The 144,179-nt window shown below is 36.5% G+C and overlaps 1 protein-coding gene and 1 pseudogene across 5 annotated transcripts; one reads left to right on the forward strand and one right to left on the reverse strand.

Moving 5' to 3' along the window:
- Window positions 1-12,539: 12,539 nt before the first annotated feature.
- Window positions 12,540-13,623, reverse strand: LOC125097110 (translation initiation factor IF-2-like; annotated as a pseudogene).
- On the forward strand, window positions 13,310-106,865 carry RB1CC1 (RB1 inducible coiled-coil 1). Of its 5 annotated transcripts, none has more exons than XM_047724565.1 (24): window positions 13,310-13,441; window positions 35,440-35,554; window positions 37,201-37,322; window positions 38,578-38,704; window positions 38,874-39,044; window positions 43,231-43,433; window positions 44,767-45,193; window positions 50,729-50,899; window positions 59,641-59,825; window positions 59,991-60,177; window positions 60,263-60,344; window positions 60,605-60,666; window positions 62,017-62,120; window positions 62,624-62,750; window positions 62,839-64,739; window positions 84,408-84,573; window positions 86,733-86,841; window positions 86,940-87,180; window positions 95,802-95,856; window positions 96,850-96,897; window positions 99,229-99,287; window positions 101,403-101,539; window positions 104,591-104,661; window positions 105,466-106,865. In XM_047724565.1, the coding sequence occupies exons 3-24, from the start codon at window positions 37,252-37,254 to the stop codon at window positions 105,541-105,543; spliced, it is 4,782 nt and encodes a 1,593-aa protein (XP_047580521.1). In that variant the 5' UTR covers window positions 13,310-13,441; window positions 35,440-35,554; window positions 37,201-37,251; the 3' UTR covers window positions 105,544-106,865. The 5 variants fall into 5 exon arrangements, with proteins under 5 accessions (XP_047580521.1, XP_047580524.1, XP_047580525.1 ...); XM_047724568.1 differs by having other exon boundaries at window positions 101,403-101,530; XM_047724569.1 differs by having other exon boundaries at window positions 84,429-84,573.
- The last annotated feature ends 37,314 nt before the right edge of the window (window positions 106,866-144,179 follow it).

Genomic DNA, 144,179 nt, shown 5'->3' on the forward strand with positions numbered 1-144,179 from the left:
AGCCACCAACTTAACCCCTTATTCATTCAACAAGGGTTAATTAAATGTACACCAGACTAGGCATCTACCAGAGATGCAAGTACTTAAGTCTAAAAAGGTTCCTTTCAAAATATGTATATATACTAATAGTTCCTCAATTTAAGACAGTAGTCTTGCTGTGAGGTATACCAATGTTCTAGAAAGGAATTCTTACTAAATGAAGAACTAATAAAAGTGCACAAGTTTAAAATTATTAATTATATTATAATAGTTATGATATGGAAACAACCTAAGTGTCCACCAATGGATGAATGGGTAAAGAAAATGCAGTATATGTACACAATGGAATTTTACTCAACCATTTTTTAAAAATGAAGTTTTGCCATTTGCAACAACATAGATGGACCCTGAGGGCATTATGCTAAATGAAATAAATCAGATAGAGACATGTTATGTGATCTCACTTATATGTGGGATCTAAAAAAACAAAACACAAAAGCAAAAAAATGAGCTCATAGCAACAGGGGACAGATTGGTGTTTGCCAGAGGTGGGGGTTGGGAGAAATGGATGAAGTGGGTCAAAAGGAACAAAATTCCAGTTGTAAGTCATTGATATATAAGGTACAGAATGTTAATAATGTGTTTTGCATATTTGAAAGTTGCTAAGAGAGTAGATATTAAAAGTTCTCATCACAAAAAAGATTTTTGTATGTGACCATGTACAGTGACAGATGTTAACTAGACTTATTGTGATCATTTCACAATGCACCCAAATATCAAATCATGTTGTACACCTGAAACTAACACGTTATATATCAGATATACGTGCTTTTTAAAAATTTCTAATTATATTATACAAATAATAAACCATTATATTACTTGGTTTTGAGTTAGCAATAACCAGCCCAAGACTGAGATAGTAAAAATTCTGCCAATATAAATTGTTCATGCTACTTAGAATTTTAAATAGAATTTGAAGAAAAAGTTAATTAAATTTGAGCTTCTATTTCCTCATATGTAAATGACAGTTTGTTGTGTTAGGATAAGGTACAGAGCACTCAGTATGATACCTCACACCTGCTCACTCAATTTTGTTAGCTACTTTCTCATTCTCTGAAATCAGTGGTGTATCTAGCACATATAACACCTGGTATACATCATTCTTAACACCTTACTCTGAATGAGAAAGTTTTTTATTAATCTTGAAATGAAAGAAAATAATATGAGCCAGATAGAAACATAAACACTGAAAAAAATGCCATTAAAATTTTTTAAATGAAAAGTTAAAAAAATTATGATATAAAAGAGGAAAAAATAGAGTAATGCTTTTCATTATTTTTTTTTAAAAGGAAAAAGATAAAGAAATGCTTTGAAAAGGGTTTTTAAGGTTTAAAGAATAATCCATACACAGAATGATAGAATTTAAATTATTTCATTTCTGTTCAGGTATTTTTATAGTCATGGTACTATCATTGTATATTTGAGTCTACTGTTTAAATGTAGGGTTTATATTGTACCGCAGGAGTTGGAGACATCAATTAACTTCCCCAAAGAATACACTGTTTATTAAAAAGATATTAAAAATTACTTATTATTGGGATGCCAGGGTGGCTCACTCAGTTAAGCGGCTGCCTTCTGCTCTGGCTCTGGTCATGAACCCAGGGTCCTGGAATTGAGTCCTGCATGGGGCTCCTTGCTCTGTGGGGAGCCTGCTTCTCCCTCTGCCTGCCTCTCCCCCTGCTTGTGCTTGTTCTCTCTCTCTCTCTCTCTGACAAATAAATGAAATCTTAAAAAAAGAAAAAAGAAAAATTACTTATTATTGAGGCTTACATATATGTAATTAAAATTTAATTGAAACCACAGGATTTAGTTAGAATGCCTTGGTGATCTTGCCTTTTGGGACATTTGGCAATGTCTGGAGGCACTTTGGGTTTTTACAACTATGGGTAAGAGAGTAGTACTGTAATTAAGTGGGTATGGGCCAAGGACGCAGCCAAACATCTCAAGGTGCACAGGACAGCCTCCCACAACAAAGAATTATCTGGCTCCAGATGACAAGATTGATAAACCCTAACTTGTATGAACAAAAGATTTTTTAGGGAGTATTTTTTCATTGGCATTGTTTAATACTAATGGCACATGGTGATAATAAAAGAAGACTGATGATAGTTGTATTTATTATTTGTTAAACAATTAAGTAGACAAGCACTACCTTATTATGCTCACACCCAGGGCTAATGATGACATTTCCATTAGACTCTCTTCTAAAGGACTGCCACCTCAAATGAGGGTTAAATCAGACTTCTACTTTAAAAGTACTTTTAAACCACTTCAGTCATGGCTAGAACCAAAGTGATTTATGGGGCTATTTGCTTTCTGCTACTTATCTTATTAGATTTTTTAAAATATAATTTTTAAATGTTAAGTTTTACTGAAATATAACTCACATACCAAAGATTGACCACTTCAAAGTGTACAATGTGGTGGCTTTTTGGATATTTATAAGACTCTAAAAATCACCACTGATTTCAGAACACTTTCAACATTCCCAAAAGAAACTTCATGCCCATCAGCATTCATATCCCATTCATCCCTTTCCCCAGCTCCTGACAACTACTAATGTACTATCTAGGAATTTGCCTATTCTGAACATTTTATATAAGCAGAATCATGGAGTATGTGGATTTTTCTGATTAGATTCCTTTACTTAGCATATTTCCATGGTTCATTCATGTTGTGTCATGATTCAGCCCTTCTCTCCTTTTTATTGCCAGATAATATTCAGTTGTATGTATAGGTCACATTTGGTTTATCCATTCATCAGGTGACATTTGGCATGCTTCCATGTTTTTTGGCTATGAAGAATGCTGCTATGAATATTTGCGACATTTTTCTGTAAACACAGGTTTTAGTGGAAATGCTGGGCCATATGGTAATTCTGCTTACTCTAAGGAATGGACATTTTTGCATGATATATATATTCCATTGTATGGATATGGCACATTTTGGTTATCTATCAACCAGTTGGTGAACATTAGGATTGTTTCCTTTACCTGTTGTGAATAATAGTTTGAACATTTATGTACAAGTATCTGTGAAGACATACGTTTTTATATCTCTAGGAGTGGAATTGCTGGGCTATGTGGTAACTCTGTTAACTCTTTTGAGGGACTGCCAATCTGGTTTTCAAAGGGGCTGCACCATTTTACAACTCCATCAGCAAAATAGCAGAGTTCCAATTTCTCCACATCCTTATTATTATCTCTGATTTTAGCCATCCTGGGGATGTGGAGTGCTATCTCATTGTGATTTTGATTTGCATTTTCATAGTGACTGAGACTGAGCATCTTTTCATGTGCTTATTGGCTTTTTTATCTTTAAAGATGACTGTTCAAATCTTAAGCCCATTTTTAAAAAATGGGTTGTCTTTTTACTATCAAGTTTAAAGAGTTCATTATATATTCTAAATACTTGTTCTTTATGTGATATTTAATTCACACTTTCTCACACTCTGTATTCCCTTTCCCTTTCTGAGTGGTGCCTTTTGAAGCACAAAAGCTTTTTATCTACTGTGTGTGTGTGCGTGCATGTTGCATGCATTTTTGGAGTCATATCTAAAAAACCATTGCCAAATCTAAGGTCACAGTTACTTCTATGCTTTATGTTAAGTTTTATAGTTTTAGCTATTACATTTACGTTCTCAATCCAGCTAAATTTTGGTATATGGTATAAGGTAGGAGTCCCACTTTTTTTCCTGCTGGTATCCACTTGTCCCAACACCATTTCTTGCAAAGGTTATTCCTCCATTGAAATGTCTTGGTACCTTTAATTAACTCTAAATTTATAGCATTGTATTTCTTGTGTTGAATCGGTGTATCAATTTGGAAAGTATTGCCATCTCAGTAAGTCTTTTGATTCATGAACATGGGATGTCTTAATTTCTTTTAACAATGTTTTGCAATTTTCAGTGTATAAGTCTTACATTTCTTTAATTAAATGTATTCCTATTATATTCTTTTAAAATAGATGCTATGTAAATGAACATTTTCTCAATTTCATGTTTTGAATTATTACAATTATGCATTTGTATACAAATTGTATACAAATATACAATTATAATTATTATAAAAGGTTTTGTGTAAAAACTTCCTACTACTGAGTTTCATGGAATAGAAAAAATAATACATTTCTTTAATTACTTTATATATATTTTTGTTTCTTTTGAATCTGTGCTATCCATTGTGCTGAAGACATACATACTGTAACTTCTTTTCGAAGGCTGGATGAACTTCCTTTCAGGAAACCTGTGATTCTCAGCTTATTTCTTGGCGATGTTGGATATTTTCAAAAAGACAACCTTCCTGAAACAGGAATGTAAAATGTTCTTCGGAGCCTTAAGTATAGAAAGGAAAAGATGAGCATTTGACACAACCATCTCTTCGGTTTCCAGAACTTCAAAGATATAAAGGAATGAAGGGGAGAAGGAAAGGAGGCAAAAAACTCATAATATGAAATGTAAATAACAAGAAAGATATAAAATTAAGTAATTCTTTTATGTTTTAAATGTAACTAGATGTTCTGTACTAAAATACATATAAGCACTTTATTAATTTTAAGAACTGATGGAATTGCATTTTTCAAGAAGTATGAGAAACCATTGTTATTATTTTGGGACTATACAAAATGCTGAGAGTGTAGTATATTTTACATGCAATTTTCATTCTAACCTATAGAGTAATGAGAAAGCTAAAATATGATGAACACCATTATCAAAGGAGGAAAGTGAAATCATACATATTAAGTGATTTTCTAAATCCAAATGAGATCTCAGTTTTTCCAACTCCTATATGCAAACAACCTTATGATTTAGTTATATAGAAACAATGTGTACACTTCCAAAGTAATTAAGGCACATTTGAGAATGACAAATTCAAAGTAATCCTTTGATAACAGTACAAAGATACAGAAAGCACTGAGTGGATTAGGATTCATCTGTTGATTTCATTGTAAGAGTGTAAGAACTATGGATTTAAAGCATTTAAAGGAGAAGGAAGACTTACTAGGATTAAAAGGATCTGTATAGATTTAGTCTTTTGTTTCCCAAGGCCAAGTCTGCATTACAATACAATTCCCTCTAGAGCTTATTTAAAAATTGAGTTCTGGGCCTTGTCACTGTATAGTGTACTTGACACTCAAAGTGGAGAATTTTTTTTAACACTCCACTCCTTTATACAATAAAATTAGTTTCAATAACAATGATGAAACTAACAATAATAATGGCCAGAAGAGCCAGTGAAAATTTTTAATAATTTCATATGAATTCTGTACCTGAAACTAATATTACTCTGTATGTTAACTAGCTGGAATTTAAGTAAAAACTTGGGGAAAGAAAAGAGATTTCATGTGATCAAGGCAGTCAAAAATTTAAAGTTAAAAAAATTACAATATTACAGAAACAAGGGGGAAAAGAAAAACTTTTCAGTAGTTTTTACGTATCTTCCTAAGAGTTTTAACTTTGATCTTAACAGATCAATATGGCATTTTATGTAAATAATTGTCTAGTAACTAAGAAGTTAATTTTAATAAAACTGGCACATCAAAAGATACCTTAGGTGAACACTAAATCATATAATTGATGTATTTCTTCTTTAAAAAAATTAAATGGAACAATAAGCACTTAACAATAAACCCAATTTTAAGGATATTCTTTAAACTCTGCAAAACATTTTGCATGAACTAAAATTTTACATGTACCAAGTAGCCCCACAAAGTGACACAATGAGATGATGGGATGGAGTTAAAAGCCCATGACTATCTTCCATAGAAGGGACAGAACAGTGACCAGAGGGGAGACTAAAGAGGTACAGATGGGTTTGCAGACTTTGTTAGAAGGGTGAACAAGTTTTTTTCCATAGCTTCTATTTCCTCAGTGATGTATGAGGTAAGATTATTTACCGAGAATGAGAGAATTGCAAAGTGGTAAGGGTTAAAGATTTAAGAATAGTCCAGACAGTTTGACAGAGTAGGAGATGACCAATAGGGAAACATAGCACAGAAGGCTGAGGCAGGATTGGACTCGAGGTTTCCAGATGTCCAGTTCAGTGTTCCTTCTAATACACCACATTGAATAGAAATGTAATGAGAGAGATGATAGCTATACTTGTGGCAAACATAGCATAATATATAAACTTGTCAAATCACAGCGCCCGGCTAGCTCAGTCGGTAGAGCATGAGACTCTTAAATTTGTCAAATCACTAAGTTGGACACCTGAAATTGATATAACATTGCATGTCAATTATGCTAGAAATCAATCAATAAATAAATAAACCACACTGAAAAAGAATGCCTACTGGAAAAAGTGTTTTTGCGTGCATGGACAGCAGGCAGGGTTAACTAAAAATGATGATCTGAGGAAGTAATAGCAAAAAACTATGCTATTAATTAAATAAATGGAGTTCAACAAATTAGAAAACCTTGAATTTTGTGTAATAACCAATATAGAACCACTTAAAGTTGAAAGAGTAAGGATATATTTTTAAGGACCTTGCAGTTTGGAAAATACGGCAATATGTATTCACAGAAAGAAAACATCACCTATAATTTTTACTTCTTTAAAAAGCTTTGTAGACTTCACTAATGTGTTTTTTTTTTATCATTGCTCTTGTGTATACCTAAAAAGGAAAATATAAGTAAATAAAATACAATGGTTTTTCCATACAACTCATCCTTTTCACCAGTGAAAGCTTTGGCAACAGGTATTTCCTGTGAATCCATAATGGAGCAAGTGTCATGGTTCTAGACTCCTGTACTGACTGGCTTTGCAATTCTCTGGATAGGGCATGCTTTAGACTGCCTTTCATTATGCTGTCCAACATGTCTGATTCATCATTTTTCCCATCTTTCTCCACAAACTTTTGTGAAAGTGACTCATTCTTTTAAAAAAGTCAAATTAGGGACGCCTGTGTGGCTCAGTTGGTTAAGTGGCTGCCTTCGGCTCAGGTCATGATCCCAGGGTCCTGGGATCGAGTCCCACGTCCGGCTCCTTGCTCGGCGGGGAGCCTGCTTCTCCCTCTGCCTCTGTCTACCACTCTCTCTGCCTGTGCTAGCACTCTCTCTCTCCAACAAATAAATAAATAAAATCTTAAAAAAAAAATAAGAAAGTCAAATTATGTGAAACCTTGTGTTCAAAAGAATGCTTCACCATTGTTTTTAGGTTTTTTTTTTTCCCCTAAGCTAGTTTTTTGATATCTTGAATAAACAGGTGATGAATGGCAGTTGGTTAATAAGACTGTAGGACCCTACCCATGGTTAAATGCACCCAGATTTCAGAGATGTTAAAATATGAAAAAAAAAAAGTACACCTTAAAAGAGTACAGTAGTTCTGTATTTTTAAGATTTTATTTATTTATTTGACAGAGCTCACAAGTAGGCAGAGAGGCAGGCAGAAAGAGAGGGGGAAGCAGGCTCCCTGCGGAGCAGAGAGCCCTATGTGAGGCTTGATCCCAGGACCCTGGGATCATGACCTAAGCTGAAGGCAGAGGTCCAACCCACTGAGCCACCCAGGTACCCCAGTAATTCTATATTTTTAACTTAGAATATTTTGTCATTAAATATTTTTCTAAAATACATTTTTAAAGACTTCAATGCATTTCCTTATAGAGATGTACCATACTTTTGCCTGTGGTTCTGGGAAGGGAGTGACTTTGTCCCTTTGGTAACATTACAACATGTCCAGAGACACTTTTGGTTGTCATCACTGGGGGTGCCACTGGCATCTAGTGGGTAGAGGTTAGGAATGTTGTTAAACATCCTAAAACATAGAAGACAGCCCCCATGGCTCAAAATGCTAATAGTGCTGAGATTCTATAGCCTACTGCTAGACTTAAAATTCTTTAATTTTTCCCCTCCTTCAGGAGTCCACCAAATTAAGGGACAGCATAGTATAGTGTTTGGATACAGCCTGTTGAATTGGCTGGGCTCATATATTAGCCATAATAGTTACTACCTGAAGAACATTACCTAGAAGGGATCAGTAAATTAAATTCTCATTTCCCCATCTGGAAACATGGGGAAAATTAATAGAAACTGGATAGAGCTACTAAGACAAATAAGTAGGTTTATAAATGTAAAGCCCATTCTATCTAAGATACACTCACTAGTGTTGCAGTGGCTTCAATTAGGTTATTATTATTTTTTTAATAAATATAACCACAAACTTCACTACGGAGGGGTATAGTCTAAATAGGAAAAACTGATGGAAAAATCAGAAGAAAAGAATCTCAAGGTTTGAGGCCTATGTCACTGAATCTAAAATCTTTCAAGCCATTTGCAGGGAGGTAAAGTCAATTTTATGGGTCAAGGCTAGCACTGGAACAAAAATAGAATAGGAAATATCAGAGTGAAAAAAAATCTGAGTGCACCATAAGTTATTTATTTTCATAAAACATGGTTTCATTGATAGAGGCCTATATGTATGTACCAGGTCACAATGTTAAAATGTATTTTTTAATGTGGGTCACAATAAAAGATCTTTGAAAGACACCACTCGAAATCCAACTACCACCATTTGATGTTTCAGTCTAATCTATATCTGCAAAACTGACAAGATTTGCTTTAAGACAGTCCAGCTGAGGAGCACCTGGGTGGCTCAGTCAGTGGAATGTCCAACTCTTGGTTTCCGGTTAGGTCAAGATCTCATGGTTGTGGGATCAAACCCCGAGTCTGGCTCTGTGTGTAATGCCAAGTCTATTTCAGATTCTTTCTCCCTCCCTTACTCTCCCTCTCTCAAATAAATAAATAACTTAAAAAAAAAAAAAGACAGTCCAGCTTTATCTTTGGACATTTTGTTAAAAAGCTCTTCAAAGTAATGAGACAGAAACTTAATGTGAAAAATGACTAAAAGTATTTTATCTCCATCTACTGCTTTAAATCTGTTGAAAAATTAAGCAAGCTAGAAGTCCTGTATGTGTTGTAGCATTAGAATCAGTGTTGCTCACTAGCTCATCAAGCTCAGCACTAGCTTTGAAGATAAACACTCACCAAGTTTACTATCATCATTATCATTAATAATATGTGAGTACCAACAGACAAAGTAAGGCAGCTTTAATGTCTGTAAATAGTACTAAAAACATTAACTTAATAATCATAGTTCCAGAAGCCTGTAAGTAGTGCATGACCATGTTTTATACATCATTAGCTATGATCTTAAAAACAAAATCCAACATTTTTTAAAAGGAGTTAACCTTTAAAAATGGCTAACTGATTCATTCTCTGAAAAAAGTCAAATTATGTTAATCACAGTTGCTAGCTGTTTGAACAGAACCTAAAAGAAAATGAGTGTAATGACAAAAAGTTGAGAAGCATCTAATGCATGCAGAATAAAATCCCAAATCAGGCAGTAAACAAAATCAAGCTGTAAACTAGATCTCCCCAGTATCTTGATTTGTTCTGGATAAGGAATTAATGTTATTTAAACTTGTCACTATAGTGATTTTTGAATGGTTGCCTGTACAAGCCTTTGAGATATTTGAGGACAGGCATTTTTCATAGTAACTTCTCAATCTTCAATATAAATATTTTAGTAATTGCTAAGTCTGTGCCAATCTCTCTAGAAAGTTCTAGGAACTTAAAAATTAGTAATTCATAGCTTCTAAACCTAAGAGTTTCATAGACTTAGAGGGGAGACAAAAATTTATAGTTGTGTGGTGTGGAGCAGATGTAGTAGGATGTGTGGATCACTGTATTGCCCAGAAGTTAGAAGCTGATTGATGTCCAAGCTGTTTTAAAAAAATGACTTTTAAAAAGGAACAAGGTGGAATTAACAGTCCTGGAGGAGGAAACACAGGTGTAAAGGGCAAAAGTGCCAGGAGATACAGCTGGAGAGATGGGTTGCTACATAATGAAGAGATTCTTATGCTACCTGAAAAAATTTAAATTGCATCCATATACAAAACAAAACCATGAAGATAGTTAGGGAAGAGGCATGATCAGATTGGCCTTGGATAGAGTAAATGATGGAGACTAGTTAAAGTGAGTCCAAGTACAAACTGAAGGACTGGAAAAAAGTGTAGGGCACTGTCAGCAAATGTTTGTATGCAGATCACTGTACACCATATATTAAGGAAACAGTTCCTCTATTAAAAAAGGACCTGTATTTCAGCATGTTAGACAAATAGTAGAAGATACAATAATCTAGAGGAAATACAGGAATGTTAGGGAAGGACTCCCTGAGAAAGTGACACTGAGGGACGCCTGGGCAGCTCAGTTGGTTAAGCAGCTGCCTTTGGTCTGGGTCATGATCTCAGGATCCTGGGCCTGCTTCTTCTTCTGCCTATTGCTCCCCTTGCTTGTGAGCTCTCTCTTTCTGACAGATAAAGAAAGAAAGAAAGAAAGAAAGAAAGAAAGAAAGAAGGAAAGGAAGAAAGAAAGAAAGAAAAAGAAACCGACCCTAAAATGGAGACCTGAAGGAAAAACAGGATTTTAAAGATCTGAATTGAGTTGAAGTATTTCCAGTTCTTCCCTGCAGATTCTGTGTAATCCCTACATAATCATAAAAAGAACCAGCTTCTTTGGGGTGCCTGGGTGGCTCAGTGGGTTAAGGCCTCTACCTTCAGCTCAGGTCATGATCCCAGGGTCCTGGGATGGAGCCTGCATCGAACCCCGCATCGAGCCCCGCATCGAGCCCCGCATCGGGCTCTCTGCTCGGCAGGGAGCCTGCTTCCCTTCCTCTCTCTCTGCCTACTTGTGATCTCTCTCTGTCAAATAAATAAATAAAAATCTTAAAAAAAAAAAAAAACAGCTTCTTTTACCCTCACTATAAATCTATTAAAAGACCTAAATGTTTATTAAATTAAAAAGTAATCATGTAATGAGGACAAGATTAAGTCTCTCTTCTCCCATAGAGAATATCTGCATCATTTACATCTTAATACAATTACTTGAGAATTTGGAAGAGGACCAAATGAAAGGGCAGAGATATAACAGCAAAGAGGGAGACACTGAAAAACAGAAGGGAATTAAAGATTGAATAATTTAAAATACAAAATACTTCAGAAAGTTCAAATAAAGTATCAGCACTGTCCATTTAGCACAATAATCTGGAGGTCCCTATTAAATTGTTTGCAATTTCAGTGAGAGAAGAATAGTAGGCAGAAATGAGGGTGTAGATTGTGGACTTACAAAGAAGCTTGATAGAGAAGTAATGCAGCATGAGGGATTTGAGCTGGTTTAATTTACTAAGGAAGGGAGAGTATATTGGGTTTTCAATATCCTTGGTAGGACAAAAATAAACTTGTTGAAACTTATTACTACGGACATAAGAAAGTATCAGTAACTTGTAATAGTATTTACTCCAGATACCTGCATAACAAAGCTAATGTGAACACACTTATACTTATCACTAAGAAACAACACTGAATGCATACAAATTCTTAACCTCTACACTCTGGAGAAGATGTCAACTTTTAAGGTATTAACCAATCTCTTCTGATCATTTCTTCCAACTTATGACTAAGAGAAGATGAGAAGTGAATTTTTTCCCCCCAAGAAAGAGGTCAGAGAGACAAATAACATTTAAAACACTTTATTATTTAATAGATTAGCACTCATATAGTTCAGTGATGTTTCTACATTCTAAGCTGTATTATATTTGTAAAGATGAATGTCAACGGTAACTAAGAGAAGTTTAAGCACCCCTATATTCTTTATAGGCCTAGTAGTTTGTTTTGTTTACCAATTTTCTAGCAAAATCTCTCCACCACCTATTTTCTGTGTGCTGGTTACTATGCTGTGACTAATAAAATCAGCATCCTTCTTCTTCAGTCTTGCCAGCTCCTACCTCCCCCCAAGGCATAAGAACCATTTAGTCTCTTAACTTTCACTTCTCTGCTCTATCTTGCTGGGTGTATAATACTCTAGCCTAAAAAAACCAAACAAGTGAAATGACTTGCCAAAGACAAGATTCTCTCTGGGATATGCAGGAGTGTAAAATTAAAAAGCAAGAGGTAAAATTAAGTCCTTCTTAAACGTAACTTTCAGAAACCGGTTAAGTGTGAAGGAAACTAAAAATCCCTAATGCTTATCAGTAGTTCAATGTTTTGTCAGTTTCCACGTGACAGCTGAAGGAGGGCAAACTTTGCTTCCTAATAGTATTTATTGTTTTGGTGCTCTTGAAAACAGTGATAATACTCATTTTTATGCAAACCCAATTCAAGAGCCCTCTGACACTGGTAGCAAGCACCTCTACACTTTGACTCGTACCATAGATGTCTGGATATAATAGGAATTTAGAGTATTATACAATTATTCTACGTGTAACTTCTTCTAACCACATTTTAATACTCAAAGCCTTGTGGTTTCAAGTCATCGCTTGTGAGTGTACATCTTCACAAAATTCAGGATTCCACCGAAGTTGTTCCCCGCCCATTAAAGTGCTCATGCTAACCCACTCGAGAACAAACTCAGTATTTACAGAGCTGAAAATTGGTGGTCTGGCCGCTTACACCTTCATTCCAATCGACCAAACCTTAACTCTCTCCTCCTGGATGTTTTCTTTGCCTTACCTGGTCTGAGAAAAATTGTGCCGCCCCACACTTGGCAGAGTTACCCGAGACACTTATCAGCTGCTCGCAGTCCCGGTGGTGGGGGTATGGAGGCGGTGGTAGTCTAGCCTGCAGGTACGTCATCCTCTTACAGACCTTGGCCGAGTGTGCAGGCAGACGACGAGCGCACGGAACCTCAGTGGACCCCGCTCCTCCGCGACAGGTTCAAAAAGATAAGTTGTTTAACCTGGGGCTAATCCAAAGTTCGGTGGGGTCGGCCCAGTCCAGGCCAGCTCGCTGTAGCAAGGAAGGTCAAGATCACCTTGGAGCAATGCGCGCCCGGACGACAGCTCGCACCGCAACAGGCCGCCCCAGCGTTCTCCTCGGGTCACTAGAGGACAGCCAAGTCACAGGCCAGCGGACAGCGACTATGGGCGGAGTCGCCCCCCCTTCCCGAGTGCCGGCCGACTTCCGGACCTGCGCGCGCGTCTCTGCGCCGGCAGGGCAGCCCGGCGCACCCCTCCCCCCGCCCACCGTTTCCCGGCATGCTCCGCGGAGGAAGGGACGGAGTCGACAATAACAAACCCAACCGCGGCGGTGTCCGCGGCCCTGCCGAGCCCTCGGCGCTGCCTTGGGGTCCCCGAGTCGTTCCGGCCCCTCGGCTCTGACTGGCCGCGGCTCCCTGACCCCCGGCCCCCGACCCAGAGCCGAGGGGCCTGACAGCGTCCCCCTCCGCCCCGACCCCTCCCTCCCGCCCGGAGTTCGGGGCCGCCACCGGCACCTGGGACACCGGCGGTTTTGTCGGTTGGCGGTGCCCGATGGGCGGTTGGTAGCCGCCGCCGACAACGAGGCGGTGGCGGAAGATGGTGCCAGGGGCTGCTGGCTCTGCTGCTGCCGCCGGCGGAGGAGGAGGTGCTGCCAGGTAAGTGCCGTCGCCGCCCGTGGCCCCTTCCCCCATCTGGCAGCGGAGCCGCTCGGCGAGCCTGGGCACAGTGGGCCGGGAACGCCGGGGTCCCCACCGGGCCGAACGCCACCGGCTAGCAGGTTTGTGAGCCGGCGAGCCCGGCGCATCCGGCCGCGGCAGGTGTTGCCCTGCGGCTGCCTCCCTGGCGCGACAGCCCCTGAGGAGACTCGCAGTTCGAGTCGAAGCGCCACAGGACTACGGGAGTTGTGGGGCGGGCTCGCCCGGTGCAGGCCTACCTGCAGCTTCCTCGGCCGGGGCCGCCAGGGTCCCTCCATGTACGCGCCCCGGGCCGAATTTTGGGAGTGGCCGAGGGGGAGGGACGCCCAACCCACCGGGACGTACCCTCCCTAGTCATCACCACTACCGGGCTTAGCCCTAATATTGTCTTTGAGTTGGGAAACCGGAGAGAGGAATTGGGCCGAGGCCGAACGAAGCGCACAGCGGGAGGATCAGAGAGATGCCTTTGTCCCGACCCCGGAGTGCGAGGATCGGTATAAAGTTACTCCTAGGAATGACTCAGCCTCCGCCAGCCCCACCGATAGATTTGGGATGGGGTGTGTTTGCGGATTTCACAACTTCCTTAGTAGAAGCCGGAGAACAGGAGAAATGGCAGCTTTTGAGGGGAATAGTTTCTTTCACCGCCTGGTGGATGTACTATGTTTATTGTTTATGGTTTCGTAATCTAGTCTTTTCCATCATGACTCTTTAAAATATGGTCATACCACGAAGTGGTGTGTGCCTGCATACCACGGAAGACTAATGTCTCACTGTTGATAGAGTCTCGTTACTGCCTAAGTCATTAAGCTAGATAACAATGTTTGCCTCGAGTTTACTATACGTAGAGCAATGATTTGGGCCCTGTGAAAATGCGCTTATCGTTTTTATTGTATAGTTTCTAGGTTGTGTGTTGATGCTGATTGTATGATTTATCCGAAGGGTTGGAAAGTTAGCAACTTAGGAGGAGAAGACTTTATTATCTAAATAGACAAATCTGTGTTTAATCAGGAATCACATTATTATATTTCGGTATTTGATAAAAAGAGGGTCTTTCCCATTCTGGTAGGATATTACCATGAGAAGTACCATAAGGATTTTATTTTAGGGGTTATTTGGTTTGTAAGCTAGGTGGGAAGGTATTTTTGCTTTTTGTAGTTAATGTTGTAACAATGTGGCCTAAATGAACACATTTTCGTGGTTTTTTTTTTTTTTTAATTTTAGGGTTGTGTTTAAAACCTAAAATAGTTTTATAAAAGAGATGCTTTATGTTGGTGTTTATGTTAAGAAATATCTGTTGATGGAAATTAGATAGGGACTCAGTCCACTTTTTAAAAATAATTTTTTTAGTCGATTTTAAATCTTTTATGTTAGTCAAATTTAGTATTGATTATTGGCCTGGTTCTTCTGGTGTTGTTGGATGACAGGGAAGACTGTGAAACAGTACTCTTGTCTCAGAATTTTTCTGGCCCTTGCTAACAAATACACGTTGAGAATGTATGGCAGATTGACTCTTAGCAAATCAAATTCGTAAGGTCCAGAAGGGCAGAGTACACAAGACCTTTGTTTTTGAAAAGCCACATTTCTGAGCCTAAATTTTTATTGTGTAAGTTTGAGAAGAGCTTTTATTTGGCTTCTGATTTTGAAACTGTCTTTAAATTTTCATGCATTCAGCAAACGTTTTAACACTTGTTGTATGCTTTACTTTGCAGATGTATGAAACTTATAAATGCTTTTTTAAACAGGAATATCTAGTAAAATGTTCTTTTTTGGATAATGCTGTTCTCTAACCCAAGTAAGCTTCTCGTTTGTAGTATAGGTAATAGTGGCTGAAGAAACTCAAGTGAAAATCTAGCAGTCCCTTTCTACACACATTCATTCATACAGTTATTACTTAAAATATACCATTGAACCAGTTATTACAACGATCATGAGAATATGTAAGAAATTGTTTTTGCCTTATAATAGGAGATTGGGGTCCTGTATAAATATAATTACACTTTTGGAGCATTATTGCAAGTTTGAAAGAAGTTATGAAAGGGGATTTGGGTTTTTATGGAGTATAGGGGGATATTTTTAGAAGCATGATCTGACATGGATAAGTCATTTCACTTTTCCTTAAAAAGATGTCCTAGGGGCGCCTGGGGGTGCTCAGTGGGTTAAAGCCTCTGCCTTCAGCTCAGGTCATGGTCCCAGGGTTCTGGGATCGAGTCCTACATCTGGCTGTCTGCTTGGCAGGGAGCCTGCTTCCTCCTCTCTCTCTGCCTACTTGTGATCTTTTGTCTGTCGAATAAATAAATAAAATCCATAAAAAAAAAAAAGATGTCCTAGCCACCTCAACAAATTTTGGCTTAGGATTTATCATGTACCTACCATGTGCCAGGCACTGGTCAAGAAATGTTGGGAATTTGGCAGTGAACAAACCAAATCCTGCATTCAAGAAAAATGAGGAGTAAGAGATACATGTTAGGAAGAAAAACAAAACAAAACACACACACACACACACACACAACCTAGGGAGGAGATGAGTATCAGGATTGAGAGGTTTAGATAAAGTGGCCAAGGAAGTCTTCACTTGTTTGGTAACTTTGGAATAAAGACCCAGGAGAAGTGAGAAGGCTGCTGTGTGACTGGGCAAGAACATTCTTGGCAGCAGGAATAGTAAATAGGAAGGTTCTGAAATAATTGGCATATACATGAAAAAGTGAGAAGGTTACTCAGGGTGTACTAATTGAAATGAGGGGGCTCTGAGAATGGTGATAGGGCTCTACAGATACTCAGGGTTTTGGGGTAATAGTAAGGAAATAGTCATGTACTGTAACCCTGCGTGTGCAAAGACATAGAAGTTTGTTCCAGGAAACCCAGCAAGGCCAGAAGGCAGCTTGTACCTAACATTCATTTATATTTTCAAGAAATGTTAAACCCTTGCAATACATAATTTTAGCTCCTGCAATAATGAATAAGAACTTTGTGTGTAAAGCTTTGTATATAAGAATGTAGGAAATTTTGAACTATGGGAAATTTTTAAAAAGATAGATTGCAAATGCTGGCTACTTTCACACACTGGGGTAGATATACTGCTAGAGAAGCAGATTGTAGAGTGCTAGGTTGAAGAGGTATACTTAGTGTTGTAGATAAAAGTATGTAAATTTTAATTATCACATTTCTGATTTGTTTATTATTGTGAGCCTAATAAACCTAATTGCCTATAAGCAGACCTCTGTTGTGTGGTCCCTGAGAGGGTGACATTTCTTTGCAACCCTCAGTGAGGTTGAGGTCCTTTTTAATTACTTCTTCCTAATATGTGAGTGCCTTCATGCACCTGTTCTTTCATTGGTTTGTTTCATTCACAGCTGTTCAGTGAGTACCCTGAGAATTATGGAATGACACCCCATACTCTTCACACTCCCATGTTTTTGCTCTTTTGAATTCTCATACTTTATTGGCTTGTAATTATGTTAAGGTAGGAAAATAATTGTGACTCATTTCCATTTCTTGCTACTGGTTTGGGCGTATACACAGTCCAGAAAATCTGTTGAAATATTAGTCAGATCAGTACCATACTGTTAATATATCCATGGTGGTTTTAGCCGTTATTCTGCGAATTTGAGTTGTACACATCCTTTTTTTGATATTGCTGTATGTTTACATATGGTTTAATAGAATTAAGCTAGTTCAATATTTGCTATATATAATTTTGATTTCATTTTTAAACCAAGTCATTATAAAATGAAACATAGAACTATAACACTTTTGTTATAGACATAATTAGGTGAATATTAGGAGTTTAGAAAACCTGAGTTCACATTTAAAGGGAGTGTCATAACTTGATCTTGCCATTCCTTAAAAATTACACCATGCACAGTCCTGAATGTTATATTTCAGCTGGTGACAATAATACAGAAAAAAAAATGGATGTGGCTTCCATAATTGGTATAATTTGGAGGCAGGAGAGCTGTTTTCTAGCAAATTTGACTTAAATTCATCTAAATGGCTTTTTTTTTTTTAATTTCTGGTAAGCAGAAGTTATCAAATGACATAGCATGTATGAAAAAACATGTTTAAATACAATAATACTTACAAAGGGAATTAAGTTTTTATGAAAGACTAATTCAGAATAACAAATCTATTGATATTCTGTATTGGGGCTTTTGTTTTTTTTAGATTGTTTGCTAATACTCCAAATTCAAGTTATCTAAGTCATGCATTTTACATAATTTTTATGAATGGCAGGACAGCAAGATGTGTAATTTATATGTATTTATACATTTATATGTATTGATGGAAAGATTCCCACATTATGTTATTCAGCTCAAACAAGGTGTATAGCAGTATGCATAATGTTTTCTCATTTTTGTAAAACCAAACTGTCCGTATATACACATATGTTTTTTTTCTGTATATGCAGGAAAAAAACCTAAAGCCAAACTACTAAAAGTATTCCTGTTGTCTGCATTCTTTAGGTGCTATCTTATATGAAGTTGCTTGTCTACTTGGAGCTTCATTTTGGAGGCTCTGAACTTCTATGGAAAAAGTTCTCTTTGGGGGAATGTGAGGAAAATGACTGACCTACTCTTCTTTTTTTTCTTTTGTTTTCCTCTTGGCAGAGAAAAAGGGTAAGATCAGATGGAAATAATCTGATTTGGAGGATTTGAAGTCCAGTTTTCAGTCCCCTGGGTAACCTAGATGTTGCATTTGTGATGAACATTTTCATTGATGCAGCACAGTTACCCCTCAGGTCAAATTGCAATTTCCAGAATTGCAAATCAAACAAAATTATTCCTAATTCTTGTTCTTTATCTATGAAACTTTGGTCCAACATACCTAGTTCATTCAAATTTTATCTATTCTGCTGGACCTCAAAGCTACTTGTGGAGACTTGTAATCTGAGCACCTAGCACAGTTTCTGGCTTATATTGGATATTTAACAAATGTGTTCAGTTTGGGAAGTCAAAAATTGAGGTTTTTCCCTTTGTTTTCTCCATAAGGAAGCTAGTTCTTTTTTTTTTTTTTTAATTTTATTTATTATTTATTTGATAGAGATCACAAGTAGGCAGAGAGGAAGGGAAGCAAGCTCCCTGCCGAGCAGAGAGCCTGATGCAGGGCTGGATCCCAGGACCCTGGGATCATGACCTGAGCCGAAGGCAGAGGCTTTAACCACTGAGCCACCCACACGCCCTAAGGAAGCTAGTTCCAAATTTTGAATAGTTGACTGTAAACTGGAACAGTTGACTTAATCATTATGGTAGCCATCTCTCAAAGAGGAAATTGTAAATTAATCTCCAGTTGACAAATTGGGTAGACAGTGTTTTTCACGAGTATAGGAGATGGTTTGATATCTCCCGTATCCCCCTCATTTATAGATGACTGTATCCCAAGAGGATCCAGGTGGAACAAATGTCTTTCTATGATGTGAGATTTTTTTTTCCCTCTGATAATTCCTACTACTTTATATAGCTAGTAAGAGCTCTGTAAATTCAGAAGGAAAAGAGTGGGCCACCTGTGGTTAGGTTAGAACCAGAAGTGCTGACAGAACCATGTTTTTGGACCATAGTTGGCTGAGTAAAATTCATAATAATAGAAATTGGGGGACTTGTATCTGGCAGAGCTATATAAAGTGAGAGAATATAAATTTCCTGTAAAGAAGTAGTTGGAGATATTTCTAAAAGGTAAACTAGAGTGTAATTATGAAGTCCATGAATGTTGGAGTTTAAAGTTATAATTGCCACCATCTTTAGAGCTTTTATTTTAGTCCTTGCACAGTAAAGGAGTCTGAAATACACTCTGTAAAAGGTATCCTTTCAGTCTGTGGATTATAAACTGATGTTTACAGGTTGTCTGAGCCTCACTGGGAGAGATGGGATTCACTTAAAGGTAAAATCTTGCTTCAGAGTCTGCCCTTTAAATGTTAATGTAGCTTTAAGCCAGAGTTGGCAAATACACGTTCTTAAAGGAGCAGACAGATAATGAAATTCAGTGAAACTGTGAAATACTATACTCATGTCACAGAAGAGAGCTGCAAAAAAAGCAAGCTGCAGAGCATGGTAGGCCATTGATTTGTGTTCTGCTGTAGGCAACTATGAAGCTCTGGGGAAGATTTTTGAGGAGGGATGCAGCCTGATGACAGTGGTTTTAACTGGTAGGAATGCTCAGGAAGACTTGGAGCAAGATGGAGATTTAAAGGCAGCGAGAAGAGTTTCCAGGCTCTAAAATAAAAGTTATGTCATTGGAAAATGAAGGATTGAACTCTAGAGGAAAAATGGATAGGCTTTAGGAAAAACTGAAGTTCTGAAAAACGGGAAAATGATAGCTTTTTTGACAAAAGAAGTTGGGGAACAGTTTTAAAGGAAAAGCACTGAATTGAAATGTGGTTATGTCAAGTTTGTCGTAACAACATGATTGCTAATGGGAGATATAGCATCAGGTGAGTGCTAGTCCTGTGCCTGGGGGTGGAGATCTGAATTACACAACAGTAACTGATGTTTGTATTGCACTTTAATTTGCATAACTCTATAGTTTATACTTAGATTCTTTACATTTTCACAACAGCCATGAGATAGGGAGTGTCTTTTGTAGTCCAAATAATTTAAGTTTAGGAGTGCCTGGCTGGCTCAGTCTGTGGAGTGTATGACTCCTGAAATTGGTGTGAGTTTGAGCCCCATGTTGGGTGTAAAGCTTACTTAAGAAAAAAAATCTTGGGGCGTCTGGGTGGCTCAGTCGTTAAGCGGCTGCCTTTGGCTCCGGTCCTGATTCCAGGGTCCTGGGATCGAGCTCTGCACCTGCCTTTCTGCTCAGTGGGAAGCCTGCTTCTCCCTTTCCCATTCCCCTGCTTGTGTTCCCTCTCTTGCTGTGTCTTCTATCAAATAAATAAATAAAATCTTTAAAGATAATAATAAAAAAAGGTAAAAAAATCTTTTTTTTAAATAAAAAAATATTTAAAAAGAAGTAATTTAAAGTTGATGAGGTTAATCAGGGTCACATAGTCAATAGTGAGGATAGGACTTAAATATAGCTCTCTGATTCCCAATCTCATGTTCTTTTGATAGTCCTGTTTTTTTTCCCTCTTACATGTAGTAAAGATAACAGTTCGAGAACTAAATATGAATGGCCATGTAGGAAAGATGTAGAGTCGGAAGACATTATCTAAACTGGGATGGCAGATTCGAGGCTAGAATGGGAGCAGCAGAAGGTGGTCATTGTCTTGTTCTTTTAGTGGACCAACTCTTCTAGGGCACCGTATTTCAGGTTCTTTATTTCTTTGTGATGCATAAAGTGTTGTCTTTTTTCTTTTTCAAAATTGAAATAAGTATCTTTACCTCTGATTATAAATGTGATTTTTAAGGAGATCAGAGAAATGAAAGTTCTGCATCCAGAAATAGCCATTATAAAAAGATTGATGTTAAATTGTTCATAATTCCAGTTAGTTAACCTAGTGTTATTAGTTTCAGATGGTACAGTATAGTGATTCAATGATTCCATGTATCATGCAGTGCTCATCGTGATATGTGTATTCCCTAATCCCCATCACCTATTTAACCCATCTCCCCAACTCCCTTCCCTCTGATGACCATCGGTTCTTTAGTTAATCCATTTCTTGTTTTTCTTCTTTTTCCCCCCTCTATCTTCACTTGTTTTGTTTCTTAAATTCCATGTATGAGTGAAATCATACGGTATTTGCATCCTTCTGTTATACTCTCTAGCTCCATCCATGTCATTGCAAATGGCAAGATTTCATTCTTTTTCATAGCTGAATAATAATCTTGGGTAGGGTGTGTGTGTGTGTGTCTGTGTCTGTCTGTCTGTGTATACCACATCTTAATCCTTTCATCAATTGATAGACATGTGGGCTCCTTCCATAATTTGGCTATTGTAAATAATGCTGTTGTAAACATGGGGTGCATGCATCCCCTTTCAGTTAGTGTTTTTATATTTTGAGGGTAAATACCCAGTAGTGCAGTTGTTGAATCGGTAGTTCTGTTTTTAACTTTTTGAGGAACCTCCATGCTGTTTTCCATAGTGACTGCTCCAGTTTGCATTCCCACAGACAGTGCAGGAGTGTTCTTTTGTTTCTGCATCCTGTTCAACGCTTGTTACTTGTGCTTTTGATTTTCACCATTCTGACAGGTGGGAGATATTATCTCATTGTACTTTTGATTTGCATTTCTCTGATGGTAAGTGATATGAACATCTTTTCATGTGTCAGTTGGCCATCTGTATGTCTTATTTGGAGAAATGTCTGTTCATGTCTTCTGCCTGTTTTTTATTTTAATTTATTTGTTTTTTGGGAGTTGAGTTTTGTAAGTTCTTTATATATTTTGGATATTAACCCTTTATCACATGTGTCATTTGCAGATACCTTCCATTCCATAGATGCCTTTTAGTTTTGTTGATTGTCTCCTTCACTGTAGAGAAGTTTTTATTTTGATGGAGTCCCAATAGTTTACTTTTGCTTTTGTTTCCTTTGCTTCAGGAGACATAGCTGAAAAATATAGTCCAGACTTTTTTAATGATTCAGACTTTTTTAATGGTTGTATATACATGTACTTCCTTACCATTAGTTAATAAAATAACAATAAAATCCACAAACAGAATCACATATACAGTAACTTATTTTTCTTACTGAATAATAAATATATCACTAATCGGTATGTATAGAGCTAACATTTTAAAATATCTAAATAATGTCATATAGCTACACCATCATTTATTTGACCAGTAATGATTGACAGTTTTCTGATTTTTCATTGTTAAAAATAATTCATTGGATATATGCCTTTGTATATTTGTCTGTTTAATTGCTTCCAATATATTTTCAAAGATATAATTGTTGGTTTGTACATTTTAATTTTCACAGTTTAAATTTTGATACATACTGCCAGATTAAATCTCTTCATAAGTTGTACAGCTTTCTGTTTGTTTTTTTTTTTTTTTAAGATTTCATTTATTTATTTGTCAGAGAGAGGGAGAGCATAAGCGGGGCGGGGGGAGTAGCAGGCAGAGACAGAGGGAGAAGCAGGCTCCCCGCTGAGCAAAGAGCATGATGCAGGATTCAATCCCAGGACCCCAGGATCATGACCTGAGCCAAAGGCAGACGCTTAACAGACTGAGCCACCCAGGTTTCCCTGGATTTCTGTTCTTGTTAAGACTGCCAGTGTGCTCATTGTGAGATAACAAGAATCAACACTGTTCATTTCAGTCATTATAGAAGTAACCTAAAGGGTAAAAACTGATGGCATTTCTGATAAAGTTTATTTTTCTGTATGCTATAGATAGCCATTTGTCATAGTACTATTGCTTGAACCATTTATCCTTTCCCCCAATTTGAAATTCTACTCTTATTTTTTATCTGCATGTGTGTATATGAAGATATATTTGTATCGGTTTTGTTCCGCAAGTTATCAAATGGGCCAGAATCCCAGTTTTAGTAACTGGTTAGACTATGTTTGACATGTTTTGATAAATGTTCTCTCCTATAATGTCTGTTTCACTCCCCAAATATACATGTATGTACATTTATAAGTATTTATAATGGCCACTTATTACTGGCTTAATGGACAGAAACTACAAACATTTTTAGGCAAAGGACCACATAATAATTTTAAGAGAATGTGTCATTATTGAGTTACTAACCTGTTGCTTTTAATTTTAAATTGGGCTAGCTTGTGTCATACTATTCATTTTATAAAAATGAGTTTTATATAGAAAATGAGCATTGTGGCAAATTTTAGAAAATCTTGACTATTTGGTGAAAAGTAATACCATGTATGTACTTATGTACTAAGGCTGAAATTTTGTCATAAAGAATTTCTAATTCAGCAGCAGTTGACTTATATGGTGGTACTTTACCATTGCATGTAAGAATTTAGTTCTAGATCATTTAGATGCTGTCCACTTAGAAATTTGATAGATTTTATGTAAGTTAAGGGAAAATGTGCTTAACTAGCAATCCCAACTTCGTAAGTTGATGAAAGGGTTAGCTCTTTTTTTTTTTTAAAAGATTTTATTTATTTATTTGACAGAGAGACAGATCACAAGTAGGCAGAGAGGCAGGCAGAGAGAAAGAGGAAAGCAAGCTCCCCACTGAACAGAGAGCCCGATGTGGGGCTCGATCCCAGGACCCTGAGATCATGACCCGAGCCGAAGACAGAGGCTTAACCCACTGAAGCCACCCAGGCGCCCCGGGTTAGCTCTTTTTAATGTTTAATTTTTCAAGGAAGTTTGTGTTTTGCTAAGCTTATCCTCTTAAATTTTAGCAAATGTAATCGAGGATGTTAAATCACTGGTTTTTACCAGGAACTCAATTTTACATAAGCTTTTTTCGGTATTTTTTTTGAAACAACACCTCCTTTTTGTGAACTTTTGCCCATTCCTTCTTGATAAAACTTTTGTATACCTCTATAATATGTATTGCATTGTAGTGTCATATTCATTTTATGTGACTAAGTTCCTTGAAAGGAGATAGCATATACTTTATTTTTTTTTTTAATCTTTAGAAACTCGCACATTAAATAAGTTAGAACGAGTTTAACGTAAATCAGTCTGAGATTTTATAAAAACCTGGAGGAATTAACCAGTCCTTTCAATTTTTAGGTGAGGAAATGAGATTTGGTGAAATTATGCTCTCAAGGACACAGAAGTAAAGAATGTGAATCTAGGAGTAAAACCTAGGTCTATTTTACTTCTGTTCCAGTATTTTTTCAGGACGGATTCTCTTCATTTTCAGGATGACCAAATGTGTGTGTGATTACTATTAGTAATGCCCCTTTTTTTGCTTAACGTTTTAACAATTATATAGCAAGGAGTGAATTCAGCTTTGTTGGATATATGAATTGTACATTTTTTTTTTTTTTAGATTTTTTAAAAAATTTATTTATTTGACACAGAGCAATCACAAGTAGGCAGAGAGGCAGGCAGAGAGAGAGGGAAGCAGGATCCCTGCTGAGCAGAGAGCCGGATGTGGGGCTCGATCCCAGGATCCTGAGATCATGACCTGAGCCGAAGGCAGAGACTTTAACCCACTGAGCCACCCAGGTGCCCCTAAATTGTACATTCTTATAAATAAAGTACTCCTGTGGATTCTCTTTGAGCCATTTTGTATTTCTGATTTCTCTATTGTGGTTCTTCCTCTAGTCCTTCTCCATAGCCTTGGCCTCATTTATTAACTGTCTAATGTCTTGGTAATAGGTGTAGAAGACACTGTGGTGTCTTGAAGAGAGGTCTAAGGCATGGCCAAGTTTTCTCTAGCTGTTTACAATACAGTTTGGGGAATGTCAGGCATTTGGCACATGGGGAAAAATGTAGAGCAAGACATTTATTTACTTATGTTCTAGATATAGACACTAATATTTGATTAGCTGAAATTTGAAGTTGAGGGCCTTAAGTGCTTAAGGAAGATTGTTAACAGCCAGTAGATTGGTGAAGACTTTACAACAGTATGTTTGTGAGTGACATAATGGTCAAAAATGGAGGCAGTGTTGTGACATGAGTAAAGACACTAAAGACTAAGGCTTATTTATCTTTCATCAGGAGGTCATTTTAAATGATATGGAGCTTCATTAATGAGATGCAGAAAGCCAATATTGGATTGTTTACTCCAAGGGATTTATACAAGTAAATGTTATAAAGCGTTTTTAGTTGGGGAGAAGTAAAGTGACTTCAAAATAAGACCTCAGATTTTTTAGTTGGTGGTGTCTTCCAGGATTGATTTGAAATGAAACCCACTGGGTAGAAGGAGCTCAGTTAGGTTATTGTCAGAGCTTGGGTATGCAGTAGTAAGCACTGAATTAGGTAGCTTAATTGGGAATAAGTGGGAAAGAGGAGTACAGAGACGAAAGAGTACTTATTCACATGTGACATGGTAAAGTTGATTACCATTGTTGAACCCAAAAAGGTCAGTAGGAGAAATACCTTGGAGATGTTTAAAGTAGAGATGATTATTACTATTTTTGTTTTTCCGTTTTTTAATTAAAGAGCCTTGGAATACCTTGGCTCTAAGGAAATTACCAATAGTTAGCTAGTTGAATGAGATCTCTCTCAATTAACTATTTGAACTGTTTTATTATTTACTTACTGCAAGTAGTATTTTTTTTTTTAAGAATTTTTTATTTATTTGACAGACAGAGATCACAAGTAGGCAGACAGGCAGGGGTGGGGGGAGCAGGCTCCCTGCTGAGCAGAGAGCCAGAAGCGGCGCTCTGTCCTAGGACCCTGGGATCATGACCTGAGCCAAAGGCAGAGGCTTTAACCCACTGAGCCACCCAGGTGCCCCTGCAAGTAGTATTCTAAGAGTACTTTTGCTTGTTAGAGTCTATTCTCTCAATAGATGTTCTTGAATAGTTTCTGTTATGTAGCAAGAGTTACTGCCTGTTCCTAAGTAACATTTTGGAGTTTTATAATGTGCAGTTGGCTTTGTGCTAAATATTAAGCTCTTTGCATAGATATTTTAGTTGTTTTCCAGAAAGCTTTAGGAGACAGCTATTGCTAACATTCCCACTTTACACATTAGCAAACAGAAATCTAGATGTGTAGTGATGAGAAGGTTTTTTTTTAACTCCACAAGTTTTTAGTTGATAATAAAGTCAGGTGACTCGTGGATTGTCTGGAGAACATGTAATTCAGTAAAATTTTATAACTGATTTAGATTACACAAAATTAGTCTTTATAGAAGTTTTATATTTCTCTCAAGAGAATTTAAAATATTATGAACACGTTTATTTTGTTACCCATTTAGAGCATTTAATGATTTTTATAATTTTTATTAATTTTTATAAACCATACTTTACAGGTAGAATCTGAATCAGAACTTTTGCTTACACAAAAATTCATGTCCATCACCCTATGTGTCCAGTATGTGAAATATAGAAAAAAAATTAAATGTAGATAGAAATCTTTCTTTAACCAAACAAATCTTGCTGTGAAACTGTGATGTGATCACTTAGAAATTAGTAACCCAGAGTTGAAGTAACAGCTAAAGACAGAGTAGATTTTTAGAAAAGATTCTAGTGACTTAGGAGCTAAGGTACAGAAGAAAGAATTTAAGGTCAGGCAGGATTATGAGGAGATTTAGATGATGGGAAAAATGGTGATCTATATGATATCCCTTTGTATCGAACAGGACAGAGTGCTCATGTAAGAGTAGTGGAACTTTAGGACATTTACCATTTCTTTCATATCTGGCTTTTTGAATTGTTAGTTACATTTTGTTAACCTCATAAGATTGTACAGCCCTTCAAGACAGAAACTGAATTTTGTCTGTTTCCAGATGGCTTGAGCCCTGTACATAAACTTTCTCTAACAGAATCTTGACTAGGCAGGCACTTTGGGTATCCTCAAAGTCAGATTTCTTCTCCTGGCAGTGATAGTCCAGGAAAACTCTTAACTTGAAAGTAAATTTTATTTTTCGTGTCTGTGGTGATTTTTGCTGAAAAATTAAAGGCTGAAGGTACAGTTTGAGAGTAAGAGAGCACTGCATATCCTTTATATTGTATATAGATTAGGTGTTGGTGTAACATGAAAGTTGGATTTGTATATTTCTGTATATATGTGCTTACTTATAGGAAGTTGTGATTTTCATTGTATTTGCAATTATTGTCCACAAAGCCCCTAAATATTATACGTTATTTGTATATTTTTGTTTAAAGATTTTTATTTATTTGACAGAGAGAGACACAGTGAGAGAGGGAACACAAGCAGGAGGAGTAGGAGAGGGAGAAACAGGCCTCCTGTTGAGCAGGGAGCCCACCCAGATGCGATGCCGGGCTCAATCCCAGGACCCTGGGATCATGACCTGAGCCGAAGGCAGACGCTTAAGGACTGAGCCACCCAGGTGCCCCCATTATTTGTATATTCTCTTGTTCATGGACTTGCTGCAAGTATGATACGCTGAGATTTGCTGTATGCCGGGTCCAGACTTACTTAACAAGTTCACAGTTCTCTTTGAGAAATTAGGAAAAAGAAATTCTCTTAGCAGCACAGTGAGAAGCTGCTTTGAGAAAGTATTTCAATAACTTGCTATTAACATGAGAAAATATGACCACTAGGTGTGGGAGGAAATTAAAAAATTTTTGTCCAGTATGAATAGCAGAAAGTGTGGGACACATAATTTCTAACATGCATGGTGCCCTGTATAGGCATTATCAGGAGTTAGTTTTCAGCACAGACAAGGTTCTTTACAGCAGGCTTTTATAGAATGGACTTGCTTTCGAGAATAACTCCTAGCTTTGCTCAAAAAAGCAAAAACAGAAACATAACCAAAATACAGAAAACCAGGTTATTGAGCCAAGTTTTTTTAGCTATACTATTTTTCTTCTCTTGTAGGGGTGAGGAACCTCTGCAAGTGTTCTGTAAGTTTTATTTTGTTCTTGTATTTTTATATTTACATTTCATGGAAGTTAACACCAATAGGCAGTGGAATATTGAGCCACATGTAACCATCATTTTGTATCAGTTATCTCATGGCCTAATCTTGTTTCAATTATATGCCATGATATTCCCCCCACAGCTCCTGCTGCTACTTCCCCTTCTCTTGGAACTGTAGTCTTATAAATTTGAAGAACAGATACACCCACAATAGCCCAGCAAGGAAAATGTTTTCTTTACTTTTCTCAACTCACTCAGCCTATAAATAGCAGAGTAAGAATTTAAACCAGGGCGCCCCTGGGTGGCTCAGTAGGTTAAGCAGCTGCCTTCAGCCCAGTTCATGATCCCAGGATCCTGGGATGGAGCCCTGTGTCAGGCTCCCTGCTCAGGGGGAAGTTTGCTTGTCCCTTCCCCCTTCCCACTCTACCTTGCTCACAGGCACTCTTTTTCTCAAACATAAATAATATATCTTAAAAAAAAAAAAAAGAATTTAAACCAGGTCTATTAAGCTCTTCCTATACAGAAGTCAGTTGTTTTTCCCTCACTTTAGGTCAGATTATAACCAGGAAGCAGCAAATTGTTTTAGCAGATTATTTACTTTATCTAGTTTACTAGATTATTTATTTAGCAATAAATTGCCAGCAAATATTCTGGCAGCAAATTGTTTTACTAGATTATTATTAATTCCAGTACTAGAAGTATTTTTTTTAAATTTTATTTATTTATTTGAGAGACAGAGATCACAAGTAGGCAGAGAAGCAGGCAGAGGTAGAGGAGGAAGCAGGCTGATGTGATGATGCGGGGCTGGATCACAAGACCCTGGGATCATGACCTCAGCTGAAGGCAGAGTCTTTAAACCCACTGAGCCACCCAGGTGCCCCTACTAGAAGTATTTTTAACACTATTCACAAGTAGTGAAGTATTTTGTATATACTTCAACTGTACTTCAAATTTTTTCTGTGAGAAATGTTTTCTATAAGAAGCTTACCTGAGTCTTTGGTGCCTGGAGTTTTTATTGAGGTCCTATTATCTTTACATGGTAGCTAACCTTTAGTCTCTAGCTCTTCTGGAGGTCCTACTAATGTCTTTTAGTCTCCATTTCTTCTGGAGATGGGAACTGGTACTGTGTATCCCAAAGCTCCCATCATAAATCATATTGTTACACTATTCTAAAGCCCCCAAACAGAGACATTCCTGTCAAATAGGACATCCTAGAGACCTCAGGTTCCCCTCCTCATAGCCAAGGATAAAGTCCAGACTTCTCTTTGGATAAGATTAATTCTTTGCTATTCAAGGGAGATGGGTACCTACTGCTCTAGGATTGTCACTGCCTTTATTTCAGTGGGGGTGTGAAATAATGTGTTTTATGCAAAGAGAACAATTTTTGTTTAAACTCACATCTCTGAAGTACTTTTTTTACTTTATTGTATCTCTTTTCTCTTAGATTGAAAGTCTAGGACTCGTAGACTGAAACTCTTGCTTATTTAATAGGTGAAAATCTATCTTTTTCAGATTTGTATTTCTTTGATTACTGAAGAGGTTTCTTTTATTTTCCTCGTTGGTTAACTATTTGGATTACTTTCTCATGCACTGTTGTGGGTTTTGTGATTTTCTTACTAATTCATAGGAATTCTTTTTTTTTTTTTTTTTAAGCTGTTTACCCTTAATCTCTGTTGTAACAGTATCCCACTTTCCAGTTTTGGGGAGAAAGTCAGATCCCATCTTTTGATACTTGGATTAAATGATGAAACAGGTAATGGAAAGGCAGCACTGGGAGTAGAATGGGTCTCCGCAGCTTTCCTGTTCCCTTAGAACAGTGCCTAAACAGCCCAGGGGCTACAGAGCAAAGGCCATTTTGAGTATTTCACTCAGGCATGTTTTCTTGACTACCATAGGTAAGTTCTTTAGCGTGCATTTCTCTAGCTATAAAGTTTTCAGAGAATCCCCATGCACAGATGATCCACAGCATGAAAGAATTTCCAGTCCTGCCACATGCAAGGAACCATGTTATCTGTGTACCCAAGGGAATCTTACTCTCCCATAACCTAGGATCACATCAGTTCTTGGAGGGCAACTTATTTTTCATTTGAAAACCTTACCATGTCAAATTTGGAAGTGTTTTGCCATCCCACCCCCTTACTTTTAGAATTTTTTTTATATTGCATTCAAGAAAATGAAGACTTAAAAGTGATAGAATTGGTGGGGGAAACAAGTATTGGAACTTATACAGGAACAGTAAAATGGCAAGTCATGGAATGTATTTCACTACATGTGTTTAGTAGTACATTCATGTTCTTTCCTTGTTGGCCTTCTTTCCTTCTTGACCCAGCCATAGATTTGAACTCTGGTTGTTTTTGCTATATGACTTTGAGAGATTATTGAAGTTTTTTAGAACCATAGTTTTATCATTTGATTGATGGAGATAATAGCCTTTCTCACAATAGAAATTGTGAGGATATGTAGCTAGTATGGCTTTTATTTCATGTTAACAATCAGTGGTTATTGTTTTTAGAATTATTCTTTAAAGAATATTCTTTAAAATATTTTAAGAAATATTCTTTAAAGAATAAAACATAGAAAAATGCAAGCATATATTTTAGAATTACTTTTAATTATAAATAATTGCATTTTTATAGCTACTCTTTTGAAAGTAGATACCAGAGTTTGTGTATAGGTTGCCCAGTCAGATGTACTCTTCATGAGACTAGACAGTTTTATCACACTGTTTGTTTTATTATCCAAAACTAAACCCACGCACACACACACACACACACACACCCCCCACTTACGGCATACTAGATTCTCAGGTGAAATTTTATTGAATGAATGTTGTAAACTGAGGTGGGTTCAAACTCTTGGATCTTCTACCTTTAGACAAGTTGAGTGATCTTTGAATCTTTTCCCTAAACTCCAAAAAGAAATTAATAATATGGTTATCTTACATGTTATGAAAAATAAGGGAACTATTGCATATAATATTACTGAGTATAATGACTGACATATAATGAATTACTCAGTAAGTGTTACTGATGATTATTTTATGTTGTATACTTGGGACCGGTGAAATAAATATGAGTGTTTTGTGGCTGTGGAAACCATAGCCTGTGTTGTTTTGTGTGTCTTTGTTTTGTTTTTATTTTGTTTTCGCTATTCCCTTTATTTTTTACTTTATGTTTCTGGTTTTGTTTTTCAATTTCAATTTCAGTATACTTAACATAGAGTATTCTGTTAGTTTTAAGTGTATGATACTCAGCAATTCAACACTTTACTCAGTGCTTATCATGGTAAGTGTACTCTTTAATCCCCTTCACCTGTTTCACCCATCTCCTCCTGTACCTCCCCTCTGGTAACCATTGGTTTTTTTCTTTGTAATTAGGAGTCTGTTTTTTGGTTTGTCTCTTTCTTCATTCACTTGCTTTGTTTCTTAAATTCCACACATGAGGGAGATCATATGGTATTTGTCTTTCTCTGACTTCTTTCTCTTAGCTTTATACTCTCTAGATCTATCCGTGTTATTGCAAATGGTAAGATTCCATTCTTTTTATGGCTGAATAATTGTGTGTGTGTGTGTATGTGTGTGTGTGTACACCTCACATCTTTATCCCTTCATCTGTCGATGGACACTTATATTGCTTCCATATCTTGGCTATTGTAAATAATTCTGCAGTAAACTTAGGGTTGCACTTATCCTTTTCAATTATCATATTTTCATATTTTGTAAGTGCCCAGTAGTGGAATTACTGGATCATATGGTAATTTTTATTTTTAATTTTTTGGGGAACCTCCACGCTGTTTTCCACAGTGGCTTCACTAGTTTGCATTCCCATCAACTGTGCTTAGGGATTCCTTTTTCTCAGCATCTTTGCCAACACTTACTGTTTCTTGTGTTCTTTATGTATTTGGATAGTAATCATTTATCAGAAGTATCATTTTCAAATATCTTCTCCTATCCCGTAGGTTGTCTTTTACTTTTGTTGATTTCTTCCTTCACTGTGCAAAAGCTTCTTACTTTGAATAGTTTATTTTTGCTTTTGTTTGCCTTGTCTCAGGAGACATACCTAGAAAAAAAGTTGCTATAGCCGATATCAAAGAAATTACTGCCTGTGCTCTTTTCTAGGATTTTTACAGTTTGGTGTTTCACATTTATGTCTTAATCCATTTGAGTTTGTTTTTGTGTATGGTGTAGGAAAGTGGTCCAATTTCATTCTTTTCTGTGTAGCTGTCCAGTTTTCCCAGCAGCATTTGTTGAAAAGACTTTTTCCCATTGCATATTCTTGCCTCTTTTGTTGAAGATTAATTGGTCATATAATCATGGGCTTATTTATGAGCTCTCTGTTCTGTTGATCTGTGGGTCTAGTTTTGTGCCAGTACCATACTATTTTGATTACTACAGCTTTGTAGTATATCTTGAAATCTGGGATTGTGATACCTCCATTTTGTTCTTTTTCAAGATTACTTGAAGTTCAGGGTCTCTTGTGATTCCATACAAATTTTAGGATTACCATTAAGCTCTATTTATTTAGTCAAATAAATAAAGAGCACCAGGGCTAGTGAGACCCATGGGACAATGATTCGTTTCACTAGTTAGATTTTTCTCTTATGCTGTTCTAGCATAGGCCCTGGGTGGTAGATGACAATTAATGAGGACATAGAGAGTTAAGATTCAGGGGGATGCTTCTGGTTAAAGTTGCCAATGCGATGGCTTCACACAATGGATAATGGATGAGAATGTGGGATATTACATCAGGGTAGGTCAGGAGGTGCTTCTCTAAATGATGCTGCCATAATGTCACTTGGGAACTTTTAGAAATGAGCTAAATAAAAAAAAAAAAGAAAGAAATGAGCTAAATGACAGATAGTATCAAGTGTGCCTGTATAGTGTGCCTATATAGTGCCTGCATAGTAGAGTCAAACCAACCTAGGTTCTAGAGCCACAGCAATAAAAACTGTCCTTGAGATTGTTTTACATTATTCATGAATTATACATATAGACTAATTTTCAAATAAGCTTTTTTCGTTAAGCTGTTTTTGTAAGCATTGTTAATTATTGTAGTTTTTATGCTGAGCTGTTTCTTAGGGTGAACACCAGGTAAAGAGATTAGTGTTTGTTTAAAGGCAGCATTTATCAGTTTATCAGCATTTATCAGTTTCCGCTGCATTTATCAGTTTCCCTCATTTACTGTAAGTATTATGGAACAGGGGAATGGCATTGAGTCCATCTTTATAATAATTTCTGAAGCTTCTGATGGATTATCGGATTGAGAATCATGAAGAAGATCATGAAAAGAAAAAGATGGATGAAGAGAAAAAGATGGATGAAGTTTTAGATTGAAGGAAATTAAATAGATGTTAAATTTAAAATATTATCAAATATTATCCTGAATTGGATCCTAGATCCAAACATTATCATTGAATTGGGTCCTAGATCGTGGGAGAAAAACTGTCAAGAGTATTATTGGGGCAGTAATTTGAGTACAGATGGTGGATTAGGTGATAATATGGATCTGTGTTAAATTTGATGAGTAGATAAATGTACTTTGGTCATGTATGAGAAAAATTCTTTCTGTTAAGATACTCACATTCTGAAGTATTTATCGATAATGAGACATTCTGTCTGCAGATTACCCTCAGGTAGTTCAGGAAAAATGTATCCTGTGTGTACAGTGTATATGTATATAGAGAGAGAAAAAGAAAGGAACAGGCATGGACCACAATGTACATAAGTTGGTAACACTAGGTAAAGCGTGCCAGGGAGGGTTTGGTTTTTGTTTTTGTTTTGTTTTTTTTTGGTACTATTTCTGAACTTTTTTCTAAGTGTGAAGTTACACCAAAACAGAAAGTGTAAATAATATTTAAGAGGAAAGAAAAGTAAAAACTTAGAATACAGTTGTGATTACTATAAGGGTTTTATATTTAGGCTCACAAATGTTGTATCTTCTTGTATTGCTTTACCCCATCTTATAGAACAGTCTCATTTGTGTGACCTATTTAAATGTAACCTACATAGAGGCCTTCTTTGCTCCCCCAAATCTAAAATAGGTTTTTAGGTCCTTCTTGCCACCCCATTCCTCTTACATTGCATTTATTGCAACTTATACCATGTTTGTTTTCTTTTTGTTTAATTTCATTTTCTACTTTAGGACTGTGATCTCCATCAGGGCAAAGATCATGTCTGTTTTGTTCACAAAATACAGTCCTGACACACAAGCCCAATAAGTGTTCTATTTGAATGAATGAATTAATTAATTAATCATCTCTGCTACCAATATATTCCTTCTGTTTTAGTCACCATACTTATAGCTGCCTAATCCTTCAGAAAACAAAAGAACTCCTTTAACTTGTAAGATAAAATATACTTTTGAATTTGAGTGTGGTGCTGAGGTCCCACCCAAACACTGGAAAGTTGGCAGAGGAAAAAGCCCAAGAAGGGGTGCTAGAGTTGTTTATTGAATTTTTTTTTAAGATTTTATTTATTTATTTATTTGACAGAAAGAGAGAGAGAGAGAGATCACAAATAAGCAGAGAGGCCAGCAGAGAGAGAAGGGGAACCAGGCTCCCTGTTGAGCAGAGAGCACGATGTGGGCCTTGATCCTAGGACCCTGGGATCATTACCTGAGCCAAAGGCAGAGGCTTAACCCACTGAGCCACCCAGGTGCCCTGTTTATTGATTTTTTCATACTTTTTCTCCCTTAATTCTCATAATACCCCTGCAGTGTGGGGTACTATATTATCTTTTGCTGAATAAGAAATGTTTTAGTTCACATTTTCTGGGCATAGGTTGGCTGGGTCATCTGCCTCAAGGTCTCTCAGAAGATTGCAGTAAAGGTGTTTGCTGGAGCTGAGGTCTTGTCTGAGAGGCTCAACCAAGGAGTGATCTGCTTCCAAGCTCAGCAGTGGTTACCAGTTCCGTGCAGCTTGTCTGATTGAGACTCTCAGCTTTTTGATGAGGCTAACTTCAATTTTTTGACTCATGGGCCTCTCCATGGCAGCTTATTACTTCATCAGAGCTGGCAAGGGAGATAGTCAGCTGGCATGATGGATGTTACAATCTTGAGTAGCAATCATGTGGCATTTCATTAACCTTACCATATTTCATTGGTTAGAAAAAGATCATGGGCCCTGCCCCTACCCAGTAGAGGTGGGGATTTCATTGGAGTAAGGTTACCCAGATGTAGAAGAGCTGTTTTACAGGCTGCCTGCTACAGGTACCATTTTTATTCATTTTACAAAACAAGATATCAAGACAAGTAAGTTGCCCAAGATAATGTACAAGTAATGGGGCCTGGATTAAACCCTGCCTCAGGGTTTAATGCTGCTAGGGTTAAAGCTGCCAGGCTCTTTTTTACCACTATATCTTAAGAACTAAGAAATGGCTATAGAATTTGGCAGTTTTGGAGAGTTTTTTAGAGACTTTTATGTCTCTTAATGGAGTGGTATGGATCAAAGTTATACTCTTATGGTTTCAGTGAATGTGCAGGTAGGAAGAGAGATTGAGTAGAAATTACATTTTCAGAAGGAAATTTTTAAAGAAAGAACAATAATCATATGTTGTCATACACTGAATTATTTCTCTTTATGATAATCCAGAAATTTTTCTTTTCCAGTTCACTGAGTTTAACCAGTAATGCCATTCAGTTGCCAATATCAAGCAAAGCAAACATAAGCCAGTTTTAATCTGCTTTTTAAGAAAAGTGGTAGTCCTTTTCACAGTGCCTGACAGTAAGTATAGTTCTAAATTCTTAAGTTTTTCATCTAATGCATTTAAAAAAAATCTGGTGTTGGAAACATTGATTTTAAGATGTTATTTATTTTTTTCCTTCTTCCCTGATAATTTTACTCTGAAGCTCATTGGAAAGAACATAAGGAAAATATATTCTAGTATCTGTTAATTTATTGTCTTTCATTGCTTTCATTAATTTGGGGGATTTTTACCTCTGACCATAAAAAATAAAATGCTATAACAAATAGCATGGAGGACAAGGGGAGATGGAGAGGAGAAGGGAGTTGAGGGAAATTGGAAGGGGAGGTGAACCATGAGAGACTATGGACTCTGAAAAACGATCTGAGAATTTTGAAGGGGTGGGGGGGTGGGAGGTTGGGGGCACCAGGTGGTGGGTATTGTAGAGGGCACGGATTGCATGGAGCACTGGGTGTGGTGCAAAAATAATGAATACTGTTATGCTGAAAAAATAAAAAAATAAAAAATAAAATAAAATAAAATGCTAGATTTTAAATCTTTCCCTTTTAGGAGGGGAAGTTTATGTTATTTCATTTTTTTTTTTTTTTTAAGATTTATTTACTTGAGAGAAAGAGAGAGGATGTACATGGAAGGGATGGAGAGGGGCAGAGGGAGTGAGGGAAAAAGAGAATCTCAAGCAGACTCCCTGATGGTGGAGCCCATCACAGGGCTTGATCTTACCACCTTGATATCATGACCCCAGCCCAAACCACGAGTCAGATGCTCAAGTGACTCAACCACCCAGGTTCCCTGAAGAAGTTTATTTTATATATGAGGTTTTGACTTGGACAGCTAGTTAATAGCAGTTGTTTCAAATATCCTGATTTCTAGACCTATGCACTTTCTACTGCTCAAGGAGATGATATAACTGTTAGGGTCACAGTTTCTTATGGAGCATTTCTAACTCAGAGTGGAGGTGGAATTTAGATTAAGAGACAGCTGGTAGAAGGAATTGGAATTAACTCATTTTCCCTAACTAGCAAGTAGTGGCTACTCTTATTTGCTATTAGTAAGTCTAACCTCAAGACAATTTTTTAATTGCTAAAAGGAAGCAGTCAGGGAAGAACTTTTTGATTTAGGAAGATCTTTGATCAAATTTTTAATTTTAATTCTTTTTTTTTTTTTTAAGATTTTATTTATTTGTCAGAGAGAGAGGGAGAGAGAGAGAGCACAGGCAGACAGAATGGCAGGCAGAGGCAGAGGGAGAAGCAGGCTCCTGCTGAGCAAGGAGCCCGATGCGGGACTCGATCCCAGGACGCTGGGACCATGACCTGAGCCGAAGGCAGCTGCCCAACCAACTGAGCCACCCAGGCGTCCCTAATTTTAATTCTTAATGTAGAAGGGTACATGAGGACAATGTGAAGTGTACGCATAATTTTTGTTCTGATTGCTGGCCTCATCCTTAAAACAAATATTTTTAATTAGAATACTTACGCTTTTCACTAGTCTCATTACTGTTTATTTTTTAAGCAGCAAATTTACCAAATTGTCCAGTTAGCCATCTTAGACACCAAAAACTATTTTTTAGTTATTTATGTAGTACATAAATAACATGTTTTATGTGAGAGTATCTGTGTTTGTAGTTATGTTTATATAACTGACCATTTTTCTTGTCTGTTTCTTTTAGTAACCAGATCAGAGTGTGAGGTATAAGCTCACAGAATCCAGAGAAATCATCATGAAGTTATATGTATTTCTGGTTAACACTGGAACTACCCTGACATTTGACACTGAACTTACAGTGCAAACGTAAGTTGTATTTCGTTCAATCTCATCACTTCTGTATTTTGTGTATGCAAAAAGTTAAAGTAATGGATTTGCAGAAAACTATTCCTTTGTTAAATAAGAAAATAAGAGTAGTAATATCTTAAATCTTCTAGCATATTACTTACATAGTTGTCATCTTTCACTAAAACACTGAAGTTCATAAAGTTGTGCTTTGTCTGTTTTTGTGAATATATTATTCGCAATAAACAAACTTACCTGCAAACAAACTTATTTCAAATTAAAACTGTCAAATAGAAGAAGTTTTCATGCCTGATTGCCCTTCTAAGTTTCCCAGGACATTGCTAAGGAAATTATTGCTAGCTATATAAAGTAACATGTGTCAGTCCTAGATGTTTTGGTGATTTGTTTTTATTCCCTTGTATGAATAAAGTCAGTAATAGTTGTTTTGTTTATTGATTCAAGAAGACTATCAGCTTAATATTTTTAACTAAGTTTGTAGGACTCATACTACCTAATAATTCTCCAGCTTTGTAGGAGATTCAAATATTTGACTAATGAATGTTGTTATATTTGTGAGATGTGGGGAGAAGTGTCAGGGAGGGAGGATATATTTTTAGGGCAAACAGCAAGGAAGGGAATAGTAACAACTATTCCTGTATACTTGTATTTTGGTAGTGGACCTGAGAGCAAAGACTTAATGCAATACAGGATAAACAAATCTGACACTGGAAATATTATAAATAATTTGTGGAATTAATAATCTTAGTTTTAAAAATGGAATTTGAAATTATATTCTTTTTTAAAAATTCTGGTTTTTATAAAATATAATTTTACCTGTGAAGGAATGATTTTCTGAAAGGTAGGGAAAGGAAGCAATTTTATGGTTTATACTTACTGTAGTTTGTGTAATGTGATGTGAGGATTTTAACAGACATCTGTGTTCTGAGGACTTTAACAGACCTGATGCTAATTTGAGCATATTCTTTTGCTATGTTATATAAAGAGCACAGAAATAAATATGTCTACTGCCTGTATTTTATATATTCACTTTTAGTTGTGCCACATGGGTGATTTATTCACCTAAGATCAGCCAGATGATTGTGGAATCTGATTCCAGAAACAAGTTTGTATTTTATGCTGTTGTTTTAGAGAAAAATTTTTAGAGTGAAATTAATATCTATCAAATATTTTTACACAGTGCTACTTTGATAGTAAAACGTTTGCATTGGAAAGTATGTATAACTAATTTTTTGCCCTACCTCCACCCCTTTTAAAGTGTGGCAGATCTCAAGCATGCCATTCATAGCAAATACAAGATTGCTATTCAGCATCAGGTGCTGGTGGTCAATGGAGGAGAATGCATGGCTGCAGATCGAAGAGTGTGCACCTACAGTGCTGGGACGGTATGTGTCCATGAATGCTTTCATACAAACATGCTCCAGTTTCACATCACATAGGGAATTGGGAACTCAACGTTCAAAAGTAAGGTTTATCGGCTTCATACATTGAGGGCAGTGTTCATGTTCAGTATGACATTTTACTTCAGTTTCTTTTGCTTTTTTACTTCTGTAGGACACAAATCCAATTTTTCTTTTCAACAAAGAAATGATTTTGTGTGATCGTCCACCTGCTATTCCAAAAACTACTTTTTCAACAGAAAATGACATGGAAATAAAAGTTGAAGAGTCTCTTATGATGCCTGCAGTTTTTCACACTGTTGCTTCAAGAACACAACTTGCAGTGGTAAGATAAAAATAATTATTTTTTGAGATTATTATACTTATTTACATCTAGTACAATTTAAAATTAAAAATTGGTTACTTAACAAAATGATGTCTTATTCATATACTTGGTAATATTTTCATGAAGTATTAGCCTGTTGTAGGCATCAGTGAATGTTCTAACAAATTGATAGTTCCTAAAAGCATTCAAATCTAAATAGCACAGAGAACTAACGGATGGTTGCCAGAGGGATGGAAGTGGGGGGATAGTTGAAGGAGAGTGGGAGATACAGGCTTCCAGTTATGGAATGAATAAATGGGAATTAAAGGTATAGCATAAAGAATATAGTCAGTGATACTGTAATAATATTTTATGCTGACAGATGGTAGCTACACTTGTGGTGTGCATAGCCTAGGTATAGAGTTGTTGTATCACAGTGTTGTACACCTGAAGCTAGCATTGTGTGTTAACTATACTCAAATAAATAAATAGCTAGCAAGGTGGTCTGAATTACAGGGGAAGCATAAAAAAAAGATAAAAATAAAGTTTTGGGGGAATATTTTGCTGGCTAATAAGTCTGGTTTTTAAATTTTCAGACTCATTCATTGTTAGTCATTCTGCATTTGCAAGGAGTTACAAGATCTTAGAGGGGAAAAGCAGTTTTAAACATGATTTGTTCAACTACTTTCCTAAATGGTGGTATGCAGTTAATGACTTATGAATATTGCTATAATTAATAAAGTTACCTATGTTAGAGTAGACAGAAACAAAAGACTTATTAACTAACTCTTAAAAATGTGATTGTTTCTTACATACCCATATTTAGGTCCTTGAGGAGAACAAATTATCTTTCCACTACATACAAAAAATTACAATGGTAGAATTGATACTTGACAAAGTGGATATTAAAGCATTAAACAGAACAAAGTGAAATTTATAATAAAAGATTTGATTTGTGAGAAAGAGAAGTCAGATCTGTATTTTCCTATCAACACAGGCTAAATGATAATTGCAGGAGAACTTAATAAAACATAATGATGAACACCAGTATTCATAGCAGAATTATTTCCAGTAGTCAAATGATAGAAGCAACCCAAATGTCCATCAGTGGATGACTAGATAGATCAACAGAATGTGGTATATACATACATACAATGGGACATTATTTAACCTTGTCAGATTTATATGAACTACAATATGGATGAAACTTGAGGACAAATAAGCTAAGTGAAATAAGCCAAATGTAAAAGGACAGATATTGTGCAATCTCAATTATATAAGGTACCTATAAGAGTCAGATTCATAGAGACAGAAAATAGAAGAATAGTTACCCAAGGCTGAGGGGTGAGGGGAAGTTTGAGTTAATTATGTATTAGGTACAGTTTCACTTTGGGATGATGAAAAAGTTCTGAAGAAGGTTAGTGGTAATGGTTGCCCGGCAATGTGAAAAACTTAATGCTTCTGAACCGTATACTTAAAATGGGTTAAAACAGTAAGTTTCATGCATATTTATCATAATTTTAAAATGGGAGATTTTAAAAAATGGGAGGTTTTAATATGTCTCTTTCATAATCAGAAAGCTCTTATGGGCCAATGTTTAATATTTTGGATCCTGAAAATAGAGAATAACTCATTTTTTCTTACAGATAAAACCAAAATAAGAGTATCAAAAGAGTAATATATTAATAGCAAAAAGATATGTTAAGGGAATGCAAGGGTGCTTCAGTATTTGGAAATGTGTTAATAGTAATTAATTGCCTCAATTGGTAATACTATACTTTATAGGAGAAAACATGGAGTCGTATTAATATTATCCAGAAGAGGCATATGTTAAAATTTAGCAGCTATTCTTAATAGTAAAATAGCTCTAGAAGGGAACAAAATAAATAAAATGTAGAATTGACCAAATATGAAAGCTAATCAGCTTTTAAATCAACAAAATATTAGAGCCATTTTTGCATAAATCAGAATCAGTCTATTCAGTATTCTTTTGGAACTTCTGAGAAATACACTAAAATAAGAAAATGAAAATGAAGTAAGTGGCAAAATTAATGGAAAAGAAGTGAAAAAACATCCATTTTAGGTGATATATGGTTGTATATTTGGAATATCAAGAGGATTTAATAAAAATCTATCAGAAAGACTTTTGGTAAGGTGGCTGGGTATGTGATAAATGCATAAACGTTTGGGTTTGGCCCAGTACTGGGCCCTGCTTTGGAATGGAAATGGAAATGTATTACAATCTAAGTAGTAACAAAAATTATATAAAATTCTTTAACAGAATTCTTTAACAGAATTTTATATAATTTTTGTTAGGTGTCTCAGTTAAGCATCTGCCTTCGGTTCAGGTCACGATCCCAGGGTCCTGGGATCAAGCCACACACCAGGCTCTCTGCTAAGCTGCTTCCCCTTCTCCCTCTTCCACTCCCCTTGCTTGTGCTCTCTCGTTTTCTAGCAAATAGATAAATAAAATCTTGAAAAAAAGAAAAACATAAGTTATAGGCCAAGGGAAAGACATATTTTTAAACTCTGGAAAACAGTACAGAGGTTCCTCAAAAAGTTAAAAATAGAGCTACCTTACGACAGCAATTGCACTACTAGGTATTTATCCAAAGGATATAAACATAGTGATTCAAAGGGGCACATGCACCGTGCTGTTTATAGCAACATTATCAGCAATAGTCACATTATGGAAAGAGCCCAAGTGTCCATCGACAGATGAATGGATAAAGATGTGGTGTGTATATACAATGGAATATTACCCGGCTATCAAGAAGAACGAAATCTTACCATTTGCAATGACGTGGATGGAACTAGAGGGTATTAGGCTAAGTGAAATAAGTCAGTCAGAGAAAGACAGTTATTATATGATTTCACTCGAAAGTGGAATTTAAGAAACAAAACAGGAATGTAGAGGAAGGGAGGGAAAAATAAAACAAAGGTAATCAGAGGGGGAGACAAACCATAAGAAACTCTTAACTCTGGGAAACAAACTGAGAGTTACTTACTGGAGGGGAAGAGGATGGGGGGAAAGGATAATTGGGTGATTGGCATTAAGGAGGGCATTTGAAGTAATGTGCACTGGATGTTATATGCAACTGATGGATCACTAAATTCTATCTCTGAAGTAAAAGAAGACTCTTCTTTTAAAGATTTTATTTAAGGGAGAAAGAAAGACGCAGAGGTAGGGGGAGAAGTAGGGTGCACCCTGACTAGGGATCCTGATGTAGGACTCATCCCAGAATCCCAGAATCATGACCTGAGCTGAAGACAGATGCTCAAACAACTGAGCCACCCAGTCACCCTAAAAAAAGACATTCTTAATATCATTCTTAATATCCACAGTCATAATCTTAATATTATTCATTAGCCTAATGAATTGATTTAAAATTACCATGGAAAGCACTGGTGTAGGGAGAAAAAAAAGCATTTTTTGCTTTGGGGAGTGAGGAGGAACTTTGATTTTTTTGTTTGTTTGTTTTGTTTGTTTTAGATAAAATGTTTATGGGGAAGGATCAGTGTTCAGGAATAGTTAACAAAGTAAAGAGAAAGAAGAATGAAAAGTGGAGGGAACAATACCTCTTCCTCAGATTTTAGAATGTACTCAAAAGCTATGGTAACCAAAACAGTGAATATGTCAGACAGTACATATTATAAGGAATTAGAATTAGAGGCTCTATAATAGGAATTAGAGGCTCTATAATAATGGCAGGAGTATGGTTGCCAGAGTTTAAATTTGAATCTGGTATCTGAATACCTTTATTAGTGAAATTAATAATAGATTTTTGTTTAGTGAGATATATACATATTAGAAAATGTGCAGATCATTGCACATTCATTTGTGCAAATTCATTCATTGTGCAAATTTCACAAAGTGAAATCTTAAAATATAATATCACCCCAGAAGCCCTACTTCATGCTTTCTCGCAGTCAGTACCCATCATTCCTCTTCTGTAAAATAAACCAATGTCCTAAATTTAAAACCATAAATTACTTTGCCTCTTTTAGAACTTTAAATAGGTGGAATCATTGTTTTCTTTTGTGCCTCCCTCTTTTATTTAACATTCTGTTCCTGAGATTCTTCATGTAATTGCATGAATTGATGGTTTGTATTCATTGCTACATAGTATTCCATTGTGTGAATATGCTACAGTTCGTTTAACTGTTGAAAACATTACCTTCTTTTGGTGTGTTTCTTTGTTTTCAGGAAATGTATGAAGTTGCCAAGAAACTTTGCTCTTTCTGTGAAGGTCTGGTCCATGATGAACATCTTCAGCACCAAGGCTGGGCTGCAATTATGGCCAATCTGGAGGACTGTTCAAATTCTTACCAAAAGCTACTTTTCAAGTTTGAAAGTATTTATTCAAATTATCTGCAATCCATAGAAGACATCAAGTTAAAACTTACTCAGTATGTTTGCCATTAAAATGGATAATAAGATGTTTGTTTGAAATACCTTTGCAGTTTATCAATTGTTTCAGTAAATGTGATTTCATTTCTAATAGCTGTTTATTATAATTGTTCATTTTTTGAGATATTTATGATGACTTTTATAGACTCTAAAATTTTAAAATTATGTTCAGTTTTATTCACCTCCTATTTTATGGATCTCCCACGTTTCTTTTTCTTACCTTGTTTTCTTTATGTAAAGCGCTCAAAATACTTTTGAATGATTTACAAACCCGAGTGTGTTTGTCTCCTTGCCCTGCTACCAATTTTACATTAAAGTAAAGGCAAAATATAAACATAACACATCTAACAGAAATGGAAAAGTTTTCAAACATTCAGCAATCAAGGAAATTTTTATTTTCCTTTTTAAATATTGCCGTGATGTAGGCTTGCTAAGATGGAAAGAAACCATTTAGATGGTTTTCTGGTTCTTTTCATATAAGCACATCTGATAGCCAGTGGTTGTTTTTGAAAAAGGCTATACTGAATGTAAAAATACAGCAATAATTCAGCATGAATATAGCCCTTTGTTGTCTGTGTGTATGCTTTCAATTTTTACATTCATTTTTTAGTTTGTTTCTACATTTTTTGTTACTTTGAATTGAATTGGAGGGAAGTAACATCTTTTTCAATTAAAATGAATCTCATTAATTGAAATTTTTCTATTTTGTGGTATGAATTAGAAGATTTTAGCCTTGCAAATGGGACTGATCTTGGGAAGGAAGGGAGTGATTACTTAAGACTAGAAAGAGTTTATACAACAGTCTTTTCAAGTAACTGTTGTTTGAGAAGTTCTTTTAAATAATGTTAATTTGTCATAGAATCCTGAGTCATTTCACAAATGTTCTACAGAAATCAAATCATCGATAGTTCATCTTCTGCATGCCTTTTGACAACATAGATCTACCTGTCTATAGGGTGAAATGAATATGAGAGTTATGTTAATCTTTATTGGGATTATTAATTTTATCCTGTGCTTTCAGCTTGTTTGGCTTTAAGTTATACTTTAAGGAACTGCTGTGGGTAAATCTTTTTTTTTAATTTGAATTTTTTATATCTTAAGGTTTGATGAAAACCATGTGTCCACTTGTTTAGTGTAAGCTGGCTCCCTTTACTTGAGAGTGGTATTTTAATGTGTTAATGATACCCTTCTCTGTTTTTTTTTTAAAGAACACAGACTATATATGCATAATGTAATAAAGAGGTTGTAGTTTTTGTGTGTATAGTAATTAAATGCTATTTCTCTAACTAAAGCAGTCTCATAATTTTACTGACAGCTCTTTTGTATTTTAAGTTTAGGAACTGCGGTTTCAGTAATGGCCAAGATTCCACTGTTGGAGTGCCTAACCAGACATAGTTACAGGGAATGTTTGGGAAGACTGGATTCTTTACCTGAACATGAAGGCTCAGAAAAGGCTGAAATGAAAACCTCCACTGAACTGGTGCTCTCTCCTGATATGCCTAGAACAACTAACCAATCCTTGTTAACCTCATTTCACAAGTCAGTGGAACATATAGCCCCAGATACCACAGATGCTGAAAATGAAAAAGAAATTAGGGAATCTTGTCAAAGTACTGTCCAGCAGGATGAAACTTCAGTAGATGCTAAAGACGGTGATCTGCCTTTTTTTAATGTTTCTTTGTTAGACTGGATAAATGTTCAAGATAGACCTAATGATGTGGAATCGTTGGTCAGGAAATGCTTTGATTCCATGAGCAGAGTAAGTCATGTTAATTTGATATTTCTTGGGTCATTTCAGCTATTCAAAATTATATTATTTGTACTGAATGTTTTATATAATGGGAGAATGGCAACACATTATTAACAGTAGAAATATTGAGCCTTGATGTGAGACTTTATAACCAAGGTTTCAACCTTGGACAAATCAAATCTTTTCACTTGTAACCTAATTTATGAATTGTTAGTAAATTTATGAAAACTCTTAGAGGTCATATATGTAAAATTTCTACTGCAATGCAGAACGTTGAAGTGTCCACTCAAATGGTATAGATTTTGGTGGTAGCACTTTGAAATATATTTCTCTCTGACCTTGTAATATTACTTAGATGTTTTACTATCTCCTATCCTTCAATTTGTTCCTACAGTTAGGCTCTTTTATCTTCTAGGTAAAACTTGAGCAGTCTTAATGTTTTCATTCTTGTGCTATAAGCATGGAGCACTCACTGAATATAAGTAAATAGGTAAATGGTAATATTTGGCCACTTCTAGCCTGCCACATTTTTAAGTGAATAATGGATCAGATGCTCACATTTATAAATGCTATAGAACTTTCAAGGTCTTTTGGAAAATATTAAAGATAAAATTTTGTTTTTTACAGTTAAAAAATTTTTATTGGCGAGGAAGATTTATATTCAGTGAAATATGCAGGTTCTTTAGTGGTTAGGTCACAGAATAACCACCACCCGAAAGAGGATTCTGAACATTTTTGTCTCCCTGAAAATCCTGTGTGCATCTTTCTAATCTAATCAATTTCTCACTTTTAAAAGAAGTTTTAAATACTGTATCTGCCTGAGATATTTTCAAATTCAAAATTTCAACATTGTATTCTTGGTTGTATTTTGTAATTACAGTGAGCTCATATTTTGGATTAAATTTTTCTCCAAATATACTTCTAAAAACTTTTAGACCTGGGAAATAAATATCTCTTAAAATATGATCCATGGGTGTCTGGGTGGCTCAGTCAGTTATACAGAAATAACAAAATAGTATTTTGATTGTTGTCTAAAGATAATTGGCATGATAGTTAGCCTTTTTTAAAAGGGTACTCAATTAGAAAAAAGACTTGTTCTTTGAATATTGAAAAAGGCAGTGCATTGTCTGGAATGCCTAGAAAATAGCATCTATCTTTCCAAATGGAAAACTTAAATAAATTCTACGTTTCTTCTTCTTTAAATTTCCACTTCCTTGATGACATCCTTTAAAGCAGGAATTTCTTTTTGGCCACTTATTGTCATCAAAGAAAGCTTCAATTAAGACATTTGCCAAGGCATGAAAGTATGTAATATATTATGCAAAGATTACTGCCTAAAAGGGATGAAAACTTGTGTTCCTGTTTAAAATGTTGACATTTTAGTAGCCTAAAAATTCTAATACATGATGGTAATTAGGGTGATTGAAGTGTATATATGTGTATTTAATATATATATATAAAATTTTGCGTGAGTCAGAATAGGGTTATAGACTATGAGGAAAATCCCCTTTTAAAAGGACTTGAAATTGGCTTTGCATTTGCATGTTTAAATGAGTTCCAGCACAGCCATATAATTTTTATTCGCTTTACATGATAAGAGAAAAGAAATAGTGATCCTTTTCTGACCTAATGAAAATTTATAAGAATTTTTATTTACAGAAATAATCTATAGAAGTTAGCTATAGTATTATGCTAGGGTGTCACATTTTTTTTTTTAAAGATTCCATTTATTCATTTGATAGAGAGAGACACAATGAGAGAGGGAACACAAGCATGGGGAGTGGGAGAGGGAGAAGCAGGCTTCCCACTGAGCAGAGAGCCCAATGCGGGGCTCGATCCCACGGGGCTTGATCCCATGACTCCGGGATCATGACCTGAGCCAAAGGCGGCCTCTCAACCAACTGAGCCACCCAGGCGCCCCGGGTGTCACATTTTTGACCTAAGTTAATATTTATTCTTATAGTACATACCAAGAGTATCTGAAGTCTTTGTGATAGATTACATGGCTATTATATTCTGAAGGCAAAATATAAATTTTTATTTGGTTATAGTTACTTGTTATAAAATGAGTTTAGCATAATGTAAAATACTGTCTATAATACAGCATTCTTTTCAGTTGTGCATGCCCATTAGATTAAAAAATTTTGTTCAAAAGCAGTGAAAACACATTTTGAAGAACTTGTTTCAATATTTGTTTATATATTTCTGCCTGTATTTTACAGTGTGGAATGATCGATTAGTGGGATATACCGAATAGTAAATATCACTTGTCAAGTTTTTTTATTAGATTAATATTTTCCTCCTCTTGGTAGTTTTATGTATTATTCTTAATACCACTAATGGCATTTCTAAAGATAGATTAAAAGGAGTATGGGACTTCTCTCTCACCAGAGATGCCTTCCTTTTTATCTCACATTTATTACATAGTTAACCCATAACAACTAACCTACTTGATTATCTGATAGTAGAAAGTGCTCTTTGCCAATGAATTTTAAAAGGTGCTAAGGTTTGATGTTCTTACAAAAGCAAATCCTGTTTAAAGCCATCATTTTCACATACTAATCCCAGTTTCAGTAGTATTTGTGTTTTTTTTTTTTTTTTAAAGATTTTATTTATTTATTTGACAGAGATCACAAGTAGACGGAGAGGAAGGCAGAGAGAGAGAGAGAGAGAGAGAGGGGGAAGCAGGCTTCTCGCCGAGCAGAGAGCCCGATGCGGGACTCGATCCCAGGACCCGGAGATCATGACCTGAGCCGAAGGCCGCGGCTTAACCCACTGAGCCACCCAGGCGCCCAGTTTCAGTAGTATTTGTAACATGTATTTTCAACTGCCTAAATCAAATATCTTTTTCAAGAAACTAGTCAAAACATAGGCATTATGGAACTTGCCAAGGATTGGGCATCATAAGGGCTCAAATCCTGGCACTGCCGTCCATTTATTACTCATCTCATCCATACATCAGTTGAATCCTCTGTTTTATAATAGTTGGATGGATTAATAGATGGCATTTTCATGACCTATTTAGTTTCCCCCCTCGTATACCAGGTAAAATTTAGAATTATTGCTGGATTTTTGTGTACTGAAATATATTTTTAGGTTATGGTGTGTTTGTATTAGAATGAATCTTGGATATTTTAGTTTAGGTTATACTATAAAAGGCAAACATTTGTATATCTGATGATATTAATAATTGGAAATAACGCATATTTAGCTCATTTCTAAGCTGTTCAGATTAGTACCAGCATAATGTATTGAATCTTGTAGTTATTTCATTCAGGATTTTTGTGTGTTACTGAAATAGTGTTTGGTCTGTGCAGTGGGCGTGGATTTAGAGGTGGGATGGGAAGAATGGAGAGGGTAAGAAAATTTCTAGTTTCGGTGGGATGGGAAGAATGTAGAGGGTAAGAAAATTTCTAGTTTCTTATCTTTTAAGACAACAATAGTATTAATCTTTCTAGATATCAGTGGAAAAACCCAAGAGTAAAATATTAATGTAGCACTGTGTTCAGTTACTGAAAATTTCCTAAATAATTATTAATAGAATTCTGTGGTTTAAAATACATGTTTTTAAAGATGTCTCCAGAGGCACACCTGAGTGACTCGGTAGGTTGAGCATCTACCTTCAGCTCAGGTCGTGATCCCAGGGTCATGGGATCAAGTCCCACATCAGGCTCCTTGCTCAGCAGGGAACTTGCTTTTCCCTCTGCCTGCCACTCCCCCTGCTTGTGCATGTGAGCTCTCTCTCTGACAAAGAAATAAAATCTTAAAAAAAAAAAAAAAAAATTTCTCCAGAGACTCTGTGGACAAATGAAATAAAATATTAAGTAGAATAAGATTTTAGGAATCAGGTTATGTACCCGCTACTCAAGTGATTTACAAAATACTCTTCCACATTGCCAGTATAGTTGTATTATACTTTCAATGAATTATGAAATACAGAACTATCATAATCAGGAGCCCTGGTCTGGCGTTTGTTTTTTCTTTAAATTACTGCTGTGTAAAGTCCATGTGTAGTTGTAATTTTGCACAAGCTAAAAATTCAAATCTATTTTAATCCTCTTTTTTAGCCCTTTATCACCTTAATGATTTATAGCTGAACTTTGGTTTGTATAATACTTTGGATCAGAAATGTGTGCAGATTGGACTTAGTTACAGTGAAATTAAGAAAAGTGAGAAAATGTTAATGTATGTAAGGTTTTCATTTATATTGGGCAAATGCTGCCTATATATAAGCAGTGGCTTTGTTAACTTTTTTGTAGCATTGCAAATGCAGCCTCTTATTAATTAGACTGGATTATTGATAGTAACAATGAAATAGTTTGGTTTTAACTGCCTTTGTATGTTCTCTCTGTGCCAAACACTACATTGACTATTTTATGGTCTTTCAATTGCAGTGATCAGAGAAAGCATGAAGGAGGCAGTATTTGACTAGGACCCTTATGTAGAAGCAAAGATGGGCTTGCAAACAGCTAGGCAGGATCATCAGTATGAAGAAAGATCAGAGCTAGAGAAACATAGAGCTTTTCTGGATGTAATGGGTAATTCAGTTTGAAAAGAGGATAGGCCTTAGAAAGATTTAATGGTATCCAATTACTGAAGCCTTTACTATATGCTGTGTTTTTTGGATATCATTGTGGGCAGAAGAAAGCCATTTAGGGATTTCAACAGAAGACAACTATAATGAGATAATAAATAAAAGATAACTGGGTGATATTCACATAGAGTTATAAGTAGGTGGTCAGAAACACAAGCTGAAAATCTGTGAGAAGGATTAGTGATTACAGAAGGGTTGGGAGCTCCATAGAAATTATGCTTAATGCTGAAATCATATAAAATAGTAAAGATGGGCTAATAAGCACAGAGTCCTTCTGGCTTATCTGTATTTATGGATTAGATAGGAAAAGGAGCCAGAGAATGGTACTGTAGAGAACCCAGTGAAGTAATGCCCCAGACTTCAGAGTTTGTGAAAGATTGTCTTCAGTGTTTAAGAGCCTCAAGTGAAAGGAGGTCATTGGTCATCTTTGACAGAATGTTTTTTATGGAGACTATCTGTAAAAATACTACCAGTGTATTCTTTCAAGGGAAGGGGAACAGTGTTGAGAGAAATTTGTTAGGTTCCATGAATTCCAGAAAATTCATAGAAATAAAGCCAGGGAACAGGAGAGATTGAAGAGTAAAAAAGTTGGGTTGATCAAGCAAATTCCTTTAGAAGATAGAGACTGGTGCAAAAACAATGAATACTGTTAGGTTAAAAAAAATTAAAAAAAAAAAAAAAAGAAGAAGAAGATAGAGACTGATGATAATGATACCTCCAGGTACCTCCTGGCACTATATCCCTAATTATGTATTCTAATATAATCAGTAATTTTTTATTGACATAATTATCCTGCTCTCAATTATATGAAAGTATAAGTAGGATTCCCCATGCTTTTACTTTTCTGTATTTTTAAATTTTTTTCCTCTGGAACTGTGTATCAAAATGGTGAGAAATATATTTTAAATTGTTTGCTGAAAACTTCATTCATATGTTCTGTTGTCATTTAGCTTGATCCAAGGATTATTCGACCATTTATAGCAGAGTGCCGTCAAACTATTGCCAAACTTGATAATCAGAATATGAAAGCCATTAAAGGACTTGAAGACCGGCTCTATGCCCTGGACCAGATGATCGCTAGCTGCAGCCGATTGGTGAATGAACAGAAGGAACTCGCTCAGGTACTCATATCAGTCTTCTCTCAGGAAAACCAGTTCATAGTTTCTCTATACCAGTAGTTTATGTGTAGTATCAGTTTGTTACACACCATTATTTTTACCACATCCTTGATTATTGTTAATGAATAGTATTGTTTGCATGTAATAAGGAAGAAGATACATTCTTAATGTTCAGGTTTGATAACATGAGCTGAGGCCACTTTAAGTAGTAACTGAAAGATAAACCATGAAAATGCTGTCAGCAGCTGGGGAAAAAACATGTGGAAAGAACATGATAAAGCAGTCATTGTACTAAACATTTGAGTACTTCCTGCTCCCCCTTCAGAGAACTAAAAAAGAATACATGAGATTTGTAAAAGATAGGAAAATGTGAAATCTTACAGATTACTAATACTTAGGTTTTTAGGTCTAATTTAATGCAGTGTTCTAAGAACTCTGTCAGAGATTTTATAACCAAAACAAAGTGATGGAATTGCAAAGAGTGGTTACTGTAGGCATTTTCTGCCACGCTAATGATTTTGCCCTCCATCCACTCTGGCAAAACACCAAAAGGGTTGACTTGCATAAGCTTGATTCTAATATACATTTTTCTAGTTTAATGTTCTTCTGCCAGTATTTTTCCTCCAATTATGTTCTTAACATTAAAACATACAAATGGGTATAAATGTTTTATTTTACCTGCATGGCATTATACAGTGTGCAGTAGGTAGATAAAACATGTATATCCTTGCTTTAATTCTTTTAAAATAAGTTTTAAAATATTTATTGTATTTTTATGGTTTCCTAAGTGAATTCATCTGTCATTCCAACTCTTTTTTTCCTCCTGATTTTGGATCCGGCCACCTTATTATGAACTGAACCTCTTTATCTTGTGCTTTTGCACTGACTTGGAATCCCCTAGTACCAATGCTGAATAGAAGGTGATAGCAGGTGTCATTGTTTAATTCTTGATCCATAGAAAGTGGTATTTCACGACTAGAATGTTTCTAAGTTTTTTCTCTTTGTGTTAATAGAAACCCTTTATCAGATTAAGAAAGTTATAGTCTGCTTCTAATCTTGAACCATTCTTGGATTCTTGAAATAAACTCAAGATGGTCATAATATATTGTCTTTTTCATGTATTTCTGAATTAAGTGTAACATTTTGGCAAACTGAATTATATTGTGTGTATGTGTTATTCATTCGGTATGTATTTGTCAAGTTGGGCATTGACTTTATGAAGGCCTCAAAGTAAGTTGAGAAATTTTTTGATTAGAATATTCAGTCCAGGAGTACCTGGATGGCTTAATGGGTTAAGCCTCTGCCTTCACCTCAGGTCATGATCTCAGGGTCCTGGGATTGAGCTCTGCATTGGGCTGTCTGCTTGGCAGGGAGCCTGCTCCCCCCCGCCGCCGCCCCCACCTGCATCTCTGCTGACTTGTGATCTCTCTCTGTCAAATAAATAAAATCTTAGAAAAAATATTCAGTCCATTTATTTAATATAATTACTATTTCTAATTTTTCTTCCAATTGTATCTCTTTCTGCTTTTGCCCTTTGGATTATTTTTATCATTTAAAAATAAAATTTAAAAAATTTGGGAGACGCTTGGGTGGCTCAGTCAGTTAAGCATCTGACTCTTGAATTCATCTCAGGTCATGATCTCAGGGATATGAGATTGAGCCCCGTGTCAGGCTCCATGCTGGACATGGAGCCTGATTAAAATCTCTCCTACTTTGCCCTGTCACCTCTGGTCGTTTGCTCTCTCTTAAAATGATACATATATACATATATATATCATTTAAAAACTTACCATTAATAATTATTTTATCTTCCATATTAGCTTTTTTTCTTTTAAGTAATACATGCATCCTTGTAAGTTCGATAGGCATTAGAATATCTTAAAGTATCCTTTAGTGGAAAATTCAGTCTTTGTCATTTAAAAATTTCTTTAAATCACCTTTATTTCTGAAGGATGTTTTCTCTGGATGTAGAATCTAGACTTTCCATGACTTACTTCTAGGTTTTTAACAGTTTTACTATAATATGACAAAATGTGGTTTTCTTTGTATTTCTCCTTGCGTTGCGCTTGTAGTACTACTGGAAGCTGTGGTATAATGGCATATGTTTTGGGAAAATTGCCAGTTTCTCTTCAAATTTTGCCTTTACCTTGCTCTTTCCCTTCTCATTCATTGATTCCATTTACACATGTATTAGACCTTTCATCTCATTCTCTTCATTTACCCTGATAGCCTGCATTTCCCATCATCCTATCCATCTGTGCTTTATTCCAGGTATTTCTTTTGACGCAGATTAATTTTTTCTAGCTGTGAATAGCTGTTATTAAACCTATTTATTGATATGTAATTTTGGGGGTTTTTTTAGCCCTACAATTTCAGTTTGGTTCTTTTGTTTATATAGTTTCAAATTATCTACCAAAATACTCAGACTCATCCATCATCTCTTTGATTACATTAACCATTTAGTAATTTAAAAATCTCTTTATCTGTTAACTCCATTACTTGTGCCTGTGTGTCTGTGGATATTTTCTGTTGTTTCCTATAGTTTAAATTCATGTGGTTTTGCCTTTTCATGTGCCTAATTATTTTTGATAAGAAAAACCCAGAGGATGCCTGGATGGTTCAGTTGGTTAAGCATCTGCCTTCAGCTCAGGTGGGGATCTGGATCCTTGCTCAGCAGGGAACCCGCTTCTCCCTCTGCCTGCTCCTCCCCGTTTATGCTCTCTCCCTCTCTATCTCTGACAAATCTTAAAAAAGAATAAATAAAAACAGGAAATATGAAGCTTAAGGTAACACTTCTGGAGAGAATTTGTTTGCATGTGGTAGGGGCTATAACAGTCTTACGTTATCTTAATCCAACATCAGGGATTTAGGTGATGGGAAGTTGATCTTAGAGTCCTTGTGATGGCCAGTCTACTTTTGTAGAATCTTACTCTATAGGATATAGCTTTTTGGGGTACTAATACAAAGTGTTTTCTATCTTCACTTCCTTTGGCTGGCCCCGATCTCCAGTTTTTTATTTCATAGCTTCTTGAGAATGTCAGAAGGATAGCTTTTTTTAATTCTTAGCTTTGGGCTCCTCTTTAGGAATCAGCACTTGTCTCTAGGGCAAAGAATTCCTAGTTGCTTAACTGGCCTCCCTAGGTTTCCTCCTTCTAGATCCTGGTTCTTCTCCTTCACTGCTTTCTTAGGTCTTTAGTAACTAATGCCATAGGAAGCTTGGTCTACATTATCATTAAATTATAGTTTACCATCACTTGAGACAGCTTTGAATTTCTGATTTTTTTTGTTGTTTCTCCAAGGTCATTCTTTTTTAGCCCTCAATAGAATGAATCAAACATAATTTATTTAACCAGACTTCTTTGATAGTCATTTAGGTTGCTTCTAGTTTTTCTTGTTACAAACATTGTTTTAATATCCCAGTACATCTCTATCATTATGTGCATGTTGGGACAATCTTCAGTAATTGAATTGCTAGATTCTGGTGTGTTTGTGCAGTTTAAATATTAATTAGTAATGTTATACCCTCCATAAAGGAAAAATCAGTCAACACTCCCAGTAATTAATGAGAAGAACAGTTTCCCTTATATCAGTATTTGCCATCTATTTCCTCTAAATTTTCATTTGCCAATTTTTTTATCCTAAGGTTTCTGTAAGAATTTATTTTATATGTAATCTGGATAATCCTTTGTCTATTGTAAATAATACAGATACCGTCTCTTTGTTGATAGTGTTGTGAAGATTGTTAAACAGAAATTTTAAATTTTGATGGAGTCAGATGTATTAGTCATTTTTTCGTCTTTAATTTAATGAACTCATCATTCCTTTAAAATCTCCAAATTTCTTTATACCTCTTTCTCTGATTGAATAAACCAGGACTTCCTGTTTTCTTATCTAGGTAATCTGTTTTCTCCTTTCTTTACTCTCAAATCTCTGGGGGGTTGGTGTGAGGGTGTGGGGGGAATATGTGTATAGTAGCTCTACTACAGTCCGGCAGCTAAAAAGGAAGGGTTTTGCATTTGGTTATATTAAAAAAAAAAAATCTAATGCTGATGTTATCCTCATCTGCACTGGATTCAGCAAATGGAGTTGTGTAATACAAGAATAGGTCATTTTCCTGGAAGTGTATTTGCTTAATAAAGGACCTAATAGTACTTCTTTATTTTCTTTAAAAAATAGAGAAAGCATTTCTTGATCCTTTTTTGTTTGCTCCTATATTTTTGTTTTTCAGGGCTGAACCCTTCCAGGGTTTCTTGAACCCAGACTGTAAAAAATATAGTAGATATGTCCTATACTGTTCCTGGGAAAATTTGAAAACTACTTTTTGGCATCCGGTGATCATAGAAGTACCTTGTCTAACCATCTTCTTTCCCCCTAATTTGTTCCCAGCTTTTGCTAATATTTTAAGTTACAGTATCTCATAGAATTTAACTTTTAGAACATAATACTCTTACTTAAAAAAAAAAAAAAAAAAACAAAAAAAAAACAGATTTTTCCGGGGTTTAGGCCTAGGTGTTTCAGTCGGTTAAGCTTCTGCCTTTGGCTGAGGTTATGGTCTCAGGGTCCTGGGATTGAGCCCCACATCAGGCTTCCCATTCAGGAGGTAGTCTGCTTCTCCCTCTTCCTCTGCCCCTCCCCCAGCTCCTCCTCTCTAGCTCTCTTTTTCTCAAATAAAAATGTTTATGTTTTTCTTGGATATTGATACCTCAAGTAGTATAGTGTATAATCCCTTTTGATATTGAGAGGCAATTAAATTTCATTTAATTATTCCTCAGTGAATATTTTTAGTGTTCCTACATATGCTTCAATATAAGTGCATTATATATTCAGAATAAAACTGAGTATGTAAAATATTAATATGTAAAATAGATGGAAATCAAGGCCTAGCGACCCATAGATGTCAGCTGGGCTTGCCTGAGTGAATAGCTTTGAGAGAAATTGGCTATAATAAGATAATTCTAAATGTGCTTATGAGAGATGAGGGATAACTAGTTAAAGTTAGGTATACATGGCTGTTGGAGGAACTTTTCACTCCTATATTTTTATGTGTTTGACTGCCAAGGGATGTATAAAGGCAAGGGTTTTAACCGACACATCACTTTCACAGACAAGTTTTCTCTAATTTTGCAGTCTTGATCAGATCAGATATTTTTTCTTAGCAGGTTGTACATGGGCTATGTCATAATTACATTTAAGTGATTATGTGGGTTTTTTTTTTTAAATGAAATTTCTTCTTTAAGAATACAAGCTCCAGGGCACCTGTCTGGCTCAGTTGGAAGAGCCCATGACTCTTGATCTTGTGGTCATGAGTTTGAGTCCCACACTGGGTGTAGAAATTAAGAAAAACAAAGAAAAAAATAGTAAGCTCTAAGAAACAAGGTTTCTAATCTCTCTTCCTCGCTGCCCTAATCACAGTGCCTTACAGGTTCTTTACCTGTAGTAAGTGCACAGTCAGTATTTACAGAATGAGGGGTGCCTGGTTGGCTCAGTCTGTTATGATCTGACTCGATTTTGGCTAAGGTCTTGATCTCAGGGTCATGTGATTGAGTCCCAAGTTGGACTTTGAGCTGGGCGTGGAGCCTGTGTAAGATTCTCTCTCCTCCCCACTAAAAAAATAGAGACAGAGAGAGAGAGAAAGAATTTGGGGTAGGGTGGCCTTGAGTTTATGGAATGTTAGACTTCTCTATAAAAATCTGGTCTGGGACCTTTTTATTATTTGCAGATGTCTCATCTGTTAGTTTTATTATAGCTAATGTGTTTTTTTTTCCATTGCAGATATTTTCTTTTTTTTTTTAATCAGTATTTCCTTCAGCATGTGGTCAGTAAAAGTAGATAAATTCAGATTAATCAATTTGAGGAGTTGATTTTAGATTTTGTATAAACACAATTTTGTGTAATTCATTCTAGCAACATAGCAGTTAAATCTTCTAACCACTCTTAAAGGAAAGGGAAAAGGGGGCACTTGGGTACCTCAGTTGAGTGTACAACTCTTGATTTCAGTTCAGGCGATGATCTCAAAGTTGTGAGATCAAGCCCCTACATCAGGCTCTATACTGAGCATGGACCCTACTGAAGATTTTATCTCTTCTGTCCCTCTGCCCCCCCACCCCACTTGCTCTCTTGCACTCTCTTTCTCAAAAAAAAAGGAGAAAGAGAAAGAAGGGATGAGACAGTGGAAGGAGATTTATCATCTAAATATCTTATATGATAAAGACCAGTTCAGGCAGCTTTAAGAGAGTAGTTTTTTTTAAGACCACAACACTTTTGAGGTTTATAGACACTTCTACCTTAACTGACAGAGAAACTTAACCGGATCTGTGAAGCTATGTTAACACTGGAGCCCTGAAAATTTATTCAGTGTGTATTATTTCTCTACTAATATATTTTTTTAAGATTTTATTTATTTATTTGACAGAGATCTCAGGTACGCAGAGAGAGAAAGAGGAGGAAGCAGGCTCCCTACCAAGCAGAGAGCCCGAAGTGGGGCTCGATCCCAGGACCCTGAGATCATGACCTGAGCCGAAGGCAGAGGCCTTAACCCACTGAGCCACCCAGGCGCCCCTAGTAATATTTTTATCTTTAAAGATTATCAACAAAATAAGAAAATAATAGGAAATTTGCTCCCTAAACCAAAAGTTCACAGAATACATCTTGAGGGGAGTTGTAAGTACTATAGTAACTAAGAGCTAGTTAGATTTCTTTTGAATGTTGTCATGATTATTTAATTCTTATTAGATAATCTGCTAAAAATTCAGGTTATACCACATTAGGATGTGGTATAGTTTAAGTTCTGCCTTCCATCATCACTCAGCTATGTAATTTTCTCTTAAACTTATATATCATGTATATATCTATCCTTACTTACACATAAAAAATACTAATAATAAAATGACATCGGGATTTTTATACTTTTTTAAACTTTTTTTATTGAAGTATAGTTGACATACAGTGTTACATTAGTTTTTAGGTCTACAAGAAAGTGACTGGACAATTCTTTACATTACTCATTGCTTAACATGATAAGTGTAATTATCATCTGTCACCATTAAACATTATTACAGTATTGTTGATTATGTTCCCTATGCTGTACTTTTCATTCTGATGACTTATTTTAAGAAGCTTGTACTTCTTAGGTATTTTACTACTTAGTCTAAATATTACACTAAGGATGGTTTGACAAATACAGAAATTATTTTTTTTTCAAATACAGAAATTATTTTATTGAAAGCAGATTTAAATGTTTTTTCTTATTTTTTTTTTAGATTTTATTTTATTTTTTTGACAGAGATCACAAGTAGTGAGAGAGCAGGCAGAGAGAGAGGAAGGAAGCAGGCTCCCCACTGAGCAGAGAGCCTGAGGCAGGGCTAGATCCCAGGACCTTGGGATCATGACCTGAGTCAAAGGCAGAGACTTTAAACCACTGAGCCACCCAGGTGCCCCTAAACATTTTTTCTTTTGGCAACTTTGGCATGTATGTGCTTTTGGTGTCAAGAAATTCCTCATTACTGCTTTAGAATTTAATTTGGGGGATTATATGTTTTTCTTGGATCAGTAAAAAGTAGTGGAAACCTATTAAGATTTTAATGCAATTGATAAAAGTAGTAAGTTATTTTTAAGTTCAGAAAAAAATATAGCCACAGTGGAACATATAGCATATTGAAAAGGAAATAAGATATAAAATTCCTATTGAAATTGTTTTATTTTCAGATATTAAATGGTTTTGAGTTTAGTACATGTCATTTAAATTTAAATATTTTTTTTTGAAATTTAGGAAGACATGAAACAGAGAGAACTACCAAAAAGTTAGAAGACATGCTATTGTCAGCCATATTGTTAAGTTCCTAGACAGATAATTATTTACAGTAGCAATTATGGCTGTCAGATGGACATGCAAATTATAAAACTCCTGTAATACAAAAACTGTTCAGTAAGCAGTAGGAAAAAGAACCTATAAGTACAATAAAAACAATTAGTAATAACCTTAACAAGATGTCTTGGACCTTTTTTAAGTTTTTGCTGTTGGGTTTTTGTTTTTTTTTTTATGTTTTATACACACAACTATCTTATTTTAAATTAATTTAGAACCTAAACACAATCCCTGCTTAGCAGAATGATTCAAAGTTCACCTATGAAAATAAATGAGTAAGGATAGCCAAGAAAAAATATAATAGTTATTTTTCTTATCAAATAATAAAATGTATTATAAAATTACACATTTAAGTCATTCTAATATGAGTAATGATATATATATAGTGGAACAAAATATAGTCCAGAAATACTGGAGAGAGGAATGACTTCTTAATAAAAAGTACAGTAAATTGATATTCATTTGGGGAAGGGTACAAAGTACTATTGAATATCATTGGTTAGATTAGGTCAGTTATTTCATGGCTAAAATCAGTGACCATATTTTATTTAATACATGATCTGACTGACCCATGGTATAGTAGGAGTCTAGATGCATAAATTCTAGTTCTAATTTAACTATTAAGAGTGTCTGTCCTTGGATAAATTACTCTATCTTTCCAGTGGGTTTTTTTTTTTTCCTAGCTAGAAAATGAAACAACTAGATGAGCAGAGTTCTTAAAAATAATCTTTTTTTATGAATATATCTACATTCAGGATGGTAGATAATAAAATCTTTAAAAGTAGAACAGTTCATATTTAACAAAGATTTTCCTCTTAAATGAATGTTGATATCTTTTATGAAACCAGGTTAATGTCCTTTAAAATATTTTCTTTCAAAGGGATTTTTAGCTAATCAGATGAGAGCTGAAAACTTGAAGGATGCATCTGTTTTACCTGATTTGTGCCTGAGTCACGCAAATCAATTGATGATTATGTTGCAAAATCATAGAAAACTGTTGGATATTAAACAGAAGTGTACCACTGCCAAACAGGAACTAGCAAATAACCTACATGTCAGACTGAAGTAAGTGATTCTCTTACATCTAATTTTGGATGTTTCAAAGTGATTTTTTAAAATTTCTGCCAAGTAATGGAGTACTTTTATTGTTATATTGAAATACTTGATTGGTTGATTAACTTGGGATTAGATTATTTTTATAGAGTTTTGTATCTCAATTTCATTCTGTAGGTGGTGTTGCTTTGTAATGCTTCATGCTGATCAAGATGGAGAGAAATTGCAAGCTTTGCTCCGCCTTGTAATAGAACTGTTAGAAAGAGTCAAAATTGTTGAAGCTCTTAGTACAGTTCCTCAGATGTACTGCATAGCTGTTGTTGAGGTTGTAAGGAGAAAAATGTTCATAAAACACTACAGGGAGGTATGCAAGTTGAATTCTCTTTTCATTGTGTAAGAGCCTTAATGAGTTGGTGTATGATTATTAACATAAGCTTTCCTTCTCTTAGTGGGCTGGTGCTTTAGTCAAAGATGGAAAGCGATTATATGAAGCTGAAAAGTCAAAAAGGGAATCCTTTGGGAAATTATTTAGTAAGTGTTCTTTACTAATTTATTTTTAATGAAAAATGCTGTTTTTATTTGTCAATATGAATCTGTTATTATATAGCCTCTATGTGATTTAAGTTACCATTGAAATTTGGAGAAATATTCTTTTTAAGGTCTGGAAAGTTGAATCCATTCTTAAAACTTAAATATGAAGAATTGTTAATTTGTTTTTCAAAAACCAGAAATTTTTTTTCCTCTGAAATACAAAGTTATAAAATTATCATGTTGTTAATTTCTTTACACAGGGAAGTCCTTTTTAAGAAATCGTCTGTTTAGGGGATTGGACTCCTGGCCCCCATCCTTTTGTGTATGTATTAATTTTCTAACTATGACTAAATTTTGTACGTATTCAGAAGTAGATATATTTTCAGAAACATAGAATCTTTTTTTATCAACTAAAAATGTTTTTGATTTTAAAAGCCATTTGTCATGAAACTTTATTAAAGTATATTCATAGGTTTTGATGAAGAGTTTTCATAACACAGAAGGATAAGCCATATTACACTGTTAAGATATTGTTTGGGAGGAGTAGATTGTCTTATTATTTTGTCTTTGTCTTTTGCCCTCCTCTCATTCTCTTTATCTTTCCCTTCCCTCATTCTCTCCCCATCCCTGTCCTTTCTTTTCCTTTTGTCCTCTCCTCTTTTCATTCTCTTCACCACCACCACCACCCTCATTTTATTCTTGTGTTTACTAATGAGAATAGGGTGACTCTTCAGGTGGCCTTCACTGAAATCTTGAAAAATAAATGTGTTTTTAAACCAGGATTACTGGGGACCATTCGTTTTATTTCATGAGAAAAAATGATTCCACGGGTCAGAGAAGTTTGGGAAATGCTGTAGGCTTTTTGTTTGTTTTCTCTTCAGATGCACTGCTTAGCTATTAAACATGTTTCTGTACTGCAGGATTTTTAGGCCTTAAATGTATGAATCTTTTAATATCTAAAAATGAGTGATATAATAGGGTGTCCCACACTCCTATATCTAGGACCCCCATTTAATGAAGAGCATCTTGACATCTCTAAATCTGCTTAGGTAGTGATTGAAATGATTAGAGTTACTTTAAAAGTTGTATTTCTTGGCAATATTATAAAGAAATGGTAGGACTTACCAGGTAATTTTTTTTAAGAAACTGAAATTTACTAAGAGTTTTTTATTTTGGAAAATAATGGAAAGATGAAGTGAAAGGCAAGGAAGGACATGTTACATAGGAAAAAACTTTTTACCATATTAAAACACCAAGACATCCTAATAAACGATAGGAATAGACATAGGGCTAAGGCTAGAGAGATCTTCATGGTCTTGTTATAAGTTAAAGAAAAATTTAGGAACGACCTATTTGCTGGTGAAACAAATGGGTTTCTTTGATGTTGACAGGATACTACCCCATTTTTTAAAAGCTGACGAGAAAGGGAGGAACAGCCACAGCAGTTGGATCACCAACAGCTATGATCCCCAGTCATTTACAACTCAGAAAAATAGTATACCATGTTGGTCATTGAATAGTTCATTTTTATTTTATCCTATTTCTTAAATGTCAGTAGATGATTTGTAGCATTTTTGCTTCTTTGTTAATATTGAAATTAATCATAGTAAAAATTTATAAATTTGTACTGTATGTTTTTTGGTTTTTGTTTTATTTTGTTTTTTTTGTACAGACACAGAAGCCTCGAAAGTTTGACTGTGAACTTCCAGATATTTCATTAAAAGATTTACAGTTTCTTCAATCATTTTGTCCTTCAGAAGTTCAGCCACTCCTCAGGTAAATATCATTAGTATTTTTAACTTTAGTACACTTGATCTAGCCAAAAGGCCGAGAAACGATTATTTTTAACTTTAGTTATCATTTAAAATACTTTAATTATTTTGGAGCTGTGGAAAGTAGCACTGATAGTCTCAGGAGATGCCATAATATAGAAATATTTTATGATAGACTGATATGCTGCTTTAGGAAGTTTCTAGGGAATATGCAAATGATCAGAAAAGGAAGATAAAGGAAATTAGTGCCTTACATGTAATTAATTTTTTTCTAGTAATTATTCTCACTTTGTGTATAGCGTGGGAGATGTCTGATTCATCACTTCAGTGATTATGTCTTAGGTCTCTTAAGCTATTTTCTGGTGTTGATTAAAAGGGGATGATGGTACTGTAATTTTTTTTTCTTTCTTTTTTTTTTTTTTTTTACATAGTTGGAAATATTTGGTTGTAGGCATCCATCTTTTCACTGTGGAATCACAAATCTAATTATATTGCTTTCTGTTTCAGGGTCCCCTTACTTTGTGACTTTGAACCTCTACACCAGCATGTACTTGCTCTACATAATTTGGTAAAAGCAGCACAAAGTTTGGATGAAATGTCACAGACCATTACAGATCTATTGAGTGAACAAAAGGCAAATTAAGTTCTTTCAAATGGTTTGTTTCATTAGCGTAAAATATTTGTTGCTACAGCTCTGTAAGCCTATCTCCTCTCTTTTCCAGGCATCCATGAGTCAGACATCCCCACAGTCGGCTTCGTCACCAAGGATAGAGAGTGCAACAGGAATTGCAACTACTACCTCACCAAGAACTCCTCCTCCACTCACTGTTCAGGATCCCTTATGTCCTGCAGTATGTCCCTTAGAAGAATTATCTCCAGATAGCATTGATGCACATACATTTGATTTTGAAACTATCCCCCATCCAAACATAGAACAGACTATTCACCAAGTTTCATTAGATTTAGATTCATTAGCAGAAAGCCCTGAATCAGATTTTATGTCTGCTGTAAATGAGTTTGTAATAGAAGAAAATTTGTCATCTCCTAATCCTATAAGTGATCCACAGAGTCCAGAAATGATGGTGGAATCACTTTATTCATCTGTTATCAATGCGATAGACAGTAGACGGATGCAGGATACAAATGTATGTGGTAAAGAGGATATAGGAGATCATGCTTCTCTAAATGTCCAGTTGGAAAAATGTCGAGTTGTTGCCCAAGACTCACACTTCAGTATACAAACCATCAAGGAAGACCTTTGCCACTTCAGAACATTTGTACAGAAAGAACAGTGTGACTTCTCAAATTCTTTAAAATGTACAGCACTAGAAATAAGAAACATTATTGAAAAAGTAAAATATTCTCTGGAAATAACACTAAATGAAAAACATCAAAAAGAGCTGCAGTCTTTAAAAAGTGAATACGAAGGCAAACTTGATGCACTAATGAAAGAAAGTGAAGAAAATGAAAACAAAATTAAAAAGCTTAAAGGAGACTTGGTATGCCTTGAGGAGGTTTTACAAAATAAAGATAACGAATTTGCTTTGGTTAAACATGAAAAAGAAGCTGTTATCTGCTTGCAAAATGAAAAGGATCAGAAGTTGTTAGAGATGGAAAATATAATGCACACTCAAAATTGTGAAATTAATGAACTGAAACAGTCACGAGAGATAGTGTTAGAAGACTTAAAGAAACTCCATGTTGAAAATAATGAGAAGATGCAGTTGTTGCGGACAGAACTTCAGTGTTTAGAGCAAAGTCATTTAAAGGAGTTAGAGGACGCTCTGCGTGTCAGGCACACTCAGGAGTTTGAGAAAGTTATCGCAGACCATAAAGTGTCTTTGGAGAAACTAAAAAAGGAAAATCAACAACGAATCGATCAGATACAAGAGTCTCATGCCACAGTTATCCAGGAAAAAGAACAACAGTTACAGGAATTAAAACTGAAGGTTTCAGATTTGTCTGACATGAGATGTAAGTTAGAGGTTGAACTTGCATTGAAGGAAGCAGAAACTGATGAAATAAAAATTTTGCTGGAAGAATGCAGAGCCCAGCAGAAGGAGACCTTAAAATCTCTCCTTGAACAAGAGACAGAAAATTTGAGAACAGAGATAAGTAAACTAAACCAAAGGATTCAGGATAATAATGAAAACTATCAGGTGGGCTTGGCAGAGCTAAGAACTTTAATGACAATTGAAAAAGATCAGTGCATTTCAGAGTTAATTAGTAGACATGAAGAAGAATCTGATATGCTTAAAGCTGAATTAAACAAAGTAACATCATTGAATCACCAAGCATTTGAAATAGAAAAAAACCTGAAAGGAGAAATAGCTGAACTGCAGAGTAAATTGGACACAGAATTGAGTGCTCTTGAAAAACAAAAAGATGAAAAACTTACCCAACAGGAAGAGAAGTATGAAGCCATTATTCAGAAACTTGAGAAAGACAAAGAGAAACTTGTCATAAGCCAGGAACAAGACAGAGAACAGTTAACTCAGAAGCTTAATTGTGAAAAAGAAGAAGCTATTCACACTGCCCTAAAAGAGTTTAAATTGGAGAGAGATGCTGTTGAGAAAGAGTTACTAGAAAAAGTTAAACATCTTGAGAATCAAATAGCAAAGAGGTAAGAATTGCTTTAAAATTTAAAATTAAAATATTGGTGATTCAGATTTTAATTATTTATATAATCACAGTACCTTGATTTACTTCCTTATCGTAGGCCAATATAGTAATTGAGATATTTTTATAAACTACAATCTTTTACTTTATATTCATTGTTTCTTGTAAACATTTAAAAAAATAATAGACTGCATAAGCTCATTAGTGGCTTTTAAAAATGGCTGAGTATCTTGGGTTTTCAGAGAAATTATTTTTTGAAAATTTCATATGTTTTGGGCTTCTTTCTTTTTAATTCATTAATTTCCCTTTTTTGGTTTATTGATGTTTTTACTTAATTTCTTCTGTTGAAAATTACTCTTTACCATTCTTTTTAAATAGCATATATGTGAAAGATAATAGTTTCATCTGAGTAGTGCTCACTTATTAAAGAGTAAATTCCAAATTGGCTAAATGTTTCATCCTGTTATTTCCTTAATATTACAATTTTGGTCATTTCCTCTGTGGTTCAAAAGATAATGTCTTTAAATTCCAGGTTTTATACAGTGATGGTTTTTTTTGTTTGTTTGTTTTGTTTTGCATTTTTAATATTGTGACTGATATTACTACCTTTTGATCAGTATTTCTGCTCTTTAAACTTCATTGACAGGCTTTATGGCCTAATGACTAACTTCTAGATCATTATCAATTAGTTCCGTCATTAATTCTTCTCAGTGAATATATTTGTAGGTTTGAATACCTTATATACTTTAACCTATTTCTTGCCTCATCACTTTTATAACATCTTGTGATAAACTCTGCTGTGTACTTTTCATATAATGGCATTCAGTTAAACCTCCCACTCTGTTTTGAAAACAAGAACTCTTTATGTATTCTGGGCAGATTGGAGGGTTTAATACAGTAATTAGGGCCTGCACAAATGTTTAGAGAGCTGGGGGAGCTAAGATCAAGGGAATGACTGCTGAAAATCAGGAAAGCTCTGGGTGAAATATCAGGAAAATAGATGCTGAAGTACCCACCAAAGCTGAGAGTTATTCATGGCTCACTGGAAAATTGCTGTAGCAACCAAGAATCTCTTCAGAGCACCAGTAATGTGGCTCAGTCTGCAACACAAAAGGGTAGTTCTCAGTTACTTGACAGGAAGCTCCTGTGAAATTTCATCAGGGTGCACCAAGCTTTCCTGCTCTCCAGTCTTGTACATATTCTTTTTACTGGCAAACTTGCAGTTAGAAGGGGATTCTGGGAAATACACATTTCTGCAGTACAGTACAGATGAGATTCTAAAAGAGGGATGAGAGTGATGGATGGATGATGACAGTCCGGTACTGTATATACCCCATTTCCAACCCAAGGGTCCTTCTTTTTTCATTTACCCATATTGAACTTCCAAATAAAGACACTTAAAATGTCATGTTTCTGTTGGACATGATTCAGCTTATGTCTTTCATATCTCCTCAGATAGTCTCACCCTCTTCCAAAGGAGTTATTCTTCCAAATAACTTATGTCATTGCAGCCATCCTAGAACTCTGTTCATTTTTCTTTCTGTACAGACACAGTCTCTGTTTCATATTCTGTAGGTTAAATACTGAAATACAGGTTTAATTACAATTGTCACAATACTTACTACATATTGAGATACCAAGAGAATGTATAAGGATAAAAAAAGAAATTCATCCTTATGTGTAGACCTAATTGTGGTAGTCTTTATTTCTATAACTAGTCTCATAACCCTAGTAGGTATTTACAGCTTCCTTCTATTTTTTTACCTTAAACATTACCTCAGCTGATTTTACTTAACCAGAAGAGACTGCCAATAATGATTCCTCCTGTAGTACAGTCGCTGTAGTTTCTCATTTGTCTGTTTATCAGTGGACATGGAAGTGCCAAGAGATACCCTAGAAAAGCTTCTGACTTCCAGGCATATTCCTCTGCCTTACTGTTTAGGAACAACTGTTTCTCATTGATAATTAAGTTAAATATCAATATATAACTGCAGCTTCCTTCTTTTTGTGTTGATTCAGTGCTGTGATGAGCCATAGGTATCCCTGTGGTAGCTTAAGCTTCCAGTGAGTGGGACCCTGGTGGTATCTCCTGGTAAAGGAATTCTTGGGGAAACCAGACTGGCACAATCCAAAGTTGTAGGGATAAGAAGCAAAATTTTTGCTGTTGGCTCATTGGAATAATAGTTATTCCAATTTTTTTTCTTGTATTAAATCTTTATTTAAATTCTAGTTAAACATGTGTTACTCCAGTTTTTATCATTGGTTCTCCAACCTATATATTCTAACTGTGGGAGAATTAGTTTCACATAGTAATAATCTGATTCAGGATATGTTCTGCATTCTCTGCTCTAGCCATTCAAAATGACAGGGTGCCTGAGTGGCTCATTTGGTTAAGGTCTAACTCTTGATCTCAGCTCAGGTCTTGATCTCAGGATGATGAGTTCAAGCCCTGCATTGGGCTCTACACTGGGCAGGGAACCCATCTGGTACTGTAATGAGTTTTTAATGTTTTGATCCACAGTTTTATCAAACCAGCTGTTTAATAATTGGCATTTGTGGTAAGATAAGTGATTTCCATGGGCATGAGGCTATAGCTACATATGTTTCACTGTACAGTGAAATTCCAAGTTTAGAAGCAATTCTAGTAGAGTATCATAGCAGTGAATAAGCCTTTTTGTATGTTCAGGAATGGTAATTTTTTGCAGAAATACTGTGGGCATGGAAAGTAATTCTATATGGAGTATAATAGACTGTTATTGTGAAGATAGATTACTGTTCTCTTTGATAGAAGCAGTCCAGTGTAATCAGCATGCCACCAAGTTAGCTGGCTGGTCTCCCAGAGGAGCACTACAATATCAGGGGGCTCACTGCTAGTTACTAAATACATAGGAGTCCATATTGCTGAGCCTATATGTAACCTCACTTCCTGCCTGTACGGACAGTTGTTCGTCAGCCTTTTGAATAGGACTGATTGATACTCCAGAATGTTCAGGTTACCCATCTGATTATTAAGAGGTTTCTCACAGTCAGACATAATATATTCAGAGAACTTACATATCCTCATACTTACATACCCTGCACATTTCAAGAGGCTGGTCCTTATTTCTTTTCCAGAGATCTTCCCACCAGATTTCAATCTAGTTTCTTTAAAGTCTCTCACTATCCACCCAAAGGCTGGCCAGTCTCCATGAATCACTGCAAATCTTTGCCCCTGACCATTTGTCCTCTTTAGTAACTTTAGGTATACTGCTTAACATATTGCCAGTGGGAAGATTCCCCTTTGCTACTGTTCTTTAGAACCACTTCTCAGTGGGGCTCTAATACCTCAACTGTACTTTTGAATAGTGTCAGTATATTTTACAGAATCATGATGAAACCAAGCCTGCCAGTTTTTTTTCACTCAGTCAATGTCAGAATTGTGATGGAGAGAAAGGAGGCAGTGTAGCAGGAGAAGGCCCCTTGGGAACCTGAAACCTCTTGATCTGTTTGTGCCATACTTGTGCCATATTTTGTTGGATCTCATGTATGCCACATCTAACTTGTGATGGTACATTGCAGTGTATACCCAACTTTATGGTTTCATGACCTAGACAGCATTACCTTATGATGGGTAGCTCAGGACACAGTACCTTGGGAGACCATGGTCAGTCTTTCAATCTCTGCAGACCCAGAGGCAAGCTACTTTACAACAGAAAAATAGTTATGGGGGCACCTGGGTGGCTCAGTGGGTTAAGCCTCTGCCTTTGGCTCAGGTCATGATCTCAGGGTCCTGGGATCGAGCCCCACATCAGTTCTCTACTCGGCAGGTAGCCTGCTTCCCCCTCTTTCGCTCTGCCTGCCTCTCTGCCTACTTGTGATCTCTCTGTCAAATAAATAAAATCTTAAAAAAAAAAAAAAGAAAAATAGTTATGCACTTCAAAATTCTAAGGGTCTCAACTGTGATTCTCCTATATTACTTGTCAAAAGTTCTATACGTTATTAATTTCCGCTATAGACACTTCAAGCATCTTCTGGGAAATGTGCGTCAAAGGGCAAAGCAACTTGCATGTTACCCTGGACCTTACACAGAATAGGGAATTATTTCATTAATGAGTCAGAGCAGCACACCCAGTTGTACTGTACATTTTGCCTCCAAAATTCAGAGATGATCACCTACAATGTAGCTAGTCCCTTCACCTTAGAGGGGACATCTCATATGATTGGACCACTGAATACTTAGAAATTTCACTGTACTGACAAGCTCCTGAATTTTCATGGTCATTATTGCTCATCCTCTGGCACTCCTTTGTTGTCACCTGGTAGCTGAGGTAGTTGCTACTTCCTATTTACTCGGCCTAAGGAGCATAAATGCCGTAAATGTATTGGATTAATATGATACCTTTCCCCTCCCTTTCCCCACCTCCTCTCAGATTAGTATTGATATTTTGAGGAATAGCATGAAGACCAGTATCCCTGCCAACTAGATTTTTCTTAATTTTTATTTATTTTTTTAATTTCTTTTCAGTGTTCTGGAATTCATTGTTTATGCACCACACCCAGTGCTCCATGCAATCTGTGCCCTCCATAATACCCGCAACCAGGCTCACCCAACCTCCTCCCCCCTCCAAAACCCTTAGATTATTTTTCAGAGTCCACAGTCTCTCATGGTTTGTCTACCCCCCCAATTTCCCCCAACTCCCTTCTCCTCTCCAGCTCCCCATGTCCTCTGTGTTATTCCTTATGCTCCACAAATAAGCGAAACCATAATTGACTCTCTCTCTCTGTTTGACTTATTTCACTCAGCATAATCTCTTCCAGTTCCGTCCATTTTGATAGAAAAGTTGCATATTCATCCTTTCTGAAGGAGGCATAATACTCCATAGTATATATGGACCACATCTCCCTTACCATTCGTCCGTTGAAGGGTATCTTGGTTCTTTCCACAGTTTGGAGACTGGCCATTTCTGCTATGAACATTGGGGTACAGATGGTCCTTCTTTTCACTACATCTGTATCTTTGGGGTAAATACCCAGTAATGCAATTGCAGAGTCATAGGGAAGCTCTATTTTTACTTTCTTAAGGAATCTCCACACTGTTTTCCAAAGTGGCTGCACTAACTTGCATTCCCACCAGCAGTGCACAAGGGTTCCCTTTTCTCCACATCCTCTCCAACACATTTTGTTTATGGTCTTGTTAATTTTGGCCATTCTAACTGGTATAAGGTGGTTTTGATTTGAATCTCCCTGATGACCAGTGATGATGAACATTTTTTCATGTGTCTGTTAGCCATTTGTATGTCTTCATTTGAGAAGTATCTGTTCATGTCTTCTGCCCATTTTTTGACATGATTATCTGTTTGTGTGTGTTGAATACTAGATTTTAACAGAGAACTAGAGAACTGGTATAATCCAGAGATAAGACATTGGAAGTGTGTTGCTGTTGTTGTAGGTAAAATCTAACTGCTGCTTGTGGTCTGTACTAGAGGTTGCAAACTGCCCTGTGGGAATCCAGCTTATCACTTGTTTTTGTAAATACAGCTCTATTGGAATATACACAGATGCCCATTCCTTTACCTATTTATTACCTGTGGTTGCTTTTGGAAGAGTTGAGTAGGTATGACAGATGATCTCACTAAAATATTTACTTTTTCCCTTTAGAAAAAGTTTGTCAGCCTCTAGTATGTATTATGAAGAGGGAAGAAATCACTAAGTCACTAGCTCCATGTCAGGCAGTAATGGCCTTGTTGATTTACTCCAGCAGAGGGGTCATATGTGAAATAAGTTTCCTTGGAGTCACTACCTGATTAAATTTATGAGGATCCATTGCTCATTGTTGTATATTTTCAATAGGACACATGGTTAAGTTGAATAAGAACATTATAAAAATTGCCCTTACATCATATGAAATGAGAGACTGTTTTAGAGATTTTACTTGGCTTTTTTTATCATAATAGTTCCTTAGTTCCATGAGTAAGGGAACCAACAAGGAGTCTCCAACAATAACTTTTATGTATATCCCACTGGATTCTGGATGTAAAGATGTATTTTATCATTTGTCCATGATAAAGGACCCACTGGACCCAAACCCCATTTATTACTTGGCTATCAGTAATCTCCTGTGCACCATAGTGGCATCAGAACCCCCTCAGAGCCAGTATTCATTTGTCCCCCAAACGTTGGTTAACTACTTTACCAGAATACACACTAATCCTGAGAAGTGGACACAGGTCCCTATGCTAAAGACTATGGAGACAGCATTATAAAACTTTGGCACTGTAGTTGATGACTGAGTCAGATGTTGGGGTTAGGTGAGGGGTGATGAAGAGTTTTTTAAAAAGATTTTAAAAAAGTTTTAATAATCCTTTGTCATCCCTCTGTTATGGCCCTGTGGACAGCCAGTGCCAAAGATTTTTCTAGGTCAGACCTGATTGCTGCTCTGGTTCTGCTGCTTGTAATAGTACTGCATCATATTTCTGGTTAAGTGCCACTAATGGGCCTCTACCACTCCAGAATTCTGTATTCTCATTATAAATTTATTGAATTTCAGTGATTTTTCTCTCCCTCTGCTATCCCTGTCCTGCAGAGTACTACAGAAAAGCTTTTTTTTAAATCAACATATAATGTATTATTTGTTTCAGGGGCACAGGTCTGTAATTCATCAGTCTTACACAGTACACTGCACTCACCACAACACATACCCTCCCTGATGTCCATCACCCAGCCACCCCATCCTCCCCACCCCTCTACACTCCAGTAACCCTCAGTTTGTTTCTTGAGGTGAAGAATCTGTTACGCTTTGTCTCCCTCTCGCCAACTTCTGTCATTTTGTATTTCCCTCTTACTTACATGTAATTGGAAAAGAGGAATATTTGAATAACTTTCAGATACTTGTGGACATTTCCTTGATACTAAGTCAAAGTCCAATAAACGATTATTTCTTTTTTTAATTAAATTTTTAATTTTTTTATTAACATATAATGTTTTATTAGCCCCAGGGGTACAGGTCTGTGAATTGCTAGGTTTACACATTTCACAGCACTCACCATAGCATATACCTTCCCCAATGTCCGTAACCCCACCACCCTCTCCCTACCCCTCTCCCCACGGCACCCCTCACTTTGTTTTGTGAGTTTAAGAGTCTCTTATGGTTGGTCTGCCTCCCGATCCCATCTTGTTTCATTTATTCTTTTCCTACCCCCTAAGCCTCCCACATTGCATCTCCACTTCCTCATATCAGGGAGATCATATGATAGTTGTCTTTCTCCACTTGACTTATTTCACTAAGCATAATACCTTCTAGTTCCATCCACGTCGTCGCAAATGGCAAGATTTCATTTCTTTTGATGGCTGCATAGTATTCCATTGTATATATATATACCACCTCTTCCTTATCAATTCATCTGTTGATGGACAACTAGGTTCTTTCCATAGTTTGGCTATTGTGGATATTGCTGCTATAAACATTCGGGTGCACGTGCCCCTTCAGATCACTACATTTGTATCTTTAGGGTACATACCCAGTAGTGCAATTGCTGGGTCATAGGGTAGCTCTATTTTCAACTTTTTGAGGAAGCTCCATGCTGTTTTCCAGAGTGGTTGCACCAGCTTGCATTCCCACCAACAGTGTAGGAGGGTTCCCCTTTCTCCGCATCCTCGCCAGCATCTGTCATTTCCTGACTTGTTAATTGTAGCCATTCTGACTGGTGTGAGGTGGTATCTCATTGTGGTTTTGATTTGTATTTCCCTAATGCCAAGTGATGTGGAGCACGTTTTCTTGTGTCTGTTGGCCGTCTGGATGTCTTCTTTGTGGAAATTCGTCTGTTCATGTCCTCTGCCCATTTCTTTTCTTTTTTTTTTTTTAAGATTTTATTTATTTATTTGACAGAGATCACAAGTAGGCAGAGAGGCAGGCAGAGAGAGAGGAGGAAGCAGGCTCCCCGCTGAGCAGAGAGCCCGATGCGGGGCTCGATCCCAGGACCCTGGGGTCATGACCCGAGCCGAAGGCAGAGGCTCCAACCCACTGAGCCACCCAGGTGCCCCCTCTGCCCATTTCTTGATTGGGTTGTTTGTTCTTTAGGTGTTGAGTTTGATAAGTTCTTTCTAGATTTTGGATACTAGCCTTTTACCTGATATGTTGTTTGCAAATATCTTCTTCCATTCTGTCAGTTGTCCTTCGGTTTTGTTAACTGTTTATTTTGCAGCGCAAAAGCTTTTGATCTTGACGAAGTCCCATTAATTCATTTTTGTCCTTGCTTCCCTTGCCTTTGGCGATGTTCCTAGGAAGAAATTGCTGCGGCTGAGGTCCAAGAGGTTGCTGCCTGTGTTCTCAGGGATTTTGATGGATTCCTTTCTCACATTGAGGTCCATCCATTTTGATTCTGTTTTCGTGTGTGGTGTAAGAAAATGGTCCAGTTTCATTTTTCTGCATGTGGCTGTCCAATTTTCCCAACACCATTTGTTGAAGAGACTGTCTTTTTTCCATTGGACATTCTTTCCTGCTTTGTCGAAGATGAGTTGACCATAGAGTGGAGGGTCTATTTCTGGGCTCTCTATTCTGTTCCATTGATCTATGTGTCTGTTTTTGTGCCAGTACCATACTGTCTTGATGATGACAGCTTTGTAATAGAGCTTGAAGTCCGGAATTGTGATGCCACCAACTTTGGCTCTCTTTTTCAATATTCCTTTGGCTATTCGAGGTCTTTTCTGGTTCCATATAAATTTTAGGATTATTTGTTCCATTTCTTTGAAAAAAATGGATGGTATTTTGACAGGGATTGCATTAAATGTGTAGATAGCTTTAGATAGCATAGACATTTTCACAATATTTGTTCTTCCAATCCATGAGCATGGATCATTTTTCCATTTCTTTGTGTCTTCCTCAACTTCTTTCATGAGTACTTTATAGTTTTCTGAGTACAGAGTCTTTGTCTCTTTGGTTAGGTTTATTCCTAGGTGTCTCATGGTTTTGGGTGCAATTGTAAATGGGATCCACTCCTTAATTTCTCTTCCATCTGTCTTGGTGGTGGTGTAAAGAAATGCAACTGATTTCTGTGCATTGATTTTATATCCTGAGACTTTACTGAATTCCTGTACAAGTTCTAGTAGATTTGGAGTGGAGTCTTTTGGGTTTTCCACATATAGTATCATATCATTGGCAAAGAGTGCTAGTTTGACTTCTTTACCGATTTGGATGCCTTTAATTTCTTTTTGTTGTCTGATTGCCGAGGCTAGGACTTCTAGTACAATAGCAGTGGTGATAATGGATATCCCTGCCGTGTTCCTGACCTTAGCAGAAAAGCTCTCAGTTTTTCTCCATTGAGAATGATATTTGTGGTGGGTTTTTCATAGATGGCTTTGATAATATTGAGGTATGTGCCCTCTTTCCCTACACTTTGAAGAGTTTTGATCAGGAAGGGATGCTGTACTTTGTCAAATGCTTTTTCAGCATCTATTGGGAGTATCATATGGTTCCTATTCTTTTATTAATGTATTGTATCACATTGATTGAATAACCCTTTAATGTACTGTTGGACCCTATTGGCTAGTATTTTGGTGAGAATTTTCGCCTCTGTGTTCATCAAGGATATTGGCCTGTAATTCTCTTTTTTGATGGGGTCTTTGTCTGGTTTTGGGATCAAGGTAATGCTGGCCTCATAAAATGAGTTTGGAAGTTTTCCTTCCATTTCGATGTTTTGGAACAGTTTCAGGAGAATAGGAATTAATTCTTCTTTAAATGTTTGGTAGAATTCCCCTGGGAAGCCGTCTGGCCCTGGGCTCTTGTTTGTTGGGAGATTTTTGATGACTGCTTCAGTCTCCTAACTGGTGCATCCATTTCTTCCATATTGTCAAATTTGCTGGTGTATAGTTGCTCATATATGTTCTTATAATTGTTTGTATTTCTTTGGTGTTGGTTGTGATCTCTCCTCTTTCATTCATGATTTTGTTTATTTGGGTCCTTTGTCTTTTCTTTTTGATAAGTAAGGCCAGGGGTTTATCAATCTTATTAATTCTTCAAAAAACCAGCTTCTAGTTTCATTGATTTGTTCTGTTGTAGTTTTTTTTTTTTTTTTTTTTTTTTTTGGTTTCTATTTCATTGATTTCTGTTCTGATCTTTATGGTTTATCTTCTCCTGCTGGGTTTACGCTTTCTTTATTCTTTCTCCAGCTCCTTTAGGTGTAGGGTTAGGTTGTGTATTTGAAACCTTTATTGTTTCTTGAGAAAGGCTTATATTTTCCTCTCAGGGCTGCCTTTGCTGTGCCCCACAGCTTTTGAACCGTTGTGTTTTCATTATCACTTGTTTCCATGAATTTTTTTCAATTCTTCTTGAATTTCCTGGTTGACCCATTCATTCTTTAGAAAGATGCTCTTGTATTTGGGTTCTTTCCAAATTTCCTCCTGTGATTGAGTTCTAGCTTCAGAGCATTGTGGTCTGAAAATATGCAGGGAATGATCCCAATGTTTTGGTACCGGTTGAGACCTGATTTAGGACCGAGGATGTGATCTATTCTGGAGAATGTTTCATGTGCACTAGAGAAGAATGTATATTCTCTTGCTTTGGGATGGAATGTTCTGAGTATATCTGTGATGTCCATGTGGTCCAGTGTGTCATTTAAGGCCTTTATTTCCTTGTCGATCTTTTGCTTGGATGATCAGTCCATTTCAGTGAGGGGGGTGTTAAAGTCCCCTACTATTGTATTATTGTCAATGTTTTTCTTTGATTTTGTTATTAATTGGTTTGTATAGTTGGATGCTCCTGTGTTAGGGGCATAGATATTTACAATTGTTCGATCTTCGTAATGGACAGACCCTTTGAGTATGATATAGTGTCCTTCCTCATCTCTTATTATAGTCTTTGGCTAAAATCCAATTGATCTGATATAAGGATTGCCACTCCAGCTTTCTTTCGATGTCCATTAGCATGGTAAATTGTTTTCCACCCCCTCACTTTAACTCTGGAGGTGTCTTTGGGTCTAAAATGAGTTTCTTGTAGACAGCATATTGATGGGTTTGTTTGTTGTTTTTTTTTTTTTATGCATTCTGATACTCTGTGTCTTTTGATTGGGGCATTTAGCCCATTTACATTTCAGAGTAACTATTGAGAGATAAGAATTTAGTGTCATTGTATTGCCTTTAAGGTGACTGTTACTGTATATTGTCTCTGTTCCTTTCTGATCTACTACTTTTAGGCTCTCTCTTTGCTTCGAGGACCCCTTTCAGTATTTCTTCTAGAGCTGGTTTGGTGTTTACAAATTCTTTTAGTTTTTGTTTGTCCCAGAAGCTTTTTATCTCTCCTTTTATTTTCAATGATAGCCTAGCTGGATATAGTATTCTTGGCTGCATGTCTTTCTCATTTAGTACTCTGAATATATCATGCCAGCTCTTTCTGGCCTGCCAGGTCTCTGTGGATAAGTCCATTGGCAATCTAATATTTTCACCATTATGTTATAGACTTCTTGTCCCCGGCTGCTTTCAGTATTTTCTCTTTGTTGCTAAGAGTTGTAAATTTTACCATTAGATGACGGGGTGTGGACCTATTCTTACGGATTTTGAGGGGGTTCTCTGCGCCTCCTGGATTTTGATGCTTGTTCCCTTTGCCATATTAGGGAAATTCTCTACAGTAATTCTCCCCAATATACCTTCTGCTCCCCTCCCTCTTTCTTCTTCTTCTGGAATCCCAATTATTCTAATGTTGTTTCTTCTTATGGTGTCACTTATCTCTCGAATTCTCCCCTTGTGGTCCAGTAATTCTTTGTCTCTCTTTTGCTCAGCTTCTTTATTCTCTGTCATTTGGTCTTCTATATCACTAATTCTCTCTTCTGCCTCATTTATCCTAGCAGTAAGAGCCTCCATTTTTGATTGCACCTCATTAATAGCTTTTTTGATTTCAACTTGGTTAGATTTTAGTTCTTTTATTTCTCCAGAAAGGGCTTTTATTCATCCAGACAGGGTCTCTCTAATATCTTCCATGCCTTTTTCAAGCCCGGCTAGCACCTTCGGAATCATCATTCTGAACTCTAGATCTGACATATTACCAATGTCCATATTGATTAGGTTCTTAGCCTTCGGTACTGCCTCTTGTTCTTTTTTTTGTAGTGAGTTTTTCTGCCTTGTCATTTTATCCAGATAAGAATATATGAAGGAATGAATAAAATACTAAAGGGTTGGCAAAGACCTCAGGAAAATGTGCTGTAACCAAATCAGAAGAGACCCCAAATCATGGGGGTGGGGAAAGGGGGTAAAAAGAAGTTCAGAAAAAAAAAAATTAAAAAAAAAAAGAAAAAATATTAAAAAAATATTTATATTAGACTGGTGAATAGAACAGGGTCACCGACTTAATTTTGAGAGTATTTTGGTCTCTTAGAAGAAACTACCTACCAAAATTTTAAAGAATGAAAAACATATATAAAGGTAAACATGGTGCAGGGATGGAATATGACTTATAAAGATGAAAATGTTTTTTTTTAAAAATGTGTAAAAAAGGAGTTGATAAGTTGGTTGGGAGAATAAAGAAAAAGAAAGTGGAGAGAATTTGCTCAGGCTGGAGACTAGAACAAAGACTTGTGCTAGATTTAGGGTATATTTTGATCTATTAGAAGAAGTTGTATCCCAAATTTTTTTAGAAGAAAAAACCCTATGTGGATCCAAAAAATAAAGTTAGATACAATGAAGGATAAAATATGGCTATAATAATGAAGGTTCATAAAACATTTTTTAATGAAAGGTATTGTTAAGATAAACTAGTTTAAAAAACATTAAAAGAGGAAAGAGTAAAAGTTTAAAAAAATTTTTAAACAATTTTAGCATAAGAAAAAATAAAGTTAAAAAAAATTAAGTTTGCAAGACTTAAGAATCATGGGGAGAAAGCTATGAATTCCACACTTTGCTTTCTCCTCCTCTGGAATTCCGCTGTTCTTCTTGGTAAGTGAACTTGGTCTTGGCTGGATTTCTTGCTGATCTTCTGGGGGAGGGGCCTGTTGTAGTGATTCTCAAGTGTCTTTGCCGGTGGCGGAATTGCACCGCCCTTACCACAGGCCAGGCTAAGTAATCTGCTCAGGTTCGCTTTCTTGCTTTCGGGATCTTTTGTTCCCTGACCGCTTTCTGTAGAGTTGTGGAGGACAGGAATGAAAATGGCGGCCTTCCAAAATTAGCAAGACAGGAAACAACATGTGTTGGAGAGGATGTCGAGAAAGGGAAACCCTCTTACACTGTTGGTGGGAATACAAGTTGGTGCAGCCACTTTGGGAAACAGTGTGGAGATTCCTCAAGAAATTAAAAATTTTATTTATTTATTTGACAGAGATCACAAGTAGGCAGAGAGACAGGCAGAGAGAGAGGAGGAAGCAGGCTCCCTGCTGAGCAGAGAGCCCAATGTGGAGCTCAATAGGGGGCTCGATCCCAGAACCATGGGATCATGACCTGAGCCTTAGGCTGAGGCTTTAACCCACTGCGCCACCCAGGTGCTCCAGATTGTCGTTTTTCAAATAGAAATAGTAGAGCATGAAAAAGTAGCTAATTCAGCACACACCAAAGCAATTATACAAGTACTTTTCCGTGAGATAGACATACTTCCATAAGTGGCAGAAGGGCTTTATATGTACTCATTTCATCACGCTGAGTACTAAAAAGGTGCATAGTTAGTAGTCGGGATTCAGTAATAATAATTCTTACTATATCATGGATATTCCAAAAAAGATCTGCCTTTTTCTTTTCCACTTTGGGTTGCTTTGGTGTAAAGAAACAATGACTAAAAGTACGGTTTGGCACTACTGTCTTTATGCTTAGGTTTCAGTGATTTTATCATATATGCAAATGTCAACAAGGTGTAAGAGACAAATATCATCTAAGTATTATTATGAAAATCGTGGGCGCCTGGGTGGCTCAGTTGGTTGAGTGACTGCCTTCGGCTCAGGTCATGATCCCGGACTTCTAGGATCGAGTCCCGCATCGGGCTCCCAGCTCCTTGGGGAGTCTGCTTCTTCCCCTGACCTTCTCCTCTCTCATGCTCTCTCTCACTCATTCTCTCTCAAATAAATAAATAAAATCTTTAAAAAAAAAATCGTTTTGATCTTACTGATCCCTTGATACTGTTTCTAGTCACCCCTAAGGTCTGTGGATCACACCTTGAGAATCATTGATACAGAGATTGCTTGGCAAACTTTGTGTAAAGGACCACATCGTAAATATTTTAGGCTTTGCAGGTGATATGGTTTCTATCCATCCTACTCAACTAGCAAGAGAGAAGTGAGTTAATATAAATGAATGGGTGTGGCTATTTCGCAGTAAAACTTCAACTACACAACAAGTAAAAAGCTGGATCTGCCCTGCAGGCCATTGTTTTTTTGCCTATGGTCTAGAATATCTCATCTTTGCATCTTGTTTTCTACAATGTGGGCCATCACATCCAGGTTTCAGGCTATAAATCTAGCAGTTTGTTAACATTGAATCTGGAGTCTCTGATTATTGTATCCCTACAGATAATTTTGGCCCAAGTTACCATTATGTTTGCCTTTCCTTTTCTAACTCCTATTGGCTCTATCCCCATACATATTTCCTATATTTCTATCAAAATAAGTGAAAAATTTTCCAGTTGCAATTCCTCCTTGGTTAGATTTTCAACTCCCCTGGGATCTGGGATTTGGAAGTAGAGATGGGTCTGGAAGTAATTAAATAATAGGGGAGCCAATTGAGAAGGATCAGCTTGTTGATTGGGAACCTCAGGCAAATTGGCACTAATCTTTTCAGATGAGGGAGTAAAGGCTGCTGCTGCTGGCAAGGAAGGCTTGGTGGGATTGGTAGGGACAGCTGTAGCATTTCTAAAACCTTGCCACCTTAATCACCTGATCCACACAGGTATAGGATGCCCTAATCTCCCAGAGTTCTGTTTTGCACTGACAGGTCATTACTGCCTTCAGATCAAAGCAGATCAGAGAATCAATTCCAGATTCCTGTCTTTATGCTTTTTTCCCCATCTGTCAGAATTGAATTTAGAAAACAGAATCTCTTTTAAATATTCCAGGATTAAAGGGTTTAATATTAGAATTAGGTCTTCCCAAACTCATAAAAGTTCTGAGGGAGGGATGTGGTAAAGGAGTTGCTGCCAAAGACCTGAAAATCTATAGGTTCAAAGCTATCTGAAGCACCAGAAGTGGGTAGCTAGTCAGAAACTTGCTACAGTTTCTTGGAGATGTTCACCAGTTGTCTACTGTAACACCAGTGCAGGTAGTTCACTTGGTAACCCCTCATAAATTGAACAGCCCACATAGCTGGTTCTAGCCACTTCTACAGAATGACAAATACTCTCTTTTCCTTAGCATTCCAGATCTTGTGTATCTTGTGTATCTTTCATTGGCAAACTTGAACTCCGAGCTTACTGGGAAGGGGGTTCTGGTTCTCATAGTTTCTAGGCTTCTCTGTCATGCAGGAGAAACACTTGAAAAAGAATGTGGAAATCTTTGAGCAGAAATCATGCTGGGATAATGATATGATCCAGCACACCTCCCTGCTTTCCATCACTTGGTTGGTTGCGAATATGCCAGAAGCAGTATGGAGAGAGCAACTGTGTAGGAGAAGCATCAGCAAGATAGAAATAAAAGTATTAATTGTATCTGTAATGTTAAAGAACTCCCAGAAATCAGTTAGGAAAAGGCAAGGTATTCATTAGAAAAATGGACAGAGTATATGAATAACCAGATCAATGAAAAAATACAAATAGCCAATATGTGAATAGTTTTTAGTCTACCTGGGATTAAGGAAATGCAAAATTAAAGTAAGATACATTTTTTTCCCATATAACTAGGGAAAAATTAAATCAGTAGTATACATTATTTTTAATAGGGGAAGGGGCTTTCTCATACACCTGTGTACAAAGAAAATGAGTGCAGAGAATGTGTATGTGTCTATGGTTACAAATCTGCCTACTATACTGTTTATAGCTGTACCTCCAGGAAGTAGTTGATACAGATCTGGGTGAGTATAGGAAGAGCATTTCAGTTTTACAGACTTAATCTTAAAAACGTTTAAAACCCACCGTAAACAATATTTGTTTACTAGGCCCAAATCTAATATAACGATAGGAAATAGTTCAGACATCATGACAGTCTAGTTTGTATTCAATGCAAATTTTCTAGAAATGTTGGGTATAAAAGAATCTTTTGGCTAGCATACACTAATTTATTAATGGTGGGGTAACCTATCAACCAGAAATGATTTATTTCAGGTTCTCTGTAAGAGTGTGGGAACTTCCAACTGATAACAAATGTATCTGCTTCCTTCAGTTCTAATTTCCAGGCCATTTTGGGATATTAATATAAGACAGGATTGTGTAAGTTTAGATTGCAGGTACCCAGCACACACGTATCTCCTTACTCCGCAAAGAAAGTGTGGCTGAGGTGCTACAAAAAAACAAAACTTACTTTAGCTGTTACTATTCCATTGCTGGGGTTAATTCCCCCTGATGACAGAGCCATTTGAGGTTGTAGAGTAGTATAAAATACAATGGAATGATGTGGCTAACGGTTCCCTGGAACTTTTTCTAACAGGAGCCTCAATGTGACATAGCATATATAATCACAAGAAACCCCTATCCCCAACACAGTAGGATTGTTGTTTGTGTCTTAAGCTCACCTTTATTTGTTTTTGCCACCAAAAGTCTTTTACCCTATGAATCAGTATATACCTAATCATTTAATGTGCTCGTTCTGGGTATTTGGAATGATTGTGTATTTACAAAGGTAATGATCCTGTATTCCAGGGATCAAGCCCCACGTCAGGCTTCCTGCTCAACAGGGAGTCTGCTTCTCCCTCTCCCTCTGCTCCTCCCCTGGCTCTTGCTCTCTCTCTATCACTCTCTCTCAAATAAATAAGTAATCTTTAAATCTAAAAAAAAGTGCAAAGAGACAATGATGTCTGCACATTCTTGTATGCCTAGAACTGTCTTCTCCCCTACCTGCCTCATCCTGGCACAGCAGACACTTGAAGTAAAGGTGCATCAGGCAGCCCAAAGTTACAAGACCCCTAGAAATTACAAATACTACCCATCTTTGTGCATAACACACACACACACACACACACACACACACCCATACTCTCTTATAGGATTCTTAGCATCCTTTCTCATGCTGAAATCTCTCCTTTCTTTGTTACTGTGCTCTATATTCTCACCAAAATCCTCATAACAGTCTTTGACAAACCTAAATTTATATTCTGTCATTCTCTCTAGACAAGATTCTTTAATGACTTTACCTTGTACTGCTGAGAAAATCCAAAATACTTTTTGTTCGTTATCTGGCTTGCCCCCTGCTTCTCTAACCTCATTCCTCACTATGGTCGCCCTGCTTACCTGCCTGAAACCTGGCTTTTTGTTTTTCCTGTAACAACTCACCTATCCTCTAATTGTAGGGATAATTCTTCAAAGTATAACTCTTACTTGCCAAAGGTAGACATTAGGCAGTGTTGAAGAAAACCTAATACTTAAACCCTGCCTATACCAATTTGAATCCTTAACACTTTATTGTTAGTATGTTGAGTCCGTATTTATATTCTGGTTCCTGAGTAACACCTTGATTTATGTAGCTTGTCAGGTTTCCATCTGCGCTCTAATTTTTACCTTCCATACTCCTCTAGCCCTAAAGGAAGAACTTTGAAAACAAATCTTTTACCTTTTCCTTTCTACTGCCTAAGGGATTAGGTGATTTCCCAATTGAAATCTTTCTGTAAACTAAGAAATCTCAAACTTTGATAGAGGTAATATGTCTCTAACTGCATATTTCATGTTTGGCCATTTAAAACCATCCCTTAGAGGAAAATGGGCAACAAATTGATATGAATTGCTTGATTTTATCAGTAAAGTTAGAAGAATGAATAAAAGAATCACAACAATTCTTTGTATGATTATCAATTGCTATAATATTAATAGTATGATAATTTTATATATTACAAAATTACATCAGGAATAAATATAAGCAAACAATTTCAGTATCCGCATTGACTAGAAAATGCCTCTTGATTCCAAGGGGCACCTGGGTGGCTCCGTAGGTTGAGTGTCTGGTTCAGTATTGGACTCCTGATTTCAGTTTGGGTCTTAATGTCAGGCCATGGGATGCAGCCCTGCATTGGGCTCTGCCCTCAGCACAGTCTGCTTGTCCTTCTCCCTGTGCTTCTTCCCCCACTTTTTTTTTCTCTCTTTCAAATAAATTTTATGCTTCCTGATTCCAAAAACATTGAAGTGTAATTTAAAATTGTGTAAGTGGCGCTGGGTGGCTCAGTGGGTTAAGCCTCTGCCTTCGGCTCAGGTCATGATCTCAGGGTCCTGGGATCGAGCCCCGCATCGGGCTCTCTGCTCAGCAGTGAGCCTGCTTCCTCCTCTCTCTGCCTGCCTCTCTGCCTACTTGTGATCTCTCTCTCTGTCAAATAAATAAATAAAATCTTTAAAAAAAAAATAAAATAAAATTGTGTAAATGCACATTTAAAGCAATCAGTTGACTTAGTCACTAAAATAGTTTAGGAATATTTGCTAACATGGCAGCCTCTTTCCTGTGGTTTAACATATTTATAACTCCTTTGGTGGGATTAATTATCTACTTCATGGGCAAACTTTTTTGATGTAAAAGATTATTAGGTTGCCATTTGCAACGGCATGGATGGAACTAGAGGGTATTATGCTGAGCGAAATAAATCAGAGAAAGGCAGTTATCATATGATCTCTCTGATATGAGGAATTTGGAGGCAGGGCGGGGGGTTTGGGGGTTAGGGAAGGAAAATATGAAATAAGATGGGATCAGGAGAGAGACAAACCATAAGAGACTCTTAATCTCACAAAACAAACTGAGGGTTGCTGCGGGGAGGGGGTTAGGGAGAGGGTGGTAGCATTATGGACATTGGGGAGGGTATGTGCTATGGTGAGTGCTGTGAAATGTGTAAGCCTGATGATTCACAGACCTGTACCCTGGTGCAAATAATACATTATATGTTAATAAGAATAATTTTTAAAAAAGATTATTAGATTGAAAGATAAAATTAACTTCTATATCAGAAATTATAATACTTACTAACTTGTGTTTGGGCTTTTTCTCCTTGTGTGTCCTCTTCTCTTACCTCTTCTCTTACCTTACCTTAGGGGGTAGCTAGTTTTGAAGGAGGTGAATATGAATGATCAATATGTAGATTTGCTGTGTGAACATTTAAGTTCCCTTTTAGTTTTGTGTTATTTGTTCACTAATTAACAAAATGAACTAAAACCTATTTAAAAAATTAAGAAGGACTTTTCAATGTATGTGATCCTCGCATATGTGTTTGTTTCCTTCTTTCTCTGTCATGTGCATTACAGTTCTGGGATTAGCAGAACTGGCATTTGAAGCAGAGCTCTTGAGAGGCATATTGATTCGTTATATTGAAAACATTCCCAGTGCAGGTAGAAGCAAGTTATCCTGAATTTATCAAATGTAATCATTATAGGCATTTACCATGTTGGTGTCAGTATATAATCTCTGTTAAACTTTCCCTTTCACTTGCTTCCCTTTCCTTAGTAGAAAAAAAGGGTGGAGGATTACATAGAATTATCTCTAACAGTAATTAATTACTGTTTGGTTTAAGGAAGGTATATAGCCTTTCTGATGCCAACTAATTGTGATATTTGGTATATTTATGATTATATATTATTTTTTAAAAAAATTTAATACTGTATGTAATTTTCAAGTCTTGCCATTGAATCTACCAGAGAAGATTCTTCAAGCCTAGTTGCTGAACTTCAAGAAAAGCTCCAGGAAGAAAAAGCAAAGTTTCTAGAACAACTTGAAGAGCAAGAGAAACGAAAGAATGAAGAAATGCAAAACATTCGAACATCTCTGATTGCGGAACAACAGGTATGTTCCCCAACCTTTGTTTCATTTATTTCAGGTCTAAAGAAGATAAACATAAATTAACAAATATAATTTTTTTGTGTAACTCAGGGCATCTTATATCTTACATGTGATTTTCCTGCATTGACCCTGTCATACTTATTAAATATCCTCATGATAAAAGCATTTTCGGTTCAGATTAGGTTTTTTGTAAAATGAGAGTGCTTCTACTACTTTGCACATGATATTTGAATTTTTCCCCCAAATTCTCAGATTTTATTACTCTAAATTACATGCCAATCTGTACAAATTTCTTATGCTTTCTATAATTTTTGTCCATGTGACAGCCTAGTGGTACATAATCGTGGCCTACTGTTGAATTTTGCTGATTCACTTTATTAATAATATTGAGGAATGGTGAGAAGGTAAAGCTTATATGGGAAACGGGCACAGACCACTAAGGACTAGGTGGCGGCCTTCTTCGGGAGCTGTGTTTCACCTCAGGCACTTGGAGAGAAAATGAAGGAAATCTACAGTTGGATTTGTACTACTGGGGTGGGGAGAAAGAGTGGAGAACTGCTAGACATGGGCAGCTGTGGGGACAGTGGATTCCTGCTGTGACAGATCAGGTCAGGGAGAATAATGACCTGCTTTTTTTACCCCGAGGAATGCTTTTCTGAAACAGGTAACATATTGCAGTTGATACACACATTTGTTCAATATATGTGGTATTTTCCTTTTCCTGTAGTGGTGTGATTACATTTAGGTCTTTGTAGAATTCAAGAAAAGTATAGAAGTGTAGTTCAAAACCTGTAGGAACTTTCTATTTTAAGCCTTAAGGCTTGGGGAATGAAAGAAGAGCCTGAAAGGGGGAATAAGAAAAAATAACTAGAAAAAGGAAAAGTGTGGCTATGGAAGCCAACAAAATTAAGTGTTCAGGGATGTGGAGTAGCAACCAGTTTTAAGGAAGAATTACCAATGTAGAGATCATTAATGATGTCTCTGTTTTTAAAAATTCCTTTGTATATGTCTTAGATATATTTTATATATACATCTATGTTTAAAATATATCTTCCATTCACTTTCTTTCTCTGTGTGCTCTTTTGTGAGCTAATATGCAAATTTTGATTTGATGGATTAATTGGCTGAAATATGCTGTTATAAATATTTGGGATGAATTAACTGACTAAAACACTATTATAAATATTTGTTAATTTTCTATACATACATAATATATGGAGAAATGGCTTAACAAAAGAAATGGCTTAGCATCATAAATGTTCAAGGCATCTTCATGTATGCTTTCTGGCTAGAAATGGTATTTAACTCAATCTTTAATGAATTAACTAATTTTGATCTAAAAATGCCATACTTAGTCATCTCCCAGTTTTTAGCATTATTGGCATTATGCATTGATCAAAAGATCATAGATTATTAAATTTGGAATTGGAAATGCTGGGCAGATGGGAAGAATCAATTTAGATCATTTACCATTCAGCTATTGCTTTTAAGTTTAAAGAAGATCTTAATGGAGATCTTATAAATGAAATTGTTAACAATTCAGTCATCTTTATAAAAGAAACTGTGGTTAGAATTGCCAGATGGGCTATGCAATCTGTGTAGGCACTTTGATATATGCGTTTCACAGTAGGAAAGTTTTTATAAAAAATTAAAGGAGTAACAGATCCGGTTATTATTAAATACATGTGCAGTGGCTATTGTAAATGTCCAGAAAGGAGAAGAAGATGGGATAAAGTCATCTCTATAAAATATTACTGTGGTAATCAAGACTTAGCTGTAAGATAAAAGGAAGATTCCAGAAGCAGTAAGATTATTAAAGAAAAAGTAAAGTGGGTAACATCACTTGTTTTCTTTCTTCCCAATTTTAAAATCATCTGCTAATGCTTTTCCTTTGACAATAGATACGTAGATAATAATGAAAAAATAGAATTCATTTTTAAGATACTAAATTGGAGCATATCTTAATACGGAACCTCAGGACAACCCAGTCACATTGTTTTTACCACAGTAGGACATTCTTATCAAAAATTAACATCATTTGTGAATTGCACTTTACCTTCTCCACATACAAATGTACCATGCAAAAATATGTGCTAGTTTCTTTAGCCCTAGCTGCTGTGTACATGCAGGTAATTTAAGTAGTTGTCATTCTCTTGTTCCAGACCAATTTTAACACTGTTTTAACAAGAGAGAAAATGAAAAAAGAAAACATAATCAATGATCTTAGTGATAAGTTGAAAAGTACAATGCAACAGCAAGAACGAGATAAAGGTTAGTAATATTTCACAATATATTTTTAATTTATTTTTAAAATTAAAAAATCACATGAAATGTTTTATAATGTTATTTCAACTTGGGGGGGCCTTCAGATTTGATAGAGTCACTATCTGAAGATCGAGCTCGTTTGCTTGAGGAAAAGAAAAAACTTGAAGAAGAAGTCAGTAAGCTGCGTAGTAGCAGTTTTGTTCCTTCAGCATATGTAGCTGCAGCCCCAGAACTTTATGGAGCCTGTGCACCTGAACTCCCAGGTGAAACAGAGAGATCAGCCATGGAAACACAAGACGAAGGAAAAGTTGATTCAGCAATGGAGACAAGCATGATGTCTGTACAGTAAGTACATATGTCTTCAACTGCTTTAAGTAATACATGCTTTACAGCACTAGTGCACTTCTCTAAGCTGAAAGCACTCAAGATAGGAAATACGTGTAGCACTACTGGTTGTCCACAGCCCTTATATCTGAAAGTTGTGCCATTTAAATTCGTTTAAGCTATAGATTTGAGAAATATTTTAATACTGTTGATTGTGTGTATATGAATCACTTTGACCTGTTATCATACTTTTTATGTGCACCAGACTTTTCATAGGCCTCCAAGATAATGATCATTGCAGTAGTGTCAGACTATTTTTATTTATAGAACTGTTTAAATTTTGAGGCCCATTAAGTCGAGGAAAAGGCATTACTATAGTAATAAATATATTTATTTTGATGAGTGTGTATTGGGTGGGAGAAGGCAGAGGAGTTTTTTAAAAAGTAAAAATGCAGCTTTCCATTTGGTTTAAAAAAAAAGGAGTAGAAACTGGTGAACTTGAGTCTTGGAAAGATATAAGACTTTAAGACCATATGTGAAAAATAGAGAAATGAACTAATTCAGAAAGGCAAGGCACAAACCTCTAAAGAACCCATGGTAATTAGAAAATGTAAATGACAGAAATAAGTCAAAATATGTGGAAAGTTAACTGACCTAATGATAAAATCTCAGGGGGAAAAAAAAAAAAGATCCAATTATACATATGAGAAGCACCTAAAGAAAAATGATAAGGGGAAAAATATATAAGCTACTCAAAGCAATAGTTTTTATAAATTTAAGAAAAAAGTTTTCATATTTAGAGAGGGCACAGTTTTACCATAAGCAATTCATTGTTAGCTTGTAGATGCTTGAAAATGTAACTTCTATCAATTGTATATGAATGAAAAATGGATTAAAACTAGAATGAGAGGGGCGCCTGGGTGGCTCAGAGGGTTAAGCTTCTGCCTTCAGCTCAGGTCATGATCTCAGGGTCCTGGGATCGAGCCCCGCACCGGGCTCTCTGTTCAGCGGGGAGCCCACTTCTCCCTCTCTCTGCCTGCCTCTCTGCCTACTTGTGATCTGTCTGTTGATAAATAAATAAAATCTTAAAAAAAAAAAAAACTAGAATGAGAACTTTTCAGAGCCATATTAACAGTAGAGTTTCCTCTCAGGGCACAGTGAAGTAAAAAATAATACAGAAACAGTCAAGAAAATTCACTATACACCAGATCACAAAGGAAGTCTCAGGGGTCTAAATATTGATACAATCCAGCCACTAAACATAAGTGATTGAAAATCAGTAACAAACATAGAAGTTTATACATTTCGAAATCTGAATACCCATATATCAACGTAGATATTGATAAGAAAATGGAAATTTAGTTATTTAAATCTAAACAAAAGTATCAAAAAATGAGAGATACTAAGAAGGCGGTAACACTGGAAGAATTACATAATCTCAAGTATCTGTATTAGAAAATGAAATTGATAAAATTTGAGATATGAGACATAAATATCAAGCAAAAAGTAGGTACAAGTAAATATGTGGAATGAATAGAACCATAACTGCAGGTATGGTTTTAAAAATTATACAGAATAAGATAAAAGTTAATCTCATTTGTTAATATAAGTGTAAAAAGTCCACAAGACAATTCCAGCATTTCAAATACAATGGAGTATTAAGATGATCATCATGACTCAGTGGAGTATTTCAGGAATGCAATAATTAAAAACTTAGTAAACTATGAATAGAAGTGAACTTTGTTAGTCTGAGAGAGTATACATGAAACATAGCAAACATATTCAATGTTGAAACATTTAGAAGCATTTTCCATAATTTTAGGAAGAATGCCAGAATGCCAGCTGTCACCATCACCATTCTGCAAGACAATAAACAATAAAAATTGGCAAGTAAAGTCTTAACTGTCATGATATCATGATAATATCCTTTTCAAACCACATAGACCTAACAGACTATTAATAGTAAGACTGCATCAGAGTGTGTGTCTTAAATATATCAAAATAGAGCAGTTTGCATCTATTTACCAGCAAAAGCTGATGGGAATATATATATATGTGTGTGTGTGTTTGTGTGTGTATGAGATCCCAATGAAAATATAAGGAAATGATTTGTTAGTAATGAATTTAACAAAAAATATGCAAGACCCTTGTGGAGAAAGCTGTGGAACTATATGAAAGGTACCAAAAGGCTTGATAGTTGAAGATGATGAAAGTATAGTGTTATAAAGATACTGTTTTTTCATCAAATTTATTCAGTTATTTATACCCATTTAAAATTTCAGCAGGATAAGTAGGTAAAATTTGATGTTGGATGTTAAAATTCATACAGAAAAATAAATGCAAAAAAACAGTTGATAACTTTCAAAAATATCAGCAAGTAGGAATTTATCCTGCTGGATGTTAAGATGCAGTCTTAAGCTATATAGATGATAATTCTATATATTGTTGATAAAGTCACAGGTAAATAGATTACTAGATTTGGTTGTCTTGAGTAAACCCATGGATGTATGGAAATTGATGGCATTTTAAATGAGTTTGGAAGAAACATGAGACATTGGAGTAATAACTGGTTGCTTATTGGTGGAGGATAACCTATATTTTATGTTATATACCAAAAAATAGTACAGATGTATTAAAGACTGAAGATTTTTTTTTTTAACATAGTAGCATTTCTTAAAGTAGATTGCTTTGAATGTGGAGTAGGGAAGCATAAGGAAAAGACTAGTAAGTGTTACATTAAACTTTCTCTCTTCCTTTCTCTTATACACACACAGAAATTTTTTAATTTGATGGATATATCTGGTTCCTTGGTTGTGGTGGTGGTATCATAGTGTATGCATATGTCTAGACCCATCAAGATGTGTATATGAAATGTATGTGCAGATTTTTGCATATCAATTATTAGACCTCAATGAAACTAAGAAAAAGAAAATTGAAGCTAGGGATAGTAATGCCAATTTGATCCTTTTCTAATTGGCTTGTTAAATATGCTGGATTTCTACTTATTTCAACCAACATTAGTAGGAGTTTCCCTTTAATTTTCTGTTTGTGTTTCTTTTTTTTTTTTTTTTCAAAGATTTTATTTATTTATCTGACAGAGATCACAAGCAGACGGAGAGGCAGGCAGAGAGAGAGCTAGAGAGAGGGAAGCAGGCACCCCGCCGAGCAGAGAGCCCGATGCGGGACTCGATCCCAGGACCCTGAGATCATGACCTGAGACGAAGGCAGAGGCTTTAACCCACTGAGCCACCCAGGCGCCCCTCTGTTTGTGTTTCTAAAGTTATTTTAAATAACTTTAAATGCTTATTTTAGAAAAATTAAAAATGATAGTTTGTCATTCTTCAGGTTCCTTCTCTAAATAAGCAGTATCAGAACTAGCATGAAACTCCTTAGGAATTAAAATCTTAGAACCCTTCCAAGTCCTACTGAATGAGAAACTCCACATCAAATTCAGTTCTAATACTTAAGAAAATATCTCATAACTGTAGATTCAGATATTCTCAACAAAATACTAATAGTCCAACAATACATGAAGGGGATTCTTATTGGGTTTATCCCAGGAATGCAATATTGGCCGAATATTTAAAAATTAGTTTATGTAATATACCTATCAGTATCAAAAAAGAGATACTTTATTTAAACACTCAGTAAAGCAGGAACTGAAGAGAACTTCCTTAACTTAATAAAAAGCATCTTAACCACAAGTAAGATCATACTCAGTGATAAAAGAATGAATGCGGGGCGCCTGGGTGGCTCAGTGGGTTAAGCCGCTGCCTTCGGCTCAGGTCATGATCTCAGGGTCCTGGGATCGAGCCCCGCATCGGGCTCTCTGCTCAGCAGGGAGCCTGCTTCCTCCTCTCTCTCTGCCTGCCTCTCTGCCTGCTTGTGCTCTCTCTCTGTCAAATAAATAAATAAAAAATCTTTAAAAAAAAAAAATAAATAAAAGAATGAATGCTTTTCCCCTAAAAATTAAGAAGAAAAAGATCCGTTCTTCTATAAAGGGCATTCGGGCAATGAAAAGAAATTATAGTCATCCATTCCATATTGGAAAGGAAAAAATAAAACTATCTTTATTTGTATCTATAACATGTTCTTGTTATTGACAATCCCAAGAATTTCACTAAAAGTCTAAATACTTAATAAGTTTAACAAAAGAAGTTCAAGACTTATACACTGAAGGTTATAAAATATTGTTTAACAAAATTGGAGACCTAAAAATATCCCATGTTCGTTGATTAGAAGACTTAATCTTGGAGCACCTAGCTTGCTCAGTCTTTAGAGCATACTATTCTTGATCTTGGGGTTGTAAGTTCAAGCCCTACACTGGGTGTAGAGATTACTTAAAAATGAAATCTTAAAAAGGTGGGGGGGGTGCTTAATCTTGTTGAGGTAGCAGTACCCTTGTGATGTGCAGATTCAGCACAATATTTGCTATTGAAGTACGCCTTTTTTGCAGAAGTGGACAGTGGGTCCTAAAATTCATATGGAAATGCAGTGAACTCAAAATAACCAAAACAATATGCAAAGAAGAATGAAGTTGGAAATGTACACATTCTTATTACAAAAATTAATACGAAGCAAGGGCAATCAAGACGGTGGTGGTAGCCTCATCTATATCTGTGCGTTTGTATATGTGAATGTATATGTTTATAAATCATTGAAAGTCCAGAAGTAAGCCCTCATAGTCAGTTGAACCCATACATTATGGTCATAGCTGCCAAGACAACAATTCAATGGAGAAATAATAGCCTTTTTAAAAAATGGTGCTGGGACAGTTGGATATCCACATGAAAAGAGTGAAATTGGATCTTTTATTTACTTTACAAGACAGATTAACAAAGTGGATCATGGACTTAAATGTAAAAGCTAAAATTATGAGTCTTTGTGACCTTATGTTAAGCAAAGCTTCTTCCTACAAGAATTAACATTTAGAAGATAGAATTCCTGCCTCAGTCAGGTTGCTTAAAATGTCATCTGTGAATTACATATGCAAAAGAACTTAAAACATTAAATTATAATACTACATTACCACTAATACCAGACCTACAAAGAACCATAAGAGATTACTGTGTACAACTATTCCCAACAAATTGGACAATCTAGAAGACGTGGATACGTTCCTAGAAACATACAACCAAACAAGACTGAATCATGAAGAAAGAGAAGATCTCAACAGGCCAGTTAATAGTTAAGGAGATTGAATCTGTAATCAAAAACCTCCCAGCAAAGAAAAGTCCAGGACCAGATGGCTTCTCTGGTGAATTCTGTCAAACATTTTTTTGAAGGAGAACTAATACCAAACTTCCTGAAACTCTTATAAAACGTGGAAGAGGAAAGAACTCCACTGAGCTCATTATATGAAGCCAGCATTACCCTGATACCAAAACCTGACAAGGGAAGGACAAGAAAAATCCAGAGCAATATTCCTAATGAACAGATGCAGAAATTGTCAGCAAAATATTACTAAACTGAATTCAACAGTACATTACAAGGAGCACACAGGGCACCTGGGTGACTCAGTCAGTTAAGTGTCTGCCTTCATCTCAGGTCAGGATCCCAGGGTCCCAGGATCAATCCCTCATCGGGCTTCCTGCTCAACTGGGAGTCTGCTTCTCCCTCTGCCCTTCATCCCACTCACGATCTCTTACTCGCTCTCTCTCTCAAATAAATAAATAAAATAATAAAAAATAAAAGGATCCATCGTGATCAAGTGGGATTTATTCCAGGTATACAAGGGTAGCTCAATATGTGCAAATTAGTGTGATATATACCACATTAACAAAACAAAGGATGACAATCCTTTAATCATTGCAATATATGAAAGAAAAAATGCATTTGACAAAATTTCCAGCGTCCCTTCATGATAAAAACTCTTAACAAAGTTAGGTGTATAGAGTGAATGTACCTCAGCATAATAAAGGCCATATATGAGAAACCCAGATCATATGAAAAATCCACTTACTAGTGCAAAGCTGAAAGCTTTTAAGATCAGGAATAAGACATAGATGCCCACTCTCACCACTGGAAGTCATAGCCAGAGCAATTAGGCAAGAAAAGAAAATTTTAAAAACCCCAAACAGGCAAAGAAGAATGAAATTGTCTTTTTGCAGATGATATGACATATGTAGAAAACCCTAAAGACCACCAAAAATTGTTAGAACTAATCATAAATTCAATAAAGTTGCAGGAATGAACTCAGTAGTGTTTTTATATGCTAACAGTGAACTAACAGATTTGAGGAAACAGTCCCATTTACAATTGCATCAAAAAGAATAAAATACCTAGGAATAAATTTAACCAAGGAGGTGAAAGATTTGTACATTGAAAACTAAAACAAATTGGTGAAATTGAAGAAGACAAAAATAAATGGAAAGGTATCGTGTTCTTAGACTGCAAGATTAATACTGTTTAAAATGTCTATTAACCAAAGCAATCTGCAGATTTCATGCAATCCCTATCAAAATTCCAGTGGCATTTCTCACAGAAATAGAAAAATGCAATCCTAAAATTTGTGTGAAACTACAAAACACCGAGTAGCCTAAGCGATCTTGAGTAAGAGGAACAAAGCTGGAGACTTCACACTTCCTGATTTCAAACTGTCTTAAATTGCTATGGTAATCAGACAGGTGGCATAAACACGTGGCTCAGTGGAACAAAATGGAGATCCCAGAAATAAATCCCCACATATTAGGCAACTAAAATTTAACAAGGTAGCCAAGAAAACTAATGGGGAGAGGACAATGTCTTCAATAAATTGTGCTGGGAAAACTGGATAGCCACATACAAAAGAATGAAATTGGATCCCTGTGTTAACATCATATACAAAAATCACCTCAAAATGGATTAAATACTTGAACATAACCTGAAACCGTAAAATTCATGGAAGAAAATATAGGAGATGAGCTCCTTGACATTGGCCTTGGCATTGATATTCGGCTTTTTCACTGGAAGCAAAGGCAAAGGCAACAAAGATAAATAGGTGGTGCCTCATCAAATTAAAAAGCTTCTATACATCAACAAAATGAAAAGGCCAGCCATGGGTGGGAGTAGATATTTGCAAATCATTTATCTGATAAATTGTCAATGTCTGAAATACGTAACGAATTCACAAAACTCAATAGCAAAGAAACCAGTTAAAAAGTGGGCAAAAAACAGATAATGTTTTTTCAAAGATGACCTATAGATGGCCATCAAGTATGCGAAAAGTTCCTCAGTGTCACTAATCATCAAGGAAATACAAATCAAAACCACAAGATAACAGTTACCTCATATCTATCAGGATGTCTGTTATTACAATCAATAGATAACAAATGCTGGCAAGGATGTGAAGAAGAAGGAGCCCTCATGTACCATTTGTGAGAATGTAAACGGGCACAGCCACTATAGAAAACAGTATGGAGGTTCCTCAAGAAATTAAATGTAGAACCACCATATGATCCAGCAGTCATCTCTGGTTATATACATGCACAGGAAATTAGTCATTATCTCAAAGAGATTCTTGTACTCCCATGTTCATTGCAGCATTATTCACAGTAGCCAAAATATGGAAGCATCCTAAGTATTCCTTAGTAGAAGAATAGATAAAATGGTGAATAAAAATATATAATGGATTATTATTCAGCCATAAGAAAGAAGGAAGTTCTGCCCTTTGCAACAGTGTGGATGAAACTGGAGGCCATTATGCTCAGTGAAATAAGCCAGGCAGAGAAAGACAAATACTACATAGTATCCCTCATATGAAGAATCTTTAACTAATAAATCAGACTGGTAGAGTAGAAAAGTGGTTGCCAGGAAGTGGGAGGAAAAGGTGCAACTTTCAGTTGTAAGATGAATAAGACCTGAGGATATGTAGATATATATATATATACACATACATACATACATGCATACAGTATGTGTTGTGTATTTGAAATGTGATAGGAGAGTAGAATTTCAGTGTTGTCCCTGCCTTGCAAAAAAGGTAAGTGATGGAGGTGTTAGTTAACTCAGTGGAGGATCTGCTTTCACAATCATCATATTTTATACTTTGAATGTCTCACAATTTTATTTCCCAATAATAGTAGAAATAAAAATACAAGCCTGCACCCTGTTACATTTTTTTCTAATTTTTGAGTATTTAGTGTGATGGGCAGATTCACACATGGCACATTTATAGCCATTTAGTAATACTTCTGAAGTCTATTGATATTTGGTTTATTTTTTATAAAATAAAACTTTAAGTTCTATAGCTTACTCAAGGATGTGTAGCATTTTGTTTTGTTTCTAGTTTTAATGGTGAAGCCACCCAAGAAGTACCACTTGATTGGTAACATAGATTAACCCCACAAATAGGAAGAAGAGTGGGGAGGAAAAAAACTTAAAATTTAGAAGACCTTATCTCTAGAAAAATGCATGCACAAAGTTTTGCTTATAATTTCAAACAGTTTATAGACCTAGGTTCAAGACCTGGTACAAAGAATATATACCACTGAAATGTATCCTTATTTAAATAGGCTGCTTTTGAAAATTTAGTACAAACCTTTAAATTTTTTAAGTGCTCTGTATTAATAGTTAAAGTTAGTATAAAATTTCCAAATCTTACTGGAAAATGTAAAGTTCAGAATTTTAAACAACTTAAACTAAAATAAATCATTCTCTTTTAGAGAAAATATTCATATGCTATCTGAAGAAAAACAGAGAATAATGCTGTTAGAACGAGTAAGTAAATTGCTTTCTTGAAATATAATGTTTGCTATGTTCACTCTGGAGATGCAGTTACATAAACCTTGTATTGAAAACATACACAGTTTTTAAGTTTATAAGTTAATCTTGTTTTTAATGGTTACTTTAATGGTTAACGTTTTGAGAAATCCTGTCATTTTTGTTTTTTTTTTAATCCAACTGGCTAAATGTTTGGCAGTAGTATTTTAGTCCTTTCCTTTTCATTTCTTCCCAATAATTGAAGTCTCTCTCAGTAAGAAAGATTGGTGTTCTTTATAAAATGAATATATGGAATAATGGTTTTATTCAATAACAGTTCAAAATGTACAGAACATTATAATTATGAACTTAAGTATTTCAAAGCAAGGTAAATATTTTCTAGAATTGGGCAAAAATAGAATATGAAGAAGAAAAGGGATTTTTAAGAGATTAATTGAACAAGAAAAAATTGGCAGTAGTGGTTTCCTCCCAGTTGTACTACCAGGTTATATGTAATTTTGATTCAAAGTTAACATATCTTTGTTCATAGACCACTTTTCATTCCGTAGGCTTTTAAGATTTTCTACATTTTTTTTATTAAAGGATTATGTGATCACCTTTGTCAGAATCAGGTGGGGTGTGGGTTACAACTACAGAATCCTTCTCTTTTGCCATACCTATTCCTATCCCTGTCTTATATCTATTCCTTACAGAGTCTTTGGGGATAGAGCTCAGCTACTTACTGCATATTTACAAGTGTCACAAGTAATTCTAATGCATGTTAAATTCTGAGAACTCTAGGCCTAGGTAAATGTACCTAAAATTATTCTAACTCTCTCTTAAGCCTGTAAATAATTAAAACAGTTGGAAAAGACCCATAAAAAAGAATATCCTAATTTTTCATAGTAGATCAGAACATTAATGTGAAGATTCAGGAAATTTTGACAACTAAGTTTCAATTTGAGAAGGTACAGGGGATTAAACCACAGGGGTCTTTTTTTTCTCCTGCAGACATTACAGTTGAAAGAAGAAGAAAACAAGCGGTTAAATCAAAGACTGGTAAGTTATTTTTCTTGCCAAATAGATATTAACATTTCAAAATGTTTTGCATTATCTTTCACTATAAATACCATCGGAGATGTGTATGGCTTGATTAATTTATTTCTAGTAGTTTCATTGGGCCATGTGGGTCATTAATGAATTGATTCTCAGAGTGATGACCTTGTTTCAGAGTTACTATATGTGGCCATAGAACTGACCAAGTGGACTACCTTACTAATATAATGTTAAAATCAATCAATAAAATCAAGGCAGTTTTCTGATTAAAAGCTATGATCACTTAGGATTTCATAATTATGTGTATTTATAACATCAAGTTAGGATTCTTAAGTCCATAACAAAGTTAGAGGTACTCTTCATAGGCCTTTCGAAAATTAACATGTTCACATGGAAGTGTGAATAATTAATACATTGTATCCCTTCCCCTTTTTTTCTTTTTTTTCCTCTCTTTTTTTTAATTTAACTTGAGCTGTTTGACCTTGACACCTTACATGAGAGACTATATGGTCTTGAATTAATCTTGGCTCTGCTGTCACCTGCAGACTTAACCAGTTACTTGAACAGTTATACAGTTGATCTTACATGTTTTAATAAAGCAATTACTTAATTTTTCAAGTTCTAATAATTGTAATTTACAACAAAATAGGAATAATCTAAGGCCTGTGTTCAATACTTTTGAAAACTTGTAAGATACTGATTAGAATTGAGCTTTTTAAAAATTGTGTCTTATAGGGAAACATCTGCTTTCTTTCATATGCCTTTCTTCCCCAACTCAAACAGTGTAAATCACATCTTAATTCTACAGTCATTGGTCATATAGTCAGTTAGTCTGTAGTCATTCTAGTCAATAATTAATTTATCACCAAGTTAATCTTAAGGCTATTTACTATTTTTCTAAGTAGAGGAAACTGTTGTTCACAGAGACTAAGAAGAATTGCCTATCCCAGACATCATTCAATATGCTGTTTTATGCAGTATTTCCAGTAGAATATAAGCTGTGTCTGGCAAGGATTATAATCAATTTTCTGTGTTCTTAGCACCTAGACTAGTAACTGGTACACAGTTGATACTTGGGAAGTGTTTATGAATGAAAGCTTTTTGTCCTTCAGATCCAAAGAGTACCCCACTCCCACCCAAAGATGTAACTTAGTGTAAAGCATACTTTCATATCAGTTTACAACTGTTTTCATACAGTGTTTTCTTAAATCTAAACCCTCATTTATTTTATAATAAACATATGAAAAACTTAAAAATCAAAATAAAATTGAATATGGTCTGGAAAATAGACAATCAAACTTGTCTTCACTGGCAGCATATAGACCATTTCAGTGATTCTGATAATAAGTTACTACACTTTTAGGCCTTTCTATTTACTATTTGTTGTTCATTTTATTTTGTTTCCAAATGCTAATGAGACCCTGCATCGTTCCAGATAATGTTCAGAGGGCAATGGAAGAAATTCTGAGCATCAGAATTAGACTTACTAAACAAAGAGAAATTCATTTATCTGTCCTTGATTTGTACAACTGTGTAATGGACCCACTCTGCTTGGGAAATATAGGCATCATTGCCATCCTTTCAGGCCCCAAGACCATGGGACACATGTCCCATGTATCGTGTGATGGTATAAATAATGGATTAAAGCCTGTTTGAAGAGCAAGCCGTCCCAGCTGAGCTAAGGCAGCACTACATCAGCTAGCATGTCCCATTCCATTGTGCTCATCAGGAGAGGAAATGGAGGACAGTCACAACTCTCATTATTTAGCCCTTGCTGGGAATAGTGGGTTTTTAAACTGAAGTTCTCAGAAGTTGCCTTGGAGGTAAGTGAGGGACTTTACCAATTCTCAGGACTTTTTTCTCCCACCCCCATTTTAACCAGAGGAGTATTATATTTGTTTTTCCTAGTTAGATATTGGACCTTTGAATAAGATTTTGCTCAAGAGTTTTTTGGTTTATTCTTTTACCAAAATGAAAGATTTGAAACTGATGTGTTATAATTGGCAAACGCTTCTCCAAAACTTGTCAATCTCTATTCTGTGATATATTTAATATTAACTGTGTAATTATAAATAAAATACGATTCTATATTTAAAGTTTTCAATGCAGCCAAATTTGATTAAAAAAATACCCTATGTAAAAATGTAGGTGAATTTGCCCACTGAAAGTCATTGTTGAAGGAAAGCAATTACATTAGTGAACATCATATTTGGACTCTTAAAAGCTGGGACACAGATGTGAATATGTGTGACATCAAAAGAAATTTTGCAACAAGGACCTAATAAATATATGTGGTGCTTTAATTATGTAAACTTCATTCATTTTTTTTTTTAGATGTCTCAGAGCATGTCTTCAGTATCCTCAAGGCATTCTGAAAAGATAGCTATTAGAGAGTGAGTATTATATATTTTCTGTTTTCCATGTGAAATAAATTTATTGATTTTTTTTAATGTATTGATTTATTGAATTGTTAATGAAAATATTTTTCAGTGGCTGTAGTCCTTCAGATTCAGGTGCATTGAGCTGAGTGTTTTATACCCATTGGTAGTAAAAATTTTTTATTAAAAAGCATAGTTTTTCTAAATTCTTGGAAACATTAGCATTATATTCGAAGTCATTACAGCTTTAATTATCATTTATACACAAATATTCCTTTTGACTCTACTTTTCAGCTAATGCCACCTCTTTTACATCCTATTTCCTTTTACATGGTAGGTTGGAGAGTCAGATTTTTTAAGTTGTACTGTTCCCTCATTTTTATTTTTCAGATTTCATTCTATTGATATACTACTACAACTTCATAATATGCTATTTATCAGTTGAATAATTTCATAGACAGTCTTCCAGGACCCCATTACCCATCATAATATGTTGGTTTTTGGCATGGGCTGTTTAAATATTAAATCTCTGTAATAAAGTTTTTCAAAAGCATTGTCAGCAGCACATGAACACGTGAACAGCACATATCCTATACCTATCAGGACAGATACAAAAATCAGTAAACTAACTATTTTTACAAGACCCTTTATTTTTGTCTATAATAGGTCTGTCAACTAAATTTTTGGTTGTCAGACATCTGTGGTTTCTGGCCTTCAACTTCTATAGAATTTTATCTTTTCTCAGTGATGTTAGAAAGGTAGCTGGTATCTGCTTTTATGTATCAACTGTATGTCAAATCAAATCCAGTTTTGAGATGAGCTTTAAAAGAAAAAAAAAAAAAAATTTAACTGCCCAAAGAGAGGCCCTGTCTACTTTTTTGAAGGTGTTCTGGTATTTAGCCAAAAACCATTCCTGCCACATCTTGTTAGGTAGGCATCAAGTATTTGTAGGATGAGCAATTAAGGAAAAAGCTATTATCCTTTAAAAGCTTTCCCAGTGATTTTGATGATTTTTCAGGTACAGGACCTACTAAATTAAATTATCTTGACAACTAAGAAATCTGAGATTAACTTTCTTTTTTTTTTTTTAAGTTTTTACTTTTAATTCCAGTGTAGTTAACATACTGTGTTATATTAGTTTAAGGTGTACAGTATAGTGATTCCACAATTCTGTGGTACTCACTGCTCATCATGATAAATGTACTCCTAATCTCCATCACCTATTTCATCCATCGCCACTACCCCTCTGGTAGTTACCCCTCTGGTAACTATCACTACTCTTACTCAACATAGTATTGGAAGTCCTAGCCATAGCAGTCAGACAACAAGAAGAAATAAAAGGCATCCAAATCAGCAAGGAAGAAGTAAAACTTACACTATTTGCAGATGACATGGTACTATATAGAAAACCCCAAAGGTTCCATCAAAAAACTACTTGAACTGATAAATTCAGTAAGGTCAAAAGATTAAATTTAAATGCCCGTTCATATTTTGAACAACATTCTAAAAATGATTCTGAAGACGCAAAACCAATTAAAGCATATGGGCAGTTGTACCCATTTCTTTCTTTCCTTGCTCCTTCTTTCAGGCCTTCACCCTAAAGCATTAATTTTCACTGTCCTCTTTAAACCTAACTAAGTACATGAACTGAGCACAGTAGGTTTTTCTTTCAAATTGAAGAGCTCTGTACCTGGAGACAGAAGAAATAGTATGTAGTCTTTCTTTTCCACTGTGACTGTAAATAAGTTCACTTGGAATTTGTTTCATGTTCTAAGATGGAAGATGGAGATGAATAGCTTCTTCCTGTGATTGGTGACTATAATAGTGTTTTATTCTCCCCCTCATCCAAGCATTACTTTTGTTTTTTTAAACAATAGCATTAGAAATTTAAAAATTTTGGTCTTTGAGTGTCATGGGCATCACCCTTTGAACATGTGCTATGTATGATCAGCACTCCCACCGGGAGCAGGGTAGAGTTAAAAAAAAAAAAAAGATCATGTGTTAATGTGAGTTTTAATAATGCATTGATATTTGAATATAGAGTTGAACATTGCAGAATATATACTTAAAAGTTTTCAGAAGAGTGTGGCAGTAACTATTAAGGACAATAAATTATATTCCTTTATTCAGTTTTCAGGTTGGAGATTTGGTACTCATAATCCTAGATGAGCGCCATGACAATTATGTGTTATTTACTGTTAGTCCAACCTTGTATTTTCTGCATTCGGAGTCTCTGCCTGCCCTGGATCTCAAACCAGGTGAGGGTGGTAAGTGTCACATCCATAACTAAAATTAATTAATTAAACCTGGAGTGTAGAGAATATATCAAAGATTTTTCTACCCTCTTGTTTGAGTATAACAGAATTAAATCACTAAGAAGGAACTCTGCTTAATTTTTTTTTGTTTTTTATAAAATCAGTATTAAACAGATTATTTTCCTGGACTCTGGACAGTTCAAAATTAGAGTATATTTAGTGTATTTGGGTCAAATATCTCATACCCTAGCAAAAGTAGAATTATATTGTCAGAATTCCCATGTAAATGCAGCCTATTAAAGCTTAGTTCACACTCATTTATTTAAAAAGCAAAAAAGACTGCTTTTAGAAGAAATAGTCTCTCCAGCTGTAAAATGTCTTTTCTTATTTATTATCATCTTATGTTCCTACTTTGTTTTTCATTAAACTTGTCAATACTTAATTTTTTAAGGCTTTCTAAAAAATAATTTTGTTAAAATTTACTAAATTACAATGTCTATTATAATTACTTTGATCTTAGAAGAATAGAAACCTTGGGATACTTAGCTTAAATAGAATTATTAAAATACAAGAATGTATGTCCGTTTACATTGATGTTTCTTTTCGGAATGACTTAACCAACATGGGCAAATACCAACTCTTGAACTAGGACCATGTCACATAATCAGTCCATCATGGCTGTTGGTGAATATCCATAGATTGGTATAGTTTTTGTAAGACTTTGAAAAATGAGAAGATAACCTTTCAGCTTACTGGTTTTGTGTCTTGAAAACAGTGAACTTGGTATTGTTTCGATTTTCTCTGGGTTTCTTTTGTCTCATTTCTTTAAGCTTTTTATTTGAAAATGATTTTTATTTATCAAAGAGTTGCATGATAAGTACAGAGCAAAAAAAAAAAAAAAAAAGACCCATACACCTTTACTTAGATTCAGCTATTGTTAACATTTTGCCCCACTGCCTTATTCTACATGTGTATGTCTAAATGTATAAACACATAAATATACACAAATGGGTGCTTGTTCTGTTTTGTTGCCTGGAACCATATGAGCCTAAGTTATATCATGGATCTTTGTCTTTAAATATTTCAATATGCATTTCCCAAGAATAGGAGAGTTAGTGCTTAAATCTAGGAAACATGTGGGGGCATCTCGGTGACTCGGTTGGTTGAATGTGCAACTCTTGGTTTCAGCTCAGGCTGTGATCTTGGGCCCGTGTTGGACTCCAAGCTCAGGGGGAATCTGTTTGAAGATTCTCTCCCTTTCTCCCTCCACATGCATGCATTCTCTCTCTCTCTGCCCCTCTCTCACAAATAAGTAAATCTTTAAAAAATTAAATGAAGGGTGCCTGGGTGGCTCAGGTGTCAAGTGTCTGCCTTCGGCCCAGGTCATGATCCCAGGGTCCTGGGATCGAGCCCCTCATTGGGCTCCCTGCTCAGCGGGAAGCCTGCGTCTCCCTCTCCCACTCCCCCTGCTTGTGTTCCCTCTTTTGCTGTGTCTCTTTCTGTCAAATAAATAAGATCTTTTTAAAAATAAATAAATGAAAATAAATCTAAGAAACACTGTATACTCTTAGAGATTCACAGTGCACATTACCATTTTAAAGGTTCTCAGAGGTCTTGGAGAAAAGAATTTAACAATCTTACTTTACCAAGGAACTCCAGCCTTCTCTCCCCTCCACCTTTTTTTTTTTTTTTTTTTTTTTTGAGAAATGCAGAAGAGAGGATGCCAATTGGGGATGATGCTACCCTATCCCTCTGTCATTGCCCTGGGGATTATTAAGAGTGGTTTTTTTTTTGCCCATGACAGTGGGACTTATTACTCCTCAAACAAAACATAAGTATTTAGTTTTAGGTCATTTCTTTCCAGAAATCATGGATTGTCTGTGATGTGCTATATTACTCTTGAGAATATTTTCCATATCCTTTGGCTTAGGGACTTTTATCTTTCTATCATGTGATACATCTATATATTTTTATTTCTAATAGTTTACTCATGGTATCTTTTTAAAATTTTTTAAAAGATTTTATTTATTTTTGAGTGAGTGAGAGAGAGAGAGAGAGAGAGCATGACTGACTGTGAGGAGGGACAGAAGGAGAAGTAGACTCCCCATTGAGCAGGGAGCCCAATGCAGGACTCAGTCCCTGGACCCTAGGATCATGAACTGGGCTGAAGGCAGACACTCAACCAACTGAGCCACCTAGGCACCCCTTGTAATATCTTTCATTTATATGTTGCCAAATAATGTTTACAGAATAAAAATCAGTTTTGTCTTTTCTTAGGAATCTCAAAGGCTTTAGCCTAACCAGATAATTTACTGGCCAAATACTTTTGAAATCGACTCTTTTAAAAACTTATCTTCTGATGAATTTAAAAATAAAATGGAGTACTTTCCTTTTCTTAGCTTGTCACACTTTGGCTCTATGAGGACTATTGTTTTCAGCCTGTCTCCTCCCACATTTTCCATCTCCCCTTCACATAAGCACTGCCTTTCCAGACTTGGTTCTTAACCCTTTAACTGCCATTTTTTCTGCACTGATGATGTTAACACTCCATGCCAAGGCATGCCAGGCTGCCAGGCAGATGCAACTCCTGCCTTCGAGCACTGTCGTTCAAAGCACCACCCCCCCCCCCAACACCAAAGGAAAGGTCCGTGGTTTGCTTTGAACCTAGAAAAGAAATTTTTGTCTGAGTAACTGTCTGCTTTCAGAAATAGACATGGTCATCTTCCTTAGCACTTTCAGTAGATGGCACTGTTGAGCTAATTTAGAATTCCTAAATTTATTCGTTCATGATTCGTACTTAGATTATTTGTATTTCTTGAACTTTGTTAGTTCTATAATAAAATTTCTCATCTATATTTAGTGAGAAAAGCCAAAACTATGGCTGAAAAGTAAAAGGAATTCATTTTTGATTTACAAATCATTTTGTATTTTAGTGATTTGTTTTAAAAGTCTTATACCTTCTTTTACCTTAGAGAACTTTATTTGGTTTGATTCTGGCAGTTATGTTTTCATGGGTGATTATATCCTTACTTTTAAAAAGAAATTAACAATTTCATTCAACAGCTTCAGGTACATCTAGAAGACCCTGGGTACTTGGAAAAGTAATGGAAAAGGAATACTGTCAAGCCAAAAAGGTAAAAACTACATCAAAAGATATAAACCTAGAAACTATCAAGAAGATTCAGATTCACATACTACTTCACATAGAAATTGTTAGTAGGGCAGTGGTTTGTCCTTTAGCTCATTTCATTAATACCTTGAATTTAATGACTTGTGAGTATGAACCACCAATTTTATAAGTATCTGTTATTTATCTTTAGAGAGTGGATGTAGGTAGATTACCAACAGTTAGTCAGCATGTACATGAAAATAACTGCAAGTTTCTGTTCTAGAACCATTATGTTTTCTTGTGCAAAAAAAAAAAAGAAAGAACACACAGCATAACTGGTTATTAAAAGTGAATCTATTTGTAGCAGAGTTGTTTTTTCTGATTTTCATATGCTTAACCCTTTTGAAGAAAGAATGCAAAAAATTGATGACTAAAAATGTATGTGACTAATGTCAGCAGTGTCAGTGCTATAGAATCAGTGGAATCTAATGAGCATTTTTCCTGACTCACTGTAATTTGGGGCCCCTCTGCTCCAAAACACCAATGAAATTAAAACAGTACTTTGAGGGTGCTTTGATACTTAAAATCATGACACATGTCTCCCTTTATACTATATTCTTGAGCAGTGATTACCAGCTCTTTCTTCCATCAGTATTAGTGGTTCAGTATACTCTCAGGTATAAGGGCTGGATCTTGTATAATTTTATAAAGACTTCTCCTCACCCATATTTTTCAGCCCCCAGTACTCTAGCATTGAGTAGGGTGATAGGACAGCACCTCTGTAATTTGGTTTTACCCATTTAAGTGATTCTTTTTCTTCTCTTCTTAGGCACAAAACAGATTTAAAGTTCCTTTGGGGACAAAGTTCTACAGAGTGAAAGCTGTGTCATGGAATAAGAAAGTATAATTTATGGAAGAAATTAAACATTCTGTGATGTTTTTCTGATTTGTCCTACAGTGCTTATTCATCACTCCAAAAACAGCAGGCCATCTTTTTATACAAAAGTCACCGTGACAATATACTTCATTGGTGTATATCACTTACTTTTTAACTGGCTACGTTTTAGGAACAATAAATTCATCAAAACCCTTGGCTGAATTAAAATGGTTTTGTTTTTGTTTTTTTACCCAAATAACTAGAAATGCGGACCAAACTAGTTCATTTTCTCAAAGGGCATATTCTGCATTGTGGCTTATGGTTAGCCATATTAATTGCCTGTTACATATACATTAGCTTGGACTTAGATATTAAATGTTAGTTATTATTACCAGCATTTGTCCTTTTGTGAAATCAATATCAGAAAACTTGCACTCTTAAACACATTCTTTATAAAATGTATAAATTCTTCAAAACTATTTAAAGAGGAGTGTTATTGCATGCAGATAATCATAACTTTGAGTTTGCCTCTGTAGATTACTAAAGCAAATTGTTTCATTTATTTTTTTAAATGCCCTTTGATGTTTCAAAACAAAAAGAAACTCTTAATTTGAGTGACTGATGTTAAGATCAGCCATAATCAGCAATCTTCAAAAGCACTTTCAACAGTGGTCACCTGGGTTCTAAAGGGAAGAGTCTGTGCTGTCGACAGTTTCAAAGGCAGCACTGGAGACTTCCCAACCTCTTTATTATTTGGTTTAGAATAGTCATATTGATGAAATCGTAATTCATGGTTTGATTTCAGAAAAAGCATATTCATTGTACATTAACCATTTAGAGGTCATTTAAATAACAAAGTATTGTATTGTAAAAGACATGTAGAATTTTAAAACAATAAAGATTTGAACCTGTAAATGTGTGTGCCTTTTAAAGAAGGATACATTTTTAATATATTTGAGTGATTGCTGGGAAGTGTGAAAAATCTTGTTCTGTATCAAATCAAAAGAGAAACATGTTTATTACAAAAATGTTCTTTAGCTATATACTATGTAACAGGGTAAAACAGTGTTATGTAGAATAGAATTGTGTAAACTAGGTATGTAGACAAATTGCTATGGAGCAAAGGTATTTAAATGAGTTAGTTGAGTTGGATGAGGCTTGTTTCAGGTTTGTTGCTAGAGAACAATAATTAAATGATTCTTTTTCAGAAAATATTTAATTTCTTCTTAAAAATAAGTTAAATATTTTTTTAAATATGTATATCTAATAGTACAGAAAATGGAATAAACACCATAGTGTATAGATAACTGAATTTGACAACATATTAATGAATAAATGAACAAATGATTTCACATGTTTCTATTCAATCCTTCCATGACATCTCAATGCAAAAAAAACCGAAGCAATAAACTACTTTATATACAGAATGGTTTTGTTAAGCAGGTTTGGCTGAGCCTAAATGAATCTGCCAGATGGACTATTTTGACGTATTTGGTATCTGTCACACACATAAATATGTGGTCATTGTGCTGTGGAATCAAAGTGGCCTGACACATGAAAGCCATCGTTTCATTAATGCTCCTCTTTAATGTTGGATTTTATTGCTCTTAGTTTTTCTTCTTTTATATCCATCCTATCAGTGTTCATATATCCCTTTATAAAACACATGTAAGGAAAATGCAGTTTTCTTAGTTAAAAAGAAAAATGAAACCTGGAAGTCAGAACTCACTGAGTTCTTACCCCTCTGGTTATAGTCAATGTGTATTTTGCTTTGGGGCATCAGAACTCCTGAGTTCCATTTCTAGATCTAACCTTAAACTTTGGGCAACTTAAACTGAGCCTCAGTTTTCTCATGTATAAAATGATATACTATTAGGACCTACCTCCTAAGGTTATTTTGAAGGTTAAGTGATGAAAATTAATACAAGGTACTTAGAACAATTTCAAAAACATTAAATACTGGATAAATATTAGCTATTGTAAAGATTTTTTGCAGAGTCAAAAGCTGTTAAATTCACTACTCAGACTCTAATAGAAATATATCTTTATTCCAGGGATGAATGTTTATTTATTTATTTATTTATTTATTTATTTTATTTATTTGTCAGAGAGAGAGGAGCGAGAGCGAGCACAGGCAGACCGAGTGGCAGGCAGAGGCAGAGGGAGAAGCAGGCTCCCTGCCAAGCAGGGAGCCTGCTGTGGGACTCAATCCCAGGACGCTGGGATCATGACCTGAGCTGAAGGCAGCTGCTTAACCAACTGAGCCACCCAGGCGTCCCCAGGGATGAATGTTTAAATCATATTTTTCTGCAAGTAAAATTCAAGCACATGTGAACTATGTGGGTAATTTCTTTTTGCAAAGGTACTTCTGCATATGCTAAGAACAGAATGAACAAAAATTATCTTAACCTTCACTTTTATTTTTTAAAATTTTCATGGTATAAGACATGTACATGCTTTCAAAAAAATTAATACACCCCTAAGTCCCTGTCCTATTTCCCAGTTGTACCACATAGAGGTAAAATTTTACTTTTTAGACCTTTTTAGTTTATATGCCAATCATGACTATACTGCAATTTACTTAATAATTTGTTACCAGTTTACTGTCTTATATGAAATTTTAGTTATTTCATTAGAACTCTCTCTGCTCTCTTGCCAATAATTTACAGTTACTTTTCAACTAGTATTTACATTGTCCTGACTCTAAATACTGTTTGCTGATCCAAGTCCTGAGCTATGATTGCATTTCCTTCCTTGTACAGCGCATAGTCTATTTGTAGCTTCTCTGTTTTTTCTTCTTGTGCTATTACTGTATAATTGCCAGAGCCTCGATTTTTTTAAATGTTTCTTCGTATTTCATTTCATCAAGTCACATTTCCCGGAGACCTGCATTTTGGAACCATCTCTCCCATGTCTCATTATACACTGCTAAAATGAATCAGTTATCACTTTGAACATTTCTTGGAAACTTTAGCCAGAAGCACACATTTGTTACTTTTGCCATTTGTTTGACTACTCCAAAATATGTCCTCATCTTTCCAGCTTCCAGTAACAGTTTCTCTACTTTCCCAACCTTCACAGACAACTCCACTGTTATGGCCTTTGGTCAGGCAGTGCCAAATGTTAGACTTTTGCTATGACAGCCCCACAATTTTGGTACCAATTTCTGTATCAAGTGTTTATTGTGTAACTTTTCATTCCAAAACAATTAGTTGCTCACATGGCTGTAGTCACCTTTTTCCTCAATTTAGGCTCCATAATTCACTTAAGTATCTAAAGATTAGTTGGGGTTGTCACCAGGGATACTTTGGTTCCCTATGTGGCCTCCATCATAATACCCTGGCTTTCTAAGCAATGCAATATTCCTGAAAGAGCAGTAGCAAACGTCTGAGGCTTGGAAATCAAATTCTGTCTCTTGTCTTTTGGTCAAACTAACAGAACCAACTCACATTCAAAGGAGTAGCAGGGGATAAAAACTGTCTTTTTTAAACCATCACAATCCTTTCTCAAGTTAGGTGCAAAGTAGCCATTACCCCTTGATATTTAGAAATTGGTATAGATATCCTTGAAATTTTTTTAGACTAGAATGTGATTTAATGATGTCTAAAGCCACAAAATTCAATGTTTAAAATAATTTTCCACAAATATGAATTTTAGTAGTAAAAACTGGAAGCAGTTAAAAATGTCATTGTCCACTAATAGCTTTTATATTAGTCATAGTCTCAGAATATAAACAATCAATCTTTGGCCAATTTTAAAAATGCTTTCTATAATTTATTATCTTTATGAGTAAGATGGAAATTCAAACACTTCTCAATATCGTAGTAATGAGACTGCAGTCAGCTGAAACTATTTGGTTTACATACTTCTTAGGTTTCTCAGACTTGGATACCATTTCATTTGAACTCTACCTATTCCATTCCTACCTTAAAATAAATAAGGCTTAATAGCAGTATCAGCCCCCATGTTAATGGAAAGAAGTGACAAACCTCAGTGCTACAAAATGCAAGATTAATTCTCCATGTGCTCTCCTCATCAAAGCAATAATTATATGCATCACATAAGAATATACCTAGCAATCCCTATTTAGTGTCTGTGCCCCCATTAAAATACTGTGCTGGGGACGCCTGGGTGGCTCAGTTGGTTAAGCAGCTGCCTTCGGCTCAGGTCATGATCCCGGCGTCCTGGGATCGAGTCCCACATCAGGCTCCTTGCTCGTCAGAGAGCCTGCTTCTCCCTCTGCCTCTGCCTACCATTCTGTCTGCCTGTGCTCGCTCTCTCTCCCTCTCTCTCTCTGACAAATAAATAAATAAAATCTTTAAAATACTGTGCTGTTCAGCCATTTTAACAGATGTCACCCAATCTTTTCCCTTCAAAGCAGGTGCTAGGCCTGCTAAAGCGAGAAATCCCCCCATCCTTACTGAACTATCACTATAAAATGGACAATTCAGGAATTTCCAGCACACTCAGAGGCTATTTTTATAAATGTTTTATGTTGCTTCTGCAAGATGTTTTGTGGAACCTAATACCAAAAATGCTTCTGACAGTCTAATTCCCAGTTGATGTTGTAATACTCCTTTCTTAGACTGATTTAGAAATGCCATCAGTTAATTCCTCCACTAGTCAGTAATATTACTGAGTGAATAACTCACATAGGTGTCACTTGTATTCTCTTTGGAATTCTGTATCGGTGGATGTCTACTTAACCAGTTCAAGCTTCTAACATCAACTGCTTAGTTTCTTAAAGAATGAGCTAACTCCTGTAAGTATAAAGCCTAATCCCACAAGTATATATGATACCTGAATTACCTCATCAATTTCAGTTTTGTACAACTTTATTTCTTCAACCTGCTTAGAAGTATGATTTCTGGAGCTGTCACCATATATGCAGGTATTAACTTAAAAAAAAAAAGCTTATACATGATCTAGTAATGTATACTCTGTCCTTATGTTTTCATATACAACAATATACATAGCTAGATCCTTAAAAGCAACATATTTTAGCCTGTAGCATTGAAGAGTGCAAGAAAACATGAGTGAGCAACATTTACAACTGTGGCCTATTTTGCACCCTGGAAATAAGAGCACTCAAAAGTTATACAAGAATTCTGTCATCACTCTGGTCCCGACTTCTGCAGGGATTTAACGATGCTGGACAAGTCACCTTCCAACTTTGGTACCTGGTATTTCCCAAACTACCTCTGTGTTGAACAATGGTGCACTCCTTAAAACGTTGGAGAGGCTTTTCAAAAAAGTTTTGGTTGGGGTGCCTGGGTGGCTCAGTGGGTTAAAGCCTCTGCTTTTGGCTCAGGTCATGATCCCAGAGTCCTGGGATCGAGCCCCGCATCGGGTTCTCTGCTCAGCATGGAGCCTGCTTCCTCCTCTCTCTCTGCCTGCTTCTCTGCCTACTTGTGATCTCCATCTGTCAAATAAATAAAAATCTTAAAAAAAAAAAAGTTTTGGTTAATTGAGTAACTGGTTATTTACCATTATCAATAGAGTATTCACAGTAGAGTTAGTTGAAATCTCACCCCATGAGCTATGTGATAATTCCTAGTTTATAATGTTAAGAGGTGGGTGGGTACAGGCTTGTGGATGTAACTGGAATGTCAAGAAATCACTTTCACAGTGTGTCCAAGTTGTCTTCTTGGGATTTGGATGACTTACCTCACAAGCATGCCTGTGCTGCTCTGTATTCTAAATATCTTCACTCAAACCGTTTTCCCATAAATGAATGAATGAATCAGTAAGTACTAACTTTTCCATGTCCTTGTATGAAGGCAGGCCATGTCACTGGGGTGTGATTCTGGTGTAAACTCAAACTGTTGTCACTTGTGACAGTAATATGATTGCCAAGGGAATGTAGTATACCAACAGATGAATTCTGCCCCTTGTTGGAAGCAGAATTATCAAAATGTAGCCAGTGAGCCAGAAATTGGCTTTCAGGTGGCCACAGCAGTTCAGCTGTGGGAGTCCAAGGTGGGGACTCCCCTTCTCAATGCTACTCACCAGTCTCCCCCAGCTGCATTTCCTACTGCATTTCCTAGTTTCCCTTTCCCATCACCCCTGTAGTCAGCGCTGCCTTTTTCAGTTGTTCAGGGGTTAGCTTTTTTAAAAGTGTGATGAAGTTCTAGTCCTGTCTCCATGAGACTATAACCAAATTCTTGTCTGATTGGACTAATCGTTTTAAAATCCCAGCCACACATCCACAGCCTCTAGGACTATTTCTCCAGATGACTATTGAATTATTTCTTTAAACTTTCCTCATTTTACTCAAGTTCTGGGTGGTACCTGATTTCCCTCTGTATATGTTCTTTGTGGTGTTTATTGGAATACACCAAACTGGAATTGGAAATTCCAAGATTTTCATATCAATCTTAAAAATCCAGCAATTTAGACGTACTAAAATACCTCCTCAATGCTCACTACCATATTATTTCTAATCGTTTTTGTAAGGACCTATTTAGAAACTGTCCCTGCTCCCCTTCCCCTGGGGGATTTACTTGGAGACAAGTCCCGGAAACCAGCTTCAGGTAACCAAGCCCAGATACGAAGGTGGGTCAGGCCAGGTGGAGACATCCGATCAGTGGGGGGATGCATACTGTCTCCCTGGTTACCAAGGAGTATGCCCCCCCCCCCTTTGGGAGCCTTTTGGGCTCCAATCCTAATCAAGGTGTAATAGGCTGGTTCAAATGTCTACTAGGGTCAATTGTAACTCAATTGGTCACCTAGCATCACTGTGGAGTTTCCTGTGTTTGTTACAATCTCATTGGCCACCTGTGCGTGACCAGGCCCGACTGCATGGCCTTTGCCCTTAAAAGCTAGACTGTGAAACAGGGAAGGGTCGCCCTCTCTTGTAAGAGGTGCGGCCCCGAACGTTCGGTTAGATTCTTTTTTTTTTTTTTTTAAAGATTTTATTTATTTGACAGACAGAGATCACAAGTAGACAGAGAGGCAGGCAGAGAGAGAGAGGGAAGCAGGCTCCCTGCTGAGCAGAGAACCCGATGCGGGACTCGATCCCAGGACCCTGAGATCATGACCTGAGCCAAAGGCAGCGGCTTAACCCCCTGAGCCAAAGGCAGCGGCTTAACCCGCTGAGCCACCCAGGCGCCCCTCGGTTAGATTCTTAATGCTTGGCGCGAAATAAAGCTTTGCTTGACCTTCGCTTTGTATCAGTCTCGCTCCTTTCATCACGGACCCATTATTGGGGCATAACAGTTTTAATTACAGAACTTGTAATTACAAGGTTATGATTGCAATAAAGTTCAAAGGGCACCTGGGTGGCTCTTTCAGTTAAGCAGCTGCCTTCAGTTCCAGTCATGATCCCAGGGCCTTGGGATCGAGCCCCACATTGGGCTCCTGCTCAGTGGAGAGTCTGCTTCTCCCTCTGCCTGCAGCTCTGCCTACTTGTGCTCTCTCTCTCTCTCTGTCAAATAAATAAAATCTTTAAAAAAGAATGAAATTCAGAAAATCTCCATTAAATAATGTGTGGCATCAAAATGATTCCGTGTATTCAGATAGTAGTAAGCTCCAAAAGTTTTACTTTGATTAGAAGGGTCAAAGCTAAATGCCTCCTAATGCACTTGTGGCATGCCTTAAAAGGCGACAATTGTGAAATGGAGGATGACTAATATCAATGAATTTATTACCATTACTTTGCACAGTATTTTCTCACAAGGTCTTTTCAAAGTTTTGGGGGAAACCATATACTCAAGGTTACTATAATAAAGTTGGATTTTACTGAAAGTGATGAGCAGTCACTGTGGCCCTTTCTTGGAGAAAGTTCTACACATTAAGAGACAGCACAAGCGGGCACCTGGGTGGCTCAGTGGGTTAAAGCCTCTGCCTTCGGCTCAGGTCCTGATCCCAGGGTCCTGGGATCAAGCCCCACATCAGGCTCTCTGCTCAGCGTGGAGCCTGCTTCCCTTCCTCTCTCTCTGCCTGCCTCTCTGTCTACTTATGATCTCTGTCAGTCAAATAAATAAATAAAATCTTTAAATAAAAAAAAAGACAGCACAAGGATATAGTTCATTAACAACAAGGAGTATGTTTAGTCAATTACCTTCTGTAGGAAGCCTCTTACAATAGTATGAACTGCTAGCCTACTACGGGAACCATCCACATTTTCAAAGATAAAGCTCAAGAAACGAAGAGTTCGAAAGGTTGACCTTTGTTGGTCTATCTGAATCCAGCCTTCGTACTTGAAAGAAATATACCTTTGCTCCAAGGGAAAATTCTGAACTTTATCCAATATGGTGAACCAATAGACCACAGGGATGCTGAGGTCTAATAAGATAAAACTCCAGTGATGGTGCACTCCAAAGGCACCATAAGCTGCCTGTGTCAGGTGCTTGCAGTCAGCTACTTTCTGTTCATGTTGGAATTTCAGGACTGCTCCCAACCCACATTTATCTCTAGCCCCATATCATCAATACCCACAGTTGAAGCTCAAAAATACATGACTTGAACACAGTCATCCTTATTCATTTGATAAGTCTTTTAATATAAGCATCTAGAGAACTTGTTTCCTCTGGAAAATTCTGATGTTTTACACAGATCCTCTTGCTTAGAATTGTAGGAATGATATAATGTGACATTCTGATAAGGGGCAGAATTAGCCTTAATTTCCCTGTAGGAATTTCTGTTATCTGGAAGAAATTAACCTTACAGCCTTGTTGTCATTATCACAATGGGAGAAATTAAGTGAAAGTATTTTGCATATTGAAAAGTGCCATACAAATATCTATACATTCCTAGAAAGACTTTCATAAGTGGATTCAAAACACTAATTAGGGTTGTAGGGTGGTGGTCTTCCTAGGTTTCTACATCAATGTTATTATTGGAGCACCTGGGTGGCTCAGTCGGTTGAGTGTCTGTCTTTAGCTTGGGTTATGATCTCAGGGTCCTGGAATCTAGCCCATGTTGGGTTCCCTGCTCAGTAGGGAATCTGCTTCCCCCTCTCCCTTGACCTGTCCCTTCCCCTGCTTGTGCACGCGCTCTCTCTTTCTCTGCCAAATAAATAAAATATTTAAAAAACAAACAAAAGGCATATAACCCCACCCTAACCCCAGCCCATCACCAAAATCCCACAAAAGTTAAACCATGGCATGTTAGATGGAAGTAGCAACTGACATCTCTGATGCATTTAGGGATACAAAGAGGCACTAAAAACTATCTCTGCTCTCTTCCCTCTATCTTTCATTGGGATAAAGATTTTAACACAGAATTTGTAGAGAAAAATTTTAATTCCCATTCTAAACTTAATGTGAACAGCACTTGGGGCATCTGGCTGGCTCCATTGGTAGAGCTTACAACTATTGATGTCAGGGTTGTGAGTTCGAGCTCCACATTAGGTGTAGAGATTACCTAAAAAAAAAACCTTGGGGTGAGGGGCACCTTGAGTGGCTCAGTGGGTTAAGCCACTGCCTTTGGCTCAGGTCATGATCTCAGGGCCCTGGGATCGAGCCCTGCCATCGGGGTCCCTGCTCAGCAGGAAGCCTTCTTCCCTCTCTCTCTCTGCCTGCCTCTCTGCCTACTTGTGATCTCATTCTCTGTGTCAAATAAATACATAAATCTTAAAAAACAAACAAACAAAAAACAAAAACCTTGGGGAAAAAAGGAAATAAAAGAGAAGCACTTAAAAATGACCTAATATCCATATTTTGTACATTAAAATAATTTTAGAATATGGATTTCTAGAAAATTTTAGAAAACAAATTAAACATTTTGATCCTATTTTAGTTTGAATCATTCATTAGATATAGCCATTTTTATTTTGACAATTCTGTTTTTCTCTAAATGAAGTGTAATTTTCATGAAAAACATGACATGTAAAAAATTATTTTTGATATAGGAATTAAAGATGTTAGAGAACTAACCATATTACACAATAAATGGAAAAAAGTATATATTGGTCTAGATTTATTTTTTTCATTTCCATACAAAAGAAGTTCATTAACCATCTTGAAATTTAAATAAGCCCTTTCAGGACTGATACAAAACTGCCTTTTCAGTGTTTCTTAACATAAGTTTACACACTTCAAAAATCACTGAACTGATAAAGTGATGAGCTATATCACTTCTTTCAAATGTATCTCCTCTAGCTCTATTTGGCTTATCTTCACTCAGGTCTTTGTTGAAGACCTCAGGCAACAAAGTGCTCCCTCTCATCTTTACTTTGTATATGTTGTGAATGCAAACAAACTGCACATTGTTCACAGTACAAATTAGCCAAAATTGGATTCTGTGGGACAATGACCACTAATTCTAAGTTTATTCTCTTAACAGAAACTTCCTTGACTGAATGACTCAGGTAGCTGTCATTTATCAATAAGTTTTGGTGTTATATGGGACTTCAGAAAACTCACCTAACATTTTGAAGAAGCACAAGTGAATCTAGAGGGAAGAGAAAAGAGAAATCCATAATTTCAGAATTAAGGCTGCACATATTGCTGAACCTATTTTTAGGGGGAGCCAGGTACATTGTGAGATAGACTTAAGAGGTTTTCATAAGGGGTGCATGGGTGGCTCAGTGGGTTAAGCCACTGCCTTCAGCTCAGGTCATGATCCTAGGGTCCTGGGATCAAGCCCCACAACAGGCTCTCTGCTCTGCAGGGAGCCTGCTTCCCCCTCTCTCTGCCCCTCTCTCTGCCCCTCTCTCTGCCTGTCTCTCTGCCTACTTGTGATCTGTCTCTGTCAAATAAATAAAATCTTAAAAAAAATTTTTTCATAAGATAGCAAGTGTTCAGTGACTGAGGACTTACAGAGAATTCAATCTGGTATATTAGTTCCACTGGATGCATCAGAGAAACTATGATCAATACATCAGGAGATTTTTTTTTTGTACTTGTCAGTTTATGAAGAATATATGGAATTTCATTTTATAAAAATATGACAGCCACAATATGTAAAAATATTGTTTCTTGTACTTAATGTTTCCATTCACAAGCAAGAACTAAACATTTACCTTTCTAATTAAAAGATAATTTAAAATATATATTGCAAATATGGAGATTGCATTAATATCTATACTAATTACTACATTAAATGCCAAGTTTAAAGATAAACTGATGCAATATTTTCTTTACACATAATAGGAAAAGCCAAATCTTGGATTATAACACTATTATTTCTCTGAGATCTCAAAACATTTGTAGACTATTTCTAGTAGGTGTTCATATTCAGTCAGGAATATGGAAAATGAATAATAAATAATGAAAAATAACTGCTCCTTTCATGTTATTGTCCTTTTTTCTTTTTTGGGTTAAAGAACATATTTTTTTTCTATTAGAAAAAGTAAACATAATAAAATTTATAGTAAAAAATTCTGGGGTCACCATTGCCAGTATATGTCCGGGAGCTCACTGCTATCTTTGTCTTTATAAAGGGATGGAAAGTAAGTCAGGGAAAAGAATCAAAAGAACTCTATGAAGGCAAAAGCATTCATGTCTCAATCTAAAAATAGCATGTTGGGAAATTACTATCTATAATCTCACAAATACAGTCCTGGTTTCTGCTCACAGAATAAAATGGAAAAGAAAACAGGGTCCAGAAATAGATTCACATATATACAGTCACCTGATTTACCACAGAGCAATTGCAATTTAGTAGGGAAAGGATGGTTTTCTTAAAAGTTACCAGATGGAAAATAAAGTGAGCCTTGACCTTGCCTGCATACTATGCACAAAATACATTTGAAACACGGAGAGTATATTTGAAATGGATTATGAAATTAAATGTAGAAGATATAATAATAAAACTCTTTGAAGGAAACAGAAAAATACCCATTCTTCCCCTGGGGAAAACAAAAAATTCTTAAATTGTACCCATGAAAAGCAAAGATTGAAACCTTACATTTCATTGAAACATAAGAATTATATATAATTCATCAAAAGACCCCACCAAAAGAGTAAAAAAGCAAGTCACAGACTGGAAGAAGATATCTGTGATGCATATCTCCAACGAAGTATGACCAGCTAGACTCCAAGACCTGATCTTGATTTCCTATACTCATTTTACTGCTTGTATTCGCAACCTTTGTCTTACATTTTTTTTAAGCACTTCTTTATGACTTGCCTATTAACTCTGGCAGATGAAACCAGAAACCACCCATCAGGTGATAGCAATTGCCCTGAAGAGACTTCCACTTGGCCCAGACCACCCAGATGTGTTGAGCTAAACCCCTGACTCTGGTCTGCACCGATGGACCATATATGGCCATATATGGCCCTTGGCATGACCAACAATGTCCTTTACCTTATTATAATACTAAAATCTCTGTACAAAGAGGAGCCTCAGCCTTACTTACATACAATGTATGTAGAGGCATGTTTTCTTAAGGCATATTGTGTGACCTTATGCTGGCTGTCCCTACACTGTGAAGAGGTTTTTTTTTGTTTGTTTGTTTTTGTTTTTTAAGATTTTATTTATTTATTTGACAGACAGAGATCACAAGTAGGCAGAGAGGTAGGCAGAAAGAGAGAAGAAAGCAGGTTCCCCGCCCAGCCCAGAACCAGATGTGGAGCTCCATCCCAGGACGTCGGGACCATGACCTGAGCTGAAGGCAGAGGCTTTAACCCACTGAGCCACCCAGGCGCCCCAACTGTGAAGAGTTTTGATCAAGAAAGGATACTGTGCTTTCTCAGCATCTATTGGGAGTATCATATGGTTCCTATTTTATTAATGTATTACATTGATTGATTTGCGGATGTTGAACCAACCTTGTAGCCCAGAAATAAATCCCAATTGGTCGTAGTGAATAACCCTTTTAATGTACTGTTGGATCCTATTGGCTAGTATTTTGGTGAGAATTCTTGCATCTGTGTTCATCAAGGATATTGGCCTATAATTCTCTTTTTTGATGGGATCTTTGTCTGGTTTTGGGATCAAGGTAATGCTGGACTCATAAAATGAGTTTGGAAGTTTTCCTTCCATTTCTATATTTTGGAACAGTTTCAGGAGAATAGGAATTAATTCTTCTTTAAATGTTTGGTAGAATTCCCCTGGGAAGCCATCTGGCCCTGGGCTCTTGTTTGTTGGGAGATTTTTGATGACTGCTTCAATCTCCTTACTGGTTATGGGTCTGTTCAGGTTTTCTATTTCTTCCTGGTTCAGTTTTGGTAGTTTATATGTCTTTAGGAATGCATCCATTTCTTCCAGATTGTCAAATTTGCTGGTGTAGAGTTGATCAGAGTATGTTCTTATAATTGTTTGTATTTCTTTGGTGTTGGTTGTGATCTCTCCTCTTTCATTCATGATTTTATTTATTTGGGTCCTTTCTCTTTTCTTTTGGTAAGTCTGGCCAAGGGTTTATCAATCTTATTAATTCTTTCAAAAAACCAGCTCCTAATTTCATTGATTTGTTCTACTGTACTTTTGGTTTCTATTTCATTGATTTCTGCTCTGATCTTTATGATTTCTCTTCTTCTGCTGGGTTTAGGCTTTCTTTGCTGTTCTTTCTCCAACTCCTTTTAGGTGTAGGGTTAGGTTGTGTATTTGAGACTTTTCTTATTTCTTGAGAAAGGCTTGTATGGCTATATATTTTCCTTTCAGGACCACCTTTGCTGTGTCCCACAGATTTTGGAACAGTTGTGTTTTCATTATCATTTGTTTCCATGAATTTTTTCAATTCTTCTTGAATTTCCCGGTTGACCCACTCATTCGTTAGTAGGATGCTCTTTAGCCTCCATTGTATTGAGTTCTTTCCAAATTTCCTCTTGTGATTGAGTTATAGATTCAGAGTATTGTGATCTGAAAATATGCAGGGAAAGATCCCAATCTTTTGATACCGGTTGAGACCTGATTTGTGACCCAGGACGTGATCTATTCTGGAGAATGTTCCATGTACACTAGAGAAGAATGTATATTCTGTTGTTTTGGGATGGAATGTTCTGAATATATCTGTGGTGTCCATCTGGTCCAATGAATCATTTAAGGCCTTTATTTCCTTGCTGATTTTTTGCTTGGATGATCTGTCCATTTCAGTGAGGGGGGTGTTAAAGTTCCCTACTATTATTGTATTATTGTTGATGTGTTTGATTTTGTTATTAATTGGTTTATATAGTTGGCTGCTCCCATGTTAGGGGTATAGATATTTACAATTGTTAGATCTTCTTGTTGGACAGACCCTTTGAGTATGATATAGTGTCCTTACTCATCTCTTATTATAGTCTTTGGCTTAAAATCTAATTGATCTGTTATAAGGATTGCCAGAGGCTCCAATCTCACTCAAACTGGCTCACCTACGGGGGTGGGGGTGGCACATTATTGGGTGAGACACACCTAGCACAGGGCTCTCAGGTGAAACTCCCAGCAGGTCATCTCCTTGGCTGGAACTGTTGGTTCTCCAAAACAAAACATATCCCTTCCCTTTTGTGTCCCTTCTCCCACTTCCCCTCTGCTGCTGGTTTTCAGCCCTCTGATTGAGTAACATCTGTTGCACCCTAGCTAACATAAGGACACTGATGCTTAGAGAGGTGGATGGACTAGCCCAGGATCAGGACCATGACTTCCATCATTACCAATCCAACTACTGCTGGCAGATGGAAATACTCTCATCTCAAATTGACACCTATTTCCAGCTTTGCACATTCCAGCACAAGCAGTGTTAATACATTCACACCCTCACTCATTATCTACTATATGCAAGTCTCTGTGGGCCAGTGGGTAGGTGTGGAGAGGCTGTGCTCCCAGTCTTCCCTCTTTTCAGTCTCATCTGACTGTTCTCATCTTCCCTCTGATCTCCAAAATTCAAAAACTATAAGCATCATATTGAACCAGTATCTTAAGATATTCAATATACATGGAAGATGTCTTTGAGACTGTTAAACTTGTTGTCTGTATTTGTGTATCTTTGGGGGGGTGGATAGAGAGAGAGGGAGAGCATGGGGTGGAGGGTGCAGAGCAAGAAGCTGGCTCCCCGCTGAGCAGGAAGCCCAACGCTGGACTTCATCCCAGAACCCCGGGATCATGACCTGAGCCAAAGGCAGATACTTAACTGACTGAGCCACCCAGGCACCCCAAGTCATTGTGTGTCTTTATCCTGCAGTTATTGTCCTGTTTTTTCTGCCTGAGTTCCAGAAAGACAAGAACTGTGCCTGGCAGAGGTACCCAAAACAAGTTTACTTCTTTTCCATCATTTTAAAAAAGATTTTATTTATTTATTTATTTATTTATTTATTTATTTATTTATAAATATTTTATTTATTTATTTGAAAGACAGAGATCACAAGTAGGCAGAGAGGCAGGCAGAGAGAGAGAGAGGAGGAAGCAGGCTCCCTGCAGAGCAGTGAGCCCGATGTGGGGCTTGATCCCAGGACTCTGGGATCATGACCTGAGCCGAAGGCAGAGGCTTTAACCCACTGAGCCACCCAAGCACCCCAAGATTTTATTTATTTATTTGACAGATAGAGACACAGTGAGAGAGGGAACACAAGCAGGGGGAGTGGGAGAGGGGGAAGCAGGCTTCCCTCAGAGCAGGGAGCCCAGTGTGGGACTTGATACCAGAATCCCAGGACCATGACCTGAGCTGAAGGCAGATGCTTAATGACTGAGCCACCCAGGCGCCCTCTGAAGCAAGTTTAGACAACAGTACACTTCATTTATGTCTGCTCACAGGATAAATATGGCAGCAAAGAGGAATTTAAATGAAAGGATAGGGGAAAGCCATGCTTTTATTATCTTACTTTAAAAAAGTGCTTTGCTTCAATGCTTAACAACATCCTTAGAAAAGATTCAGTGCTCAGAACAAATGATCTGCCCTTTTTTGAAATTCAAGTTAAATCAAATTACATGATGTAGCTTGTAGCCTAGGAGGTGTATGCATGAAAACAAAGGTAGTTTCATATTTTTGATAACCATAAAAGGTTAATAGGAGTGGGGTGATTTATTCTGGGTCCTTAAACCAGCACCCCCATCCTTCACACAGCGGGGGGCTCCCTGGGCCACAGTCTGGGTGTGTGGTAGCACTAGATGAAACCCTAAGTATACCTCAGTCTGCATCTCTTTCCTGGGCCCCAGACAAGCCCACCAGCCCCTCTCTCTCCTCTTGGCCAAACCATCACTGAACCCTTCACCTTAGAAATGAAGAACCTGGATCCACAGATTCCTTTCATAAAGCAGCAGAGAAAAGAGGCCAGGTTAGCCAAATCAACACATCATAAATAAGCCAGAGAAGATATCAGCCTTGCTAAAAAAAAAAAAAAAAAAAAAAAATTAGTTTCTCACCCAAAATTGCATCCAGATGACTTATAGAAACTGTAGACACCATTTAAAAACAAAAGCAGTAATGCAGTTAAATACTTGTCCTCACCCTGAAAGGCGAAAGACTTTGTAACCTTACAGAGAGAAGAAATTATAAAGAAAAGACGGTAGATTTGCCCCATGCTGTTGTGGAACCTGAACTGGATCCTGGCGGAAGAACCAAGTGGCACTCAGAGATTTTGGAGAGTCGGAGGTTTATTTAACACCAGTGGGCTCAGAAGAGGTTGTCCTCCAAGAGTCTGAGCCCTGAGCACAAGTAGGGAGGGGGATTTATACCCTTCTACTTCCTCATACTTGGTACTTTTGGCACGTGCATGGGAAATGGGATAGGAAAGAAGAACCCAGAAGGACTTTGATACAGGGACTGGAATTCCCTTGCTGATTTGGTCAGCCATCTTAGAGCACAGTTTTTCCCTATCAATGCTAATAAAAAATACCCTCAGTGAATGTAAAAACCAAAATAAAATGGTCAACAGCTCACCAAAAAATGTTATTTCTATAATGATGATAAAAGCTCACTATTTTATACAACTAAAAAGAAATATAGGTTAATAAGAAAATTATGAAAATCAATAGATGAATTGGTCAAATTACTTCAAAAGATGCAAGGAAATTCTCTAAACACCCTGGAACCCATTTTGTTTTGTTTGGTTTGGTTTTAACTTTTGAAAAGGATATATCAAAAAAGAAAGTTAAAGCAATAAAATGTTGGCACCTCAGGGCCTAAATCACAGACTGTTTACTCTGATGGTTCCCTTCCAAGCTTTAATTCCACTGACTTCTTAGTGGATTTCAATTTCTCTTCCAGGAGAAATTTAATTTCTCAGTAGCATCAAAATTGTTACATCAAAATGTTTAGTTTTACTTCTGTTTGTGATTTTATCATGATATATTACCTACAGATTCAAGCTTGCCCTTTGATGAGGTAACAGAAGGCAAGCTGAGGACAAAGCAGAAACTGACACCCCACACACCCCCCCCCAATGGGATATATGTGACATTCCTTAGGCACTCCTGGCTGCCCTAAAGGGAAAACAGTTAACTTGTAGAGACCACAGTCCAGCTAGACCTGAGTCTCCCTCAGTTTACTTACAAAAGCAATAGCTTTTCTGTCCTTATAATGTCCTTATAATTGGCAGCCCATTGACAGATACTTGAAACAGGCAGAGTGTAACATTCCTCCAGGAAGTCGCCAACTATCTTCATGTTAATGTCTTGCTAGAGGGAAAAACAACCTTAACTTGACAATGGCAAGTCCTCCATATCCTGTGAGTCTTCTTTAACATATGAAAATCCTTTTGAAACCTCCCTTTTTCCTTACCTGCCCCAATCCCAGGGTATATAATCAGCCACTCTTCACAACCTCAGGACAGCAGCTCTTTCTGCCCACAGGTCCTTTCCCTGTGCTTTAATAAGCCATTTCACAACAAAGATGTCTCAAGAATTCTTTCTTGGACATGGGCTCTGGACTCCACCCCCACCAAACCTCACCTATATTCCAAAACCACATCACCTTCATCTATGATTCTTTTTTTTTTTCCTCCCAATCTATGCATTTCTGCTTCCTGCTCAGTGTTTTTGAGCTATCTGGTTCATTAGCACAACAGGTATAAAGTTACATCGTGCACTACTGCTTGTGTTCTGGACAATCTCAGAACTCTGAACCTTAATTTGGATAGCAAAAATATAATTAGGTGTCTTAAATTTAACAATCTTTTGGCAATCTCATCAACCTTGGATTAATGAGTGCTGTACAATTTGTTAGGTCATCATCCTTGAAGGGTTTTGGGAAACTGCCTTTTATCAAGAATCAAAACTGAGAGTACCAGCACCAGGACCTAGACCCTCTCAACTGAATTCCAGTGATTCATGTTCCTGCATGTTGGGCAGCACATTCAGCAAACTGATGAGCCAAATCCAGGCCCATCATTGCTTTCTATCTTTGGAAATTCAGCCCTAGACTTCCCTTCCAGACTAATTATGTCTCCCCAAATTCACATTTACAATTGACTGCCACTTCCCAGAGGAAAAAAATCTAGAAAACAAAAGTAGTCTGCTCCAGCTCTCAGAGGCTTAGGCAGTGGTCCAGAAAGGAGTTGGTCCTCACATCAAACATCAGAAAAGCCTATGTCTGTTTCTCCCGCATCACTGAAGAGACCTTTATGTGAACATTCTACTAATGAGAACATTGAAGGACTGCCTGTCATCTATATGTCCTATTCTGTTTAGGAACAATTTTTAAATTAACATGTTTGGAAGACTAAAATTTTGAAAAAATTTTAAATGAAGAAACCATGCCATCAGTAAAAATTATCTTGTCAGCATCTTCAGGGCAGGAACAAATATAATAGATGCTACTCACATAAATGCTTTCACATCCAGAGGGCTCCTGGGTGGCTTGGTCGTTAAGCATCTCTCTTCTGCTCAGGTATGATCCTAGGGTCCTGGGATTGAGCTCCACATCAGGCTCTCTGCTCGGCAGGAAGCCTGCTTCTCCCTCTCCCTCTGCTGCTCCCCTGTTGGTGTACCTTCCCTCGCTGTGTCTCTTTCTGTGTCAGATAAAAAAATAACATCTTAAAAAAAATTAAAAAAAAAAAAAGCTTTAACATCTAGTGTGATTGCCTAGCAGGCTGGAGAGCATACTGACTTTCAGTAAAAGTGGCTCTGGATGCCCCAGTGATGCAGGGGACATGCACAATGACCCTGAGTGCCTGCCTGCAGGATGTGGGGGAGGGCTCTTATGGATAAATACTGTTTCTTAGATGATCACTGGCCATTCAACATTTTGGCCCTTTTGTGGCTGTTGCATTCCAACAGATAACTCTGCTTATGGAAAAGTAGGAGTTGTTTATTATCTTAGCAGTTATGTAAAAATGCTTGCAGCCAAGCCAAGGAGCTAATTGCTAATTTTGCAGAGATGCAAATGTACTGTCTGTATACAGGAAAGCCAAATTAATAACAATCTCTCAAGTACCATCCTAAAACACATCAGGAAAAGAACCCTCCTGACATGCAAAACTAGTGAAATTTGATTTGGTTTCAATGATTATGTTCAGCAAATAAATTAATGCAGAATGAAGAAACTAACGGAGTATCATCTGAGAGATAAAAACATGAAATCTGGAGCAGACTGCCCAGTTCAAGTCCTACCTTGGCCAAGTATGAGACTGACTTTGGACCAATGACCTTCTCCATGATTCATTTTTCTTTCTACACAATGAAAATGTGAATAGTTGTAATATCAACAATTCAAAGCATGCTTGTGAGGTTATAAGTTGTTATATACATAGCGCTTGGAAGATGCTGGCATCATCTACATGGTATGTGGTTAGCTAATATCACTCTATGCCCACATGCAACTCCTTTATGCAAGCATAGGTACATATTTTAATATGTCTTCATCTTTCCTATAATTAGCACATTGCCCCCAAACTCCTATATATTGACAATAGAAGGAATAAATTATGATATATTTTAGTAAGATTACTCTGCATTCATACATAGCTTAATCCTCTTAGTGAAATATTAGTAACTTTTTACTTGTGAGTATCAATTAAGAATATGATCTAATAGGGAGTGCCTAGCTAGTACCTTTGGTTAAGTATCTGTCTTCAGCTTAGGTAATGATCTCAGGGTCCTGGGATTGAGCCCCGCATCAGGCTCCCTGCTCAGTAGGGAGTCCGCTTCTCCCTCTGCCCCTCTCCCCGTCATGCTCTCTCTTTCTCTCTCTCAAATAAAATCTTTTTTTTTTTTTTTTAAAGAATATGTTCTAATAGAAATTGTCCCTCAGAACCAATAGAAAATGGTCTCAGAAATTCAGTTCTGCTTCATCAAACTTAATATTCACAAGTTTGTGTTAAATAAACATGATTTAAACAATAGCTATATACCCATTAAAATATGTATTTTATGATCCTAAAGATGTTTTAAAACATAAATTATAATAAGCCAGTGTTTTTCAAGCTAGTGTTCATAGACATAGTCAAATTGTTCTATTAAAGTTTTCTTTTAATTTAGAGAAAATACTTAAATAAAATTAGTTCCAGAAGCAATGACAAAACATCTTATTTATAAATGCCTTTTTTTTTTAAGATTTTATTTATTTATTCGACAGAGAGAAATCACAAGTAGGCAGAGAGGCAGGCAGAGAGAGAGGAGGAAGCAGGCTCCCTGCTGAGCAGAAAGCCCGATGCGGGGCTCGAACCCAGGACCTGGGATCGTGACCTGAGCCGAAGGCAGCGGCTTAACCCACTGAGCCACCCAGGCGCCCCAAAACATCTTATTTATAGAAATAAATCACAATTGAAAGATATTTTCACATCAAATTACCTTTAGTGCTTAAGGCCCTTTTCCTTTCATTCTAATTTCTAATAAAACCTGAGGACGGATTTACAAAAAGACCTTAAATATACATCCCAAAGTATGTTAACCTATTGGTCTCAACACCAATATCTGAAAAAGAAAAAAACAGGTCCCATATGAACAACTGAAACTGTATCCCATGGATGAGAGATTCCTTACATAAAAGTAATTGAGAGAGCTATCCACAATACCCAAGTAGTCTAAACTCCTATAAAGTATGCTAAGGAAATAAATAAGTGAATGAGCATTTAGATTTTGAGTGATCTACTTAGGAAACATGTATTATTACTGTCCATCTGCTCCTCTAAAATATGCCTGGACGTGTTTCCTAGTGGCAGAAGGTGAGACCAGGCAAAACCTCACAATTATCAGAGTATGGTCCCACTGAAAACCACAATAATTATCTTGCTAAAGTAAGTGTGGTGTTTCAGTTATTGGTAATCAAGTTTATGATACTCTATTTCCTCTCTTGTACTTAACATCTACGAGTACCAGTTATAAAAGTGGCAATTGCTTTAAGAATTGGGGCACCAAAAGAGCAAATGAAATTAACCCTATTTTCTTAAAATTGGCTAATACTCACATGCAGAGTGCAGCAAAGCTTCTATCATACATCTAGCCCAAGTCTCTCTGTAAGGTGAGGAATAATGAATGAAAAATCTAATAAAGATATGTATTTTCTATACATGTTTAATTATCCAGACTTTATACATACAATAAATATTTGATGGAGTCTTCCTGCAATTAACAATTTCAAATCTATTCTCTTAATTAACAGGCAACTTCTCAGGAAAATCAAAATTTAGTTTAAGATATCTTCGAATGGCATATGATCTCTTCCATTGTGATTTAAATGCAAAGCATGAATTAAAACATTTGCCTTGGCTTCAGTATTCTAGAATTCAAACATATTCTAAATCATCAGAGTTGAATGAAGTAACAAAATATCAGAAACCATAAATGCCTCATCACCAAACTTAAGCAATGCTTAAATCTCATCCGCAAAATATATGAATTCCCTAGAAATATCCAGGTGATGTTTCAATTGCTCCAGAGGTGGAAAAAGTTACTACCACTTAGGGCAGTTCATTTTATTTTTGCATAATCTTTGATTCCTAAATATTTTCCTTGGAGTGAAAATCCAGTGGTCTTCTTGAAGGCAAACAGAGCAGTTTCGATATACCTTTGTGTGAACCAGACCAATGCCGTGTTGGACAAACTGGCCATGATAACCATTCCATGACCTGAAACCTTCTAGAGCACAGCCCCCACCCCCATTCTCTCCTTTTGTTTAACCACACCTTTAAGTACATAACTTCCTTATTTGCTCTGTACCTAGGACTCTAGAACAAACTTACCTCAAGCACTCTCCTGTAGCCTGGTCTCTCAGCATGTTCTCCAGCTTTCAGGGCTGTAAAAACAGGTCTTAAGGATGGTGGGGTTGTGGAGATCTATCTGTCCTGTGGCAGCCCTAGGCCTGCTTCTGTACCTAAATCCCCTTAATAAACATTTCTCAACAAGTTGGACCTGTTGGCCATTTTCTTCAGTCTTGTGACTCTTTTGGCAGTGAGAGGTTGTTTTGCTTATACCTCTCTCTCATGGGACAATCTCCCATAATGAAAACCTTCAAATATGGAGACAAACTATCTCATGCATCACAACTTCACCATTAATTTGGATATATAATTTAACTTTATATGAGGCTTAATTTCCTGGGCTGAGGAAAAATTGAAAAAAATGCATATTAGGGCATTCTGAAAACCTTAATGTGCACCCCAGAAGTTAGTTAAAATATAAAAGGGTTTTGGAAGCAGGTACTTTTAAAACTGATTATTTGAGAACTTACTTATTAATAATTTAAAAATATGGAGGTGCCTGGGTGGCTCAGTGTGTCAAGCCACTGCCTTCAGCTCAGGTCATGATCTCAGGGTCCTGGGATGGAGCCCCCATTGTGCTCTCTGCTCAGCAGGGAGCCTGCATCCTCCTCTCTCTCTCTGCCTGCCTCTCTGCCTACTTGTGATCTCTGTCTGTTAAATAAATAAATAAATAAAATCTAAAAATAAAAATTAAAAATATGGTAAAATATGAACTCATAGGAAATAGGGCTTTAAATTAATCGTCACCTTAACAAATTATACCAGAAGATAATGAAGCAGTGAATAACTTTGAACTATTAGTGATAAGTAGAACCAAATTTAGAGCAACTCTCAGATCAAATGCACAACAGTTTTGTCTTGTTGTGCCTGTTTGCTATCAAATTACAAAATCTCAAATCCAGAAGAGGATCTTGTAGCCATACTATTACTAACCCTCTTGATGATTTACCTTAAGAAAAAAATTGAGACAATGGCATGATTAAAATGATACCACACAGACTTCCTGTTCTGGAATAAGGTAGAGTAGATACATTTCTTTCCTACCATAAAGTATGTCTAAAAACCCTTTACATTGTCGATAAAACAAACATAGGAAGCCCTGAAAGTTGCAAAGAATGCAGACCAATGAGGGGCCAAAGAACACAGTTAAGCTGGAGAGCTAGGTTCTTGTCTTATGGAGTCAAAGAATGAATCTCGCAGACAGTGGAGAGTGGGTAAAGCAATAGAAGTTTATTAAGTGAAGATACAGTAAAGCTCTCAAGAGTGAAAGGGGTCCCAAGAAGGTTGCCAATGAGGGCACTTAGGATTGATCTTTTATAGGAAGCTAACAAGGAGCTTAAATCCTTTTAACATCTCTATTGATGTCCATCTAGCAAGGACTAGTGACAACACCTTCAATGGCTTACTTCCTTTATAGGGTCTGGTTATTCTTTGTTGGTCACAGGTGATTATCATAAAAAAGACACCCACCATTCACACCTAGGTCAGGGTGATGCTAGGGCTGGGTGATGCTAGGGCAGGAGGGGCCAATTTGTTCCCTTATATCAGGTTTTCCCACACTTCCCTATCTTTGGGATTTCTGTGAACCTGATCACATAGCCCTCTATCTATCTCTCCCTACCTAGCCCCACCTGTCCCTTTCTCAACAGCAGTGATTTTGTTTTGCCCTCAAACTGTGTGCTGTAGAAGCTGGCAACCAAGAAATGCCAAGGAGTTCTGATGACAAAATGTTCTGCTATGACAAGCATGTTCTATGTAGTGAAAAGGTCAGAAAGGGGAAGCCTAACAAGAGAGAAACCATTAGATAATGCTACTCAAGCCAAACATGTCAGGAAAGAACTCAGCTCCCATCAACAAGAGTAAAGGGATTACCCCCACACTTTTGCTCTTGACTGGATGATAAAAGGCAACCCTTAAAGACAGATATTCTAGTTAGTCTAACTCTTGAGGATATTCTAGAGTCTTTGGGTTAGTGCTATGGATATTTACTTGTTTCCCAGAACCTGCAGATGTGTGTCTATACTTTGTTTTTTCGGTAGTCTTTGGAGGGTTTCCAGAAATAACAATAAAATTCCTTAAATGCTTTATTCTACCATCTTAAACCAAATGCCCTCCAATTTTCATTTTCTTCATATTGCACATTGATTTGTACTTTTTCTTTTTAAAAATATTCTCAGTTTGACAAAGAATCCATTGTAACATGAAAAAACAATGCTGTGATTTTTATTTATTTACTTTATTTTTTAAAGATTTATTTATTTATTTATTTGACAGTGAGAGACAGTGATAGAGGGAATACTAGCAGGGGGAGTGGGAGAGGGAGAAGCAGGATTCCCATTGAGCAGGGAGCCCATTACGGGGTTTGATCCCAGGACTCTGGGATCATGACCTGAGCCAAAGGCAGATGCTTAATGACTGAGCTACCCAGGTGCCCCAATGTTGTGATTTTTAATTTCTAATTTACTTCTAATTATTATTTTTTTAAAGATTTTATTTGACAGAGATCACAAGTAGGCAAAGAAGCAGGCAGAGAGAGAGAGGAGGAAACAGGCTCCCTGATGAGCAGAAAGCCCAATAAAGGGCTTGATCCCAGGACCCTGGGATCATGACCTGAGCCGAAGGCACAGGCTTTAACCCACTGAGCCACCCAGGCACCCATACTTTCAATTATTTTTTGATCCTTGGTAGAGTTTTATTTTATTTTATATGTATATAATTATGTTTTTTAAGATTTGGGGTTTTTCTGCTTTTCAGTTTGGGCATCAGCTTTCTAAAGATTTCAGCAGAATAGAAGTATAGATAAATAGCTTCAAGTTTCTGTAAGATAAAACAAAAACAAACCAAACTCCATCTCCTCATTAAAAGAACAGGAAAACAAACAAAAAAACAACAAAAATAAACAAACCTCTCAGGAAGTATCATGTGACTCTCCATCCCATATGGCAAAAAAAAAAAAAAGAGTAATTTTAATAAAATTCAGAACCATCATTTGTGGCTTACCTCCCTAAATAAGGGATCTTTAGACATAACACTTGTAAATAATAGACATGTATTTGAATTAATGGATATGGATAGTGATTTTTTTAATGTTGTTTAAATACAGGTAGAAAAAAAGAAATGGTTTTCAATATAAATTCCTGTACAGTTTTGATTATTGTTCTACCTGCTGGTATTTAGGAAAAAGGACTATTTCCACGTGTTCTTATAGCTTATTTTTTTCACATTTGTGAGATTTTCCACTAAATAAATAAATAAGACAGAAACAAAGTAACCAATACATTGAATAATGTGACAATGACTTTTATTAGGGATGATAAAGGGAAGAAAATACTTGAAAACAACACAATTTTTAAAAAAGAAATAAAGAGATATAGTCCAAGATGGCAGAGGAGTAGGAGACCTTAGCTTCATCTAGTCCCAGAAATTCAGCTAGATAGCTATCAAATTATTCTGAACACCTGGGAACTCAACCAGAGATCTAAGATGCAACTCTACAAATAGAAAAGTAACCACTTTCTACAAAGTAAGAGATGCAGGGTGTAAGGTTTTATAGACGAGATAAACACGATACCAGGTGAGGTAGGCACAAGGCAAGATTTATTAAAGGCGCTCTCTGGTGAAGTTTCAGGGCTCAGGAGAAGGGGAGCCAGGAAAGTTGTGCTGGGAGGAAGTGGGCACCCTCAGGCGAGGTTCCTCGACTCCGGAAAGCGGAGACGGGGAAGTCGCACTGGGAGGGAGGTGGCAGGGTTCTTTTATCAGGCCAAGGCAGGGCATGGGCTCACATCCATATATGGTAGGGTATTTGGTGATTGGAGTGTATACAGTGGGGGTTCCTGATACTTCTGTTTCCTGCATAGGTATAGGGTTACCTATGGAGACGTGACCTGGGCATACATCCTTTTGGTGGGAGAGTCAAAGGTTGAGGAAGGTGGGGGAGGGGGCTGGAAGATGGCAGGGCCCCGGTGGTCATTTCTATTGTTCCTCCTGCACTCCCAGAACCCGCCGACCCAACACAGAGAAGTGAATCTGGGGGATATATCAGAAGATAAGCCACAGGAGGGAACATCAATTAGCTGGCTCCCAGAAAGTGATGTAGCAGCGGAGCACAAAATCAGAACATTTAGAAGTCTGCTCTATAGAGGGATGTCCTAGCCTGAAGGCACTCAGGTGATGAAGCAGGGAAGAATCTTAGGTGGGGCACATATGCTCTCAGGACCCCAGGATCACCGGGGTCACAGGAAGATGGGATGCCTAAGTGTATCAGAGTTCCCAGGCATTGGAATGGGAACTGGCTGAAATCAGAGTGAGCCCAGGAGGAGACTTTAAGCTCAGGGTCACCCTATACCTCTAACAGTGGCACAGTCAGGCAACCATTCCCCGAGCAGGGGCCCAGCAAGTGGCAGAACCTCAAAGAAACCCCTTTTTCTCTCCTGGTAGGAGTGGTGTGGGTGCCAAAATGAGTCTGCAGGGTTTGGAGATTTGAAATGGGTTTGCATGCATTAGATAGAAATGTTCAGTTATAGGCTGGGTGAGCACAGAGTGCAGAGACCAGGGAGACAGGAGTGATTGACTGCTTTTCCTTCATGGCACACTGAAGAGTGAGGTCCCGAGCTTTTGGCAGGCTGGAGACTGGGAGACCACCATTTTCTCATCCTCTCAGGTAGCACAGAAAGCCTTCAGGGAACAAAAAACACAGAGCAATCCAGAATCCTTTACATAGCCTGGTCCCTTGTCAAGAAGGGTGCAATTCTGCCTGGGGCAAATCCACCTGAGAATCAGTCCCTTCTCTAGAAGATCAGCAAAACATCCAACTAAGACCAAGTTTACCAATCATAGAGAACTGCAAAACTCCAGCACTAAGGGAAAATACTATATAGAATTCATGATTTTTTTTCCCTGAAGATTCTTTATTCTTTCAATTTTAATATTTTTTATCTTTCCTTTTTCAAACAATTTCTTATTTTATCAACTCCTCTTAAAATTTTCATTTTTACAGTTACATTATATTCTTTTATTGTATTTAATTTTATTTTTGTATATGTGTAAGTTTTTCCTTCTTTACAATTTTTGGATGCAGTTTCTTCTGATAAACAGATCAAAATACACCCAGAATCTAGAATATTGCCCTGTCCTCTTCACCTGTTGGTAATATTTTCTCTTTTTTTCTTTTTTTAAGTCTTTTTAAATTTTTATCTTTACAGTTACATCCTATCCTTTCAATGTATTTAATTTGATTATTGTACACATGTAATTTTTTCTTTCTTTACAATTTGGGGATCTAGTTTCTAACAAACAGACCAAAATACACACAAGATCCAGTGTATTGTTCTGTTCTGTTCACCTGTCTGATTATATTCTCTCTCTTTTTTTAATTCTTTTTTTTTTTTCCAGATTTGGGCCTCTTCTGATTTGTTCAGTGTTAATTTCTCTGGGGTCATTGTTCACATTTTAGTATTTTTTACTTTTGTTCATCCATTCTTCTCTGGGCAGAATGACAAGACAGAAATATTCACCTCAACAAAGAGAACAAGAGGCAGTCCTGACTGCCAGAGACCTAATCAGTATGGATATAAGTAAGATGTCAGAATAGAGTTCAGCATAATGACTATAAAGATACTATCTGGGCTCGAAAAAAAGTACAGTGGATAGTAAAGAATCCCTTTCTGGGGAAGTAAAAGAACAAAATCTAATCAAGTTAAAATAAAGGATATTAATGAGATGCAATAAAAATGTAGGGTCTAACTGTTAGGATAGATGAAGCAGAGGAGAGAAATAGTGATATAGAAGACAAAATGATGAAGAATAAAGAAACTGAGAGAAAGAGAGATAAGTACTGTGTCATGTGGGGTTAATATGAGAGATAAGTGATGCCATAAAGTGAAACAATATTAGAATAATTGGGACCCCAGAAGAAGAGGAAAGAGAGAGAGGGGCAGAAAGTGCATTGAAGCAAATTATAATGGAGAACTTCCTTAATCTGGGGGAGGGAAACAGGCATTCAAGTCCAGGAGGCACAGAGAAACCTCTCAAAAATCAATAGAATTACATCAACACCCTGATATATAATAGTGAAACTTGCAAATCTCAGAGATAAAGAAAAAATCCTGAAAGCAGCTTGGGACATGAGGTCCATAATCTACAAGAGTAGAGACATTAGACTGGCAGAAGACCTAGCCACAAATACCTGGCTGGCCAGAAAGGACTGGCATGATATATTCAGGGGGCTAAAAGAGAAAAATATGCAACAAAGAAAAATTTCTCCAGCAAGGATGTCATTCAAAATAGAGAGATAAAACAAATTAAAGGAAATTAATGATCACTAAATGAACCCTAAAGAAATATTCAAGGGGATCCATTAAGCAAAGACAGAGACAGAGGCCAAAAATAACATAGACCAGAAAGAAACAGAGATAATATACGGAAACAGTGACTTTACAGGTAATACAATGGCACTAAATTCATAAATGGGCTACATGTCCCAATCAAAAGACACAGGGTATTAGATTGCATAAAAAGCCATACCCACCAATATGCTGCCATAAGAGACTCATTTTAGACCCAAAGACACATCCAGACTGAACGTGAGGGGGTGGAAATCCATTTATCATTCTAATGGAGATCAAAAGAAAGCTGGGGTAGCAATCCTTATATTAGAAAAATTAGATTTTAGACCAAAGCCTGTAATAAAAGATGAGGATAGATATACTATATCATACTTAAAGGATCTATCCAACAAGATGATCTAACATTTGTAGATATTTATGCATCTAACATGGCAGCAGCCAATTATATAAACCAATTAATAACAAAATTAAAAACGCATTGATAATAATGCAATAATAGTACGGGACTTTATCATCCCACTCACTGAGATGGACAGATCATCTATGCAAAATATCAACAAGGAAACAAGGGCTTTGAATGACACACTGGACTGTGGACTTCACAAAGCACAAATAAACAAAGCATTCCATCTCAAAGTAACAGAATACACATTCTTCTCAGTGAACATGGGACAGTCTCCAGAACAGATCACACACTGGGTTACAAATCAGGTCTCAATGGGTACCAAAAGATTGGGATCATTCTCCACATATTTTCAGACCATAATGCTTTGAAACAGGGACTCAATCACTAAAGGAAATTTGGAAAGATCTCAAATACATAAAGACTAAAGAGCATCCTACTAAAGAATGAATGGGTCAACCAGGAAACTAAAGAAGAATTTAAAAAACTCATAGAAACAGATGAAAATGAAAACACAACCATTCAATCCTTTGGGATGCAGCTAAGGCAGTCCTAAGAGGGAAGTATATAGCAATACAAGCCTTTCTCATGAAACAAGAAAGGTCTCAAATACACAACATAACCCTACACCTAAAGGAGCTGTAGAAAGAATAGTAAAGAAAGCCTCAGCCCAGCAGGAGAAGAGAATTAATAAAGCCCAGCAAAAATCAATGAAATAGAAACCAAAAGAACAGTAGAACAGATCAATGAAATTAGGAGTTAGTTCTTTAAAGGAATTAATGAGATCAATAGACCCCTGGCCAGACTTAGCTAAAAGAAAAAGAGAAAGGATCCAAATCAATAAACTCATGAATGAAAGAGGAGAGATCACAACCAAAAACAAAGAAATACAAATATATATAAGAACGTATTATGAGTGACTATATGCTAACAAATTAGGCAATCTGGAAGAAATGGATGCATCCCTAGAGATGTATAAACAACAAAAACTGAACCAAGAAGAAATAGAAAACCTGAACAGACCCATAAACAACAAGAAAATTGAAGCAGGCATCAAAGATCTCCCAAAAAACATATAGTCCAGGGCTGGATGGTTTCCTATGGGAAAATTAATTAATTAATTAATTAAAATTAATCAAACATTGAAAAAAAATTAATACCTACTCTTCTGAAGCTGTTTCAAAAAAATAGAAATGGAAGGAAAACTTCCAAGTCTATGAGACCAGCATTCCTTTGGTCCCCAAACCAGGCAAACAACCCACTAAAAAAGGAAAATTACTCACCAATATCCTGATGAACATGGATGCAAAAGTCTCACCAAGATACTAGTCAATAGGATCCAACAGTATATCAAAGGATTATTCACCTTGTTTAAGTGGGATTTATTCCTGGACTGCAAAGGTGGTTCAACATTCACAAGTCAATCAACATGATACACTATATTAATGAAAGAAAGGACAAGAAACATATGATTCTCTCAATAAATGTAGAAAAAGCATTCAACAAAGTGCAGCATGCTTTTTTGACTGAAACTCTCCACAGTTTGGAGATAGAACATACCTCAATACCATAAAAGCCATCTATGAAAAACCAGCAGCAAATATCATTCTCAATTGGGAAAAATTGAAAGTTTTTCCCTAAAGTCAGGAACACAGCAGAATGTCCACTATCACCACTGCTATTTAACATAGTACTAGACATCCTAGCCTCATCAATCAGACAGCAAAAAGAAATAAAAGGCATCTGAATTGGCAAAGAAGACATCAAACTCTCACTCTTTGTAGAGTTTATGATACTCTGTCAAAAACCCAAAAGACTATACCCCAAAATTGTTAGAGCTCATATAGGAATTCAGCAAAGTGGCAGAATATAAAATCAATGCACAGAAATCAGTTGCATTTCTATACACTAACATAGAGACAGAAGAAAAATAAATCAAAGAGTTGATTCTATTTACAATTGCACCAAAACCCATAAGATACCTAGGAATAAACCTAATCAAAGAGCCAAAGGATCTGTACTCAGAAAATGACAGAACACTCATGAACAAAATTGAGGAAGACACAAAGAAATGGAAAAATGTTCCATGCTCATGGATTGGAAGAACAACTATTTTTAAATGTCTATGCTACCTAGAACAATCTATACATTCAGTGCAATCCCTATCAAAATATCATCAACTTTTGTCACAGAACTGGAACAAATAACCCTAAAATTTGTATGGAACCAGAAATGGAACCCCTAATTTGTATGGAACCCCTAATAGCCAGAGGAATGTTGAAAAAGAAAACCAAAGCTTGTGGCATCACAATGCTGGATGTCAAGCTCTATTACAAAGCTGTGATCATCAAGACAGTATGGTACTGGTCCAGAAACAGACACACAGATCAATGCAACAGAAAAAGAACCCAAAAATGCACCCTCAAGTCTATGGTCAACTAATCTTTGACAAAGCAAGAAAGAATATCCAGTGGAAAAAAGACAGTCTATTCAACAAACGATGGTGGGAAAATTGGACAGCCACATGCAAAAGAATGAAACAACCATTTCCTTACATTAACACAAAAATAGACTCAAAAATTGGGTGCCTGGGTGGCTCAGTTGGATAAGTGACTGCCGTTGGCTGAGATCATGATCCTGGAGTCCTGGGATTGAGTCCTGCATCAGGCTCCCTGCTTGGCAGGGAGTCTGCTTCTCCCTCTGACTCTCCCTCTTCTCATGCTCTCTCTCTCGAATGAATAAATAAAATCTTAAAAAGAAAAAAAAAGAACAAAAATTTATTTAAAAAAATAGACTCAAAATGGATAAAAGACCTCAATGTGAGAGAGGAATTCATCAAAATCCTAGAGGAGAACACAGGCAACAATCTCTGTGACCTTTGTCACAGAAACTTCTTACTGGACCTGTTTCCAACAGCAAAGGAAACAAAGGCAAAAATGAAGTATTGGAATTTCATCAAGATAAAAAGCTTTTGCATAACCAAGGAAACAGTTGACAAAAGAAAAAGACAACTGGGGCGCCTGGGTTAAAGCCTCTGCCTTCAGCTCAGGTAATGATCCCAGGGTCCTGGGATTGAGCCCTGCATTGGGCTCTCTGCTCAGCAGGGAGCTGCTTCCCCTCCCCCACCTCCACCTTCCTCTTTGCCTACTTGTGATCTCTGTCAAATAAATAAATAAAATCTTAAAAAAAGATGGGAGAAGGTATTTGCAAATGACATATCAGATAAAGGGCTAGTATCCAAGATCTATAAAGAACTTATCAAACTCAACACCCAAAGGCCAAATAATCCAATCAAGAAATGGGCAGAAGGCATGAACAGACATTTCTCTAAAGAATACATACAAATGTTCAAAAGAAACATTACAAGATGCTGCATATCACTCCTCATCAGCGAAATACAAATCAAGATCACAATGAGATATCACCTCACACCAGTCAGAATGGCTAAAATTAACAAGTCAGGAAATGACAGATGTTGGTGAGGATATTGAGAAAGGGGAACCCCCCTACACTGTTGGTGGAAATGCAAGCTGGTAGAGTCACTCTGGAAAACAGTATGGAGGTTCTTCAAAACATTGAAAATAGAGCTACCCTGTGACCTAACAATTGCACTACTAGGTATTTACCCCAGAGATACAAATGTAGTAATCCGAAGGGGCACTTACACCCCAATGTTTATAGACAACAGCCAAACTATGGAAAGAGCCCAGATGTCCATCGACAGATGAATGGATAAAGAAGACGTGGTATATATATACAAGTAATATTATGCAGCCATCAAAAAAGAAATCTTGCCATTTGCAACGACATGGATGGAACTAGAGGGTATTATACTAAGCAAAATAAGTCAATCAGAGAAAGACAATTATCATATAATCTTACTGATACGTGGAATTTAAGAAACACACAAAAGATCATAGTGGAAGGGAGGCAAAAATAAAATAAGATGAAATCAGAGATGGAAACAAACCATAAGAGACTCTTAATCATAGAAAACAAACTGGGGGTTGCTGGACGGGAAGGGGTGGGCAGATGGGGTAACTGGGTGATGGACATTAAGGAGGGCTTGTGTAATGAGCACCGGGTATTATACTAGATTGATGAATCACTGCCCTCTACCTCTGAAACTAATAATACATTATATGTATTAATTGTTATATATGTATTAATTATATATTAATTAATTGAATTTAAATTTAAAAATATGGTAAAAAATAATAGTGTATGGGACATGTGAGAATTGCCCTGATGTATTCCAGACTGAAAGATCTTAAAAAGACTACACACTCATCACATTAAATAAAATGCTCCCAAATTTTTATTGCAAATAATAATAATAATGATAATAATAAAATTAAAAAGGAAAATCTGTTATTTTTCTATGGATGTGGGTGTGGGTGGGAAGATTGGGTCAAAACAGCCTTTGCTAGAAAATATTTTAACTATTTTATTTCCAATTTTTATTTAAGTTCTAGTTAGTTAAGATAAAGTGTAATACTGGTTTCAGGAATAGAATTCAGTGATTCATCACTTACATACAACAACCAGGTTCATCACAACATTGTCCTCCTTAATACCCATCATCTGTCTAGCCCATCCTCCACACACTTCCTTCCATTAACCCTCAGTTTGTTTGTTCTCTATTGTTAAGAGTCTCTTAAGGTTTATATCCTTATTTCTTTTCTCCCCCCGCCACCCACCCAATATGTTCCTCTGTTTTGTTTCTTAAGTTCCACACACGAGTGAAATCATATGGTATTTGTCTCTCTGATTGACTTACTTTGCTTAGGATAGTACACTGTAGCTTCATGTCATTGCAAATGGCAAGATTTCATTCCTCCTGATGGCTACCACATCTTCGTTATCCATTCATCAGTCAGCGGACATTGGGCTCTTTCCATAGTTTGGCTTTTGTTGATAATACTGCTATAAACATTGGAGTGCATGTACCCCATTTAATCTGTATGTTTGCATCCTTCATGTAAATACTTAGTGGTGCAATTGCTGGGTCATAGGATGGTTCTATTTTTAACTTTTTGAGCAAACTTCATACTGTTTTCCAAAGTGGGTACACCAATTTTCATTCCCACCAACAGTGCAAGAGTGCTCTCCTTTCTCCACATCCTTGCCAACACCTGTTGTTTCTTATATTGCTAATTTTAGCCATTCTGACAGGTGTGAGGTGGTAACGTCATCCTGGTTTTGATATGTTTTCCCTGATAATAAGCAATGTTGAGCATCTTTTCTTGTGTCTGTTAGCCATCTGTATGTCTTCTTTGGAAAAATGTCTATTCATATCTTCTGCTCCTTTCTCAACTGGATTATTTGTTTTTTAGGTGTTGAGTTTGATAAGTTATAGATGTTGGGTACTAACCCTTTATCAGATATGCCATTTGCAAATATCTTCTCCCATTTAGTTCTATTGATTGTTTTCTTCACTGTGCAGAAGTTTTTTGTTCTGTTTTGTTTTGTTTTTAATCTTGATGAAGCCCCGATATTTCATTTTTGCTTTTGTTTCTTTTCCCTCCAGGAACATGTCTAGTAAGAAGTTGTTAGAGTTGAGGTCAAAGAGGTTTCTGCTTGTGTTGTTCTCTAGAATTTTGATGGTCGCCTGTCTCACATTCAGGTTTTCATCCATCTTCAATTTACTTTTATGTGTGGTATAACAAAGTGACCCAGTTTCATTCTTCTGCATGTTGCTGTCCAGTATTCCAACATCATTTGTTGGAGACTGTTTTTCCCATTGGATAGTCTTTCCTGCTTTGTTGAAGCTTAGTTGACCATAGAATTGTGGGTCCATTTCTGGGTATTCTGTATTGTTCCATTGATCTATGTGTCTGTTTTTGTGCCAGTACCATACTGTCTTGATGACTATAGCTTTGTAATATAGCCTAAAGTCTTGAGTCTGGATGTCTCCAGGTTTGTTTTCCTTTTCAGGATTGTTCTGGTCATTCATTGTCTCTTGTGGCTCCATACAATTTAAAGGTTGTTCTATCTCTGTGAAAAATGCTGGTGTTATTTCGATAGGGATTGCATTAAATATATAGATTGCTTTAGGTAGTATAGACATTTTAACAATGTTTGTTTATCCAATCCATGAGCATGGAATGTTTCCCATTTCTTTATGTCCGCTTTAATTTCTTTCATAACCATTTTATTGTTTTCAGAGTACAGATCTTTTACCTCTTTGGTGAGGTTTATTTCTAAGTATCTTGTGTTTTTTGGTGCAGCTGTAAATGGTAGTGATTCCTTGATTTCTTTTTCTGCAGCTGCATTATTGCTGTATAGAAATGCAACAGATTTCTGTACATTGATTTTATATCCTACAATTTTGCTGAATTCATGTATTAGTTCTAATGACTTTTTGGTGGTCTTTCGTTTTCTACGTAGTGTATCATGTCATCTGCAAATAGTAAAGTTTGACTTCTTTCTTGACAATCTAGATGCCTTTTATTCCTTTTCATTGTCTGATTGCTACAGCTAAGATTTCCAGTACTATGTCAAATCGTAGTGGTGGAATGGACATCCCTCTCAGTTTTCCCCATTGAGGATTATATTAACTGTGGGTCTTTTATATGGCCTTTATTTTTTTATTTTTTAATATTTTATTACTCATTTTATTTATTTTCTTAATAAATTTTTGTTCTTTTTTTTTAAAAGATTTTATTTATTTATTTGAGAGAGAGAACGAGAGAGAGAGAGAGTGCATGAGAAGAGCAGAGGGAGAAACAGACTCCCTGGCAAGCAGGGAGCCCGATGCAGAACTTGATCCCAGGACTCCAGGATCATGACCTGAGCTGAAGGCAGTCACTTAACCAACTGAGCCACCCAGGTGCCCTTTATTATTCATTTTAGAGAGAGAGAGAGAGACAGAGAGTACAAGCAGGCAGAGGGAGAAGCAGACTCCTCACTGAGCTGGGAGCCCAATGTGGGGCTTCAACCCCTGAGCTAGAGACCATGACCTGACGGCAGATGCTTAACATTTTGAGCCACCCAGGCACTCTCATATGGGCTTTATGATTTTGAGGTTTGTTCCCTCTATCCCTACTTTCTAGAGGATTTCTATCAAGAATGGATGTTGTATTTTGTCAAGTGCTTTTTCTGCATCTGTTGTGAGGATATATGATTCTTATCCTTTCTTTTATTAATGTGGTGTATCCTGTTGATTGATTTGCAAACATTAAACCACTCTTGCAGCCCAGGATTAGGTCCTATTTGATTGTGCGGAATAATTCTTTTACTGTACTGTTGGATTTGAGTGGATTAACCCGGAAATTAAGGAAGAAATAAGAAAGTACATGGAAGGAAATAGAAGTAGTAGGATGTTGTTTAACTTCCCTGTTTTTGTGGTCTTTCCTTGTTCTCTGTTCCTTTCTAGTCTTTGTTGCTTTTGGTCTTTTTCCGCCACTCAAAGAGTTCCCTTTAATATTTCTTGCAGGGTTGGTTTAGCGGTCATGAATTCCTTTAGTTTTTGTTCATCTGGGAAACTCTTTATCTCTCTTTCTAGTGTGAATGACAATCTTGTTGGATAAAATGATGGATAAACATAGTGATTTCAAGGGGAATATACACCCCAATGTTCATAGCAGCAATGTCCACAAGAGCCAAAATATGGAAAGAACCCTGATGTCCATTGACAGATGAATGGATAAAGAAGGTGCCATATATGTATGTATAATGGAATATTACTCAGCCATCAAAAAATGAAATCTTGTCATTTTCAACAATGTGGATGGAACTAGAGGATATTATGCTAGGCAAAATAACTCAGTCAGAGAAGGACAAATACCATATGATTTCACCCATCTGTGGAGTTTAAGAAACAAAACAGATGCACATAGCAGAAGGGGAAGGAAAAATAAAATAAAATGAAAACAGAGAGGGAGGCAAAACGTAAGAGACTCTTCACTGTAGGAAACAAACTGAGGGTTGCTGGAGGGAAGCCATATGGGGTAATTAAGTGATGGGCATTTAGGAGGGCACTTGTAATGTACTGGGTGTTATACACAACTGATGAATCACTAAGTTCTACCCCCTGAAACTAGTCATACAGTATATGTTAACTAAATTGAATTTAAATTAAAAAAAAATTAAAAAGAGCATTTTTGGAAGTTAAGTAATTTTAAAAATAATTTTAAAAATTTAATAATTTTAAGTAATTTTAAGAATTTCTTTGTTACATTTAAGAAATGCCTAGATAAAAATATAAGATCATATAGCAAAGGGGCTCTGAATTTAACTTTTTGAACTATACCAGCAGATGATGAAACAAAAGAGTGACTTTGAACTGTTACTGTTAAGTAGAACCAACTCATCTGCCCCACAAATAAAAAAATCTCAAGTAGTATCATGTGACTCCCATCTACTCCTTTTTATGGTTGAATAATATTCTTTTATTTGTATATTATTCATCTGTTGATCAACATTTGAGTTGTTCCCACCTTTGCCATTTTTGAATAATGCTGCTATGAATATTAGTATACAAGTGTCTGAGTCCCTGGTTTCATGTTTTGTTTTGTTTTGCTTTGCTTTGAGGAACTACCATACTATCTCCCCCATGGCTATACCATTTTATATTCCCACTAGCAATGGATAAGGATTCCAATTTCTCCACATTCTCCCCAATGCTTGTCATTTTCCATGCTCTCCTGAGTTTGTCACTGAAAACCCAACATTCCAGCAAACCCCTCTTCCCAGGCAAACTGAGATCATCCATGACCCTAATTCAAGCATATTCTCTTTTGCATTATGTGAGCTACTTATGTGTTGTTATCTCCTACTAGAGTAGTCTCAATTTCTGGCAAGGACTGTGCCTTCGTGGTGAGTTAGGCTATAGCTTCTCTTTATCCTTCCTGATTCAGCCTCCCCTCTTCCCCACCAGCTCTCTGCCTGACTACCCTGCATGATCTGTACATCCTCAGGCTTCTGGTGGGGTTTAGCCACTGGGGAGTTTCTGCATCCAGAGACTGGAGCAAGGTGGAGGTCATAGCTTGTTCCTGACATGAGTATCTTCCCTGACCTGCCAGGATGTGCTTTTGGCATAGCTCTCCCTGTCTCTAGGTTTCCTACCTTTGCTCCTTGAGGCATTGGGGTAGTGATGATACTTCCTGTTAATAGTACTTACAGTTTCTCTCCATTCTGTTCGTATCTTATGAATAGTCCATTTATGAAACTCTTCAAATTATACAGATTTCCTAAGGACCCAGTTATCCTTGTGTTGCTGTTAGCACCCCAGCTAACCCTCTAATCTGGTGGTCCTTGACCTAGAGAGAATCAGCAACCCATACGGGTTTGTTGAAATCCAGATTGGTGGGGGCACCTGGGTGGCTCAGTGGGTTAAAGCCTCTGCCTTCGGCTCAGGTCATGATCCCAGGGTCCTGGGATCGAGCCCCGCATCAGACTCTCTGCTCAACGGGGAGACTGCTTCCTCCTCTCTCTCTACCTGCCTCTCTGCCTACTTCTGATTTCTGTCTGTCAAATAAATAAATAAATAATTAAAAAAAAAAAAGAAATCCAGATTGGTGGCCACCCTCTTCCCCTCTGGCAGACTTCTGACTCAGCTGTCTGGGAAGGCCAAAGGATTTTCATTTCCGAAAAATTCCCAGATGAGGCTTGGAGAACCATTCTGAGAACCATTGCTCTGGTCTTTGTATCTGGAACATGACAGTCCAAGTGTCTTTTTAACAGCAATTGATATTTGATATATGGGCACAGAATTGAGAGCAATGAAAAATGGTAATAACTGCCCCATAAATCTGGACAAATAGGGGAAGGCCCAAGTTGAGAAAGGTATAAATCCTTACAGTAAAATAATTTCTAAGCAAATCAGAGGAATGGCTGTCTCAAACTAAATGCCTGGGCTTTCAATGCTGAGGTTCTGGGCAATAATGGGTAGTACAGAAACATCTATACATTGTGATA

This window comes from Lutra lutra, chromosome 4 (genome assembly GCF_902655055.1).
Source record: "Lutra lutra chromosome 4, mLutLut1.2, whole genome shotgun sequence".
Lineage (NCBI taxonomy): Eukaryota > Metazoa > Chordata > Mammalia > Carnivora > Mustelidae > Lutra > Lutra lutra.

Coding starts and splice junctions, on each gene's coding strand:
- RB1CC1 (XM_047724565.1), top strand. CDS start 37,252: ATGAAGTTATATGTATTTCTGGTTAACACTGGAACTACCCTGACATTT. Junction 45,194..50,728: donor GCTTTGATTCCATGAGCAGA/GTAAGTCATGTT, acceptor GTTGTCATTTAG/CTTGATCCAAGGATTATTCG. Junction 64,740..84,407: donor GAGAATCAAATAGCAAAGAG/GTAAGAATTGCT, acceptor GTAATTTTCAAG/TCTTGCCATTGAATCTACCA.